Raw genomic sequence first — 111,160 nt, forward strand, 5'->3', positions numbered from 1 at the left:
CTGGGTTTGATGTATTCTGGTGGAGATTGTCAGAGTAATATTGTGCTTTTGCATGCCTTGTTTGCCTTGTGCACATGTTCCGCAGGCATCTGTAGTGATTGAGATCCTTGGTAGTGCAGTTACTTTGTAGCTTTTCCAAAAGGTATCCCTGAACTGGTCAGTTGTAACCCATGGAAGGTGGCCCCCCCGTACCCTTATTTTGGGACTCGCTTTACAACGGTTTCACTATCCAACGCTACTTCCAGAACGGATTCTGTTGGATAACAGAGGACAGCCTGTACTTTACCGCATGTTGATTGTCACAACAAAGTTGTGGGTTGTTTTACTTTCATTTGTCATGATCAAATAAATCAGTTTTTTTTTGTTTGTTTTTTCCCTCCATGTTTAGAATATGCAACCAAAACTTACCACGAGAAACATCCTCCCTTTTTAATGGTGAAACAAAAATGGAAGAAACAAAAATGGAAGAAACAAATTTATTTCTCAGTGCAATGTCCCACAGTGATAAGGGGAGTTTGGGTTTCGGCCTAACAGAAAAGCCTTCCGTTTCTTTTTCACCTGCATCAAGCTTTTCCTCCTGGTCTAACCAAACGAATAACGAAAAAGGGAAAACAGAAAATTTCTTTGAGGCCTTTACAACGCCTTCAACAGTGTTCCCGAAGGGCTTTGAGTTTCCAGCGGATAGCTTCCATGAGAAAGGCGCGCTTTCTGTAATAGATTCATCAACTTCTATCAGAAACGTGGAAGAAACTAAACAAAATGAACACCTCCGTGCAAAACTCAGTACAGCAAAAGCATCCTATGCTAGCAGCTCGACTAAAAGTGAGGGTGGTAAGTGTGCATCAGGTTTTCGGTATCCAATGGCATTTCACACTTTGCATGCATTTTTTACTTTTTTATTTTTATATCTATAGCTTGTTTTTTAAAGTTTCACGGGGGGAGGGGAAAACAATAGTTGGGAGGGATACAGAAAAGTAAAATGGGGAAGTGGTGTGGGTGCAGGAGGTACAGTCCAAATCAATTTCAATTTGCAATTAACATTTTGTAGAGACGGGAAAAAATCAACATCAAATATTTGTAAAATAACAATACTATACTCTGGATTGTTGAATTCTTAAAGCAAGGGTGCGCAAACTGGGGAGGGGGTTGCGTGAGGCCTCTGCAACGTCACTTACCGGGATTCAGAGGCTTGGTGTGATGCGTCGCCATGGCAACGTGGCGTCAAATGACACCACAAGACCCCGGCGTAAGGGCCACAGCTCAAATAGTTGGCACACCCCTGCCTTGGCATAATTGCTTGTGCATTTATGGTTGGGATCCCTGCATATGATCGAAGGCTGCCACACCATTTGGAACTCCACATGTGTCATTCATAAAACTAGATAGTTTTTCCATGTGGCAGACAAAACATATCTTTTATTTTGGGAATAGAGGGGATTACATTCTGTTTCCAAACAGAAGCAATCTCACACCTGGTTGCAGTAGCGATATGGCAAACCAACTTGTTTTCCTGTTTGGTTATGCCTGGTAGGTGTCTATTCAGCAACAGAGACCAAGGGAGAAGAGGGATAACTACATTAAGAATTCTCTGAATTCAAAATTTCACCTTCCTCCGGGGAGGATACCTCCCCAGACGTCCACCATATATGTATAAATGACGCTTGTTCTCCACAGCCTTTTGGGCATTTTGAGGGGTAGCCTGGAATAAATCTGGACAATCGTATGGTTAAACACCAATGCATCATCCCTTTCCATGCATTCTCTTTTATGGTGGTGCAAAATATCGTCCCAGTCTTCTGACTTCAGTTCCTGCTCCCATTGGATCATATTTAATTTTTTGTTGGGATGAGGGCGGGGAACTGACAAAATAGCCATATAGATGTGAGATAAGACCAGAGGTGCATCTGTCATGTGAATACACAAATTTAAATTTGGTTGGATGGCTGCATGGGTGGACTTTTTTTGTAAAACGCTTTAAATTGTAAATATTGGAGGAATTCTGAATTTGGTATTTTTTCTCTTGAATTCAACTGTTTTAGGTTTAGATCAGGGCCCAGATCTGAGTCTTGATATCCCAGCATTTGTCCAGTTAATAAACCTCTCTTTTGTCTGGCCTGGTATAAATCCAGGGTGGTTGAGAAAGAGGGTCATTTAAGGAGTTACATGTTTGTTAAACCGTATTTTATCCATATGGAGTCCCATACATTTTAGGGAACGGGCTATTGTTGGACTAAGTGGATTGGTGTAGATGGTCCACCTTAAAGGGAGACATAACAGTTTGAGCTCTACCAGGGAGGCCAGGGATGATTCTAAAAATACCCATCGTCTGAGTGAAGGGCTACAATGCCATAATACTAATTTGCTGAGTTGGGCTGCTTGTAGTAAGGAAGTATACACGGTAGTCCTAGGCCTCTTGCTTTATTGGGGATGGTAAGAACGTGTTTTTTTTTTAATCTGGATTTCCCTCCCCCCTTCAGGCTGAAGACCCGCTGCACGCATCCTTGCTTGCCGGCGGCACGTGAAAGTCACTGCACCTCTATCTGCGGTCTGCAGTTGACTTTTTTGGCGCGGGGGGAGCGTGGCCAAAACGGGTCGGGGGGGTGCAGCCATTGAACCCGGGGAGGGGTGGAGGAGGGTAAGGGTGATGACGCAGAGGTTGTGGGTCCGGGAGGCTGTGGGTCCAGGAGGAGAGGGATAGATTGCACACTTCCCTCCCGTAAGTCCCCTCCTTCCCTCCTCATTGGCTGACTCGTGCACCACGTGACGCATCAGCGCTTCTTACATAGTTACATAGTAGATGAGGTTGAAAAAAGACGTACGTCCAAGTTCAACCTATGCTAAATTTAGACAACAGACACTTTATCCTATATCTATACTTATTCATTGATCCAGAGGAAGGCAAACAAAAAAACCCAGTCACATATCGTCCAATGATATCTCATAAGGGGAAAAATAAATTCCTTCCTGACTCCAAGAATTGGCAATCGGATTAATCCCTGGATCAACATCCTTCCCATGTATACTTATTTGGTATATCCCTGTATACCTTTCCCATCTAAAAAGATGTCCAACTTTTTTTGAATAAATCCATTGTATCTGCCATCACAGTCTCCATGGGTAATGAATTCCACATTTTAACTGCCCTTACTGTAAAGAACCCTTTCCTTTGTTGCTGGTGAAATCTCCTTTCCTCCAACCTTAAGGGATGGCCCCAAGTACTTTGTACTGCCCGTGGAATGAACAGTTCTTTTGAAAGCTCCTTGTATTGTCCCCGAATATATTTGTATATAGTTATCATATCCCCTCTTAGACGCCTCTTTTCTAATGTAAAAAAATCTAATTTAGCTAGCCTCTCCTCATAAGTTAGATTGTCCATCCCCTTTATTAATTTGGTGGCTCTTCTCTGCACTCTCTCTAGTTCCATAATGTCTTTTCTTAGGATTGGTGCCCAAAATTGTACTCCATATTCAAGGTGTGGTCTTACTATTGCTTTATAAAGGGGCATAATTATGTTTACTTCCCTTCCATCCGTTGCCCGTTTGATGCAAGATAAGATCTTGTTTGCCTTTGCAGCTACTGCATGACTTTGGGCACTATATTACTAGGCCTGCTGTCTACAAGCACTCCTAAATCCTTCTCCATCAAGGATTCCCCCAATATATCTCCATTTAATTTGTAAGTCGCCTTTTTATTCTTGCATCCCAAATGCATAACCTTACATTTATCTGTATTAAACCTCATCTGCCATTTATTTACCTGCCCACATTTCCAGTCTCTCCAAGTCCTTCTGAAGAGAAATTACATACTGCTCTTATTCTACTACCTTACACAATTTAGTATCAACAAAGATGGAGACTTTGCTCTCGATGCCAACCTCGAGGTCATTAATAAACAAGTTAAGCAGTGGTCCCAGTACCGATCCCTGAGGTACTCCACTCACGACTTTAGCCCAACCTGAAAAAGTTCCATTTATGACAACCCTCTGTTGTCTGTCCTTTAACCAGTTTTCAATCCAGGTGCATATATTATTACCGAGTCCAATTTTCTTTATTTTGTACACCAACCTCTTGTGTGAAACCGTATCAAAAGCCGTTGCAAAATCTAAGTAGACCACATCAACTGCATTACCCTGGTCTAAATTCCTACTTGCCTCCTCAAAGAAACAAATGGGGTTAGTTTGGCAAGATCTATCCTTCATAAATCCATGCTGACTATTACTAATAATTTTGTTTTCCATTAGGTATTCCTGAATATTATCCCGTATTAAATCTAACACAACTAAGTGACAAGATAGGTCACTAAAAGTCCCTACAAACTGCACTCATCACATGAATATAATATAGTACACATAAAGTACCAGTATATTAACTAGTACCAATAGTATGCAAGTAAATACAGACCAATTGGGAACCTCCCACACAACCTAAACTATGGCACGACAAACAAATATATATATAAATTTATTACATGATAAAATATGACGACATGCATAAAACGACAACTAAATACCAATAATTAAAAAAGATCCCCTAGTGGGCGAGACGGAGAATGTATGGTGAGTGTGGGTGTTAATATGAACCTATACTAATAGCCCATAGAAATATATATGGAGTTAGGGTTCAAAATATAATAACACGGCTAATAGCCTCACCAAAACATCATGCACAATAGCAGCATCTAATCAGAGGGTAATCCCACACTGCTAGAGATAAAGCATACCCAAAGGAGACATTAATATGTCACAATTTAGTTGGTAAGTATTCATATGATGGTATGAAATGGGTACAGTAGGGTTAAGTATACACTCAAATAAATATATCCCAAATGTTGCTGGTAGATAAGTATGTGGGATACAGGTAACCTGCAGAGGAACAGGAGATATTCGACCTGATAGTTGGTACTGTAAGGACACCAGTGTGGTAGATGTCCTATGTGTATAATATTCCTCCGTGTCTCTCCGCAATAGGAGCTGCATGCACGCTCCGCCGTGTCCCACGTGACCGTCAAGGTGATGTCACTCTAACCCTGTATTAAACCTTCAAGTAGTTTCCCCACTATTGAAGTCAGGTTTAAAGGTCTGTAATTTCCCAGGTTGTGATCTAGCTCCCTTTTTAAATATAGGCGCCACATATGCTTTACGCCAATCTTGTGGTACTGAGCCTGTGGAAATGGAGTCCTTGAATATTAAATATAATGGTATGGCTATTACTGAGCTTAACTCCTTGAGAACTCTTGGATGTATGCCATCGGGGCCAGGTGCCTTATTTAATTTCATTTTTTCAAGTCGCTTATGAACTTCTTCCTCAGTTAACCAATTGTTCATTAATATGGAGGTTGTGGCTTCCTCCTGCGGCACTACTATTGAACTTTATTCTTTCCTGGTAAACACAGAGGCAAAGAATTTGTATACCTCTGCTTTTTCCTTTTCTCCAATCTGCCTACCCATCTCACACTGAAAGGGTCCTATATTTTCTTTTCTCATTTTTTTGTTATTAAGGTACTTAAAGAACTTTTTAGGGTTGACCTTACTTTCTATTGCGATCCTTTTTTCACTATCCATTTTTGCTAATTTGATTGCCCTTTTGCAATTTTTGTTACATTCCTTATTCTGATACGATGTCTCCGTCCCTTCTGACTTAAAGAATCTAAACGCCTTCCTCTTCTTGTCCATTTCCTCCCCTACCTGTTTATTTAGCCACATTGGTTTTGACTTATTTCTTTTATACTGATTACCCAAGGGTATACACTGATAAGTGTGCTTTTCTAACAATGTTTTAAAGACTGCCCATTTATCTTCTACATTTTTCCCTGCAAAAACATCATCCCATTGTATTACTACTAGATTAAACCTCCGTTTATTAAAATCTGCCTTTCTAAAGTTTAAGGTCTTTGTTGAACCCAAGTAATCTGTTTTTTGATAATTTATTTCAAATGAGACCGTTATGATCACTGTTACCCAAATGTTCCAGGCTTGAATATTTTATTACTTCTACATTGTTTGATATGACCAAATCCAGAACTGCCCCTCTCCTGGTTGGTTCCTCAATTTGGGTCATATAATTGTCTTTAAGCACCCCCAAAAACCTGTTTCCTTTTGTTGTAACGCTAATCTCATTGCCCCAGTCTGTCTGGATAATTAAAATCCCCCATTATGCAAACATGACCCAGTTTTGATGCCTTCGCCATTTGCAAAAGTATTTTAGCTTCCTCAATCACACAGATATTTGGTGGTTTATAGCATATTCCCACAAACATTTTCTTTATACTTTTACCTTCACTGCTAATTTCTATCCACAAAGTCTCTACATTTTCATCATTCCCTTCATAGACATCATCCCTTTATAATTTTTTTTAGATCCGGTTTAACATATAAACATACTCCACCTCCCCTTCTATTTGTTCGATCCTTCCGAAAAAGGGAATAACCCTCTAAATTAACTGTCCAGTCATGAGTTTCATCCCACTATGTTTCAGTAATGCCTATGATATCATACTGCTCCCTTGCAGCTATTAATTCAAGCTCCCCCATTTTATCTGTCAGGCTTCTTGCATTAACAAGCATGCATTTAAGTTTTTTTCAGCCTGTACTATTATCTTATCTGCTCCTTCCTTTCTGCTCCCACTTGGTTTAGTCTTTAGAAGTTTTCTAGTATTATCTGTATTTACTATGGGTGTCTCACTGCTTGTCAAACTCGCACTTGCCCCCATTCTACCTCCATACTACCTTGTATCCTCCTCCTATTCCATTTAGTTCATTATCTGTTTCATTCCCCTCCCCCCTCCATCCTAGTTTAAAATCTCCTCCAACCTTTTTAGCATTCTCCCCCCTAGCACAGAAGATCCCTCGTCATTGAGGTGCAATCTGTCCCTAGAATATAGATGGCACCTCCCAGAAAAGGAGTCCCAGTGCTCTAAAAACCCAAACCCCTCCTTCCTGCACCACTTTCTTAGCCATGCATTAAGCTCCCTGATCTCTGACTGTCTATCTGCAGTAGCGCATGGCACTGGTAGTATTTCAGAAATTGGAGGTCCTTGCCTTAAGCTTTTGGCCTAGATCCCTGTAATCATTTTTTAGGACCCTCCATCTTTCTCTAACTTTGTCATTGGTGCCAACGTGTTCCAAGACCGCCGGGTCAATCCCAGCCCTCCCCCCCCCCCCCCCCCAACAATCTGTCTACCTGATCCACAGAAGCTTGCAGCATCGTCCTGCTGACGCATTACAGCACGCAGTCAGCCATGTCGGAAGGAGCCAGCGGGGACCTCCAGGAAAGGAGCTGGTGGCCCGCGGCCGCGCGCGGGTCCTTAGCCATAGTTGTGGAGAGATGTGATCTCTTCCGTCACTATTGGGATAGGTAGGGTCTGGAAAAAGTACAGCAGGCATGGTAAAAAATGCATCTTTTTACAATGAATTCTTCCTATCTATAATATATTATAGTTAGCCCATGTCTTTATCATCCCTGAGTTTTAAAAATGTTGGGGTTATTGTCACGGTATAGAGTTAGTCTTTTTGGAATGGGAATTCCTAAATATTTAATAGCCATTGGTTACCATTCAAAATTAAGGGCGATGAGTTGGACCATCTCTTTTGGTAAATTTTATATTGAGGTCCTCTGATTTTACGGTTTATTTTGAACCCTGACAACTTATTGAATTGTAATAGGATGAAAGAACAGGTTAGGGAGGGTGGTCAAAGGTTTAGCGAGCGCGAGGATAACATCCGCAATAAGTGCAATCTTCTAGGTCTCGTCTTTTTACCCGTATTCCAGAAATGTTGGGCTTGTCTCTTAGCGGCCAGGGGTTCCATGCAGAGAGCGAACAATACAGGGGATAGGGGACAGCCCTGTCTATTCCATTGTTTTTAGGAAATATGTGAGGGGGTGGGAGGGGAAGCCTTGGGAAATTACTCTTGCTGTGGAGGTGATGCATAGGGCCTGTATTGCTTTCAGAAAGGGGCCCTCTAGGCCAAAGGCCTTCTCGGCCTCCAAACTCGGTACCATTGATGGTATATTATTTTTAGAGGCAAATGCAACCAAATCAATAATTTGTCTTCTATTATCCGTTGCCTGTTTTTCAGGCACCAATCCCACTTGGTCTGGGTGAATCAGGGAGGGAAGAATCTCGTTCAGTCGGTTAGCCAACATTTTAGAGTACATTTTCAAATCGGAGTTAATTAGGGAAATTGGTCTGTAAATTGTGCAATTTGTAGGGTCTTTACCTTCCTTAAGGATCCGAGCTATAGATACCTGGAGCATAGTACTCAGGAAATGGGAGTTTGAGAAAATAGAGTTGAACATGGTCAACAGGTGGGGGGCTAGAATATGGTAGAATTTTTTTGTAGTATGTTAGAAAAACCATCAGGGCTCGGGCGCTTTCGAGGGTTTAAGATTTTTAATAACTAAAGTTATTTCAATGTGATTTCCTAAGCAAATTTGGATTTCTCTATGGGGGAAATGGTGGGTAATTTAGCTGCATTTAGAAATTCTGAAAGCTGTGTTGAACTCTGTTTACTTTGCATAGTTTTGTTGTCACACTTTGCTTTATGGTAGCCTCATTAAAAAAAGGTGTATACATCATCTAATATGCTAAAGAAAATAATTTAAAATTGATTTAGACTTTATTTTCTACTCCGTAATCAGAATGTAGGCTGGTTTCATTTGTGTCATTGTTGACTGAGCAATCTGAGGCTGTGGTGTGGTGAGACTCCTTCGCAATCATTTGCATCACATAGAATAACACTAAAGCAGTCTTATTCCGTAGCGTTGTAGTGAAACACTGCATAAGTAAGGCAAGAAGAATAACATGAGTGTCCAAGTTAATTCACAAACTTGGTAACTGCTTAGACGAGAAATGTAATAAAAGTAGATGCTTATTTACTGTAGTAAACAATATAGAATAAAATGGTACAGAACCATGTGCCAGATGAATCAGTTGGTTGTCACATTGGGTACCATACACCCCCAATACCTGAGCTACTACACAAGCAATTCACATCAAGACTATTCAGAAACGTGCATACTCAATGCTTTGGTTTTTAGCAATTTATTTCTCTGTCTCCCTTTAGAAATTCTATTTGTTTTTTTTTTGTTGGAAAATAAGCTACAAAAGACTATTGTTAAATGTTTTCTTTACATGCAGTTCCATATTAACATGTTTCATTCTGTGCTGATAATATCCTGATAGTGTATTCTTGGTGGTTCACAATATAAACATGGGGTGTTTTATTTTTCTCCCAGTTACATATCCCAAGTCTATATTGTTGGATGCACAAAAACTGAAAAGGTTGCAGCAGAGCGGAGATTGTTTTGTACAAGACGGCCCCTGCAATGACATTGCACCTCAGCTTCACAAGTGTAGAGAGTGTCGTCTGGACCGCTTTGGTCGGAGCAACGAGCAACGTGACTCTGCCGTCTTCTGCAGGTTCTTCCACTTCCGAAGGTAAGCTATTCTCAGCCACTATGTTTCTACAGAAACAAAGGGCTTCAGGTATCGCATACAAGCAAAGTGTAACCATCCCCATATAATGTTTGTGTTGGCTTCTAAGTGGTTGGAGAAATATCTCTGGTTGTCTGAGACCTGTAACATCTTTGCAGACTTGAGAACAATAGTACCATAATAGTGCTGAAATAAAATGTGGAAGATGTATAAAACATTGTAAGGGTGTACAGTACCTACATCCACACCTTCCCTACCTATGTTTTATTACCATTATTATAATTTTTGAGGTTTCGGGTTATTTTTGTAGATACGGTCCTGGAACATATATCTAGATTAGATTATCTCTATAAATTTATAGCTGGTACATTGTGTGTGCTATACATTTTCACGCGTACATTTGCATACAAATAAAATGAAACTAATGATTACCTTCTTTCAAGGTTACATTTCAACAAACACGGATTGCTGCGGGAAGGAGGTTTCTTAACACCCAATAAGTATGATGCTGAAGCCATCAACCTGTGGCTGCCCGTGGCCAGCAATGTTGTGGGGCTTGATCTGGACACGGCAAAGTATATCCTGGCAAATATCGGTGACCACTTCTGCAAACTAGTAATGTCTGAAAAGGAAGTCATGGCTTCAGTAGACCCACAAAGTAAGACCTCCTCCATTACATTGCATAGTTCTTTGTTTTGTGTGTACTTTGGCTATGAAGATGTATCAGTCATGTAACTAAAACATTTTTCAGTGGCTTATTTCTCTTAATGTTTTAAGTTCATATAAACGGTGTGTAGTTTTACCATGAAAATTTACCATCTCCGGGAAATGCAGAGATTCTTTAAGATATAAGCAAAAGTGAGCACTGCCAATCAAAAGGTGGTAATACTAAATAGAAAATTGTAATCAAAATGTTTTGTATTAGATGTCGGTCTTGCACCATTAAAATGGTATCGTCAGATGCTATTATAAATAACTTGTTCAGTGAACGCAGAATTACTTAATTTCACGTATTGTACGTCCATAAAGATGGCGGTCTTGTTAAAGTGCTTCTTGATAAAGTGCCCGTATCGCACGAAACGCGTAGAAGGTTTGCAACCCTCTATTTTATGGCCTCACAATAAAAGATTTTTTTGCCAGACCTTCTCTTCATCCTCTTTGGCTGTGCGCTGCACACACACTGCATTGTGTTTTTTGGCCTGCCACCTGTAAAGTGAGATCTCCAGTGCAAGTGAAGCTTACTGGGGAAACACATACAAGTACACTCAGGCCCATATTGATCATTAGTTAGGCATAAAATGCTTGCTTGCAAGCTACAGTAATTAGGCGAGAGTCCTGCTATTGTGGAAGAGGAAGTGTAAAATAACTTGTCCTTGTTCGTATAGGCTGTGAAATTGCAACAAAGGCCTTTCATAGAGAATAACCTTCATAGTGTATGGATTTATTTTGCTATTGGCATGTGCCAACAATGTTTGCCTGCCCCGGTCCACTGCAGGAGGTCACTCGCCCATTACGGGGGCTGGCACAGCAACGACATTTGAATGTCTTCACAAGCAGAACTGTCAGTCGCTACTCTGCTTACTAAAGTTGCGGCCCACACTGCCCTGTAATAGAGCTGTTGAGGGAATTATGGGGCATGACATCGACAAAGTGAGCAGTGATTGAAAACTGCTTCCAAAGATGTTTTTCAGATACTTTATTTTCAGCACCACTCGTCACACACAGTTCTCCACTCGAACAGGCCGAGAAGTGGGGGAGGGGGAGTAGTTTGTAATCCGGTCCTTTAGCTACTTTATTTCATCCAACTAAACTGAGAAATCCATTCTGTTATAGCATTGACAGTTTGTAATGCACATAGTCTTTTGGACTCACCTTTCAGAAGTCTAGAAATGTGGGTGACTAACTTTTGACATGTCATTTTTTTTTATTTCTCCCCCGGTCTTTCAGAACAAGTAGCTTGGAAGCGTGCTGTGCGAGGGGTTCGTGAAATGTGTGATGTTTGCGACACAACCATTTTCAACCTTCACTGGGTATGTCCCAAGTGCGGGTTTGGTGTTTGTATGGACTGCTACAGGATGAAAAAGAAGAGCTTAAGCCATGGTAAGAATCAACCTTCAACCATGAAAATAGTTTGCCACGACTGTATATATTAGCGAGGTCTCGCCACCGAAAGCTTTGTGACCGAAGACAAAAATGTATATGTATTCAAGACCGTCCAACTTGGCACCATGTATGTTGCTGTGAGGTATTTGGTGAAAAGAATCCATTAACCGCCCCGCCCCCCCCATGTAACTTTGGAACTGCTCTTGCAATTAAGTGGGTATAATTTGGGGAAAAAATTGTAGAAATCCAGGGTTTAAACAAACCCTTAGAAAATAGTGATATTTTTTCCAATCTGTAAACGGCTGAAATATTTTGTGATCCGAATTAAAAATCTACTTGAACTGACAGTGATATTTTTAACAGTTTAAAACTAGGAGATTGGTTTTCTTTAAAGAGAAAAAAGTAAAGTCAATATTTGTCACGGTAGCTTATGACAAGATATAATGAACACCAAATATCTGGGTTGAACTGAACGAGGCTTAGATATGATAAAATATAATGTATTCCTTAAATAAGGTGAACACATCAATATAGTACAATTAACAGACAAGAAGATAACACTTACTTAGGGTTGGGGAATGGAGAAGTATCAGCTAGCAATTCTCCATCAATCCGGTGACATTCCAGGTGGAATCAGAAGCACAACTCCAGCAATCCAGTGACATTCAAGATGGTATCAGAAGCACAGCTAAAAACTGTAGGGTTGACACAGTTTATATACCTGTGCAACCCTATTCTTAACATTGAACACAGCCTATTGGTGAACAATTCTGTATTCACTCTCTAATGTGGAGATACAGACTAACCCATGCCCTCAGGTAACAATTAGACTGGCAGAGTTTGTTGATTGACTAATACTTAATCCCTAGACATTGGGTAACAATCAAGGCTTTTACTTTTTGATCGCCGTGCTTAGGCTACTCAGCCGTCTGCCCTTCATGACTTATTAGCCTAGCAAATGGCGTCTGCATTTTCAGAACAGATCCAAAATAAAATACATATACACTTTAATATCTACACATATTAATAAGTTCCATTCTGGTGGGCTCAGTGGGTCGACCTTTGCCAGTTTTTAATGCCTACAGATACTCCACATATTGGCCAAATATGAACTCTCTGCGACCTCCAGAACTGGAGATACAGAAATGCACTTTAAAACATTAAAATACATGCTTATAATGAAACATGGGAACAGGGGAACATACATTTTCAAGGTACAACAAGGTGCAAACCTCATCCCTGGACCGCAGTCTCTCTGGTGAGGTCAGGGGGTGGCCATATGGGGTGCAACCCCTTTAATACCGGGCCACCCCCTTTCTCCCTCTACAATATTGAGTTTCTTTTTTTACCATTCCTCCTCCCCCTTGTAATTATATATATTTTTTTAAATTTCAAACCCTTTTCCTCCCCCCACCCCCCTGTAATATTAATTTGTTTTGCAATGAAAGTTCAGGGATGGAGTTAAATAGATGGAAACACACCTTGTCACCATTTAATGATGAGGTATCCTTTTACTGCTCCACAAATAGACTTTAATAAATGATGTAAATACTTGGCAGTGAAACAGTTAACATGTTAAAACTAGATAAAGAACAAGTATTTTAGACCAAGTTTCTCTTGTGAAGGATCAGAGTAACTGAAATTGCAGAAAATTGGACTGTCTAAATAAAAATGGCAACCTTTAAAAAGCACGCGAAAAATGCTGTTACATTTTTAGCATTAAACTGCTCGAGTTTGAAGTATCTCATCAGGATGGAAAAGGAAGACAAACTAATATTTAAAAAATTGCATTTACTTGAATAGAACTTCACCCCATCCTAATAAAAACAATTTGTATTAACCAAACCGTAAAATGATGTATTAACTTTCAGACGACGATGGAACTGAAGCCTTCTCATGGTTAAAATGTGTTAAAGGACAGTTACATGAACCGGAAAATCTAATGCCTACGCAAATTGTCCCAGGGAAAGGTAATGTACGTGTTTTTGTTTTTAACCCACGCATTGCCCATTTCCCGTTGGGTTTTTTCAACTCCGTTTGCCATTCTAAACTCCCATACTCCTCCATCCCGTGGTTTCTGATGTGCATGTCCCCGTGCATTGATGCAGATTTTGAACATTGCTGTGGTGTGTGACACTCTTGCTTAGTTCTGTCTCTGTTTTGCAGCTCTTTATGATGTTGGTGACTTAGTTCATTCTGTTAGAGGAAAGTGGGGAATAAAATCAAATTGTCCATGCTCCAGTAAGCACCGAAAGCCTTTATCCAAACCGTCTTTGAAGGAAGATTCAAAACAGGTATGTTGTGTAATTTGACTTCTCTACGTTGCATTTTAAAAATGATAATCTATGGCAAGGAGTTCATGCCCTAAAGAGCTTTTGTATTGGCTCCTGTCTAAGGTGAGGTAAGAAGACACTTGTGTTTGAATAAATAAAACTGCTTTTTTACAGAGCACTACTTCTGGGGCTGAGTACACAAATGGAATGAATCTACAACCTTCTACGTTTACTGAACTAGATCCGGTAGCAATTTGCAGTAAAACACCTTCAGCCTTTGGGCCTTTAAGTTGGCTGACGAACCTGCCAAACACGAATGTGAACAAAGAAAACAAGGGTAAGATTTCGGGATTGTGGAAGTCTGATTTAATGGGAGGAAAGGCACTGGAAACATTCCCCACCCCCCACCCTATATCCATCACCCAGTTTTAAGTGTCATTCATGCGAAATGCAGCCTACATTCCAGTTGTGCTCAGAACATTAAAAATGTCAGTAGATCCCATTCACGTTGCTGTAGGATCCAGGTTTTCTCTCAAACCACTAAACAAAAGGAAAAGTTCCCTAAAAAAAAGAAATTTTAAGTTGATGTTTTGGACCCTGTCCTGGAAATTATTGCGACTTTACCTCTAATACTTTCCACTGATTGACTTTTACTGCGTAGATTAATAATTTTATTAAATTAGGGGCAAGGAATAAGGGCAACACACAATACTGAACCTGCTGCCCTCCAAGGTATGTAATCTGCCTTATTCTGTTTTTTTTGTGGGGATAGAGATTTGAGCTGAAATTACATGAAATACTTGGTATTAAAAAATTAACAAAAAAGAACTGTTTAGAGGACAAACCTTAAATGCTTTCTCTAACTTTTGGTGGCCATGTTCCTGTAACATATTTATTTTTTACGCTACATTTCTCTTTCCTATAGATAATCTATTCACTTCTATGTTAAAACCGGATAGTAAACCCCTCCCATCGTTTGCTAGTTTTGGAAGACCTGCACCTACTCTCCAGACATTCAACAATTCTATTTTAACACCTATGAGCAGTAATAACTCAGGCTTCTTAAGGAACCTTCTCAATTCCTCTAGTTCCAAGGTAAGAATAGATGGGTTCTTTGAGATCAACGTTTCTTGCTAGTTGAGGAAAACCTTTAAGACTTAATTATTATGTTACGATTACAATTTGTTTAGTTTTGTGTGTAAAATCAAAAAAATTATTAAAATGAAGATACATATTCGTATAAAAATAGTGCATATGGGCAGCTTTTTTTTTTTTTTTTTTTCTCTTTGTAATGTATAGGGAGGCACACAAGTAGTTATGCAACATTGCTAAGGCTTATTGCATGCTATGCTTATTGCTACCATAGTCATTTTGCATAACTTCTGTGGTTCCATTTTTTTCCCCACTACATTATACTATTATAGGCCTTTATTTGGAAAATAGGGATATTGAGTTGGCTTGCACCATGATTTCCTCATTTTTCCTTGTACTCCATGGCATTGGGAGTGCCTCTGTATCCCTTTTTGTATTACTTTTTATTTTAAAGTTTAACTTTAAATGTTCTAATGTCCTTGTTTCTTGATCTGGAAATGTCATTTATTTTCAGCAGGATAATGGTGAGAAGAGCACCCCTAAAATTCTTGATGACATCTTTGCGTCACTGGTACAAACTAAAACCATCACAGACACCACTAAAAAGCCCCATGGACTCCCCATCCAACCCAGCCTTATGGGATTTAATACTCCACACTACTGGCTTTGCGATAACAGATTGCTTTGTCTACAAGATCCCAGCAATAAAAGCAACTGGAACGTGTTCAGGGAATGTTGGAAGCAAGGACAGGTAAATGTCAACATATGAATGTCTTTATTACCCTTAGATTAGTTGCTGTGATACAACTCAACGTTTTGATGCACCTGTTTCTGGACTTCTTGCCATAGGCATGATTTAGATGGAAAAACAGTTTCAATGATTGCTGCAAAAAAATCTTAATACTTTTTTTTTATAAATATATATATACATATACGGTGTGGGCAGGGTAAAATCATGCCTTGGAATCAAATATAATTGTGATATTTCCACACGTGTTATCCAAAACCCTAACCTTAACCCTAATATACAACAAATGTTCCCGGACAGCCCTGGACACACGTGAACTGGCTGTATCGGCGCTTTATCCCTCAGGACATTACTTGTGCTGGTAGCGTTTATCTACTTGACAGTCCATATTCATGTGACCACATTCCTCCAGAGCTCCTCTTTGCCAGTTATCATTACTTTAGCATATATATTTGCCTATAGCTGTTGCCATGTGCGCTGACCTTATTGTCCATTAATCTGACATCCTCTGCTTCAGGGAATGGAGTAACAGGGTATAGGGAAGTACCAGGGGACTACGATCTCCCTGGGAACGGGCCAGTAGAAGGGGACTTCACCCCAAAACATTTGTTGCCGCCCTGGACTTTACCCCTCCCTTTTCCTCACCCCCATTCCCTCCCTTCCCTGTTTCTCTCCCTGTTTCAGTTCATTTAGACTTCTTTAGCTTGTGTTGTGCATCTTGTTCATTTAGACATCAGCAGTCACCATTTAGCTTTTGTATCTTGTGTATACCATTAAATTCTTTTGGCTGATACAGTATAAGCAAATGGATCACTTTGAGTGCCGTGAACATTTGTTGTATATTTATGTTCACTGGGAGGAATTTGGGTCCTTGTTCCCTTGAGCACCACCCCATTAGATTCTCTCAACACGAGTGCTGTCTATAGTACCCTTTTGTCTCCTAACCTTAACCCTGGTCACTTAATGTAACCAGGTATTTGTCGTCATAACTGTGCCCAGGACATACTTGAAAACGAGAAGTAACTCTTAGTGTATTACTTCTTGATAAAACATTTTATGAATAAATAAAGGGGTGAGACCACAGTTGGGTTTGAGACCATAAAACATTGTAAATGAGTATATATATTTTTTTCTCCCAAGCCTGTAATGGTATCTGGGGTGCATCATACGATAAATGTTGACCTCTGGCGACCAGAATCCTTTAGAAGAGAGTTTGGTGATCAAGAAGTAGACCTGGTGAATTGCAGAACGAATGACATTATCACAGGAGCAACTGTTGGTGATTTCTGGGACGGCTTTGAAGACCTTTCAAGTAGGTGGTTGTGTCTAGCAGAACTTGAATGGTTTCATAATTTTGCAAAGAACTGTCTCACTCCCAGATAATAGATTATATATGTAATTGTTCATGTGGGTGCTCTGGGTTACACCTGCACATTCAGTGGGAGAGGGAAAAAAAGACTCAAATACGGGTTCTTTTCAACTGCAGCAGATTCTTCTCTTATCCATGCTACACCAAATCAGGGATAACTCGGTCTCCTAACCCAGGGGTGCGCAAACTTATTTTCATGCGCCCCCCCCGTCTCCTCTCCGGCTCGCGCCCCCTCCCCCCGCACGGCCCCAGCGTCAAATGACGTCGCGAGGTCGTGTGACGTCACATGACCCCGCTGCATCATTTGACGCCGGTTGCCATGGAGACGCGTCGTTGGAACGAACGAAGGTAAGTAAACTAGTCACAGAGGCCTCATGCGATTCCCGGCATTTATTTTAAATGCCTTCGGGGAAGCGCGGAGGCCTCTGTAACACCCGCGCCCCCCACTTTGTGCACCGCTGTCCTAACCCACGAAGCACAACATTTTACATTTTGGACTTTTTACACAAGTGCTACTGACCCTTGATTCAATGTTTATATGTGCAGTTCATTAATACCGTGGCAGCTGCATGTTCTATGCTGAGTGCATCATTGAGCTATGAGGAGATCTTGATCAGTACGAAGCATGTTAGGGATGGGATGATGCATTTGTTTAGGCTCCAACAGTAAATAAAAATACCACTTATTTGAACGTCTGACAGGTTCACAAACCTGCCTTTCCCCATTATCTCTTGGCATGCATGGCTTCCACTGCAGCCAGGGTTTCTAGGTAATGACATGCACATGAGGACTTTCACTTTGCTTATCTGTTTTAAAGCTGCAGACCAAGCAATATTTTACATGTGTTTTATTAATAAATCCATTCTGTACTAAAAGTACTTGTAGCATTATTTTTTTTAAATAGACTATGAATTACATTTTTAATGTATTTTATAACGTTAAAAGCATTTTTTGTTTCTATAGCAACCATTTATAAAGTCACACCCCCTTCCTCTTCTGAAGCAGGCTCTGACACACCCCTTTTTGAGCCCTGCCGCCTCTAGCAGTGCACCAATTGTATCTAGTGACTGCCTGGTCATGTGATTTTCCCCACAGAACTCTGCATCTTTGGTCCCCTTCTGCTGCCCTGACAGCCATTTAGTGAACCCCTGAGCCGAATCTTGCTGATCGATCACATGAGAACAGATCGATCAGCAACTTGGCTACTTATCATTGTGTGGATTGTATCCATGTACACATTAAAGGGGATGATATATAAAACGACAGCTTGGATTGCTGCTTTAACATGGATTCCTATACGCATTGTCCTGATGTTTTTAGGCTCCATAAGAATAACACTGTACACGTATAAACCTACAAATGTGTGATGGATACATAAAATAAACAAAAATAGAACATTCTTTGAACTCTCATTTAAAAAAAAAATGCCTCTTGGTTTCATTCCAGCTTTTGAGGATTGCTTGCTTCATGAATCATACGTACAAATAATGGCAACCGGTCGCATCCGTGCTCTGAAACTCATCTCTCAATGTGTTAACCCATTCCTGACTGGATTTTGGACCAATCAGTGGTGGGATAAACCGGCTCAATAACATTTTAAATTAGGATTTTAATGCTTTTTTTTTTTTTTAAATGTTCTGTTTTTTCCTGAGCTCATATTGACTCCTAATGCAGAGTCTGAACTTGCATTAAAATTAGATGGCCCTATATCTGGAGCAGGGTTGGCCAACTCCAGTCCTCAAGGGCTACCAACAGGTCAGGCTTTCAATATATCATTGCTTCAGCACAGGTGGCTGTCTTTGACTGAGCGACTGAGCCACCTGTGCAGAAGCAGGACCTGAGGACTGGAGTTGGCTACTCTTGAAATGAAGATACCTATAGCTTGGTTAGGAAAAGTAATTTGATTTTGTTTTTCAGGTCGCCTTAAAACAGATGAGGGGGAGGCAATGGTTCTGAAACTAAAGGATTGGCCCCCAGGGGAAGACTTTAGAGATATGATGCCATCTCGGTACGACTTTTCATACTACTTATAACTGAATTTTTGTATGTGTGATGTTTACTTACACCTTATTTCCTTCAGAAAAACGAGTCTTGCTTGAGGCATTGGAAGCGATTGGAAATTATTTGGCTTTCTTTACAAAGTTAATCTATTCAATAACTCAAAGTTTGCCCCGATATACAAATCCACATGTTTAATCCAAGAGCCACCAAACTTGGCATGCTATCTAAAAAAATCAAAAGGAAGAACGTAGGTGGGGATTTTGGTATGTTTGGCCCATAGCTTTGGGCTGTCCCTGAACGCATTTAGTTTATTTTCACATTTGCTCCCCAGGGTATTTGATTCACTTCAAAGTTTCAATGTAGGTACATATTTGGAGACATAATCTGTCCACAAAGTACCTGTTAATACTTCCAATTTTAAAGCGTTTTTCTTGATTTTAGCTAAATGCCTCACGTTTCCTACTTGCGTTCCACTGCGAACAAAACAAAAAATGTGAATAAAGAGCTTTTTTTGTCATTTTAGCTTTAGTGTAGTCTTTGTGGTTTTCTTGCCATTCCCAATTATATTCTTGACTTGATAGGATGCAATTGGTTACGGTTAGTTTAATTTTAGTTTTTGTTTCAATAGTATTGATTTTTAGATTAGATAAAACATGCTAAGCATTGCCAAACTATTGTTAGAAATGTAAAAAATATATATTAGATTCTCCCTACTTTGGATGGACCACCCCCTCCCCAACTTAGTTTAAACCCGGTTATCTTAACATTTGACTGGCATTTTAATACATTTAGTTTGGTCTATAGTCAATGTAATTGTCTTGTACAGAAAGATTGTCGTGCTCAATGTAAGTGCACTTATTTGTTTTCTCTGAAAACAAAGGATTTATTTTCAGTGGGGCCTTTTTGAAGTCTTAAGTTTTTTTATTTATTTTTTTATTTATTTTTTTATTTATTACTTTTATACAAAACCAGGAAAATGATCCGAGGAAAGACTTTGCCATAAGACAAGTCTTCTTATGAGATTAGATAGATTTTTTTTAAAAAAAAATTTAACATTTAAAATTAAATGTTTTGTTACCTTGAACATTAAATGATTTTAAAATACGGCTTGAAGTTTTGATTTTAGTCTTTTCATGGTGCATATAGTCAACTTAAAATGGCCATAAAGTTAGTGTAAAATGAAGGTAGTAAAAACAATTTTTCAGATACTATTACCTATTGTAGGTGCATATATTTCATATTGGCTTCTATTTGTGTTATCACTGACAGGTTTGAGGACTTGATGAATAATATACCGCTGCCGGAATATACCAGAAGGGAGGGCAAGCTTAACCTTGCCTCCAGGCTCCCAGCCTACTTTGTTCGGCCCGATTTAGGACCCAAAATGTATAACGCATACGGTAAGAAAAACACCATTTATTTGCTTTTATATCTGATGCTGTAACTTCACATTGAGTGGGATTTTTAGCGTGTCCTCCTGTCTGACAGACATGCAGTCGGTTACATTTAATTGTTACTTTTGTAGACCTAAATATATTAACTTTTTTTTTTATTTTACACACAAGGTCAAACTATAGAGTAACGTGGGGAGATCTTTTAAAATAAAAAGAACATATAAACCATTTTCAAATAAAGAGCTTAGAACACAGTTCCATATAGCGGTGCTACAAATAGCTCAGATAACCAAGTGGTCAGAGAGAGAGTCAAATAAAAGTTGCTTGAAGAATCAAACTGAAGTCAAACGACAGGAAATGAATAAATGCTGGTGTACTCAGGGTAAACTCATTGAGGGGAGGTATAAATCAATGTCCTGGTAAGTGGTACAGAGGGGGAATGAATCACCGTTTGTCTGTATATCCTCCAATGTGGACAATCTCTGTAGAGTATGCACTTGTATGTACAGTCCTAGCAAACTTGCTTTCAGCTCATTTGTGATACTCCATTATGCTTTGTTCTATTGTTTTTATACTGTTTTTAATCTTTTTGCATCGTTTTAGCATTTATTGTTATGTTCGGATTTGTACTACTCATTAGATCTGTCTATCTTCCCCATTCTAGGAGCTATATGTCCCTTCCCTCCCTCCGTAGGAGACGCATGACGTAGCTTCTTGTTTACATTGGTTGTTCACAATCACCAATAGAGCTACTCCGATGCGTCACTCCCGGGGAGGGGTGGAAGGAGATTACAAGACTGGAGGTAAGCCGTAGGATGATATACTCTCTGACGAAGCGCTGGGATGCCTTCTTTTTCTGTACCATGTTGTCTGTGGTGTATTAAAGGATTTCTTTACCTACTACCCAGCTGTAGCCCCGATTTTTGCCCTTCGCATTGCACGACTGTGCTGTGTTCCTTCTCCTCCCCCTTGGGATCAACTAAACCATTTTCAAAGTAATTTTATTGAACTTTCATGACAGTACTATTTATAGCGACATCACATACCGTAACCTTTTTTGATCAGGTTTAATAACTCCAGAGGACCGAAAGTATGGAACTACGAACCTCCATCTGGATGTGTCTGATGCAGCTAATGTAATGGTGTATGTGGGAATACCCAAGGAGGAGAGTGATCAGGAGCAAGGTACATTCATATTCTCCCGTATCTTTAGTGAGTTGAGGTACCTCTTGTTAAAACTAGCTAATCTATTTTTGCTTAACCTTGCAACAGAAGTTCTTAAGACTATACAAGATGGCGATGCAGATGAGTTGACCATCAAGCGGTTTGTTGATTTCAAAGAGAGACCTGGAGCTTTATGGCATTTATTCGCAGCCAAGGACACAGAGAAAATCCGCCAGTTTCTGAAAAAGGTAACACGGAAGACTGAATATTTGTGGTGACAGTGTATGAATAGACTAGAAATCTTCACATCCCCCAAGGTGCAAGTGGCCACTTCTAAGGATTATCACGATCTGTTAAAGCCACATAGGGGATACATTTTAGTACTGTGGTCAGCCATGCGTGCGTTGGCCTACCATGTTTTTGTAATTGTTCCATAGTGCAAGTGTAAGCCTGGAAGCATAACCCCATTCAGTACAACAAATACTACTGAATGTATAATATTGCTTCTATTATGAACAAGCTGAGGCCTCATGCAACTGAGGGTGATCACAAGATTATCTTTGGCATAGGCATTTTTTTTTTTTTTTTGGCCCTTATTAAATAGATGAGGAAATATAACTTCAACTTGCTGTTTTTGAAACCTGTTTCATTGTGGGGAAAAATAAGTCGGTGAAGGAGTACACAAACATATTTTGGGACAGGGAAATGTGTGCATCTTTTGCCTAACAAATTGCTCTTGTGTTCGAGAGCAGGTAATATGTCTATGGGCGGTATGTTTTGAATAGCTGAAGTTACACATGGACAGTGAGAACCATTGGACCTTAGTTTATTAACTTAAACCATTACACACATCTTGATGCAGTGCCCATAACTACTCTGGTTGTAATATAGCCAATTGATAAATACAAATATAGTAAAACCAAATTTCAATTAGACTACTTGAACTGTTGAACCGTTTTGCTTTTGTGTTGTGCCATTTGATGTCTGGTTCTCAGTGATGATTGTTGTCATCAACTTAAGGTGGCAGAAGAGCATGGCCAAGAGAATTCACCTGATCACGATCCCATCCATGATCAGAGTTGGTACTTGGACAGCCCTTTGAGGAAGCGCTTGTTAAGAGAGTGTGGAGTTCAGGGATGGGCAATTGTACAGTTCTTAGGAGATGCGGTCTTCATCCCAGCTGGAGCTCCACACCAGGTAAAGATCGCTGTTTTGCATGACTAATATAAAAAAAAGATGCGTCCTAACATTGTCAAACGAGTATGTGTTTGTGAAGCTTCATTCTTGATCTGGATTTGCGAATGCCTTGCTTGGTGTTTGCTTGAGGTTTTTTTTCTTTTTTTATTAGGAGACTGATTTGAATAGAATTAAGGTGCAGAGATGTTCTATTCAGTTTGCAGCTCCAAACTGCCACAGTGTTCCTGAAAAGCAATTGTCCGTTTTTTTTTTTTTAACCCCCTCTATCGGCTTCTTTTTGTAAATACTAATTTCAACCACTAAGTTTTTGGTTTATCTGCAGTCCTGGCAGTATTAAATATGCCTAAGAGTTTGAAAGTAAAGGCATTCGTACTTGACTATGAGCAATTTATCGTTCTATACTTTTTGTAATGTTGCTTTGGTGATTTGTAAAACTGACCTGCTACAGAGAAGCACATTAACACCTGCCCATTTCTTTTAGGTTCACAATTTGTACAGTTGCATAAAAGTGGCAGAAGACTTTGTTTCCCCGGAGCATGTAAAACATTGCTTCTGCCTGACTCAGGAATTCCGCTATCTTTCTCATACACATACAAACCATGAAGACAAACTGCAGGTAATTCTATTTAGCTGGTAGACTCTAGTACAGTGTGTTTTTCTGCATATGAGGCCATATTTACAAAGAGGTGCTACTCCATTACACTTGCCAGCAGTGACCTTACAAGGACCTTACAAGCACCTCTCGAGGAATAGCAATGCTTGGTAAATGGGCCTTAATTGCTTACGTTGGAGAGAAAATACAAGTGGTGAACTGTGCTGGCACAGAAGAGAAGAATCTCTATGAAAGTTGCATGCCTCACAAAATGATTAACGATTAGAGTATAAAAAGTAACTTCTTGGTATTCTAGTAAAATGAAGAGGCTAGCTAGTGTCTCATTAGTTGCTAAAAATGGCATAGACCGTATATAACACAATACTGTCACAATACCCCACCTCTGTCTGATAAATGACCCCTTCCAGGGATTATGGCTAGTAATGAATCATCAGTCGGTTATTCAGAGTGCCTCTTTTTAGTAGGTACAGAAAAGCAGTGGGGGTGTGTGAGGGTATATAGATCTCTCCTGATGTGTCAGTATCCTATACCCCATTAGTAAAGGGGAATTTGGGTAGCCCCATAGTTAAAAGTAATTAGGAACTTGCACAAAATGCTGGTGTGTGTGCGAGGGGGAGAGATATTTGGCCAGATTGGTTCTGCATTGACTTTAATGTGCGAGGACTCTTTCCGTGGGGAAATGAGGGCAAGACAAGCTACAGTTGCAATTTAAGCTATATACCTGATATCCCGACCCCTGTGAATCCATGACCGTGGACTTGAACTGGATCTCTTCCTGCCTCGGGGCAAGGCGCGTGCCATCACTCCATGACCTTTGACCTGACGCATGTTTCGCTGAACAACCAGGCTGTTTCTTTGGGGGCGTGTGTGTCTTTCATAGGGATTCTTCTAGGCAGTACCCTCCCACACTCACTACCAAGTGGCTGAGCAAGGTAAACTTGGAGAGAAAATGACCTTCGCAATTTGTTTGTGCTGTCATTCGCACTACCGCAAAATGTTTGAGAAACTGATTAGCGAAACCAAACTGGTTCTTATGGTATTCTCTTTGACCTATTACAGTATATCCGGTATATAACACTGTCCAATCCCAGAGTTATGCCTAGAACCTCTTATGCCTCTCGTTGAATGGATGAAATACAATCTAATCTTTGATTTCATTATTTGATTGCAAACGAGTGTGGATAATGTTCAGGGCCTATATTATACGTTAAATGTTCTAGTGACCCTTTTATTTTTTTGCAGGTAAAGAATGTTATATACCATGCTGTCAAAGATGCGGTTGCAATACTAAAAGCTAATGAAGCAAGTATTGGCAAAGTTTGAGGCTGGAGCATTAACAGAGTACATTGGATGGACTTCCTTTGGCAGCTGTACAACATTCTTCAATTATTCTACCTGGAAAATCTATAGCCCTTACCTCATTTGTTTTTACAGTTCCCAACTCTAAACAATACGTTTGTCTTGCACCCTGGCTGTTTTTTATAAAACGTTTACAATCATTGGGGAACATTTGAAGATGACAAAGTACTCAAAGGTGATTAAATGGGATCAAAAAGTGCTTTGCTAACAAACTATTTCAAACTCCATTATATAGAACCCAACATTTTTTTAAAAGGTGCCATGTTAGAAAACTTCACACCTGTTGGAAACCAAAACACTTTTTTTAGACTACACACAAAAAAAATACCTCTTGTTTTGGAGAACTCTCTAAAATATGCTGTTATTCTGATCCTTTAAAGATCCTGTCTCTTTATTTAATTTTTTTTTCCTTTTTTTTTTTTTTTTTTTTTGAATGATAGGGGGGAAAACATTTAGACAGAAAATAAGTTTAAAAGTTTTTGAATTAAAAAAATAAATAAATAAAAAATAAAGATATCGTAGCCATTAAAGCATCGTTAGAATGCGCTTTCTAAGTAAAACGTAAATAAGCAGGCTCTTATAATTTTACATGGAGTTAGAACTAGCACTGATGTGCCTGGCATTTTGTGTAATTAAATACATTGATTTAGACACTGTTGAATTGTATGACTTTAATTTAATTAACATTAGTTTTGGAATATTTCTAAATGTATGGCTGGGTGGGGGCGACCTGTAGATCATAGGTCATGGAGTACACTTGTAAGTTTTATTATTATTTCAGTACTTAAATAAAAGCAGTCATTTGTGTTCTTGCCTTGCATCTAAATGAAATTTAATTTTGTATACTGTATACCACTTTTTTGTTATGTTTGTTGAATGGATATAAATAAGACTTTAAATCAAGTACCTTATTCTTTTGTATATTAAATTATACTAGCACAACACATTGATCTAGCAGATCTCTAAGGTTATTAATTAAAAGTGCACTTTTTTTTTTAACACACAATCTTTGATTTAAAAAATGTGATTCAAACGATCTGACTCTTGATGCAGCAACATTATAATTGTCCATGACTAAAAATAGGTTTGTAGCAGAGCACTAATAACATACAGATGTGCGGGGCTGTAGGGTCCTGATGAGACGGGGAGAAGAGTTTAAGGTGACTCGGATCAGTTCTGGAGATGGGACAAACTGTGTCAAAAGTTAAATGAGACTTGTTGAAGAGAACAAATCTTTCTCAGTGTCACCTTAAACTTTTCTCCCTGTCAGGGCACTGCAGTCCCGCCCAGGTGGATGTCAGTAGTGCTGTGCTGACCCCTGCAGATCACTTGGTCTGCACTGTGCGCTTCAGTAACCAATCCCTGAACATACCTGCCAGCAAGGTGTTCTAAATTCCAAGCTACCACCATGGGGCGCTGTTTGTTGCAGGCATCCTTAGCCAGATTGATTGTGGAGCAATTATAAATGGGCAAGATTGCTTTGCTCACAAGGCAAATAAATAAAGATGACCTTCTACTGCTGCGAAACCTCCTTCTAGCACTGTAGAAAAGACTGCTTGGTTTGATTAATTCCTTCAGATGTAGAAAGATTTACTGTCCCCGGCACTGGGTACAGTGTCTATCGCACTCTCTGTGGGGACCATGCTTGTGGGGTTAACCCTTCCACAATCAAAGCCATAAACTGAAAGCATTGCTACATCTGTGCATTCAAGTGTCTGTGGGGTTGTTTAGTGGAGGTCCAGGACTTGGAGCCCTGGAAGGTATTATACTTAAAAGGGACAATGCCTCCTGCAAGTGAATTGATTCAAGTGACCTGTTTAAAGCAGCAATCCAAGCAGTTTCTCTTTATATTTTTTATTTTATTTATATAAATAATTTTGGACCAGGGGTTCTCTGGAGCTGAACACCATTAATTTCATCTCGGGGAGACACAGCTTCTGGAGATAACTAGTGGGTGCTGCTAGCTGCTCTGGCTTGCATCAGCTATTTACTGTTAAATATTTTTTCAAGGTTTAAAATATATATTTCTTTTTTTGCATATGACCATATACCATCTGCCTTGTAAAGTAAAAGTACATGGGGGTGGTACTGGGATTAACAGCTAGAGTAAAAAATACATCCTCAACCTACGACCAGGACACCAGCCACCCAGATAGTGTTTGTTGAAGAGACATGTCCCCCCCATGGAGAAGGTCTGACCCAGGGATATCAAAGGGCAAGAGCCTGTGCCACTGCAGCTAAGCCATGCCTGCTGCACAAGCCCTCCTAACATGGCATTAAGCTGTGTGATGGGATCTAAAGTTGGGTAATATGCGGGTTGGCTGGAAAGGGCAGAGCTCAGCGGGGCCAAAGCCAATTTCCTTAAAGTAAAAAGTAAGTACTTGAGGAATGGTGAGTTTAAGAAAATAATGGGCCTGGATCCCACCAGGATGCTGCTGTTAGGGACCTGCCCCTGCGAGGTGGTGTGGCATGATGGGATAACAGTGATTGAATCAGGGTTCAACAATGGTCTACAGCAGAGGTGCGCAAAGTATTGGAGCTGCGGCCCCCCCCCCCCCCCCCCCACACCTCGTTTTCCAGCGTCATTATCCTTGGTAAAGAGCTTAGGCTTGAAATGTGGCAATCTGCCTGTGTTTGTCTTTATGATCCAATATAGTAGTCAGTTTTCACTATGGGACTGCTCTGTTTGAACTTTGCTTTTCCTGCTTTTCATACTTGCTTATGAGTTTGAGCACTACACAGTGTTTTTCCTTTTATGCTGCAGATCCCCCAGCCACATGGGGGGAAATACCTGCTTCTGGGGCTTCTCGGTTTCAGGTTGGACCAAGTGGTAGAAGGTCCCAGGGCGGGGATGAAGTGATACGGAGTCTCATGAAGGCCAAGTTGTCCTCCAGGTCTCCCAAGGAGAAGACAGTCCTCTCCCTGATGACAAACAACTTGAAAGGGAAGTGGATGGAGATAGATCTGAGAAGACTTGAGCCTTTCACCACTGCGAAAAAGGCCTCTTTGGTTCTATAATAATGAAAACGGATAGTGAGAGCAGTCACTAGCTGAGGGGCCTGGGTTTTAAGGCCCTGTGACATCTATCCAACATGATTGACTCATGTCTGATCTGGCAGTGTCAATGTAAGCCATCTCGATAGAAAGCTTTCGACGGCTGTCACGGGCTCAGGATCTCATGGATCAATAGGTTGTTTTGTCGATCCATATACTACTCTGCCTCCTGGTGCTTCAGTACGTCTGCGTCTTGGGATTTCACCCTTTTCGTGACCCAGATCCGTCTTTGTTTAGTGTTGTGGTGTTATCCAGCTTCCTCTCGAGAGCCTGTCCTTTCGCAGTGAGGAAAGGTCCTGTTTTTAGCTCTAAGGGTCTCTGTAATTCTGCTTGGAGCAGTAGCTTAATATTGCCAAAGAGATCCCGTCTCTTGGTGGAATGCTGGCTTATGGGTTCGGCCACTGAGTTAGATTAAGCACATGGTTGAGACTCATCGGAGATGAATGGTGAGAATACTCGTGTTTCTTAAAGATCTCTGCCAGTTCAGCTTGAGGTTTTATTTTCTGCTTAAGCGCCATCACAAAGATAGAGGCCAGTTGTTCTAGGCATTTGTGTGCGAGAGAGATTTAGATGATGGGGTTTGATTTCATTATCTCCTAAGCGCTGAAGATGTGGTCACCCACCAAAAAAATATATGTATATGTATGTAGCAGGGTACCATCCCTTGCCTCCTCCCTAACAGTGGTCCCGTCGTGTGGGAGGGTTTAGTGAGCTGTCGGTCATGTTGTGGTTTACACAGCCACATACATATCATACATATGGAATGTGTGTAAGGCAGTGGCCATCCTGAGGTTGGCGCTGCAGGAAGAGGAGGTCCTGTAATTCAGGATTTCCTCCGCGGACTGGAGGCGGCGTGTTCACTCCTGACTGAGCCGGCGAAGTTAGAGGTAGTGTCCGGGGAGCTAGTTAAGTCCCCCCATGACTAGGCCAGACCCGTTTCCCGTAGACCCCAGGTAGTTTCCCCTACCGGCCTACACAGTTGTGGATGCATTGTAGGGCCGGCTATTAGTAAGGAACTTGCCCCCTTAGTATACGGACGAGTCAGCGGAGCAGACGGAACCGCAGCAGAGTATTCCCCAGGCCTGGCGGAATCAACCCAGCGGTACTACTGGACGTAAGGCGAAGTGGATTGTGTTGGAGGCCCCGCATCGTGGAGGCACGCTTGCAGCCTGTCTACATATCCCCTGGGGTACTCCAGTAGCCAGGAAGGTACCACCACGTGCACCAACACTTCACTGGAGTTTAGCGCTGCCCTCATATTTGGGTGGGGCTGTTCTGTGGACATCAGGTTCTAGGTGTCCAGGGCACCCTCAGTGTGGCGGGGGAAGGGAGATCAGGCTTATAAAAAAAAGGTCAAGCCCACTTGGTTACCCCTGACCTGTGTTTTGTGGTCCTAGAGTGTCAGCTCTTGGGCCCGGGCATTGTGTATGCATTACTGTGACTGTGTGAAAATATGAGACAATTGCAATTTGTGTTTTACCTTTTCCAGAGGTGCTGGGACGCCCCGCTTCAGTGCAGAGCAGGAAAAGGTAAAAATGGGACACAAGGGGTTAATGTATATCCCCACACTCCAGCCAGGTATAAGACAGAAGTTTGTTTGATTTAAAATAGGGTTCAGGGGGAAAATCATATAATGTATGAAGTATGGTAACAATGTTTTGTGAATAAGGGAAAAGAGAATGGGGGTTAACCTTGACATGTTGAAGGAATTAGGAGAGACTTGTAGACTGTTATGATTTTATTAATAGTACCATGTGTGTAGATGCATAAACGGACATGGCCCTTGTGTAGGTACCTTTTAGTTATGTGAGGTGGGGGGGATTTACATGACAGGCAGGGGACAGGATACATTAAAAGATTCACCCTGCTAGTTTATGACCCACCATTCCAGGGGGCAGGTATGCATACAGGACCCTGGGGAGATGCCCTCCCGGATGTATACAAAAGTTAGAGCTTCAAAGGGGTTAAACAGCTGGCCAGCAACTGGGGGGATTCTTTGACCAGAACCAGATATTCTGTCACTGAGCAAAAGAGGTTTGGCCAGGTGTTATTATAAGCTGGTGCAGGCCATGGGGAAGTTGTTCTCTGCTGTAACATCAAGAAGGAGGGGGTGGGGGTGAAGAGGAGTTTTATCACCATCACAGATTTGAACCCCAATCAAGATTCATCAGTTCTAAGAGTTCCATCAGTTCCCTCTTGTGTGATTCATCTGAGATTCAGTCCCATTTGAGAAGTTCCAGCTCTGAGTAAATCACCTAAATTTCTCAGAGGCAAAGTGACCTGAATTCAACAGCAAGAGGCCACAGGAAGGAAAAGTGGCCAGGAATTATTTTGCTGTGTGTTTGCAACTAGAAAGATTAGTTTTGTTATTCCAGTTTCCAAAGTAAGTGTGTCTTTTTACTGTATTTTTGTGTAACATAGTTGTGTACGTTCATTAGGTGAATAAACGCAATTTATTTTTATCTCTCTGCTTGCGCAATCAATGATCCCAGTAATTAAGTCTTAATAAGGTGGGTCCATCATGACAGGCTTTATTTACTGGTGGCAGCGGTGGGATAGATTGAGCCTATGTTATAAAATCCTGCGGGGTCTTATAACATAGGGGGAAACTTGAAGATTGTGAGCTCCCAAGGCAAGAGATAAGCGTACACGTTACACAAAGCAGAAAAAAGTGCAGGTTCTGCCTGTCACTTAGCTTAGTGCCGCGGGCGAACATGGACAAGCAATGCACCAGGATTGTTAACCAGTGTAAAAGCTGCAGTTTACAGACGGTCAGTCAGAGACACAGCTGGAGGACTTGGAATCTCACAAAGCAGTTACAGCTTCACAAGAGGAGTGGACACTCACAACTGCAGTGGCAACAGTCTATCAGAAAACCAGGGAACAGGAGGTTAAGCCAGTCCTGGAGACAGAAAGACATGGGGAGGGAATGGGCAAAGTAAGTGTGTCTATTTACTGTATTTTTGTGTAGCATAGTTCTGTATGTTCATTAGGTGAATAAACGCAATTTATTTTTATCTCTGCTTGCTCAATCAATTATCCTGGTAATTAAAAGTCATACTAAGCTGGGTCCATCGCGACACTCAGTACATTGGGGAATACTGTTACTGTATTGTCATAATATATATTGTGTATGTATTGTATATTGTGTTATCAGGAGACTATGGAACCAAAGTAAATCGGTTGTACATACTTGTGATTGTGGTTATTGGAGTTATACCAAATAGGTATACCGGTTCCCATGAGGGGCAATCCCACCAATGCAGGGATCCTCATGGATGGAGGCACTGCACCAGCCACCCCAGGCTCCCAAAGCACGGAGGCTTTGGCTCCATGTAAGCCCAACAGGTAGCACCATAACACACATTTCCCTGAAGAGGGAAAGGGTTTTACATATTTTATTTTTAACGAGGACAGTTGAACACCATGGTAATATTTGGAGTGTAACCCTCAGGGTGAGCCCTGACTTGCAAAGATTGCACTCAAGGGTTACACTCCTAGGACCAAAATGAACCAATGGCAGTGACGTTTATAGTAACCAATCTCCATTCTATGTAACACCCCCACCCTCAAACCTTAATGGGATCAGCTGTCGGGATGGACATGTTTAACCTGAGGTATACCTCATTGCAAAATGAGCAGCCACTTTACCTTCTTAATTCATCATTGTCCCTCATTCCCTCTACATTGTAAGCTCTTACAAGCAGGACCCTCATTACCTCTTTGTATCTGTTTGTGCATATTTGTCCTTATTTATATGTAACAAGTTATCTAATTATAAAATCTCAGTACCTCCCCCATTGTATGTGCTGCAGGATATGTTGGCACTTTACAAAATAAACGATAATAAAAGTTGAAGCAGGTTCTTCAACTAGTTCTCCAAAGGGGCCAAATCAGAAAAGATTGAGTAGAAGGACCACAAGCTTATTGTAATGTAATCTTAAAATGCATTTAAAGACCATCTTTATAAATGCTTTGAACATCAGTACCATACAGATTTACATTACCATAACTTAGTTGGGTTTGTGTGAACATTTGCATTTAGCTGCCTAAGCAAATAGTATGTAATTATGAGGCCAAGGACCCTTCTCGGGTCTCATTTTGCAGGCTGCCCATTGAATACGCAACTCTTGAATTTGGGAGAGGGCTGGCCTCTTACCTACTCATTTTCCCGCACAGTGGTGACGAGCATTATCATCTTGCCCCTTCACCATACAAAGTTTCTTCTGTTATCCTTGAAACTCAAAGTGGGACGGTTGGGATGAGGGTAAAGGAAACACTTGAATATGTATTCTGCTTTAAAGGGGCATGGTGGGGGGGGAAAAGGTTGATCTTGGGCACTGGAGTTGAAAACCCCTCTGGGTTAGCCTAGTGTGTGCATTTTTGCCAAAGACGATGTGACCAACTATTACCCGTTCATAACCACTGGAATTTAATTATTTTGAGCTTATCCAACCATGTCAGTATATTTGTATATGAACGCAAATATATTTGGTCTATTTTTGCACTTTGCTGTAATTGGGGGAAAATACAAATGAAAACCAGAAGATAAGCAACATCTAAACATTTCTCTGCTGGGCTAGTTAAAATAGCAGTTAGTACTTGGCCCTTCATGTATTACTGGCTTATGGCAGCAGCAGTAGCAGCAGCTTGTTTCACACAGCTCTGCAAACGCCTACGTTATGGGTTGTATTGTGCAGTAGCGGTGTAAAAGGGCATGGTAAAAACAGTGGACTTCTATTTGATTATTCTGTACAAATGTAATAAAACGCAAGTTTCGTATGTTACTCTTGGTTATATTTGGAGCGTGTGCGTCAACGGTTAACCAAAATACTCAATACCAGAAGTCAGCTGAGTACAGCTTACAATCCTTAATTTGCAGGATCCCATAGAATGAAAAATAAGTAAATACCCCATACCTTTTAGTAAACGTAAGAAACCGGTAAGGATTGGGAAGTTCGGTTCACTATCAAGAACTCAGGTTCACAACCAAGATCAAATGTGTATCTTACACAAAATTGTATTTATTCTACCATCCCATTTGCACCACTTGTAAAGGTTACGCTAAAACCAGTGCCTTGATTTAATAAGTTGTCTCCCCTAAATGTGTATGTACCACCACTACATTAACAGAATCCCAGCAATGCACCTTTCCAAGCATTTTATCCCCTGATCAAGGAGAATGACCACTATACAACAGTGTAAAAACAGCCTTTAATAAAGTTAGAGCCACAAGATTTCCATCTGCATAGAAAAATACCATTCATACCAACTATATACAAACTCCCCCATGGCTTTTCATACAGGGTTGATGCCTCGGATCTTAACGCCATGCATTGCTGTCCTTGGTCAGCAACACATGTATTATTAATTCAATGTCTTGTAACTTATTAGCCATATGTCATCATCCAGCACTTAAACTTTCTCCACACATAATTTAAAGCGCTTTTCTTAACTAGCAAAGTGTAGTGTTCTCCAGGAGATTAACCCCATTAAGTGCCAGATGCATTGTAAAACCTCACTGGCAGTAAAGTTGATTAAAGATGGCATAAGTCTTAAAGCTGCATTTCATGTACGTGCCAACTTGCTGAAATGGAACTGCCATATAGAAAGACATACAAAGTATAGCAAAGCACTTCAAGCCGTTTCTATGCACGTCTGCCACACAGTCTTAACGATCCCATCCTATACTGTACAGTGATGCAGAAAATATTACAGTATAGTGCTTCTCTAGCAACTAATTTGTGCTAATAAACAATGGTAAAGATACTCTTGTAACCTTCTATGAGAAGCACCCAAACAGACCGGGTGTTGGGATTGTTACAGAATGCAGCATAATGGCCAGAAAAAAAAAAGGACTACACACCAGCTGCTTGTGTATTGTGTTGACTGAACAATGTGATGTAGGCTCAACCAACATCACAGAGCTAAACATGCCATGGAGAAGTACATAGTGCAAAACATGTTACAACCAATAGTGACATGAGGAACCAGGCATCTGCATGTCCAGAATAGGCCAGTAACGTTTAAAAGCAAGGTGTGAGCAAAAAGGAACGGGAAGGAAGAGAAGGGTTATGCCACCTTTAATAAGCAAAAGATATATATATAACCCTAAATACTTTCACAAAAGAAAGTTCACATGTAAAAGTACAAGGGAATATCCCAAAAGCAGAACGTGAGTAACTGTACAGTGCAGTCCTAGCTCCTAAGAGCTGCTAGCCGTGATTGCATGGCCTCCATATCTTCCTCCACCTCCTCGTCTGACGCCGCTGTGGCCCCTTCCAGCTCCGGCTCTGGTAAGGCATCTGTGACTTTGCTGGGCGCTTTGCCCAAGGCCCCTGGAAAACAGAAGTTGATTTTTTATTTCATAGACCTGTTACAAAGCTCTGTCCTTGCAGGCTCGACTGTCAGCTACCATGGTACGGATTCATTTTGGTAGTAACGATAAAGAACACTTATGAGCAGAATCACATATAGTGCTCTCACTGTAGCCAGGGATTCTAGGTAATGACATGTGCACCACTTTATATACTCCTACCCACTTGAACGTGGATCCTTTTAAGCTTATCCCCACTGCATAATATATCTTAACGCACAGATCAAAGTAGTGCACTTTGGAATAAGTTGTCCAAATGGCTTAAAAAATAAAAATAATGGTGCTTTGGCATTTTTTTTTTTTTTTTTTTTTTTTAAAACAACATTTTGAAATCCAAGTCTACAATTAATAAATATTGATATCAACTATTAGCATTATAGGCTGAATGTGTTTTTAATATGTTTATTGTTAATATGTATTCCAATGTTGGCAGCTGTTATTGGCTCAGATTTCTGGGCATGCCCAACAAATTAATGCCTGGAATTTGGCTCAAAATCAGAAAGCTCCCATTGAATAACATTTTAGAATAGTATTGCCACAAATAAAATGATAACCCCAGGGCCGCTTTACCTGCTGTGATCTCAAATAGAATCCTATCTATTTCCATCTCCGATTCTTCTTCCATATCCTCTTGGTCGTCCATGCTTTCGAAGGTATCTTCCAACATTTCTTCTATTATACCAGCCTGGAGAAAAGCCCCAGAACAGTCATTTGTGAGTTACTGGTTTTTACTAGTTCCCTACAAAATGCATTTCCCCCCACTGACACTGGACAGGTGATCACACTTAGTCTAGTGAGAGTACTTATCTAGAATGGCATAAACAGGCTGAGGAATGGTTATTAATAAAAGCAAATTGTGGGCTCAACAACCAACCTTTATTTATAAAATGTTTAGGAAGTAATACATTGAGAGTTGCCTCTCATTTTCAAGTATGTCCTGGGCACAGAGTTATGATGACAAATACATAGTTACATAAAGTGAAAAGGGTTATACAGTACATTATATACAAGACATTGCATGCACAGTTAAAGATATATTATAGGTGTATGAAACAGTTACAGACCAGATTAAAATGTGAGACAGCCTTAGTTTTGAAAGAACTTAGACTGGTGGCGGCTGTGAGAGTCTCCGGTAGATTGTTCCAGTTTTGGGGTGCACGGTAAGAGAAGGAGGAGCGGCGGGATACTTTGTTGAACCTTGGGACCATGAACAGTCTTTTGGAGTCAGATCTCAGATAAGTGCTGCATGTGGTAGGGGTGAGGAGCTTGTTCAGGTAGATGGGTAGCTTGCCCAGAAAGTATTTGAAGGCAAGACAGGAAAGATGAACTTTGCACCTAAAAATTACTAATCTAGTTCTTTGATCATTTCGCAGTGATGGGTGTTGTAATTGCATTGGAGGACAAAGCAGCATATTGAGTTGTATAGGGTATCAAGTTTGCCATGGTGAGTTTGGGGTGCTGTGCCATATACTATGTCCCCATAGTCTATAATTGGCATCAGCATCTGCTGTGCAATGCGCTTTCTGACAAGCAGAGTTAGGGAGGATTTGTTCATATACAGTATACCTAGTTTGATACCCTAAAATCCAAAACCTACACCAATGTGCAACCCAAATGTTAAATGGGAGTCAAACCATTTGCCCAAATATTTGAAACTAGAAACAGGGGCTAGGATAGTATTAGAGTTGGTTCTGATCTGTAGCTCCTTCATTGGAAGCTTTAGAAATTTAGCCTTGGTCCCAAATACCATTGTTACAGTCTTGTCAGTGTTTAGAAACAGTTTGTTTTGGGAAATCCAATTTTCAAGTCTCAAAAAGTCAGATTGACGTACGTGTCCAGGGTCAGAGAGGTTAGGGCTGTGTGCGTATAAGAGAGTGTCATCCGCACACGTGTATTGAGGCTTCCTTACAAGCTGTAGGAAGATAATTAATGAACACTGAGAAGAGTAGGGGCCCCAAAACAGAGCCTTGGGGTTGGAGTTGGTGTCTGAGATAGACACATGTTGGGATCTGATAGGTTGGAATGAAACCAGTTTAAAGCATGCTTCTCTATTCCAGAGTACTGGAGATTGTTTAGCAAGATAACATGATCAACAGTATCAAAAGCCTTTGCAAAATCTAGGAATATTGCACCAGTGAGTTGTCCCAGTTCCATTCCACACTGGATCTCATTACATACTTTTAGGAGAGTAGTTACCATGGAGTGTTTGGGGCAAAAGCCAGATTGGAATTGGTTAGGGAAATTTGTCTTGGTATAGTAATCGCTTAATTGGGAGTGAACACATTTTTTCCATGACTTTGGATAGTATTGGGAGAGATTGGCCTGTAGTGTGAGACAGTGTTTTTGTCCCCACTTTTGAAGATTGGAACAACTCTTGCAGTTTTCCTGGTCTTAGGTATATGGCCTGCAGACAGAATAGAGTTGACTATGGAAGCAATTGATTTGGCAATGGCTTGGGCACCAAGTCGTAGGAGCTTAGATTGCAGTAGGTCAGGTCCACATTGGCTGCTTCGTTTTAAATTTGAGGAACATTTGTTTAATCTCTTCAGATACTGGGACAAATTGAAAACTGTGGGCAGTGTTGGGAGAGGGTGGGGCTATAGAGGTACTCCCAAAATAATTTTCATGTATGTAGTTTGGGTTGTGCTTCACTAATAAATTGGTAGCACACCCCACAAAGTAGTCATTGAATGCATTTGCAATGTCAGTGGGATTTGCTAGGGTAATATCCTCCTTAATGATATTATATGGTTGTTGATTGCTAGAAGGCTGGAATATATTGTTGATAACCTTCCAGAAGTTAGCTGGATTTGATTTATTCTAATGAAGATTGTCAGAGTAATATTGTGTTTTTGCGTGCCCTACACATATTGCGCAGGCATCTGTAGTTAAGATCCTTAATAGTGCCATTTACATTGTAGCTTTTCCACAACGTATCCCTCAACTGGTAGAGCGATACAAGGTCTTTTACCCACGGAAGGTGGGCTCCCCCGTACCCTTATTCTGTGTAGTGAAGCACAGGAATCAGAGTTTTCAGAACTCTGGAAATAGTCGAGTGCAGAATCGGGGGTCGGAAATTAAGTCGATTCTGTACCGAGGGCAGCTGGTAAGATCAGCCAGAAACTGTTGTGGATTAAAGTTTGTAAATGTTCTAGTGAGGAGAACTTTGGGGCGGTTTGATTTTCCTTACACAGTACACTATTACATGGTCACCGAAAATGTCAGGTAGGATGCCAGAGGATTGGATTCTGCTGGGACTAGGAGAATACAGTCTAGCAAGGAATGATTGTGAGATTTCAGGTTTGTCCGTGTGGGTTGGGAAAGTAGTTGGGTTAGGTTACGTGACTTGAGTTGTATCTGGATTTTGTTGTTTTTAGGGTTGAGCTAAATTGTAGTTGAAATCCCCAAGAACTAGCAGCTCACTTTTCTCATTCCAAGAGGAAATTGAGCCAAGAAACTCTGTGATAGCAGTCAGGGATTGTAGTGGGGCTTTAGTGGGCCGGTTGATGCCAGCAATAAGAACGGGCTTAGAAAAGGGGAGGCAGAATTTGCCAAGTAGGATTTCAAAATAGGGTGGGCTTTGGGGGCAATTTGTAAGGTGTCTGCAATATAAAATAACACCCCTCCTCCTCTCTCTGACCTGTCTTTCCTAGAAATGGAGTATCCTGAATGGCGATAGCTGCATCAAGAGTTTTAGGAGTAAGCCATGTTTCGGGGATAATGATGGCATCCAGTTTGGGCAGCAGGCTCCGGAAATTTATATGGGCGGCAGATAGGCCTTTTTAGAATTTGAAGGGGTATGGGACAGAATAGAAAAGGGAGGGCCCAGGTTTAATCCATGTAATGACAGGGGCATGCAATACAAACCTACAACGTGGGGATTTCAGTTCATATAAACATTTGTTTTACCGAGTACAACACAGGAAATGTATCTATGCACAATCAGAGACAAATGCCAAGATATAGTGTCTCTTTGGGATGCCCCACTTTAGATACCTAATTATTTTGTCTTTAATTACATCAAGCAGATGCTGGTGTTGATGGGGCCTGGGTAAGATGCAACCTACCAATATTCTGGAAGTGGAAGAGATACATTTGGAAAGTTTTAATTAAAAATGTTGTATCAGTCCATCTAGGTCCCATGCTAGTGGAGCCCAATTCTGGAATTAATCTTACTCCATCCATCTAAAGTGATCAGTGCAAATGTTATTAGCCTCGTTGCTGCCAAAGGCATCTGCAATGCATGGCAGGTAATGCTGGCAGCAAATGGTTTAAACTTGGGCAAAAAAACCCACACACTTCCATTTTAGGCAATTAAATTCCGATTCCCCGTTAGCTTTTTGTAATCTTCTGCTGCTGTCACATTTCTTTCTGCAGATAGACCAACAAAACTTTCCACTAGCTCATTTCATTTCCAGGGACCTCACACAACTGTTGGGAGCCGATTCCCGGGGTTGGCCACGGAGAAGGGGTTTTAGATATTAGTCCCCTGCTTCCTTTGATGTCAGACACAGAAGGTGCTGCGGTGAAGCTTCTCTTACCTTCATCATTTCCTTGCTCAGTTCCCTCATGGTTGCCTGGATCTCTGGGATTTTCACCAGGTTCTGCATGGCTTTCATGACTTCGGTGCTTTTCTGCAAAGAGCCGGAGACTCGAACGACAGCTACAAAAAGACACATCAGAACCGTTTTAGTGTGCTAAAAAAAAAAATCCAGCCCCATCATGAATGTGAACCCAGGACAGTGGCACGTTTAATAGGTTAAATAGAGCAGACCGACAACTTAATAAAAAAAAAATATATATAATAATTTTTACACAAGAATCAGTAAATATTGTTTTACATTTAGGATTGTTACAGTCGTTGTCTAATAATTGGGGTGATAAGCTATCAGTACTGAGAACAGTAGGGAAATTAACCCTTGTGCTGTTCCTTGTTTTCTTGTGATGCCATCATTAGTCAAACAGAAATGTAAGGAGCTCATATATGTCGGAATTCTGTGTTCCCAAAGAAATGGAAAACTAAATTTTTCACAGGATCCGACAGGCACTTTAATGGCCATGTGGTACTGCCCCATTAAAGAGGTAGAGTACGAACAGATGTACAGAGGTAAGTAAGTAATACACGTTCCAAAGAAGCCCGAAACATTGCTGGCCCCTCGGATACTGAATGTAGATAAAATGCAACTGTTATTCAAACCCATTCTCTTGTTTCTCTGTCAATGTCCATCTACACAATCCTGTGTGTGGTGGAACATTTCCAAGCAGCAACGTTTCAAGAACGTGCATTACAAATAGATTTCCCACTAGCGCTCGTTGTTACAACAACTTGCATAGCTGTGACTTCAAAGGCTCTAGCACAAACAATTTACATACATTCCTATATCTGGAATATATTTTCCAGCTCCTTGCCCGTCTTCTGCTGCACAAGGTCACCTGATCTCTGTCCCATGTGTCTCAAGCCACCACGTGGAGAGGAAATAAACGTACATGACATTTCATATCAATGCGTTTAATATGAAATTAAGAGGAATAAGCTTTATTCACTGCTTGAATACATTTTGGATTCGGTGATAGCAAGGTTTTGGAGTCGTTTCTACTAAATCAAAGGGTTTCTTCCTAACCCTCCTCTGTTACGGATTAGCTGTGTTTAGAGAGAGCCCCTCGGATTCCTTACCCAGCTGGTTCTTCATACTCATAAGCATAGAGTTCATATGCGCCTTCGACGCGTACAGCTTGCTCACCGCCTTCTTTGAATGAATCACCTCCTTTGCCAAAATCATGCATGCCTCTCTGTTGCCTTTCTTCGCTGTCTCTTTTATTGACCGCTTGACTTTTTCTTGTTCTCTTTGGATATCTGGAACAGAGTGTCACTTATCAAAACCGCACGGCGCTTGGCATAAATGCAAAGCATAGTTTAATGTCCAGAAACACCATTTTAAAGAGGCAATTCAAGTGGCACGTAAATAAAAATTAATAATCTTTGTTTTAATATATGCAGCCTTTGATTACCTTTATTGAAACCTAATTACTTGAGCTGCTGGTCAATTCGTTCTCCCATAATCTATGTACAATAAATGGCTGCCTGACAGTTACAATCCTTCTGTAACTCAGCAGCTACAATGTATCCTTATATTACTAAGGTAACATTATCTATTGTTACAGATTGCAACTCAAAACTGGGGGAATATTGGCAACAAATGATCAAACAGCAAAGTGTTGCAAATATCTTGCACTGCTGGGGAGGTGTATTAACTCCTGATACAAAGTCAGAATAGAACAATGGTGCTCAAAGTGCTGTGTGTGTGCTTCTGAAGGGAGGGAGACACTGGGTATTAAGGTATTGTGTATTAGTATACTCAGTCCATAATGATGGGAGTGGGGGCACCAGAAAAGCCCTGAAGATTAGGGAAGTTGTCCTAGGACACCCTCCTTCACCTCATTGGGATAGCCCCTTAAGAGTACTCACAGTCTGTTCACCTCCAGAGTCTCCCTTCCAATGCGTGCTGCTATATAAACGAATTCCAGAGATGTAGGTGTGTAGCGCACAGCATCCAGCAGAGAACAGGTCTGGCAAAAACTTTCTTTATTGGCAAGGCATTAAAAAGAGGGGCGCAACCCTTCAACGCGTTTCGTGCAAAGCACTTTGTCAAGAAGTGCCTCTACACGATATACAGCCACTTAAATACACAAAGTCTGTCAAATCTCGCGATATCTCGTGACGTCATCAGACCGCTACTATCCAATCGGAAGGATATTCCCCGCGCATGCGCGCCGCGATCGAGCCCAGCGCCAGCAAGATTACTGCATACCATGCCTCTCACCGTCCCTGCGATGTGCACCCGCTGGTAGACACAACGCTGATCAGGAGACCAGCCATGGGAGCGGCAATCAAGCACACCGGACCCCTCGCCCCGCGCATGCGGACATTCCAAACATGCCTAATCTACTGACTGATCGGTGCAGCTGAGCTGTCAAGTGTAAAAGAAGCAGACTCATCTGCACCGCTCCCCCAGCAGGGCAATAACAGGTTAATACACTACACATAAAAGGGCGGCCCATATCCACACAGATCTACGTTTAGCATGGCCCATAATGTTGCTATGCATCAAAGCAATTTAAACAAATACAATTTATTATCTAAACACTTAGCTAAACTACTCTAAACAAGATACCTTATTAAAATATAAGTATAAGCTATACTCATGTAAAAACAAATTGCTCCCTCATGATGAACATGATCATTATGTATATATGAACAACAATAATAATTTGCATGTTAATAATTTCTACTGTGGAGAGCCTAATAGAAAAAACACAGAAATGTATACTTTTTGACAATGTACACAAAGATATTATTGAAAGCCATTATACTACAGTGGAAGTGAGGGACTACCAATGGTTTTATATTTGTGCCTGGTTTTGAGCAATTTTATCATTATTAAAGATTTTAGATTTATAATTGATACTGTTCTTATCCCAAACCAACCATATAATGAATCATCAACACAAGAATTTGTTATCTATAGACAATTCGTATAAACAAGTTCAATCATATAAACTGTCATATGATGTCCACACAGTGTATTACAAAAATCATTATCAGGTCTGTTCCCAAAGAATGCTGTCAAAATTGAAATACATTTTTATTATTATAATTTTTTTGTAGATATTAGGACAGTTCTATTTAGATTACACGAATCCGTACTTTTCTATCATAAAGTCCATGATTACTTTATGAAGTGGTTTATAGTCCACTCCACATTAATTCCTTCTGGGAACCTTGTTCTGAGCGTAAAGATCCAAAAGGATACTCTACAATTCAGAGTCTTGAGAACATCTCCCCCTCTCTCTTGTTTTTTAATTTTCTCTAAACCTATGAACGTGAAGTTCTTTATGCTGCCCTTACTACATTGCGTAAAATGTTTCGACACTGGGTGATCCAGATCCCCTTTGCGAATTAGTCTACAATGTTCTTGCATTCTAATTTTTAGAGCCCTCGTAGTTCTACCAACATATCTCTTCCCACATCCACAACTGATAAGATAAACTACAAAACTTGTATTACAGTTAATATAGCTACCAATGTTATACTTTTTATGTGGACTGTGGGAAAAGAAATGCTGCGAGGGCTTCATAAATTGACACATGTTACAGCTATTGCATCTATACGAGCCCTTCGTCAGGAACCGGTCAGGCTCACCCATTTTGGTAGAGATTACACTTGGTGAAATAAACGTGGCCAATGTCTTAGCTCGCCTGTATACACACTTTGGGCCGGACTTTGTATACTCACTAAGAATGGGATCCATTCGTAATAGTTCCCAATGTTTGTTTATTATCTCTCGAACCTGACCACTTGATCTATTGTATTGAGATATAAATAGGGGGCACACCTTGTCATTGTGGTGAGTTGTGTTCTTCCCCTTTTGCTCATTCCTCATCCTGGACCCGGGGGGAAGTGTGTTTTCTCTATCCATTTTCATTACTTCTGTGACAGTGGATTGGAGGGTCTCCCGATCATATCCTCTTTCTATGAATTTCTTGGTCAGCACCTCAGACTGGGCCTTGAAATCACTCATTGTGGAGCAATTCCTCCGTAGTCTGATGTACTGACCTTTGGGTATTCCCTTTACCACTGATCTGGGGTGACAGCTGTCCGCTCTAAGAAATGAATTCCTTGAGTTCGTTTTTGTATACACATCTGATTGTATTTTTTGGTCCATATCAATATAGAATAGAATGTCAAGGTAGCAAATGTGTTGTGAGTGATAATTTATCGTAAAGTGAATATCTAAAGTGTTTTTATTAATTTGGTTAAAAAATTCCAAAAGTGTTTCTGTGCTCCCGTGCCATATAAAAATTAAGTCGTCTATAAAACGTTTATAAAAAATGATATTGTGTCTAAACAGATTGGTGCTATTGTAAATGAAAGTGTTCTCCCACCACCCCATAAACAAATTGGCATAGGAGGGGGCAAAACTTGTCCCCATTGCCGTCCCCCGAAGTTGTAAATAAAACTTGTGCTCAAAAAGAAAATAATTGTGTGTAAGAAGAAAAAGTATAGATTCCATGATGAAGGTTGTCATAGGCAGAGAGCTACCTGGGCCGCCCTTTTATGTGTAGTGTATTAACCTGTTATTGCCCTGCTGGGGGAGCGGTGCAGATGAGTCTGCTTCTTTTACACTTGACAGCTCAGCTGCACCGATCAGTCAGTAGATTAGGCATGTTTGGAATGTCCGCATGCGCATGCGCGAGGCGAGGGGTCCGGTGTGCTTGATTGCCGCTCCCATGGCTGGTCTCCTGATCAGCGTTGTGTCTACCAGCGGGTGCACATCGCAGGGACGGTGAGAGGCGTGGTATGCAGTAATCTTGCTGGCGCTGGGCTCGATCGCGGCGCGCATGCGCGGGGAATATCCTTCCGATTGGATAGTAGCGGTCTGATGACGTCACGAGATATCGCAAGATTTGACAGACTTTGTGTATTTAAGTGGCTGTATATCGTGTAGAGGCACTTCTTGACAAAGTGCTTTGCACGAAACGCATTGAAGGGTTGCGCCCCTCTTTTTAATGCCTTGCCAATAAAGAAAGTTTTTGCCAGACCTGTTCTCTGCTGGATGCTGTGCGCTACACACCTACATCTCTGTAACTCCTGATACAGAAATCAAAGGATGCCTATTAAAAAGTTATATTTTTTTAAATGCTATTAAAAGTTGAATTAAGAAAATAAAAAAAATGTAGTAAGTATTATTTAATACTGCAGAATTGATTTATAAAAAATACACAACAAAAAACACATGTAGGATATTGCATGGATTGCTCCTTTAAGTCTCAACTTAATGTTAAAATTATTTTTTTGTGGAACCCTGACTTCTTACCGTAATTTATCATTTACGAGCTTGTTTACCAGATATACCCGCTTGAATTTTTGGCCTTTTTAACGATCGTTAAGTGGCTGGTGTTCACTCAAGAAAGTAATGGGTTTGTGGCCTACTGTAGGTCATTACAACAGGTACTTGCTGTATGATTGCCAAGGTGGATTTCTCAGGTATTAGAAGGATGAGGGAATAGCAGAGCAAAACCAATTTTAGAGCTGGGGGGGGGGGGGGAAGGGGGCTGCTCATAGACCTTTTACAAATGAGGGTAGATTAAAGTCTAATCAGCGCAGGAATATCACCGAGCGCATCTTTAAGTAGCACAGATTGCCAAAAGGCAACAAAAAAGTGCCGAAATACCAAGACCCAGATCATCAGAAAGCTCCAAATAAATAAATAATTGAATGAATTTAAAATAGTCTACCAAGTTTGAAACGTCTAATTGCTTAGCAAGTCAAAGGTTTACTCCAGAACAGACCTGGCTGTTACATACAACCCCCCCCCCCCCCCCCCCAAATAAAAAAGGTGTTTCTAAGAGACACAAAGTGCTAAAATGTTAGGTCAAGTAACTTCTCTTCTAAGACCTCCTTTTTATCCATACAACCCACCCCCAAATCACATGCTAAAGTCGACATGCTGACAATTAGAACAGGAGGTGGCCCACTCCAGTCCTCAAGGGTCACCAACAGGTCAGGTTTTAAGGATATCCCCGCTTCAGCACAGGTGATTGAGCCAGCTGTGCTGAAGCAGGGATATCCTTAAAACCAGACATGTCGGTGCCCCCCTGCATTAGAAGAAGCATGTTCAAACACACTACAGGCTTTAAAGAAGGACGTTTTGAAGTTGGACACAGAACGCCCTGATGGTAATGTCACAATTAAATGGTATCAGTTTTCTAATGGGCTTTGAGCCAGGCATTTGAGCTCATGTCCCGCTCAGCCCCGAGTTCTGAGTGCATGATCACACCTCTTCTTACATGCTGCGGAGGAAGACATTACTATTCAGATGCAGTGAGGTCTGTCTATTTATAACCCAAACGGAGTAAACATTTCTTGAGCACAGTAACACAGTCTGCAAGTCAATCTGGAGTTTCAGGTCTGACAACTTCAAAAACAAAACAGGGGCCTGAATTCAAGAGAGAAGCGCTAAGCTCCTGTGAGAATATATATATATATATATATATATATATATATATATATATATATATATATATATATATATATATATATATATATATATATATATATATATATATATATATATATATAAAAAGTGTAACAAATTACAAGAATTTCACAAAATAGAAACCCTATATTTTCTCCCCCACTTTGTACATGGAGACAAATATCTACCCCTGCCTGGAGGCGCCAGCCTGTAAGAGTTGTGATCTGGGTTCTAGTCTAGATACCCACAAGGTGCCCACCGCCGTTGGACAATACATTAGGTGACAGCTCAGGCGTGCGCAACATTTTCCCCCTGCGCCCCACTGCCTGCTCTCCTCCCTTACCTTATACCCGGCGTCAAATGACGCCGCGGGTCATGTAACATCGCATTGCCATGGCGCCATGCTGCCGCACCATTGGAAACAAGGTAAGAGACCTTACAGGGGCCTTGCGCGGTCCGTCATTTAAATTACATGGGGGGGAGGGGAGAAGAGTGCGGGTCCTCTGTAAGGTGCAGTAAGCGCGTGCCTGCCCCCCCCCCCCCCATTTAAAAAAAAAAATCTCGCACGTCCCCAGTTTGCGCAGTTTTATTTCCTGTTAACAATGAATGTTCTTTTTACCTACATATTAAGAAGTGCTATCAAACTACTTTCCTATTTTGTAAGGTGTCTGGTTTCATTATAAACACAAATTATAAAGTGAGAGAAAAGAACACCCTTTTTAAAGCACTCCTTGTGATAAATGATATGAAAATAAATGAATAAGTAATACTTTATTATCAATAGTTAAAATAAATGGTAATGAAAATGACCCAATAGTAATAATAAACAAAAGTGACCTAACATATAAAACAAACCAAAGTGCACTATACATAAACTGAAACGGAGGGGAAGTCCATAGTAAGTAGTTACGTAATAGTAATGTTTATTAAGCACAGGTTTTTAATTATTTTTCTAGTGCTGGACCCAGGGGTTCTCCTATAGTTATTATGGGCTATTTCAGTACTATTAAGTAACTACTTACTATGGACTTCCCCTCTGTTTCAGTATAATGCACTTTGGTTTGTTTTATATGTTAGGTCACTTTTGTTTATTAATACTATGAGGTCATTTTCATTACCATTTATTTTAACTATTGATAAAGTATTACTTATTAATGTATTTTCATCATATCATTTATCACAATGAGTGCTTTCAAAAGGGTGTTCTTTTCTCTCACTTTATAATTACTGTTCATCCCCTTATTGCACCTTTGTTATTATTCATCATATTGTATATTAGGCTGACGCGAGAGTCACCTTTCCCCTCTCCCCCAATTCCCCATTATTCATTATAAACACAAACCAAGCAGGATGGGGAAAACGCCAAGAAGGGGGGAGGGGGGGAAATATGTATCAAAAAACATCTGTCAAAGTAAGTTTTAGAACATCCAAAGATAAAAATATTAAAAGTACAATAAAACACCATAATATACTGAAGTGAAAGGGCCAACACACCTGAGAAGTGGTTTGATTATAAACCCCCCCACAGAAAAATGTGATACAAAAAAAATAAAAATATATATATCTATATATCCATGTAATGAAAGTCAGGCATCTATAAATATTCTCGTAAAAGTGACTTATTAACCATGGAGACGGGTTACAGCACGGGGTGGCCAACTCCAGTCCTCATTCTGACTGAGTACCTGTGCTGAAGCAACGATATCCCTAAAACCTGACGTGGTTGAGGAATGGAATTGGTCACTAATGGTTTACAGCCGGGGTCTCCAAACCACGGCCCGGGGGGCTACATGAGGCCCCCCACAAGATTATACCCGGCCTGCAGCAACTTGAAAAATATATATTTTTGCTCATTATATATCATTTCCCAGTGTAAGCACGGCATCCTTTCTTTGTAATCGTCACATTTCTCTTTTGTTCTGAATCACATCATGCTGATTACCCCAAAGATATCCAAATAAAAAACTTATTCATTTATAAAGAGATTTTTTTTCCTTTGGCCCGCAAAAATGTGTAGAATATACGATGTGTCCCTCGTACTGAAAAGTTTGGAGACCACTGGTTTACAGGATTGAAACCAAAGCCAGAGCTGAACGGCACTATTTAAAACTTTCCCCCCATTTTCCCCATATACTTACCTGTAAAATTACTGGTATTAATTCTAGTTTTTAAAGGGAAATTAAAGTTGCAGTTCAGTCAATATCCTGCATGTGTGTTTTTTTTAATAAACAAGTTCTGTAGTAAGAAAAAATACTTTTAGCATTTTCTGTTTTAAAAAAAAAACAATTTTGAAAGACCAATTTTCTTGTATTCTATTTTTAAAAGCATGCTTGTTGCTATAGCAACCATTTACATTCCCCATATTTAAAGATGTTGCCAAACTTTGCCGATCAATAGACGGAGAACGAATTCACCGGCAGCCATGCAGTTCCTTAGGTAATTAGAGATTGCCCACATGAAACTATTGAAGTTAAAAAAAAAAAAAAAAAAGGCAGAACTGCAGCTTTAAATAGCTAGATTAGATTGTAAGCTCCTCGGAGCAGGGACTCCTTTTCCTAAAGGTTACTTTTATGGCTGATGCGCTTCTCCCTCTTTATGTGTTATTTATAATTTATATGATTGTCACGAGTAATACTGCTGTGAAGCACCATGTACATTAATGGCGCTATCTAAATAAAGACATACGTACATACATAGCTGAGCTACCGATTATGTTGCAACTTCTTATTGGCCGGAGTTTTGGTAGCCATTTTGCTTCCCCTGGAGGGAGATTTAATGTTGGTAGAGTCTCCTGTAAGTATTTCGGGAACAAGAGGGTCACTGGAGCTAAAAAAAATAGCGTGGTTCAACTACGTGGGACCACCTGGTTCCAATGCTGCGTTAACGAGGTCTGCGATATTACACCTCTAGATGGCTATAATTAGTGGTTGACAAATCACCAAAAAATCTACTCGCCACACAAAAAAATCTACTCGCCACCTAGTACCAAACGTGTGCTGCTTGGGCCAATATTTACTCGCCCGGGGGTTAAATCCACTCGCCCGGGGCGAGCAAATGTATAGGTTTGTCGAACACTGGCTATAATGTTTAACTACAATCTGTTTTGGGTAGTACAATTTTAAACATAAAAAAGTTTGTTGAACTGACCTCTTATTTGTCTGTCAATCACCCTCATTTCTTTCCGGATTTTAAGTGACCATTCGTTGACCTATCAAGGAATGGATAGAAATAGATTGTCAAATAGATATTGCGCCAAGCAAATGACAGTATGTCAGAAACAGAACAGCCCTGGTTTTCTTGGGAGCTCCAGCACTATAAGGGTCTAACCCGGGAGATTCGCCGCTCTGATGAGAGGTATCGCAGCTCGATCTCACATTGACTTGAATGGTAGGTAATGTGAGAGAGTGGTGATACATCGGAGCTTAGTGAACCCAGCCTGTGCACTGTGAATAATTCACTGCAAAGCAATATAATGGGGAGGCTCGTTTTTGTAGAAGTGTTGATAGGGTTGGCCATCAAGGATGGGGTAAGCACATTTTATATAATTCGGCACAGCAATAACAAAGAAAAGGCATTTACAGGTCTTCAAGGAGGTCACCAAAACCCATGCACCCCTGTTACAGCAAATAGTACCAAAGAGGATTCTTTGTAATGACATGCATTTGGATCATAGATGTTCACCTAGCATAGATTCTAAACCTGCTACATTACACAGTTTGCACGGCAAAGTCTGGGTTAAGAAGATACAGAATGAGTCAAACCCACTGAAATACAACTGTTTCTTCCTTCTGGGCTTGTCAGTCAGAGCTTAGTTACCAGTCTAAAACATACAGGTCATAAAAAGGACTTAAAAGTGTCGGTTTGGGGACCTGTGGAAGAGATGTAAACACGGAGCAATGAGCAAGTATCCTATTATAGGATGCAGGGGGGGGGGGCTCGTGTTTCAGGGGAGCGGGAAAGGATCAGATTATAGGATGGAGAGGGTGGTCTCATGTTTAAGATTATAGGATGGAGCAGGTCTAATATTTTAGAGGAAAGAGTAAATATATTATAGGGTGGGAGAGGTGCGTCATTCTAGGGAAGAGGTTCAGTATCAGATTATAGGGAAGAGGTTCAGTAACATGTAAAATGGGAGGCGTGTCATATTCTAGGGAAGAGGTTCAGCATCAGATTATAGGGAAGAGGTTCAGTAACATTATAGGATTGGAGGCGTGTCATATTCTAGGGAAGAGGTTCAGTATCAGATTATAGGGAAGAGGTTCAGTAACATATAGGATGGGAGGTGTGTCATATTCTAGGGAAGAGGTTCAGTAACATATAGGATGGGAGGTGTGTCATATTCTAGGGAAGAGGTTCAGTAACATTGAATGGGAGGCGTGTCATATTCTAGGGAAGAGGTTCAGTATCAGATTATAGGGAAGAGGTTCAGTAACATTATAGGATGGGAGGCGTGTCATATTCTAGGGAAGAGGTTCAGTAACATTATAGGATGGGAGGCGTGTCATATTCTAGGGAAGAGGTTCAGTAACATATAGAATGGGAAGCGTGTCATATTCTAGGGAAGAGGTTCAGCATCAGATTATAGGGAAGAGGTTCAGTAACATTATAGAATGGGAGGCGTGTCATATTCTAGGGAAGAGGTTCAGTATCAGATTATAGGGTCGCGGTAGTTTCATATATTGCAAAGGGAGAGGGGTAAGAGTCCTTATGATGGGGGGGGGGTTCCCATATTGTAGGAGGGCTGGAATACGACATTAGGGGGGTGAATGACACATCGCAGACACAGGCTGGTCCCACACTCACCAGGTCCTTGGGCGGCCTCTCCTGCGTCTTCCCGAACAGCCCCATGTCTCTGTGCTCTCCTTCCTACCCGCTGCAGCCTCACCTCCTTCCCCCTTGCCCCACTTCCTGTGCCAGGAGCTTCCGTCTTCCGCCCTTCCCATGACGTCAGAAAGGCGGGAGTTCCCCCCTCCCTGAAGCAGCATGTACGTGGTTAATGGGATTTATGCCCTTGTCTCAGGCCTTTTGTGGAGGGAGATCCATTAACCCTTTAATTAAAGCAATGCATTGGATAGCCTCTCTCACACAAGGGGTTAACTTTTATGGGAATTACAGTATTTTAGAAAATAAAAATACATTTTTAGTGTTGGTATCATCAGGCGTATCCTAGTACCGGTACTTTTTTTTCATTTACAACAACCACAAAGTCCTGGTACTTTTTATTGAGCACTTACTTTTTTAAAGATACATTGATTTCACGAGCCCTTTTCTAAATGTATAATACTGTATAAATAAATACTTCTGGTAAAAAATAATTTTGGATAAAAAAATGCTGGGTCATGATCTTCATATAAATAATACATAAAAAAAAATATGATACAATGACGTACATGCAAACACAAAGAGGCAACGACCGGTCTCGCTCCTATTATTTTAATGGGGTCCTCTTCCCGCAGCGTCTATTACTCCTATTGGCTTCGTCGCCAGTATTCTGCAGTCTCCCCCGGCAGTGAAGGGGTTAAAAGTGGGGTATTTTTATTTTTTTTAACAAGTACTTTTTTTCCAATGGTAAATTCTACTGTGCACTCTCCGTTAGGGTAAATCCTGGATCTATATTGATATTTACACATTTGTTACACCTATTAGTGGGATTCTTAAATGTCTTAACATCTTTTATACAATACCAATGAAAATAAGAAGGATCGCTCCTTAACAAATGATCATATATTCAAATATTGGATTCAATAAATGTCTACTTCAATGCAAATAATTATTTTTTTCACATGTAAAATCATGGTTATACACAGTTTAAACAGGGTGATGATGCTTATCGCTCACCATTCACATAATAGTACTGACATTATCACAGTGCATAGAAAATAGTTGCATATAGGTACAGAGAAGGTCAGTAGAGAGATACTGGCCAGAAAGAAATCCCTGTTGTTCCACTCAATGATTGCATATGTATATAGGAAAATGTATAATCCGGGTTGTTAAATTCCCTAGATATGCCAAAAGATGAATACTAAAATATTTTATTAACATATATCATATATACAGTTGTGTGAAAAAGAAAGTACACCCTCTTTGAATTCAATGGTTTTACATATCAGGACATAATAACAATCATCTGTTCCTTAGCAGGTCTTAAAATTAGGTAAATAAACCTCAGATGAACAACAACACATGACATATTACACCGTGTCATGATTTATTTAACAAAAATAAAGCCAAAATGGAGAAGCCATGTGTGAAAAACTAAGTATACCTTAAGATTCAATAGCTTGTAGAACCACCTTTAGAAGCAATAACTTGAAGTAATTGTTTTCTATATGACTTTATCAGTATCTCACATCGTTGTGGAGGAATTTTGGCCCACTCTTCTTTACAACGTTGCTTCAGCTCATTGAGGTTTCTGGGCATTTGTTTATGCACAGCTCTGTTAAGGTCCAGCCACAGCATTTCAATCGGGTTGAGGTCTGGACTTTGACTGGGCCATTGCAACACCTTGATTCTTTTCTTTTTTTCAGCCATTCTGTTGTAGATTTGCTGGTGTGCTTGGGATCATTGTCCTGTTGCATGACCCAATTTCGGCCAAGCTTTAGCTGTCGGACAGATGGCCTCACATTTGTCTCTAGAATACTTTGGTATACAGAGGAGTTTATGGTCGACTCAATGACTGCAAGGTTCCCAGGTCCTGTGGCTGCAAAACAAGCCCAAATCATCACACCTCCACCACTGTGCTTGATAGTTGGTATGAGTGTTTGTGCTGATATGCTGTGTTTGGTTTCCGCCAAACGTGACGCTGTGCATTATGGCCAAACATCTCCACTTTGGTCTTGTTTGTTCAAAGGACATTGTTCCAGAAGTCTTGTGGTTTGTACAGATGCAACTTTGCAAACCTAAGCCGTGCTGCCATGTTCTTTTTAGAGAGAAGAGCCTTTCTCCTGGCAACCCTTCCAAACAAACCATACTTGTTCAGTCTTTTTCTTGTTGTACTGTCATGAACTTTAACATTTAACATGCTAACTGAGGCCTGTAGGGTCTGAGATGTAACTCTTGGGGTTTTTGAAATTTCTCTGAGCATTGCACGATCTGATCCTGGGGTGAATTTGCTGGGACGTCCACTCCTGGGAAGATTGGCAACTGTCTTGAATGTTTTCCACTTTTGAATAATCTTTCTCACTGTAGAATTATGGAATTTAAATTGTTTGGAAATAACCCTTCCCAGATTGATGGGCAGCAACAATAGCTTCCCTAAGATCATTGCTGATGTCTTTCCTCTTTGGCATTGTGTTAACACACACCTGAATGCTCCAGACCAGCAAACGGCAAAAACGTCGGCTTTTATAGAGGTGCTCACACTTGCTGATGATCAATAAATCAAGGGCATTTGATTAGCAGCACCTGTCTGCTACTTAGCATCTTAATTCCTATGGAAGCAGTAAGGGTGTACTTAGTTTTTCACACATGGCTTCTCCATTTTGGCTTTATTTTTGTTAAATAAATCGTGACACAGTGTAATATGTCATGTGTTGTTGATCTCTGAGGTTGTAGTTACCTAATTTAAAGACCTGCTAAGGAACAGATGATTGTTATTATGTCCTGATATGTAAAACCATAGAATTCAAAGAGGATGCACTTTCTTTTTCACACCATGTATATATGTATCTGCACCGTGTTAGCTGAGCTCAATAATCAAAAACAAATAGTCGATACCTGTGGCTAACAAAATGCTTTTATTTGCGCGAGCTTTCAAAATACAGTGATCTCTTCTTTGGGTGATGTTAAAATGGATTAATGTATATGTGTGTATATATATATATATATATATATATATATATATATATATATATATATTATATATACTGTGGAGGGTTTTTGTCACTTTTTTTACCCACCATAACCTTAATGACAGTGGTGATTACCTAGTCTAGTCTCAAACCTGCTAGCCATTAAGACCAGCCTCACACTGATGATACCCATCAAGGTTGAAACATGTATGTGAGTAGGTCTAATGGCTTTGCATCTCATCCCAGCCTCTGTTTAAAAGCTGTGTTTAAAACAGCATGCATTGGCTTGAGGATTGGCTTGTGTAATACGAGCTTGAGACAAAAGGTGGCACTGAGTGCTCATTTGCATGTCATTTCCCAGAATCCCTTGCTGCAGTGGAAGTGCTGTATGCTGGGTGACAATGGGGAAAGACAGGGTTGCAGACCTGTCTAAGACATGCAAATGAACATACAGTAATATTTACAGTTGCTATATATATATATATATATATAAAATAAAAAACGAATAGACAATACCGTTTTGTGGCCAACTAAATACTTTTTAATTTGTGTAAACTTTCAAGATACACTGATCTGTTTTTCCGGTGGTGTTACAATGGATAAAGCAAGAAAGGTTTCTTACTTAAAAACAGTGCATACTGGAATGTATCAGACTGAAGCCTATCCCTCCCCCCTGTGCAGTATGCGATTTATGACTTAGGCCTTGGACATAGTAAGCGCTTAGGTGCTGCTGCTCGCTCTCGCTTGCTGCCGCTCGCTCCACCAGGAGCTTTTTGCTGTCCTGACAGAGGAGACAGCAAGCGCGCTTGGGAGGCGGGTATCACTGTGTGTGTGTGTCACTTGGTAGCCGTCAGTGTGTGTGTATGTGTCACTTTGAAGTGGTCTGTGTGTTTGTGTGTCACTGGGGAACGTGTGTGTGTGTGTGTGTGTGTGTGTGTGTGTGTGTGTGTGTGTGTGTGTGTGTGTGTGTGTGTGTGTGTGTGTGTGTGTGTGTGTGTGTGTGTGTGTGTATATTATATAATATTTAAAAAATTAAAAAAAAAGACATGTGATAATAAATTATTTATTAACATTGTGCAACTTTGATAAATATATTCACGCACACGCACGCACACACATCACACACCACAGACACACACACACACACACACACACACACACATGCACACACACATACACACATGCACACATGCACACACACACACACACACACACACATGCACACACACACACACACACACACACACACACACACACACACAGACATGCACACACACACACACATACATACACACACACACGCACACACACATACACACACAGACACACACACATATATATATACATACACACACACACACACACATATATGTACATACACACACACACACACACACACACCACCTTGCTACCACCACTGCTCCGGGACACAACCCCTTCCTCACCCGCCCCCCTCCCCCCCCCCCCCACGGGGGTTGCGCAACCCCCATCCATCTCCTGCGTGGGCTGGGAGGAAGCTACGGTGATCGGCAGAAGGGGACACCTCACCCGCCCTCCCCCCTCCCTCCTCCCCCCCCCCACTGGCGGCACAAGCCCCCTCCATCTCCCGCAGGCTCACAGCACCGCACATCAACACACACACGCACACGCACATCAACACACACGCACATCAACACACACACGCACATCAACACACACACTCACTCCGCTGGCGCCAGACCCCGTTGACATTTCCCTGCTCTCCTTCCATTGGTTGCTGAGGCGTCATGTGAGCGGAGTCAGCGCGTGAATTTAAAATTTCAGTGTCGGCTCTGTTCAAGCGCGCCTCAGCAAGCAAGGGAAAGCATGCGCGAGCCCCTACTAAAGCCGCTTTAATTGCGGCTGTAGGGGCTCAGTGGCAAGCGAGAGCAAGCAAGCAGTAAGCATGCCCTGGGCCTTAAGGTGTTAAATGGTCTCTGAATGTTAGTGATGTAAGAGTGTGTGTGTATGTAAATTTATAAAGTGCCCACTGTGTATACAGCGCTTTACAAAAGGTGTGTGTGGGAGTGTATACCAATGGTGTGAGTAGGTGTAGAAATGTAAGAGTGTGTTGCATTACTATTAATGTGTGTCGATACTATGTGGTCCCTATTGGTATATAGAGATAGAATTACATTGTACATATGTATGTGTAAGAGACAGCTGTGTGTGCATGAATATAGCGCAGTATGATTGTAGAGACATGACATTTAGCACTCATGGGAAGAGAGTTCTCTTGTGTCAGGGTAGTGACTCATGAAGCTGCGGTCTCGGTTTAGGCCACCGCTAAGTGTCCCGAACAGTTGCATAAATTTGTATTCATGCAACCATCTCTCTTTCGGTGTTCTAAGATTACCTTTGAGTATGGCCACCTTCAGATCGTTCATCTTATGGCCAGAATCAGAGAAATGTTCGCCGACAGGACTGTCTCTTGTTCTGCGTGTGATGCTGTGGCGATGCAGATTCATTCTCTTGTTTAGCCCCTGCCAGTCTCACCTAAGTAGTAGCAGCCCCCTGGGCATTTCATGCACATGATGAGGTACACGACATTGCTGGAGGAACAGGTGAACCTTCCTCTGATTTTGAACTACAGATTCCTGTGTGGTATTTGTATTGTGCCTGCTGTGTGGAGCATTGCGCAGGTTTTGCATCTTGCATCCTGGCATGGTCTTGTCCTGCATTCAGTTGTACTGTTGAATACTTTACTCCTCACCATCATTTTCTTGAGATTATTATATTAATATTTCCATAGTAAACAAATTTAAAAAAATGTTTGCAATCTTTAGGGACCTATTTTGCTTATAAGACTATTTGATAATCCTCAAATCTACATCTATGTATTTCTATTGAAAACGAGTTATTTTGAGATTGGCAATAATAAGATAAACATAAGTAGTTGTTAATGACTTCAGTGGTCCCAAAGAAAACAAAAACATACATTTTCACTGGATACAAATAAGTAAAATAGTTAATTTAAATGTGATTGAATCTTTCTGAAGAAGCAAATTATGTTGATCCGTTGTTTAAATTCTATATTTCGGGGTTTTTTTGTCCACTGCGACTGACATTGTCCCTTTAAATCCCTTACTTGGGGCATGAAATGTACTTACCGACATTACTCACACAAGGGTTAGGCACTTTGAACTCTAAGGTGCGCCAGATAAGAACGTCAATATTGCATCTGAATAGGTTACTATAGGACATCTACAAAGTGCCTGATAATACATTATGATGTCATTGTAACACATGATGATGTAATTGTCACAAGTACAGCATTTTACTTCCATACACACACCTATTTATTTGTAAAGGACACTGTAGAGGGAGAGGGGGGTTGGCCCGGTATTAAAGGGGTTGCACCCCATATGGCCACCCCCTGACCTCACCAGGGAGGCAATGGGTTAACTGGACTGTGGTCCAGGAATGTGGTTTACACCTTGTCATGTCATGAAACTGTATGTTCCCCTGTTCCCATGTTTCATTATAATCCTGTATTTTAAAGATGTTTTAAAGTGCATTTCTGTATCTCCAGTTCTGGAGGTCGCAGAGAGTTGATATTTGGCCAATATGTGGAGTCACTGTAGGCATTAAAAACTGGCAAATTTCGACCCACTGAGCCCACCAGAATGGAACTTATTAATATGTGTAGATATTAAAGTGTATATGTATGGTATTTTGGATCTTTTCTGAAAATGCAGACCATCTGCTATGCTGATAGGTCATGAAGGGCAGCCGGCTGATTAAGCCTAAGCACTGTGATCAAAAGTGAACTGCCCTGATTGTTTACACTAAGTACTAATCAACAGACCAAGTACTAATCAACAGACTCTGCCACTCTAATTGTTACCTGAGGGTGGAGAATCATCAAACTGGAGTGGTTTGTAAGTGTTATGTCTACACCTACAAACAATGCAGATACTTCATTTGGTAGACTGGTCGTCGCCCCTGATTTAATTATGGGGCTACCCATAGAGTCCCAGTACACATGGGCTAATTAGCTGGGAGGCATGGGTTAATCTGTGTCTCCACGTTAGGTATTGGATAGAGATAATTGTTCACCAATAGTCTGTATTCAATGTTAAGAATAGGGTTACACAGGTATATAAACTGTGTCAACCCTACAGTTTTTAGTTGTGCTTCTGATTCCACCTGGAATGTCACCGGATTGATGGAGAATTGCTAGCTGATACTTCTCCACCCCCCAACCCTAAGTAAGTGTTACCTTCTTGCCTGTTAATTGTACTATATTGCTGTATTCACCTTTTTTAAGGAATAAATTATATTTTATTATATCTAAGCCTCGTTCAGTTCAACCCAGATATTTGGTGTTCATTATATCTTGTCATAAGCTACCGTGACAGTAGCGACCGCCCATAGTGGGCGCGATGGTGACGTGTGACGTCACAACGACCAAAATTGCTGTAGTCGAAAGATTTTGAGATTTACTGAGACAGCCGCACCATGTGACTGGCAGCGGCCAATCACATAGCATATCTGCCTTCCCCCTAGATCACGTTACCGCCCCTTGCCTCCAGCTACATCGCAAACCAGAGTGCAACTTGCGCTGCAGCGACGTCACTGGGTGCCGTAGCCAGTACTATAAGGGTAGCCTTACAGTTTCCAGAATCCCCATAACCTGTTTTATGTTTTAGGTTCATAGCTTTTAGTAATGCTCCTACTTATTTCTTTTATTGTTACTTACATTTTTAGTAATCGTTTTACAGGGGTTTTTTTTGGGGGGGGAGGAGGTACATAAAAGAAAAAAGAGTGGGGTACATTGATACATATAATTGGGTGAGATCACAAGAGGGGGAGTTAGGGGGAGAGGGAAAGATACAGCATTTGTACATATACAATATATTAAACATCAGTTTTAATATAGTACAGATCAGGGGTGTGCAAAGTGGGGGGAGATTTTCTGGGGGGGGAGGGGTGCGGCTTTTACAGAGGCCCCTAACAGCGGCCTCTGTAACTTTTTACTTACCTTGGTTCCAGCGACGCATCTCCATGGCAACCAACATAAAATGAAGCCGCGGGGTCACGTGACGTCACGTTGCCATGGCACGCCGGAGCCGTGCCGGGGGGAGAGGGAGGTGGAGCACGAGGCGGGGAGAGGAGACAGGGGGCTGCATTTAGGTAAGTTTGCGCACCCTATAGATCATAACGTTCACAATGCGCCTACTTACGTCTGCCTCGTAATGTCCGAGAGGCCCCCCTCCCGGGAAATCTTTAGGAACAGACTCGAGACTTACCTCTTTACCAGGCATTTGTATGAGTGAACCACAAACTATCGGGTATTCTATACTTACAGTATCCTTCCGTTCATCATATAGTTTTACCTTCTGTTTGTCTTTTATAGTCCCTTTGCGAGAAAAGCACTTTATAAATAACTTTTTTTATTATTAAATGGAGTTATTAAAGTTTACAGTTGAGACTAAGTTTCTTTGGCAGTGATGTATCCACAGAGTTAGAAGTGTCTATTTTATTAAATAATTTAGACACATGTAACCCCTCCATTTTTAGCTCTCAAACTTATGACTATTGCTGAGGCGGGGGGCCCTTAAGGTAACCCCCCTACCCTAACCGCTTAAAACCCTAAAGTTTACACCCCTACCCTTACAGCTTAAACCCCTTGAGTTAACACTGTACACTAACCGATAAAACCCCTAAAGTTAACCCCCTACCCTAAAACTTACTGACACACACACACCCACACACACACTCTGACACAGAGACATGGGGGGCAATGGAGCTGGGGGGGCAAACGGAGCAAGGGGGGCAAACGGAGCAAGGTGGGAGGTAAACTGAGCAAGGGGGGAGGCAAACAGCAAGGGTGGGAAACGGAGCAGGGGGGGGGGCAAACGGAGCAGGGGGGCAAACGGAGCAGGGGGGGCCAAACGGAGTAGGGGAGGCCAAACGGAGTAGGGGGGGCCAAACGGAGCAAGGGCGGGCAAACGGAGCAAGGGTGGGCAAACGGAGCAGGGGGGGCATGGGAGGTAAGGGGGAGGCATGGAGCAGTACTTACCTTACTTGCTCCATGCAGGATCTGTGCAGGAAAAGGCAGCCTCGCTGCATAGAGCTTGGTGCAGCCCAAAAAGAAATCCTGCAGCGGGCCAGCATGGGCAGCCAATCAGGAGGGTTTTTTTTTTTTTTTTTTGGAGAGAGCACGCGCTTCTTGGCGGCTCGGCAGCGCACAAACTCCTGTTGCCCCGTGGTGACTGGGCGACGGGATTTGTCGAGGGGCACAGCCTCGCAGGGGGGCCCCGGCTCACAGGGCCCGGGATGCCAGTACCTGCTGCCCCCCCCCACCTATTGGCGGCCCTGACAACGCCATGGCCCGGTTCAGTCAAAGCCTCGGTGACCAACCATGGCCCCCACACTGCACGTTGCCTTTTAGTAAGGCAGTGATCCTTCCCATGGAAAGAACATACCACATCCTGCGCTTGCTTACGTTAATGTTAGGCACGGAATGTATACTCCATAGGGCCGAAATGCAGAACCTAGGTGCCAGGAGATTACGGGTTGTCAATCTGACTGAAATTCGGGCTAAATTAGGTGGAGATCTACATAGCAAGGCAAACCATGGGTCAGGAACGATAGACATTATAAGAAATAACCATTGGTAAAAAACATTCAAAGTGCATACAAATATTGCAAATCAGTGTTCATTAACCATGTGAAAGTCCATGAGCTGCTTAAAAAGTCGGCTGATTTTCTTAGGAAATCAGATCATGTACTATGCTGCAAAAACGACTCTTACGGCGCTTAGGCCAAACTTATTATAACCAAATGTGTAATTGGAACCGAACCGAATCAGCTGGAAATGTGGGAAATCTTGCTCTGCTTTGCTGTGGGATTCTTCGCCATGGATCGTTGGGATGGTTTATATATAGAAGGGAATAAACAAGAACACAACCATAGTGTGTTACCTCGGAGATTGGGACTCAATATATACCACAAATTGGGTGGATCAGACGAGTGAGGTCATACATTAAATATTTTGGAAAGATGATCAACCTCCTAGGAAGAAACATCTCAAAAACCACAATATTGCGAAACTCACTGGTACAACCAGAAATGGGCTTGGGTGTGGGGGTGCAAAAACAATTTTATCTAAAACTAAATAAAAACAAGAAGTATGTGCGATGTACAAGCCCTGTACACAAGCATTCCTAATACTAAGGGTATTGCGGCTGTTGATGATTACCTGAAAAAAGACTTCAAACTTACAGATCTGAATAGATGGTTTATTCTTCAAGCTATTGAGTACGTGCTAACCCATAATTATTTTCTTTTCCTTTCCCAGTTCTTCTTGCAGGTTTGCAGAACTGCAATGTGCACACGTTTTGCCCCCAGCTTCGCAAACCTGTACATGGGGAACTGGGAAGAATTATATATTTGGCATAATAACCCATTTCAACATCATATAGTGGTATGGCGTCGTTACATAGATGACATTCTCTGTGTGTGGGAGGGGGATGAGGAGTCTGTGGATCGTTTTATCCAACATATTAATATCAATGACCATAATTTGGTCTTCACCCATGTCACACACACAGAGAATGTCAGCTATTTAGATCTGAACTTAACAGCGTCAGAAGAAGAGGGTGTTACCATAACCACATTCTTTAAGAAGGTCGATACGAATAACCTCTTATTGGCCTCCAGTAACCATAAAAAATCTTGGACAAGTAATATACCTGGAGGCCAATTTATGAGAATTAAGAGGAATTGCAGTAATGAAGCCGACTTCGAGCAACAAGCACAATTTCTCTTTTTGAGATTTATGGAACGGGGATATGATTATAAACAACTTATGTTGGAACTAGAAAAAGCTAGGAAAATGGACCGTAGTAAAATGCTGATACCAAAGAAGAAGACAAAAACTAATGCAAATGGTGAAAAAATAGTAGTTCCCTTTATTACTAATTATAATTCAATGCACAGACAAATAGAGGGGGTTATCAAAAAACATTGGGGAATTATATCAACCGATCCAATTCTTAGTTGTCATATTAGCTCATCTCCCAGGTTTATATATAGGAAGGCACGTAGCTTAAAAGATGCGTTAGCCCCAAGCGATATTGGGAAATCCGTGGATCCCAAATCTGGACAATCCTGGTTGGGCAATAAGGTAATAGGCAATTTCCCGTGTGGAAGGTGTTGTATCTGTAGATTCCTTCACCCTGATAGAAAAACATTTAAGTCAAGTAAAAACCAAAAACTGTACAACATCACAGATTTTATAATCTGTAACACCAGTTTTGTAGTGTATTTATTAGAATGTCCGTGCGGCTTGCAATATGTAGGCCGCACGAAGCGCAGTCTTAAACTCCGTATCCAAGATCACGTGAGAAATATAAAAAATGCCCCACAGACTCATAGTGTAAGTCGCCATTATTCTACCCATCACAATAAAGATCCCTCATCCCTAACCTTTTAAGGGGTTAAACATATACCTCGGAGTAGACGAGGAGGTGATAGAATAAAAGATGTTTCGGTTCAAGAAACATACTGGATACAAAAACTCGATACTTTAGGTATTAATGGTCTAAATGAAAATATAGACCTATGGTGTCTGTATTAAAGAATGTGTCCTCAAGATCAATTTTCTGTGTTTTGTCTGGCAAAATTAATGTGTAAGATCTGGAACTTGTTCATTATAACCATCTGTTTTATCCTAAATATTTGTTTTATTCTCCTTGACAAGGCACTAACTGATTGTCTGTTTTATTTCAGAGCCATTTATATTTCTTTTGATTATATTGGCAATTTTTATATATATTTATATTGTTATTTCTACTTATGTGTTATGTGTTAAATAAAAGTGTATTTTGTAATAATATCCTGACCACACCTGATGGGGTTAAACGTTATAAGCATGGAGGTTACTTATGACCTGATTATACCTACATATGTGGGATGTTGTTCAGTAGAAATCTGATTGGTTCATTATGCTTTTCGGATTGACCTATCTGATGTGGCCATAGGGTATTTATATGTTTGTAATTCATTAATATAATATCCCTGATGAAGAAGCTTACGCTTCGAAACGCGTTGGATAGATTATATAGCTCTCAAGACCATTTTATTCATAATCTGTGTGCTGTACTTAGCCTGGAGTCTTTCAAAATCTTCTAAACTCGGCATTGTTGAAGTGACGTAAATATCTCACTTTACGGCCATCCTCACTTTGCGGCCGGTCGTGAAGTTCACACGGGACATTTGACAAACTAGCCCGGCGGTGAATCCAACAGCTCTGACCCCTGAGGGCGTCCTATCGGCGGCAAGCCGGACGAAGTGGCGGTTCTCGACGGCCCTGACCTGCAAAGGATACTTACCTGCAATCCAGATACGAGTGGAGGTTTTTCCCCAAGTGTCGTGGTGGTGCTTCCTGGAGGCAGCAAAGGAGAATTCCTGAGGTCTAGCGGTGGCTGTGTGACGTCCGGTAACCCATGTCATTGCACATGAAATGCTGTTAATCATTTGATCTGATGTACGCAGATATTTTACCCTAACAATACATATATATTTATTTTACCTACTTCACTATGTGCGTCTGCGCTTTTGTTTTCTTTGTATTTCAGTTGTTCTAGGGGTGTTCTCATCCCTATCAATATAGCTGCAGACGCCTGTTTTCTACTTTGAGGTTGTAATTTCCACTATTTTATCACAAAGGTGGTGAATGGGTTAATTTAACACTTTACATTAGAGGTATATAGTTGCGCACTTGTCTTCGTTTAATGATGGGCTTAACCTTTATTTAAAAGCAGCCAAATCTACCCCTACAGTGCCTGGTTAAATAGGTCTGGTAATGATGTTGCTAGCACACCCCTAAGCTCTTGTAATATCCTTGGATGGATCCCATCTGGCCACATTGACTTGTACACTTTCCATTGGGAAAGTGATATTAGGACTTTGTGCTCAGTAAACAGACTTGTGCCCACCTACAGATGGGTTGTTACGTGTATGTCCAGAATGTCTTGCAGAAAACTACCACCTCACATCCACTGCAAAACATCAAACATTGTCGCAGATGCAAGGGCTATTAACAACTTTGTGTACACGCTGGTGTACAAACCTTTGATTGTTTGAAATGTACATGTCCTAAACCAGATGCGTTACAGGCAGAGTGAGCTTTAAACACTTGTTTGCATAGGCCACACAGACCAATCAGTTGAAGGATATTTGTAATTAGCTTAACCCTACAATCACACGAGGGGGTTTTGCAATCACACAAGGGGGAGTTAAAACCTGGAGGCAACTTACTGCAGGCTGCCGTCCCAGCTCCGTCTCTTACTTAATATGTTATGAATTCATTTGTACTGTGCTCTTGAAGATGTTAGTCCAATACATTTGAATGGAACTTAACTTTAGTGCAGTGAAGCAAGTTCAAAGCATATTCAATAGGGCCCATAATGTTGAGTTTTGAGGAGATTTTATTGCTGCTTGTACGTAAGAAACAGCTACAGGACCAGCTACAAATAACTGTCAGCATCATCCAGTTCAACCACAGTGGAAAACCCAACAAAGCTGGAGGGGGTCTGAAACTATCACTTGGGAATTATGCCCCGATTAACTCCTAAGGTTGCTGGAGAAGAAGCCTTCTCGTCAATTGAGTTGCTGTCATACCATGGGTGTCCCATTTGGATCTCTTCTGTGTCCCATTGAATCTGTCTCCAAGCCAACGATCCCTGAAGAAAGGAACCGAGTCGTTGCGAAACGCATTGGGTTGCTGTGGCAACAATTATACCGCCGGTGGGCCAATGACACTAATCATGCGACGTCAGCCTGACGCAATTAGTTAATTATTGGAATGGGGAAGTCACCTGCAATTTGGAAAACAGATTGGAACAGAAGTTGAACCAAACTCCAGATATTGCACATCTGCTGCTCTATACAGACTATGTGACTGTGATGTTAAGACAAATGCATTCTAAAGGAATATTAGAACAAGTGTAATTCTGCTTTTCTGAGGAGAAAAATGTAAAATTGCCGACCCTGCTGAAACAAATAAGAACTGCAGCTAAATTGTGTTTATTTTATTACATTTCAAAATGAAACATAGTTATGAGTTTGTATAAGTGTAGACAGCCAGGTTCAGCAAAGAAAATCCAAGAAGTTTGTCAATCTGTTCCCAAATTACACTTTGTGAAAAGATCTATTTTCCAAAGTCCTTTCTTAAAAAAAAAATAACAATAACAATTTCAAGGTGAAAAGCTATTTTGAGTTTATATTGCAACATTTGCACTCCAATGGCCTTAAAAAGTGCAATCCAAGCCATTATTTAAAAAAAATAATGTTTTGACGAGTATTGAAGCAGAGGGCTTCCTTTGCTCAGCCCCGTTAATTTCAGCTCCGGGACCCCCTGCTTCCAGAACTACTTACCTGCGAAGGAGTGTGCCGGTATCGCTCGGCTTTTTAAAGCTCCTGCGTCACGTGAGCTTCTTATTGGCCCGCAGGCAGCGGAACCTTTGAAAAGCGACCATTACATAAACCCTGCTAGTCGAGCGGCCACTGGCACCCCCTACGAAGGCATCTCCGAAAGCAGGGGGCCCCCATAGCTGAAATTAACGGGGTCCAGCTCCGTAGACCCTCTGCTTCAATGCAATTCTAAAAATAAAATACATTTGCAAATTTTTAAAAAAAATTTTGCCACTTTAAACAAAGTTGTGGGTATTTTGTGGCTTTTTAGATGTTTAACGATTTCACCACCAAAGGAGCCGCAGAAGGGTTAATGGGAGCAGCATGAAGCCATTAACAAGTTGTGATGTACAAAGACTCCTGCAGTCTGAGGATATTTTATGCACATGTCTAATTAGAATCAGGGTGGCTTATATACAAATACGTGGCAGGTTAAAGCAATGAAAACCAGGGCAGAGAAGAAAAAACATCGGTGTATACAAACTGGAAACCAGTATTTTAATAGTTTAATATTTTCATATTTTTAACAGACTTGTTATGAATTCATTGCATTAGGTCTTGTTTAAAAAAAAAAAAAAAAAAAAAAGGGAAAGGCAATTGTGATACTTATTCGAACACCAAGAGCATTTAATTAAATCACAGTAGGAGATCAGAAAACACAGGGGCTGAACCAGTTTCTATTGATGCAAAACATGCTGATATTGTGCTGCCCTGTGGTTTTCGAATGGGATTAAAATTGCCGGCAAAATGATAATACGCAACAAAAAAATGACACAGTTCTCTCTCTCTCTCTCTGCACAAGAAAGAAGGATTCTGCAGACATACCCAGCATAGGATTATGCAAAACCAGCACAGAAATAAAACATTACATGATGCTTCCCACTTCTAGCGCTCACCTAACCCAACAGATCTCCAGTGTCGGCGATTGTTCGGAAATTAAACGTAATAAAACAAGGACTGTCTCGTACACATTTTCATTACAAATGCTCATCGTCTACGCAGCATCTCTCTGGCATTACTTGGGAACAACAGAAATGCTGCTGCAAACGTGTTTTTGCAGAAATAATAAGAAACTAGTCCCAATGCCAAATATAAAACGGTTCATTTGTGCGATGTGTGTAGCAGCGACCTTGGCTTTTACCACGGCCCCTAGATGTATATTCCTTGCACTAACACACCATCATTCTGCCTTTACTTCTGATAGGGAATCATTTCTTAAAACATAATTGCTGGTGTCTTCATTTTTCTCTCCCACTTTTTTTGATACTATATTTGACAACAAAAAGTGGAAACAAATACTTAAGTTTTCAGGAAAGTGGCTATTTTTTTTTTTTGCATATAGAAGTCTTAGAAGACTTCATGTACGAGGAGAATTCATTTTGGGTTTCTCCATCACATGATGACTGCAACACGGCCTCGCACAGTTCCCATTACACAACGGAGTCACTTCTAAGTGCTGCAGGAAAGATTAGCTCCGATTAAATGAATGGGACTGCAATATTCTGCAGCACAGGGAAGTGGCTTCACAGCGCACAGAGTAAGAGCCCCTGGCCTCGCCAACTGGAAGCTCGCAGTTCATTCGAGTCATTTGTGACGCTGCCTTTTATGCAGGGGGTAAAACAAAATACGGGTGAGGGGGAAAGTTGAGAATTTAGGCAGGAATCCCTTCAATTATTTATTCAAAACTACAAAAGAACATTATATTGGTTGTAAAAGTAGTAATGGACAGAAATCCTTTAGACCAGTGGTAGGTAAGATGACCTGGTTCAAAAACCCTCAAAAGGGCCATACATACATACATACATACATACATACATACATACATACATACATACATACATACATACATACATACATACACGGCTATTTCCGTTTTAGGCCGAGTCCATACAAGGACAGGCTGTGCTGAGGCGTGCGGACGCTCAACGCTGAGCCCCTGCATCTTCAATGAGGATGCCTTGAGAGGGGGCTCGCGCGAGCGTCCGCAGGCGTGCGGAGGCTTTGGAGTTTTCAGCCGAGCGCCAAGCTGTTTTTCAGCGCGCTGTCGGCTGAAAACCTCCAATGAGAGTGGGGCTGCGTCAACGTCACGGCGCCGTGACGTCGACGTCAGTGCGTCGCGGGCGATTGGCCCAGCGACGTCACTGCCCCGCCTCCCTCAGTCTCCCCCCACCCCCGATCGCGGACGCTGGCTCGCCTGTATGTGCGTGGAATTGCACAGCTTCTGCAGGCGAGCCTCAGCGTCCGCACGATTCAGCCCGGCTCCCCCCCTCTATGGCCCGGGCCTTATACATACATACATACTGCACAGGCAGAAGGGACATTGCAGCCGTGTCCATGAGCTTCTCTCCTCCCGCCAGCTTCTTAATGCCGGCACACTGATGAATACTGTCCCACTCGTCTCCTCACACTGGGAATGAGTAATTAGCAAAGGTCATTAGGCTGCACAGGGAGTGGGAAGAAGCTACATCCACACCTGCAACATCTCCACTCCCTCTGCACTGGGGAGAGAGCAGCGTCGGAGTAACCAGCGGACGAGGGCTGCCAGTTGCCCACCAATGCTTTACATTGATACATTCAAAAAGTTTAGGGTTTATCTTTTGGCAAAACCCCACCGGCAGCTCTGCTTTAATAAACAGAGCGTCGCAGAACACAGCTTGAAAATAGCTTGCTTTTCTCACAAAATGTATTTAATGTCGTTTTGGAAAGAAGAAAATGTGCCCTTTCAGTCACGCAATGTCAGTGCTGCACATAGCATTACTTTAATCACAAATGTGTAAGTATTGAGCAACAGGTAATGTAATCATAGGTTTTAATCATTGTTACATGCCAAACTAAGTCAGTTCTGCAGTCTCCTCTAAAATAAAGGTAGTGTATGGTCGCACTAGTTGGAGTTGCCCAATTAAGAGACTTGATACACTCCTTAATACCCATTGATCTTGCTGGTGATCTTTAATTTTAATATCCACAATGTTGGTAAAGTCCAATGCAAAATGAGGCAAGAACAGTCACTTGCGTCCATTCATAATTTAACCTTATTCTTATATCAGGGTTTCCCACCCTTGCTTTGGACTAGGAGTGGCCAAATACAGTCCTCAAGGGCCACTAACATGTCAGGTTTTCAGGATATCCCTGCTTCAGCACAGCTGGCTCAATCAGTGGCTCAGTCAACAACTGAGCCACTTGTTCTGAACCAGCGATATCCTGAAAATCTGACCTGTTTGTGGCCCTTGGGGACCAGTTTTGGCCACCCCACTATTATCAATGCCTTATGCAAGGACCCAAACATTAATAGAGCAGTTGGTAAAGGGCACATAAGTTACTCGTCCCTACTTATGTAAAAAGTGAAGCCCCTAATAACTTGTAATATGAAACCACGTAGCAAGCCGACCTTAGAACTTGTGTCATTCTTAGGACAGGAGACACATTTTTGTATCCCTTACAAAAAGGACTTTGTTGGCAAGTTCAAACACTGACTCTCTGTTCCCAAAATGGTTCTATTTCTGCAACTCTTAAACAATGAGCTTTCATTGCTGCGTAAAAACTCACTGTGGGAAAAATAGAAGATTACAACGTAAATAACACTTCACCAGCTCTTCATTTTCCAGACTAAATAAATCTCGACCACGTACCTACATAAAAACGTTTTAAACACTGCAAGACGTATGTAGTCTCCTCTGCAAATGAACGATAAAATAATCAACAGCCAATTTACGCAATCTTAAAATGTAGACTTAGATAGGAAAATAATTGGTGGAAATCATAAAAATGTTTTTTTTTTCTTTTTCTTACATATGCAATCATACTTGACACACAAGGCAACAACATGTGTTAATTATCAACATCAACAAAGTATGTATTAGTTGATTGTATTAACATATAAACTGGACGTTAAACCACTGAAGTTGCTAAAACTTAGATACAAGCAGTTACAAGCTAGAAAGCTTACGGGCTGAAACAAACTCAGGGCTATGATGGGGCGTTACTGGAGAAAGATTGTGGGCGCGCATAGTGTTTCTTTTTGTACGATGCCCAGCGGCACACCGGGCAGCAATGTCTCCCTCCGGCCAGCCACATTACAATGCAATTTTGGTGAAACACATGATTACACGGTAAACCCATCAGCAAAGAACCATTTTCAAAATTCTCTAAACACACAACACATTCTGTACAGTGCAACATGTTATCTGGCCAGGCAGACCAGTCTGGTTCCATGGTGTCATTAGTGCTACATGACCCATATGAGGCGATTTTATTTTCACAGTTCCTTTCTTTACTGGAACATGAGCAAGTCTGGCCAGTGCAATTTGATGCAGGTTCCCTTGTGCAGCGAGTGGGACTAACTTCATCTTCGGATATTTCTCTTTCGCCTGGAAGACTGTCTTTGTTCTCAAGTTCTGAGTCGCTATCGCTTTCCTGTGATCCTTCCGATATTTCCTCTTCTGCATGGACACTGGGACACTGGAACTGCCAGGTTGGTAGGTTTCTTATGTAATCCGTTGGTATTAGAGGATGGAGCCATAAGTCCGGAAACGCCAGTCGCTCGAGGAACAGATCTGGGTCTTCATCCCAGTCGAAGTCAATGGGAAAGTGGTGAAAAGAAGCAATTGGGTGGAACAGGTAGCTGGTGTACCAATCCCAAAGGCTGGACAACCACTCCAAGTTGTTTGCGTTCACTTCATCAGCATTGTTGTTGCGACGTCTCTTCTTTTCAAAGTAATCAATGAGCAAGCCATGACCGAGATAAGTGCCGAGAAAGAGTGCAGGGTGTGAAGAATAGAACACCCAATCTGCCCTCACCCATGAAGCCAAGGTGGTTGTATTGGAATAACGAAGAAATTTTAAACTATACTCGTAAAAGCTATCAAGGTAAGGTAGCTGCAGAAACCCCAACACAGGTAGCCAGGAAATAATCAACAGGGAATTGTACGTCCCTAAAGTGCTTATGAGGACCACAAATCGTTTTATGGTCGCTCCTTGAGTGATAAACAGGTCCATCCAGGCCATCAGGTTAACCAAAACCAAGCTTAAAAGAAACAAATCATTGACTTCTGGTTGCAATGAGCGCAAAAATGAATCCATGGCACGGAGGGATATGTACTCTCCTGTATTATTCCCATACTTGTATATTCCCTCGGGCGTCTTAAGAACATAGGACGGTGTCCTTAATATGCCAATTTCTGCCATGTAACTTGTGTTATCCCAGTTTTCGACGTTAACAAAAATGAACTCTACTCTGCCAGTAAACTTGACGCTTAGCGCAGAGAAGAAAGCTGGGGGCTGATCGAGGTTTGCAAACAGGAACAGCTTGACCCTGTACTGGTCACTTCTGTTCCATTCGTCTCTGAGATCTTCTGAATTGTAAATGGTCTTGATCCGTGAAGCAGCGTGGGCAGTTATCCACTTGAAAATGTGCTCGGTTTCAATTTTGCGCCCGCTGTACTCCTTAAGCATCACGTTCCCCTTTGAAGTGCTGGTTTGGGGCACGGACATGATGAGCGTTGATCTGATCCATCCTCTCTTCCTGCAGTATCTGGTAATAAGAAACAAATACATGAGCCGTCTTATAGCATGCAGAATTGGGACAGCCTACACAGACTACACATCATATCCCAAATTACGCAGAATATATCTGTTTTCGGAGGTTTTAATGGCAAAGTTGGTACAGTATATCCCAAAATACCCCAACATATCACACCAGAGGGAACAATGAAGCCTGCTACAAATGGATGGATGTCACTGTATGACTGCACTTTTTGACGCCTGGTGTCGGAGTCTTCCAACATACCACACATGAGATTTGGCAGCCATATTGTTTCCCAAGGAGAGGCTTTAAAAACAGTAAGTATCCTGGGAAACAGGAGCTGAAAGTACTAGCTCACTAGGTATGATCCCCCAGTTCCAATTGCATGTGTAAAAAAACAAAATAATGCCCACCCTATCTAACCTGCCGTTTAGAGCTGAATGGCACTATCTCCAGCTCCAGGGACCTCCCCCGTTCAGAAGATACTTACTGGTGAAGTTACTGATATTACGTCCTGTGTTTTTTTTTTTAAGGGGATTTAGATAGCCATCTAATAGCAAACCACAACAGATGGAGGTTGCAGCTGCCTAGTGGCCCAAGATTTGGCAGCCGGGTGGTCTCCAGAGCTGAAAATAGTAGCGTTCGGCTCAGGGGCCCCAGTTCCCAAACAATAATAAAAAATAAAAAAATAGGGAGCAGGGGGAGATGCTCCTTTAAATTAAAACTATTAATAGTTATATTAAAATCAAAACTTTTTAAATACACCCCCCCTCCCGCTGCTATAATGAAATGCCCCCCCTCACAGCCAGAGGCATAAATGACATCACAAGAAATGAGGGCAGAGAGATGCAGAACACTGAACATGGCAGCACGCAGAGATAAGCAGTGAAAGCCATTGCTTGGGCTAATTTACCCGGATTATTGATTAATATTAGCCCTTTGTTGTTCTATTCAGCGTACACAGTGATTACCTTGTATGAAAACATTCAAATTATCGGCTTTCCTTAATTGGGGTGTAGTCTGCCTTGAACATTACCGGAAAAACTATCCCTCAGCACAATTAAAATGGTAATTACGGGGGGATGTAATTCCTGACATTGTTGAATAGAAAGTAAACAAGTTAAACAATTAGGAATCACTACACAGACAAGTCAGTCAATGCCAGATGGGCCAGCAAATAAACAAAAAGGTCCTGATACTTTAGTGCAGTGGTGGACAACTCCAATCCTCAAGATCCACCAACAGGTCAGGTTAAAGACATCTCTGCTTCAGCACAGGTGGCTCAATTAGTGGTTCAGTCAATGACTGGGCAGGGAAACCTGACCGGTTGATGGCCCTTGAGGACTGGAGTTGGCCACCCCTGTATTAGTGGATCTACATTTTGGTCCTACTCGGGGACCTTCATCAAGACAGTTTGGGAGATACCCACCTGGGATCACTCGAGCAGTTGAACGTGCCCGTGCGTATGCCAAAACTGGACACCTTTTTCACCATCTTCTCCCAGTGCTCTCTGCTCACAAGAGGACTCTTGTCGTTTGCCACGACCTGCAAGGCAAAGAGGGCGCTCAATTAATGAAACGGCTGCTAGTGTGCAACAGAGAAACAATAAAAGAATCTGTGTTACTGTATGTAACTCCTCCGTTTCCCTGAAGAGCCTTTGCAAATTACCTCATCTTTTTCATGGTGATTATGTATACTGGATAACACACATTGTACACTGCCTGATAATCAATATGGTGAGAAGTGGGGAAAGACGTAGTTAATGCTTACACTTGAAGTTTTTTCATTAGTAACTGTACATTACCCCACTACAATGCGAATAGCATAATACTGTATTGACAGATCTTCAATGGTGATAAAGTAAGTAAGTGATTCAGTAGCAATCTTGCCCCAAGTCGGCTTCTGTCCACTGCCAATCGTGGGGCCATCCATACGAGCCCGGCGCCGGTACTCTGAACTTGAGGAGCAATGCACAGAACATGCAGCAGGGAGAGACGCTACTTCAAGCCTATTAATAAAGCATATTTGTATATCTCGTGAGTTTATTACTTATGGAAAGCACCATTGAATATTTGACAATACAGCATTATGCTATTAGCGTTTTTGTGCGTTTGTCTTATCTTATTTACTACAGAGCTAATAATAATAATAATAGCATGTTCTTGTATAGCGCTGCTAGTTGTACGCATTTTGCAGTCCCTGCCCCGTGGAGCTTACAATCTATGGGGGTTTTTTTGTGCTTGAGGCACAGGGAGATAAAGTGACTTGCCCAAGGTCACAGTCAGTGTCGTTACTCACTGAGCCACTCCTTCTCCCTAATCAGAGCTGGAAGAAAAGCATCCCTTATCCAGACGAGCCACTAGCAGAGATTTCCCCTCTACAGAAGGAGAAAACCTTTGGGAAGTTACACAATGGCAACACGTTCTGAGAACGGTTTCACTGGTATTTATTTATCAAGGACTTTAGGTACTGGACTTGATTTTTTAGTGACTTGATCAGAACCAGTGCAGGTATGTATGTATGTATGTATGTATGTATGTATGTATGTATGTATGTATGTACTGTATGTATGTATGTATGTACTGTATGTACTGTATGTACTGTATGTACTGTATGTATGTATGTATGTCTTTTATTTATAAATCCTATACATCTAAGACGATTCTTTAGAGCAGGGGTGTGCAAACTGGAGGGCGAGATTTTTTTGGGGGGGCGCACAGCGGTTACAGAGGCCATGCACTTTTCTCCAAAGCATTTAAATTAAATGTCAGGTAGCGCGCAAGGCCTCTGCGTTTATAGAAGGCGCGCGACGGAGCGCATGGCGTCGCGCGCCTGTCGCAAGAGCGATCTCTGCACGGTGATCCAAGGCGACGTGGCCATGACGTGAGGCTGGTTAGCCCTCATTAACACAACCAATCACGTGACCCGGCCGTCGCGCGACAAAATCAAATTTTTCTGTCGCCTCAAAATTCTGCCGGGCAGTCGCTCTTCATCGCGCGCGCTCACTATGGCCGGCCCTATAGAGCTGCTGCACTTTGTTCGCGCCGCGCGCCATTGCTCGCACTATGGACGCAGCCCAACTTACTTACCTTGGCTTCGATGGCAACGCGGCGTCAAATGAAGCCGCGGGCCACGTGGCGTCACATAACCCTGCGGCGTCACTTGACGCCGGTTCCTAGGTAAGGGGGGACGAGAGCACTAGGGCCGAGAAGGCAGGGGGGCGCAGCGCAGAAAGTTGCACACCCCTGCTTTAGAGTACCTCTGATACAGAGCAATAATGGTGTCAGATAGACTGGTTTGGGATGGCCGGTTTATGGTTGCTATAGACCGGACTCACTTCTGTAGCCACGTAGTGGCCGTGGGACGCCTATATAATGCGGAGTCACAAGTCCGTTAGACAACTGTTGCCTCCAGCTGTTGATAAACAGACTCGTTAGTGGTCATGCAGGATTCCACGTCGGGTCACATAACAGGGCAATGGGGGCACACCCTATAGTAATAAGCAGTGTCTGGTGCTGCGCGTAGTCTGGCCAAGAAAATAATGCCCTTTCTCAAGGTCTTTAGGGACGGGAATGTCCGTGGTGGTGTGTGCGTGTATGATACAGCTACTTCCGCTACCTATTAGTGTGTGGCTGGGAACACCGCACTATTTGTTCATGTTTCCATATTGGGGCCTTCAGACAATTCCAATAAGCGGTAAAGTGCGGCCTTTTGCCTTCCTATAATCCTGAATGCAGAACCTGTTCCCAATGGACATACTGCCAAATAAGCCTGAAAGCGGAGACCTTTTCCGTTGATTCCACCTTTTCTGGGGATGTTCTGAATCAGAGGGTCTCCTAGTGTAGGAATGTGACCGTCCAGCACCCAAATGTCATTAAAGAGGGCATTTTCCCTTTTAGAAGATGGTGGCTGCTTTTTACCTGTGATCCCACAGTTAATAATAATAGCATTTTCTTGTATAGCGCCGCTTGTTTTACATAGCACTTTGCAGAGACATTTTGCAGACACAGGTCCCTGCCCCGTGGAGCTTACAATCTGTTTTTGGTGCCTGAGGCACAGGGAGATAAAGTGACACCAGGCTCCCAGCTTCAAACTCAGTGCCAGTCAGTGTCTTTACTCACTGAGCCGCTCCTTCTCCCACAGTTACTGTGACTTGAACACAGTTTGCTGTCGGTGCCATTTTAAGCTCTGAACAACACTGTTATGCTACATGTGAATATGTTTTGAATCAATGGTACACCAGTGGTAAGGCTGGTGTGATCATACAGCAAACAGTGCAAAAATAAATAATAACATAAGCTCGGCGTCATTGATTGTAAGATATTTGGTGCAGGGATTCTTCATCCTACCATTTGAGGTGCTTGGATAATCCTTAATAAGTGATGAGTAAATTATGGATTCTATATAAATAAGAATACACATGAAAAAATGGGGATTGCAGCTGTTTTGCAGGCCCCTCTGGTCACGAAAGGAAAGGGTTAAAGCGATTTGAAAATATGTTTCAAATAAGAAAGAAATATTCCTACACCAGAGGGACTATACAAAATGACATCTCAAATAAAACGAGATACACCAATATTTCCCTTCCAGGAAACAGGGGCAGTCGTGGACATTCAGACACTGAAAGGGTTACACTGTTGTAGCCCCCTCCTGTTGTATATTGGGCCCCACCCCTCGTTGCTATGGGGATCCAGAAGTCACGCAGGGGTATATAAGGAGGAGAGACTATTCAAAAGGTTAGGTTCCAGGAGTACATGAGGACAGGAGCCTCAGGGACAGTAGATAGGTAATGTTTATAAAGTAATAGTATAGACCAGGCCCCCCTGTTTATTATGTCATAGATAGGGACAGTACGCATTAAGTTAGGATCCCCGAAAGACGAAATGGAGTCCTGAATGAGCAATATAACGGAATACTGCATGCCATAGAGGGACTCAGGGCTCCTGGCGGATCAGCGCTAATATTCCTCAAGCAGTCTGTGTGGAAGTGGCAGTTTCCAATCAGGCACCAGGTCAAGTAAGAAAGACCCGTCAGGATTCCCGTTGGGGCCCAGAGTAATTGGATCAATACCGATGATGGTTCCGAATCAACCAGAGGGGCCGGGTACCACACTTACTGAGAGCAACTAACTCAAAGTACCTTCATTTGAGTGTTTAGAGTGGGCACTGATGGAAGAACTGCATTCCTGTATGTCTAGTATAAGATCCAGTACAACGTTGTTAACCTCTGTATTAACGGTCCCTGTCCACAGGGACACGAATAAATGACTGCTGTACTACAAAAGTTCCTGCCGCCCATTATACAACAACCTTGCTACTGTACCTCATCGCCCAACAGCCTGGATCTAGCAGCCCGAGTTAAGGTAACCCGTGCCGAGTAGCCATTTAATCCACCCCAATGTAATCTCCCTAGAAGCCGGGCAGGTTACACGCACATTTAAGTATGGCCTGCCCTCTAGATCCACAGGAAAGTGACACCCCCTTTTTACAGTCCAATGACCAATAAATTAATACTAATAGTTATAATTGGGTAATGGCTACATGGGATTGTATACTCGGTATAATACACAATGTCACTGTCCCGGTTGAAGATAACCTGGCATAGCTAGGAGAGACAAAGGTGACGGCTTCTACTGCGGAATAAACTTGCTCTGCAATGTGCTGAAGCACACCTGAAGCGGCGGCTTAAAGCAGCCACCCCACAGGAAGCCTGCAGGAGTTTAACGCATGTAATGTTAGTATCTGGCCCTCTGAACATGTCCTGCTCTTAAAAAACAATACATTTCTAGTATTAAAATAATGTGAACCTCCAGCTTCTGCGGTGACCAGAGCACGGGGCCTCTGCAACCGCCCGCGCCCCCCCCCAGAAGAATCTCCCGCCCCCCCCGGGCGGCATGTCCCCCAGTTTGCGCACCGCTGCATTAAGCAGTCAGTTGCACCAGGGGAACGCAATCTTTTTTTTCCCTGCACCCCCCTGCCAGCTGCTGTCCTTTCTCTGCACCCTCTTACCGTAACTCCGGCATCATGTTGCCATGGCAATGTGACGTCACATGATCTTGCGGCGTCATTTGATGCCGCGTTGCCATGGCGACGTGTCTCCAGAACCAAGGTAAGTGCAGTTTACAGAGACCTTCATCGCTTCCCCGGCACTTAAAGCTGCAGTTCAGTCTTTTTTTTTTTTTTTTTAAATTAATTAATTTTTTTACTTCAATAGTTTCATGTGTGCAATCTCTAATTACCTAAAGAACTGTATAGCTGCCGGTCAATTCGTTCTCCATGTATTGATATGTCGAAATTTGGTGACATAATTAGTGAAGGGATCTGTTTATCTTCTGCTTGTCTGTCAAAGGGGTGTGCCAGGGCTTGTGACAGGACATGAAGGGGCGGTGTCTTAGTAAATGGCTGTTAAAATAGAACACAAGAAAATTGGTCTTTCAAAGTTGTTGTTTTAAAAACAGAAAATGCTAAAAGTATTTTTTCTTACTACAGAACTGATTTATTAAAAAACCCACACATGCAGGATATTGACCGAACTGCAGCTTTAATTTAAGTGCCTTATGGAAGCGCGCGGGGCCTCTGTAAACTCCGCGCCCCCCGCAGACAATCTCGCGCCCCCCAGTTTGCACACCGCTGAGTTACACTAATGCTGGTAATGTTTGTTCTGCTGCTTCACAAGAATGTTTTCTTCTGTGTAACCTAGCAAGAGCAACCATGTAAACGCCGACACACCCCTGCTCATCCCCTTCCCCAAGCTACTAATCCTCTGCAGTGTATGAAAGCAAAGCAGAGAAACGGGCCCATGCACTCTCAGGAGTATAACGATCCTGCATGATCATTAATACGATTATGTGTTCCAATGTCACCCAACGTGTTAAAATATAATGAACAGCAACATGGGCAGAGATTGCGTGTATGTATGTTACATACATACATAGATAGATAGATGATACATACATACATGTTTTAGTTATTAGAGGGGCTGTCCAGTCATTTTCAAATGAAGTAATGCACTGCAGCGCGTGTGTGTATGAATATATATATATATATATATATATATATATATATATATAGCAACTGTAAATATTACTGTATGTTCATTTGCATGTCTTAGACAGGTCTGCAACCCTGTCTGTCCCCATTATCGCCCAGCATACAGCGCTTCCACTGCAGCAAGGGATTCTGGGAAATGACATGCAAATGAGCACTCAGTGCCACCTTTTGTCTCAAGCTCATATTACACAAGCAACTATATATATATATATTCCAAATTCCAATCCACAATTCAGTTTTTGCCAATAATGAGGTTTGCTTTGGGACACAGAATAATCATTTTAAAAATACTTATCTATCTTTTTAGTGCGGGAAACATACTTTTTCGATGGCTTTTATTAAAGCAGTATAGTCACCTGTCGTCTTCAACTTATGTTACTCTATGGACATTTGTTTTGTTTTTTTTTCCCAACCTCATCTGATATGCAACTATGTAACCTTGGGGTACAAGAGCCTTTCAGACAGTAAAGATGCCTTTCCAAATGTCATGAGAAGTAAAAGGTTTAACCCGAAACACTTTCACAAATGAATAGCAACGTTTCCTCAGTACCTGCACCAGCCAGATCCCATCTTTTGTGTCTTCCACGAGCTCATAAAAGTGCATTTCACCACTGAAATTGGTGCTGGACACAGATTCTGAGGCCTCCTCTTCCTTCAAGGCGGAGTACAGCTCACCTTCCATGAGGTCTCCTGAAACACAGAACAATACAATTAAGTGATGGGAGGAATGACACCACTAATGATTACTACAAAACACATTCTGATGCATGTTTTATTAGTGGTGATGGTGGTTATTACATACATACATATATATATATATATATATATATATATATATATATATATATATATATATATATATATATATATATATATATATATCCATCACACATATATTCATCACTGACGCTTTCTACTGGCTGACAGGAAATGCAAATCTCTCAAGAACGGGGAAGGGAATACAGAAATCAAAATAGTGCGATTCAGCTCCGGGAAACTCCATGATCCTCAATCGGGAGAACAAAAACTAAATCTGGGAGAAAGTTTGTCACTTCAACCCCTGTGTTTCTGAAGGGGTCTGTAGGGCATTGCTGTAAGAAGATTACATGTGGTTGTAGTCGTTCTGGCAGTGGAGTTAACTAGATACAGAAGATGCCAGACCAGTAATAAGGGGCATTAAAACTTCATTCTGCCAGGAGCACCATGTAGACGCCCTGCCCAAAACAGTACATAATGGATGGAAAGCCTTCTATAGCTAGAGGTGAAACGGAGCCAGGCACTAGAGGACTGCAACGTCATCAGCACACCATTTTGCTGCTGTCATTGTTAGCAACAGACGGGAGACAAGGTTTGTATACCAACTTGTGGACAATTAGTGGCATACGTAGAAGTGAAGGGATGTGCAACAGTGTCACACTTCACTTTGTAAACATTTGCCTGAATTTTAGGAAATTCACACAGGGGAAAAAAAAAAAAGAGTCTGGTGAGCTTTTTCTCATTTTTATCAACAATAAAAAAAAATGTTTTTCCAATGTATGAATTCTACCAGCATTCCCAGAGAAGAGCAGATTCGATGTAGTTATGATACTTTTTAGCAGACCAACATTACAGTTCTTCATAGATGAAATGATAGAGTGCAGAGATATTGAAACCTCATAGGCAGCACAGTTAGAAGGAAACATTTATATCCCAAAGCGATGAGTTGGGGTGGAGATGAACTCTGTAGGGAGCCTTCGAGTGGAGTGCTGAGAAGATTAGCATAAATTAGCAGGAGCTAATAGGTGTCAGAGGACGATGAATAACGGGCGTCTCACCTTCTCTAAACGGTGACGCGGGAAGTTGATTAAATGTTACCGTAGGCAAGAAGATTAGCAAACCCCAAGTCACAGCAAAAATTGCCACATTCACAAAACGAAAAAAAATAGGACTTTCACGTCATGAGACATGAAGAAGGTTAGAGAGGATTTGCCCATCTCTAAGTAGTAGTAGCGATGAGATCCATAGGGTTAAAGAAACCTTCCTGCTATAGACACCTGCACTGGAAAGCGTCAGGCCGCGCTTATGGTGCCGGCGACGCGACAAAACGAATGTATTGCCGCCGTCGCGTGCTCTTATAGTAGAAGCGACGCAATGGCGCGACAGCTTGGTCGTGATCGATGGAAGTCAAGTCAACTTGATTTTTCCAGCGACCGCAGCGTGACGTCACCGTCGCTGGCACTATAAGCGCAGAATAATGAAGCTAGCACCCACTTTACTATTTCAACATATCTTGCCATATTTGGCTTGTTATAATGCATGCATCAGCATCATGGTATAGTTCCATCTACACAGATACCTACCAATCAGCAGCTGAGTATACAGCACCAATGTTTTGGAGACAAGCCATTGCAATGATAATTGTACGTAAGGAATAATTTTGGTTTATCAGGACTATTGTAATATATGCCTCTGCACTTAAACTACACTATTACAGTACTAATGCAGCACCTGAGTGTAACCAAGTACCTTTGAATTATCTGCATTCCTTTAAAACTGCAGTTCAAGCAATATCCTACGTGTTTTTTAAATAAATCAGTTCTGCACGATGAGAAAATACTTGTAGCATTTAAAGAAAACTATTTTTTTTAATGTATTCTAATGTAGCCAGCATTTTTTGTTTCTATAGAAACCATTTACACAGTCACACCCCCTTTCTCTTCTGAGACAGGCACTGACTCTTGAGCCCTGCCCTCTCTCTAGCAGTGCACCAATTGTATCTAGTGGCTGCCTGGTCACATGATCTTCCACACAGAACTTTGCATCCTGGGTACTCGTGAAGCCCTAACAGTGAATTAAATAACCCCCGATTCGGCAATAGATTACAGGAGAACGGATCGATCAGCAACTTAGCTAATCACTTGTCAGTGTGCAAATTGTATTGATGCACATATTGACGGAAAAAAAATGTAATTAAAATGGCAGCTTGATCTGCAACTTGAACCACTTGGTGCTTTTCATGTTTTGGATCAGCTGGATGGATACATTGTTACAATGTGCAGCTTTCAATTTCCTGGGACATATAGGACCCGTTCTGAAACAGATCTTCTTTTGAACAATGAAAGAATAATAGCTTTTCTAACACTGTATTAAAAGCCCCATTCATGTCCAACACAGACGGCACACACAGTATTGTACTTTGAGTATTGCATTTTTCCTTTTTTTGTGTCCCAATACAGTTCACTGTCAAATTCTCTAGCAGTTTTCAATTAGAAATGATGAATCATGCTTCATAACGGAGGCAAAATAATGGCACCTTCCTAAGGCCGCGCTTATAGTGCCGGTGATGTCGCCCGAAAACAAATGCATTGTCGCCGCCGCCGCGTGCGCTTATAGTAAGCGCGACGGCGACAAAGCGACGCGGTTTTTGGTAGCCGTAATTATTTGATTTTTCAGGGGCTGTCACCTCATGTGACAGCCCCTGAACCAATCAGGAGCCTGGTCGCCTGCGACGCCGCCGCAAAGAGAAATACAACTTTCGCTTGCGGCGACGGGTGACATCACGCGTCGCCCGCACTATAGGCGCGGCCTAAACCTTGCTGCTGACACTTCCCATTGAGGACTGATACCGTAGCCCATAAAGAGAGCAGTATTAATTGCTAATGTGGTGGACTGACATACGCTTTTTGGAGTTGGAGTTGGGCTTACACCTGTAAACTATTGATACTTATAGTAGCTGGCACTGTACCCATAAAGCAAGGTGTAGGCGTGATAATAACAAGTAAATATGTCCAAGACAGCAGAGTTTGGGCACCACGAACACATGTAAACACGTGCAGGCACTGAACCTGAAACATGCCCAGGCAGGTACTCATGTCCTGTGGCTGCCGGAGCATGTGTATATTGTGTCACTATGCTTGCCCCAAACATGCTCAGGCAGCCACCTGACGTCGCCCGCGTGAAGCGGTGCGGTTTTTGGACATGCTACACGCGCCACCGGGGGGCGTGTCTAGGGGGGGCGTAACAGTGACGTCACAGAGCTGGTTTGCCCTCATTGGGCGAACCGCTCACGTGACCTGCCCGTCGCGCCAAGAAATCAGTTTCAACCGATTCCGTGCGCAACGCGCGCCCCCTCCGGCTGCCGACCACGTGGTCTCTGGGCGTGATCAATGTCTTAAGGTGTCCGCGGGGTCTGCGGCAGCATGGACTTAGCCTTATATAGATAGGTAGCACCAGAATGAAGGACAAACATGTCTCGACAATGAGGTACACGCCTGGGCATCTCCACTGTGACAAGTGGCACAAGCCGAGCACCTACTGCACATGTACAGGAAGTCAAAGAGAACACGCATGCCTTAAACATGTTCCTACAGAAACGTGCAAGAACCACAACCACAAGCATACATGTCCAGGCAACTTGGAGCATGCAGATGTATAGACACGCCAGAGACATACACATGTCCAGGTGTCATGGTAATATACAGAGCTGTCTATACAAGAAGCGGAATACACGACTAATATTTCGTATGATGGAGTGACAAAGGAAAGAGAAGAATCCCCGTCTCATATAAAGCAGAATTTTACTTCGTCTATTCATATTTATCACATGTTATTGTTATTTCACAATGCACCACAATATATGTTGAAGATATACTGCTTTGGTTTTATGGTTCACGTTATGAAAATTCTTCTTTTTTCTCCCTCCTACATACTTTATTTTCATCTAGCACCTTATAGCAGCAATCACCCCCAGAAGCCTATATACATGCAACTCCCATAATGTTACTATCTTTATCATCATTTGCCTAATCTCTAGACTCTGGGATTACCATGGTAACCTTTCGACTGCATTGGAGTCTGGAGAGAGCTCCATTTAATCCTCCAATACAGTAAATATTGCTAACGTTTATATCTCCTGGACGGAGCATTTATGTCAAAATAAAAACAGCGTTGGAAAGGGCATGAAGTTATCCAAGTAAAATTGGCAATCAGCGCAGACTGCTGCTTTAAGCAAAACAGCCGCTGCAGAAACCATGGAGAATATGCCTTAAGTGTCAAACTGGAGAATTGCTCCAAATGACATCACTTTGTGACTGCCAGGTCTGACTAGCGTTGACTTCTGTTCCTGAGATTTGCACCATATTTATTTATTTATAAAATGTTTTACCAGGAAGTAAAACATTGAGAGCTACCTCTTGTTTTCATGTATCTCCTCGGCACAGAGTTATGACAAATACATGGTTACGTTAAATGAACAGAGTTATACATTATGTATACAAGACATTGCATGCACAGTTAGAGATAATATATGTTATAGGCGTATGCAAAAGTTACAGACCAGATTAAAATGTGAGAGCTTTAGTTTTGAAAGAACTTAGACTGGTGGCGGCTGTGAGAGTCTCGGGTAAAATTGTTCCAATTTTGGGGTGCACGTAAGGAACAAGGTAAACACGCTTCGTACATATGCCACTACAGCAAACTGACGCCGATAAAAATGTTGGCTCCATGTTCTGGAGTAAGTTGCACATCTTGATACCTATCCCCATACTGTATGTATATTGGAAAGGGGTAAGCTGAACTGTAGCGGAAAACATGGTTTGAAACGCAGTGCAAGTGACTTTTACCTAGACTTCGAAATAAGATTGTAAGCTCTTCAGCTCAGTAACCCCTCTGCATCTGTGAACATTCCCGCTACAGAACGGAGGTAACTGCAGCAATATACGAGAAAGACGTGAACTCTTTATAACAGTCGTTGCTAAAGAACTTCTCTGCCTGATTTTGTTCATTGAAAATCTTTGGAAAAAGTTTCTGGTATGGAAAGTATTTCCCATACAAAATATAAACAGCCTACACTTATTTCAATAAATGTATGAAGTAAGTTTAACACAGTTTCACAAAATGTACTAACCAAAATTCTATGGGAAATACCATACCAGAACATATATACTTTAAAAAAGTGTCATTTTTGCCGATGTACTCCCATCATGTATTTGGGTACTATGGGTGCACTGTGGAAGTCTCGCAGTGGCGTTTTTAATAAATAGAAAAAGGATGGACTGGTTCTCCAATATCAAAAGCAGGGATATATTTATTTCACAACAAAACTTTTTCTTGAAAAATGTTCTATTGGGAACCAAGACATCAGACCAATAAAGATATCCCTGATATTGCAGAGCAGGTAGTAAAATAATACAGTATCCGACACTCGTGAATTCAATTGGGGAGACTCATCCAAGTTCAACAATAACACTTTGTTCCCCAACCAGTTTAATCCCCATGGAATTCCACTACCACAGAAAACAAGAAATGCAGGATCTGCCCACGGCTGCAGAAGTTTGTACTTCCAGGAATAATACTGGTGACAGAAAGAGGATGTCCTGCGCAAAAAAACTCCACAGACCCAATGTTTCATGAGGAAATCCTCTAAACAACCTCTTGCAGCTTTTCTTTTTTGGGGTGATCCTTTCTCAACCAGAAATTTGAATGACAAAAAATGGTAACAAAAGCGCACTTAGGTAAGGTATATATATATATATATATAAAAAGCTGTGTGTGCTGTGCACGCGCATAGTAAGTGAAACTTCTTTGACTTTTGTCACAGAAATGGACTTATAACGCGCGTGCTCGGTACACATGTGTCAGTCAGTGTATGTGTCAGTCAGTGAGTATGTATGTGTGTCAGTCAGTGAGTATGTATGTGTGTCAGTCAGAGAGTATGTATGTGTGTCAGTCAGAGAGTATGTATGTGTGTCAGTCAGAGAGTATGTATGTGTGTCAGTCAGAGAGTATGTATGTGTGTCAGTCAGAGAGTATGTATGTGTGTCAGTCAGAGAGTATGTATGTGTGTCAGTCAGAGAGTATGTATGTGTGTCAGCCAGAGAGTATGAATGTGTGTTTGTTTGTGTGTGTGTGTCAGTCAGTGTATGTATCTGTGCCGGTCAGTGTGTGTGTGTGTGTGTGTGTCGGTCAGTGTGTGTATGTGTGTCAGTCAGTGTGTGTATGTGTGTCAGTCAGTGTGTGCATGTGTGTCAGTCAGTGTGTGCATGTGTGTCAGTCAGTGTGTGCATGTGTGTCAGTCAGTGTGTGCATGTGTGTCAGTCAGTGTGTGCATGTGTGTCAGTCAGTGTGTGCATGTGTGTCAGTCAGTGTGTGCATGTGTGTCAGTCAGTGTGTGCATGTGTGTCAGTCAGTGTGTGCATGTGTGTCAGTCAGTGTGTGCATGTGTGTCAGTCAGTGTGTGCATGTGTGTCAGTCAGTGTGTGCATGTGTGTCAGTCAGTGTGTGTGTGTGTGTGTCAGTCAATGTGTGTGTGTGTGTGTGTCAGTCAATGTGTGTGTGTGTGTCAGTGTATGTCTCTCTCTCTGTTGTGTGAATGTCTCTCTGTGTCGGTCAGTGTGTGTATGTGTGTCGGTCAGTGTGTGTATGTGTGTCAGTCAGTGTGTGTATGTGTGTCAGTGTGTGTATGTGTGTCAGTCAGTGTGTGTATGTGTGTCAGTCAGTGTGTGTATGTGTGTCAGTCAGTGTGTGCATGTGTGTCAGTCAGTGTGTGCATGTGTGTCAGTCAGTGTGTGCATGTGTGTCAGTCAGTGTGTGCATGTGTGTCAGTCAGTGTGTGCATGTGTGTCAGTCAGTGTGTGTATGTGTGTCAGTCAGTGTGTGTATGTGTGTCAGTCAGTGTGTGTATGTGTGTCAGTCAGTGTGTGTATGTGTGTCAGTGTGTGTATGTGTGTCAGTCAGTGTGTGCATGTGTGTCAGTCAGTGTGTGCATGTGTGTCAGTCAGTGTGTGCATGTGTGTCAGTCAGTGTGTGCATGTGTGTCAGTCAGTGTGTGTATGTGTGTCAGTCAGTGTGTGTATGTGTGTCAGTGTGTGTATGTGTGTCAGTCAGTGTGTGCATGTGTGTCAGTCAGTGTGTGCATGTGTGTCAGTCAGTGTGTGCATGTGTGTCAGTCAGTGTGTGCATGTGTGTCAGTCAGTGTGTGCATGTGTGTCAGTCAGTGTGTGCATGTGTGTCAGTCAGTGTGTGCATGTGTGTCAGTCAGTGTGTGCGTGTGTGTCAGTCAGTGTTTGTGTGTGTGTGTCAGTCAGTGTGTGTATGTGTGTCAGTCAATGTGTGTGTGTGTGTCAGTGTATGTCTCTCTCTCTGTTGTGTGAATGTCTCTCCGTGTCGGTCAGTGTGTGTATGTGTGTCAGTCAGTGTGCATGCGTATGTGTGTCAGTCAGTGTGCGTGCGTATGTGTGTCAGTCAGTGTGCGTGCGTATGTGTGTCAGTCAGTGTGCGTGCGTATGTGTGTCAGTCAGTGTGCGTATGTGTGTCAGTCAGTGTGCATGCGTATCAGTCAGTGTGCGTGCGTATGTGTGTCAGTCAGTGTGCGTGCGTATGTGTGTGTGTCAGTCAGTGCGCGTGCGTATGTGTGTCAGTCAGTGTGCGTGCGTATCAGTCAGTGTGCGTGCGTTTGTGTGTCAGTCAGTGTGCGTGCGTATGTGTGTCAGTCAGTGTGCGTGCGTATGTGTGTCAGTCAGTGTGCGTGCGTATGTGTGTCAGTCAGTGTGCGTGCGTATCAGTCAGTGTGTGTGTATGTGTGTCAGTCAGTGTGTGTGTGTGTGTGTGTCAGTCGGTGTGTGTGTGTGTGTCAGTCGGTGTGTGTATGTGTGTCAGTCAGTGTGTGTATGTGTGTCAGTCAGTGTGTATGTGTGTCAGTCAGTGTGTATGTGTGTCAGTCAGTGTGTGTGTGTCTCTCTTTCTGTGTGCTGCCCCCTCTCTCCTGACTCCCCCCACCCCAGGCAGAGCTGCGGACCCGCGGCGGCTCTGTCTGAGTCTCTCCTCCCCCCCTCAAAGGCAGGCAGAGCTGCGGACCCGCGGCGGCTCTGTCTGAGTCTCTCCTCCCCCCCACCCACAGGGAGACGCGGCCGCACCGGGCCCGGCGTATGTGAGGGGCAGATACCGTGATTGAGAGCCCCCCCCCTCGGCAGTGCTGCGTGGGAAGCGGCGCACTCAAACCCCCGCTTCCCGCGTTACCGGAGCAGGAGCCGTGAGAGGCGAGAGGGCACGATCACGTGTCTGTGCGCACGTGCGCGGCATATGCTGACAGCGCAGCGGCCGTTAGCGATATCGTCCCGGTTACCTTTCATGATCCCAGGGCTCCTCTCCTCCGCCGGACACAGTGAAGGGGAAGCGGAGGCAGAGAAGAGGGAGGAGAGAGGCTGAGCAGCGGCTCCACCTCTCACAGCCGGACGACTTGCGGAGCTTCCGCCATCTTAGTACACCCACAGCACCGGAAGCTCTGCGCCAGCCATCTTGGTATACCCATGGCAGCGGACATGTGGGGGTAACGGCGGCCGTTAGGAGCGGCGCCGGCGCCTATCGCCGCCGCCACATGTCACAGCAGGTGTGTGGGGGGAGCGGCGCCGGCGCGACACAGCAGGCGTGGGGGGGGGGGGAGCCGTGACGTCACGTCACTACCGTTTCATTTTCGTCTCCATCTCTCCCGTTTTGCCCCATCAGAATAGGTGCCACTAAAGAAGTTTCACTTCAAAAATGTGTGTGTTGAAAGTACAGACAAATCCATTCTCACTTACATATGAGGAAATACAGGCTTGCTTCAGTCATGACCCGCAAGTGAAGGGAGTTCCGTGGCCAAAACGTAAGCAGTGACCCGCGTTGTTGGCAAACAAACATCCAGAAATGGCAGAACTCCAACGGATATGTAGCAGAGAGCCATAAGTGACACCTCTACTGCCCAGGGGATGCCCCTGTATAAGCAGCGTCATTGTGTGAAACGCGTAGGGAATTCTGGGCAGTAGAGACTTCACTTATGTCTCTCCCTTCGTGCTACATATCCGTTGGAGTGCTCCATTCTCTGGGTGTCACCACTTAAGTTTTGGCCACTGAATTCCCCTCACTTGCGGATCATGACTGGAGCCAGTCTGTATTTACTCATATGTAAGGGATCATTTAATTGTCTGTACTTTCAATACGTATGTTTTATACCTTACCTTGATAGGCTTTTGTTTTCATTAATTATATTAATTCAGGAGAATGCAGATATGTTGTAGGTTGTGACACATTTTAGAGGACCAAGGTTCAAGTTCTTCATTAGGTGGAAATAAAGTGTACAGAGATGTTGAAACTTTACAGACCCAGTACACGTGAAGAAGAGAGCTGTCACACAACCCATCACACATACTCAAAGATAAGTGCATGCCTGTGTGCCTAGTAATTAATTACTTCTACAGTGTGGTCAGGCTAAGGTGCCTTGAGGACAGGATTGAGAAACCGTTTCTTCTGACCAAGCTACTACTTCCCACATCAAAAAGGTCTGGGGTAGCTTTTATTAATTTGATTCAAAACTATTCTTCAACAATTCCCTTGCAGAATGCCTAAAAATCTACAGTCGACTAAGAAAAACACGGAGTTAAAAGACAGTGCAGAATTGCATTGGGACTGACCTGTGTATCATGCTTATAATTTCTGTGCCGAGAAAAATTGCAACCTAAGCACATTGGGTCATGTTTACTATGCAGCGCTACTACTTAGGCACCTACCTTAACTAAATTAGTAAATACGGTCATTTAAAAACCCTTTAGGATCATGGGCTGTAAGGTTTCTTTTTTTAACCCACTTAAAGCTGTATGGTGTCTTCCAGTGCCGGAAGGAGTTGCATGGCATAGCACATCTTAGTAAATATGGGCCCAAATGTCCCCATTTTGCACCTAGGAGCGGTCTAGCATTGCAACTACAGTACACATTATATCATAAATGACTCCAAAATTAAACAGCGAGCTCTTTGCCACAAAGATCCATTGTGCTCTATATTATGAAACACTTCCCATCAGCAGCGCCACAAGGTATAAGATGGTGACCCTCACTGTAAGGCGCTTTTTACATGTCCTGACTGATATTACCTGATTTTTCCACCAGCTCCCGGACATCTCTCTTCTCCGGCAGCCCCGAGTACCCCAGACCCCGGCACTCCAGGATAGTCTTCAACTGCTGGAAGCTTAGAGTCACAGGGTCCACCAACTGGCTGACAAAGATGCCCGTCTCGTACCAGACGATGGTCTCAAAAAATCTGGCCAGCACCAAGAGGATCAAGAAATACAGCAGCAGGAAGAACAGCTTCAGCCACATGTTGCCAGTGTTGGGAGGTCTGCAGTGTTCAGTCCTTTGCCTGCCAGGGCACAGGACGAGTGAAAGGGGAAGGGGGAGGCTTATCTACCCTTACCAGGATCCCTCTCTGGGGAGGAGGGGGTGTTATCTAACTCTCCTGGGCACTCACTGGCTAGAGGGGCCTTTCAGATATCACTCATATAGACACAGTCTATCTTATTCTCTACAAAAACAACAGAGGATCCCCATAGCAATGCATCTATGGCTTCACTGAGGAGCTGCACTTGTCACCACTGCCTGAGTGTACGAGTGATCCTGGTGATAGAGTGTATCTGGGCCATTACCAGCTGCAAGGAGGTGATCCCATATAAGTGTGTAGGGCCTGCGCAGTGCTGATGGCAGGAGGCTGTGGTGTTGGAGTGAGAGGAGCAGTTTTGGGGTGAGGAGGGGGCTCTGTGTGAAGTCTCTAGGGGTTGGGGGGGTATGAGAGGCTGAGCTGACAGGTCCGGGTCACAGGACTTCCCCCCCAAAGCTGTCTGATTGGGGTGAATGGGGGAGGGTGGGAGGGGGTCCGGTCAGGAGCTGCGGTGCTGGGGTCTCTTCCTCCCCGGCTGCGGTGAACTGAGGGAAACAGGACTCATCCGCCACTCGTTTCTCCCCTGCTCCGGGAGGCGGGTGTGGTGATGGCTGCTCGTGTCCGGGTGATGGTTGGTTGGGTGTCCGGATGATGTCAGTTCGGGGCCTGGGAGTGTTTACACTTCAGCTGTGCGATAAACACAACGAGTGACGTCCCCACGATCATAGAGAGGCAAGGAGGGAGATAGACAAGACAGGAGAGGGATCATAGAGAGGAGGCGGAGGATAGGCAAGACAGGACAGATGGTCATAGAAAGGCGAAGGAGGGTAGACATGACTGGGATCATGGATGGACAGGGATGGGATCATAGAGAGGAGGATGGACAGGACAGGGATGAGATCATAGAGAGAGAGAGAGGGACAGGACAGGGATCATAGAGAGCAGGATGGACAGGACAGGACAGGGATGGGATCAGTGAGAGGAGGATGGACGGGACAGGGATGAGATCATAGAGAGAGGGACAGGGATGGGATCATAGAGAGGAGTATGGATATGGATGGGATCATAGAGAGGAAGATGGACAGGACAGGGATGGGATCATAGAGAGAGGGACAAGACAGGGATCATAGAGAGCAGGATGGACAGGACAGGGATGGGATCAGTGAGAGGAGGATGGACGGGACAGGGATGAGATCATAGAGAGAGGGACAGGGATGGGATCATAGAGAGGAGTATGGATATGGATGGGATCATAGAGAGGAAGATGGACAGGACAGGGATGGGATCATAGAGAGAGGGACAAGACGGATGGGATCAGTGAGAGGAGGATAGACAGGACAGGGATGGGATCATAGAGGGACAAGACAGGGATGGGATCAGTGAGAGGAGGATGAACAGGACGGGTGGGATCATAGAGAGCAGGAATTACATGTTAACATTCTTTAGAATTATTATCCAACAATTGATGCAGTTTTTGTCATTTGGAAATTGACCGTATTTACTATTTGTTTTTTCTGTGTTCTTCGGTAAAGATGTTTGTTGTGTTATCTCTACATTTGTAACTAACCAAACAGGTTATACTATACCATTGAATGCAGTTTGCGTGATGGGATTGTGGTGTCTTTGCCAATGATAAACCACGAATACTGTAATTGATATATTTATTTTGCTTGATAAATATTGCATTCATAAATGCCAATTGAACAATCTTATCTTTTATTTCAATTGTATTCTCACATCACAATAATTCAACTAAAAAAAAAAAACCTATTACATTCATGTATTCTCCTCCCAAGCAGATTTAAATCCAATAATAGTCCTCTAGAGTGCTGCCTTTTTTTCCTGCTTGGAAGGAGAATATATTGCTTTATGGATTGCGCTGTTGGATGCATGTCGTGCACCAGAGGCCGTTCCAAACATGGGGTCACGTGAGGGCACCTTTTTTCTATACCTATTAGAACCCTCCTTTATGTCGGCTATGCGTTAAAATGATCTCACAATATTCTTTCCAAGAGGGGTTTGCTTACCTGTTTTTGCTCATTAACAGTGGTAACGTGTTGGCACGATTTTATATTTTATATCTATATACATATTGGCCATATTTGCGAAGTAATACTTTACTATAATACACCACCCTGTACTAGGAGACACATTACAACCTATTCCCTTATATAGGCCGAAAGATGTCTCATGGCATAGCACAGCTTAGTAAAGGTGGGCCTTCTTACCTGCTGTTACAATGTATGTTAATGCTTGTTATTTGATTGTTTTTCGTCCCCCCACCCTCTTGTACTGTGCTGCAGAATGTCAGCGCGATGTAAATGATGGTAATAATTGTTACATACGCCCCATAATCATATACAGTGCTATCCCTAACTGTGCATGAAATGTCTGTAAATTGAACGTATAACCTCGGTTCATGTAATGTAACCATGTACAGGATTGTCATAACTCTGTGCCCAGGGCATACTTGAAAACGAGCAGTAACTCTCAATGTATTACTTAAGTAATAATCCCCTCAGAACAGGGCAATTATTGGCCAGTAATGCCCTGTTCTGGGGGGATTATTGCTATTATAGGCTAAATGCAGGCTTATTTTAAATTTTTTTACATTTTTCATGAAAAAAATAGACACTTGTAGTCATTGATTTTGATCAGCATGATCGTCTACATTCTTATGCTTTTACTGCACGTGTTTATTAAAATTAAATTGTGCATACACACAGCCAGGGCCGCCAAACAGAAATCATGGAGCCCAGGACAAATGAAAGAAGCAGCCCCGCCCCCCCGAACCCACAGCGCACTCTCCCCCCGAACCCACAGCGCACTCCCCCCGAACCCACAGCGCACCACGAAAAAATATTTTTTAGCGCGCAACTTTTACTTAACTGTTTTCTTATTGTAATACGGAAAAAAAACATTACAATGCAACCTATTTATTTTTATATTTTCAACAAGACAGGTGACTGCCTGATTGGGTGATAGTGGGTGAGTGACAGTGACTGGGTGAGTGACAGTGACTTGGTGGGTTACAGTGACTGGGTGGGAGACAGTGATTGGATGGGTTAGTGGGTGGGAGACAGTGATTGGGTGGGTTAGTGGGCGGGTGACAGTGACTGATTGGGTGGGTTGAGTGTCTGGGTGGGTGACTTACCTTGACCGGATGGGTGCTGCTTCCTTGCCGCCAGACGCGTATCCCCCCCAGCCCCCGATATCCGCGTGGGAGGTGGGCTCGGGGGGCGCCTGGGAAGTTGGCGGCTGGGGGGGGCGAGACTGGCGGACTGGGGCAGGAGGCGCGGGCGGGGGAAGCTGGGTTGGCGCTTCCCCTCCGTCCCACGTTGGGGGCAGGGTGGGGGAGCGGGCCCACAGGCAGCAGGCCGGACACTCTGCTTGCCCAGCGCATGCGCGCCTGGATCTCGGCTCTGCGCATGCGCAAGGAGAATCGGGGCCATTTTTTTAAAACTTTTTTTTATTTAATTAACTGGCGCAGGGCGGCCAGGCCCCCCTAACTCACGGGGCTCGGGACGCCAGTACCCTTTGTCCCCCCCTGTTGGTGGCCCTGCACACAGCCCCCACCCCTCTATATACAAAACACCCTGCAGTCATTGTCCCCATCTATACACACAAACACTCTGCAACCCCCCCTACACACTCTGCAGGCCACCTCCTATACACCCACAAAACACACTCTTGCAGCCCTCCTCTGTTCACAAAACACACACAGCAGCCCCCCCTTTACAACCAGAAACACACTGCAGCAACCCTGTAAACCCACAAAACTGGAGACACACAAACCTACAAAACACACTGCAGCCCTCCTCCACCCTCTACACCCTCTGAAGACACACACTGCAGCCCCCCTCTACACCCACAAAACACTGCAGACACACACCAACAAAACTGACTGATGCCCCCTCTACATCCACAAAACAAACACCAGCAGCCCCCCCCCCCCCTCTGCACCCACTGCAGACACACGCACACACACACACACCAGCAAAACACTCTGGAGCCCTCCTCCACCCTCTACACCCACAAAACACACACTAAAGACACACTAAAGACACACATCAACAGAACACTTTGTTGCCCCCCTCTAGACCCACAAAATACACAGCAGACTCCTTCCCCTCACTCTCCTGTGTGCGGAGCTCTCTGCAGGCAGGGTGGGGGAGGAGTTAGTGTCTGGCTGCAGGCAGGGTGGGGGAGGAGTCAGTGTCTGGCTGCAGGGAGGGGTGGAGTCAGTGTCTGGCTGCAGGCAGGGAGGGGTGGAGTAAGTGTCTGGCTGCAGGCAGGGAGGGGTGGAGTAAGTGCCTGGCTGCAGGCAGGGAGGGGTGGAGTCAGTGCCTGGCTGCAGGCAGGGTGGGGGAGGAGTCAGTGTCTGGCTGCAGGCAGGGTGGGGGAGGAGTAAGTGCCTGGCTGCAGGCAGGGTGGGGGAGGAGTCAGTGCCTGGCTGCAGGCAGGGTGGGGGAGGAGTCAGTGTCTGGCTGCAGGCAGGGAGGGGGAGGAGTCAGTGCCTGGCTGCAGGCAGGGTGGGGGAGGAGTCAGTGTATGGCTGCAGGCAGGGTGGGGGAGGAGTCAGTGCCTGGCTGCAGGCAGGGTGGGGGAGGAGTCAGTGTATGGCTGCAGGCAGGGTGGGGGAGGAGTCAGTGTATGGCTGCAGGCAGGGTGCGGGAGGAGTCAGTGTATGGTTGCAGGGTGGGGGAGGAGTCAGTGCCTGGTTGCAGGCAGGGTGGGGGAGGAGTCAGTGTATGGCTGCAGGCAGGGTGGGGGAGGAGTCAGTGCCTGGCTGCAGGCAGGGTGGGGGAGGAGTCAGTGTATGGCTGCAGGCAGGGTGGGGGAGGAGTCAGTGTATGGCTGCAGGCAGGGTGGGGGAGGATGATATACCGAGGGGGAGGGGAAGGGAGAGTAGGTGAACCTCTGCTCAGCTAATTAATCAATAGAGTATTGTAGATAAGGTGCTGAACTAAGAATTGTAGTAAGCAATACACCAAAAAGAAAAAAGAACTCAGTAGATAATAGCGCTCAATATCACTAATGTTTTATGGCAATCTTAAAAATATCTTTTAATTAATTGATTTTAAAATAAATGGTGCATGAAACGAGGGTAAGTATTAAAATACATCATGACACTATGTGTCTAGTAGCTGGCACAGAGCCTGAAATAGCAAGTCGCTATCATAGATTAGACCCTTTGTTTAAGGTCTCAAAGTGGCAGTGTAATAGTGTAGAGCATTACTTGAATTCCCCCCTTGGCCAGGGAGAGGAATAAGATGGTGTAGGGCTGTGAATGGTAAGTCTCATCCGATATTGAGGTGAGGTTCTTGCTCTATATAGGAGTAGTCAGGCTTCACTATATATGAGGAATTAACAGATTGCTGCAGCTATGAAATATATCAGTTCTGAACCTCTATAGTGGGGATTCAGATCGCATTATATTGTTTGGCGGACGGAGGTACTACCTGCATGCGAGCTGCTGTTGTAGCAATGCTGCTAACGTGTGAAAGTTCCTCTGAATAGCCTCCGTTAGGTATTAGAAGGAGAGCGCAATGTAAGCTATCAAGCTATATCGATGGCGTTACGAGCCATTCACCTCAAAATCACAGCCATAATGAAAGTAAGTATCTATCAGGATGAAATATTACTGACACTGCCAAAGTTAAAATAGCACCGTCTGGGTGGGGAAGGAGTCAGTGCCTGGCTGCAGGCAGGGTGGGGGAGGAGTCAGTGTCTGGCTGCAGGCAGGGTGGGGGAGGAGTCAGTGTATGGCTGCAGGCAGGGTGGGGGAGGAGTCAGTGTATGGCTGCAGGCAGGGTGGGGGAGGAGTCAGTGCCTGGCTGCAGGCAGGGTGGGGGAGGAGTCAGTGCCTGGCTGCAGGCAGGGTGGGGGAGGAGTCAGTGCCTGGTTGCAGGCAGGGTGGGGGAGGAGTCAGTGCCTGGCTGCAGGGTGGGGGAGGAGTCAGTGCCTGGTTGCAGGCAGGGTGGGGGAGGAGTCAGTGTCTGGCTGCAGGCAGGGTGGGGGAGGAGTCAGTGCCTGGTTGCAGGCAGGGTGGGGGAGGAGTCAGTGCCTGGCTGCAGGCAGGGTGGGGGAGGAGTCAGTGCCTGGCTGCAGGCAGGGTGGGGGAGGAGTCAGTGCCTGGCTGCAGGCAGGGTGGGGGAGGAGTCAGTGCCTGGCTGCAGGCAGGGTGGGGGAGGAGTCAGTGTATGGCTGCAGGGTGGGGGAGGAGTCAGTGCCTGGCTGCAGGCAGGGTGGGGGAGGAGTCAGTGTATGGCTGCAGGGTGGGGGAGGAGTCAGTGCCAGGCTACAAGCAAGGTGGGGGAGGAGTCAGTGCCTTGCTGCTGCCTCCTGTCCAATTACCTCCCCTGTCTAAGAGCTCCTCTCACTTTTGTGGATAAGAACTGAAAGATGATTGGCTGAGAAACATGACAGGGTGCCAAAAATTCCGGGCCATTACTGAATGAATAATGCCCGAAATTTTAACCAATCAGAGAGCAGCGATTTCAATAATGCCCGGAATTTTACATATTTAGCCTATATTTCCTGGTAAAGCATTTTTATAAATAAATACGTAATCTCAGCACAGCTGTGTTGTTTCTTTTAAATGCTTATAGATTTTGATCTATAATCGGGATCAGGCTTTCTGGATATCCCTGCTTCAACAAAGGTGGTGTCATCAGTTCCTGCTTCAGCACAGGTGTCAAAAACTGAGCCTCTGATTGAGCCACCTGTGCTGAAGCTGGTGTAGCACCCTACTAGGAATGTCCCTTTTCCATGCATGTCAGTCCTGGTAGCTGCAGTCAGTGCCGGGGTTAATTCCTCGCAAGGCTCTGACTTGTTAGTTAGTCACATAGTGTTGCATTTTCTAGGCACATGTCTCGCCATGCCTTAGGAAGGAAGTTGCCAGAAGGTCACATGTACTGATGTGACTTCTGCAACATGTATTCTGCCCAGTAACTGAGGGTGGGGTTATAGCGCTACCAAGGTTATAAAAGGGGCAGACATGTGCTTTCGCCCCAGATCTCTTTGACTCCAGGAGGGATCTCACATGTATATAGGTTTAAGTATTGCTCCCCTAGTTATTGTTTTCTTAGGAAAGTGCCCCTTTAAGAATAGGTAAGCCTTTAAGAAAGGAACTGGACAGACAGGATCCCACAAGGAGAGACCTGTATTCAGCTAAGAACTTCCCTACAGTTATATGCTGGACGTATCCTACGCCACAGTAGCAGGTAGTTCCGTCTGCAGGACTAGAAGGAGACCTGGGTGGACTGCAGGTGATTTCCAGTTACGTTTGGATCTGTCTCCTGGCAGGGCTAGAGGCTCTTAAATGAGATGCACCATTACCAGTCCCATGGTGAGAGGGAAGGGAAGGTGTTACCCTGTGTATGCTGAAAACTTGTCCTGTTCACAATGCATTGTCTATGCAGAAGAAGTTACCAACTGTTATAATAAATACTAAAAATTTCCTGTCGCCCTCTTTATTCATCACCACTCCTTATTACACGCCGGCACGGATCTACTGCAACAACCCTGAGATAAACAGGTAAACCGCTGAGCAACAACACCCTTTTGACTGTTCTAACACCTCCTTTTCACTGTACACCCTGATGCTGGGCCGGGGTTGGGGTGTTACACTAGGATATCCTGAAAACCTGACCTTTTTGGGGGAAGGGGGGCTGGAGTTGAGCACCCCTGGGTAAGAGGTCCTATTGAATGACTTTTGCTAATTGGCCTTTTAAGGATTTTGGGTTGTTAAATCTGGACCCGTTTAGCCTCCCTGATTGGGAGTCCGTCTGGCCGATTACTGGGTTCTCACTGACAAAAGTCAGAACTTTTCCAACAAAGATTTCATTTGAGAATGTCTGTAGCACAGAGACATATCACCACGTATCTATGCTGCTAGATCATTTAGTTACACAATGGTCCATATTTTTTTCCAAGACACGTTCCGCTGCTGTAGGTGACTTCTGCTGCCAGAAGGGGTCTCACGGAATAGCGCTGCTTAGTAAAACTGGCCCCACGTCTTCCTGCCAGCTACGGATAATAATAATATATAGAATTACGTTGATGTCTGATACTTGGAACCAAAAATGACATCAGCAAAGTGGCACCATGACACTTCCCAGTACTATTTTTTTTTTTTATACATTTATTTATAAAAATAATAATATATTTTAAAAAATGTGTTAATGTAGTACCCTGCTAAGAATTTCCCTTTACCCTACATATCAGTCCTGGTAGCTGCAGCAAGTGTAGGGGTTAAGTCCTCACTCGGCCCTGACGTGAATTAGTCACAATTATGTTATTATAATGTTGCACTTTCAAGGCACATGTTTTGGCCCTGTGTTAGTCTGGAAGTTGCTATATGGTCACATGAATAATGTGGGACCAGGTTGCAACAATTATTCTGCCCAGATACTGGGGCAGACTGTTAGCCACACCCCCTGAGTATATAAAGTTGGGTTCCTCCACTTTGTATTTAGACCTGATCTCCAGGGAAGACCCCAGACTTCAAATAACATCATCAGGGAGGTCTCCAGGCTCTCCTAGCCTGTAAAGCAGCAGTATCCCTTGTATTACTTTCCGCATAGGGACAGTATCCCAATGTTAGGTGCTCCCTAGAAGATAAGTATCTACACGGCTGTAGTGAGTAGTTCCAGCCTCAGATGCTAAGGGACCGAGGGGGACTGCTAGTGATTTCTGGCCAAGGGTCTGGATCTGTGACTTGGCAGGACAAGAGGCTCTAAGGAAGAGTAACTATGTGACTCGTCCAGTGAGAGAGGCTGATTAACACGATTTCTGAAATGCTTAAATCCAGTCCAGTTTGTAATGCCTAAGCTGCTGTTCAAATAAACACAAGTTAAAAGTTCCTGGCACCCTCTTCTGTTCCTCACTCCTTTATACAAGCTGGCACAGATCCACTACACCTACCCTGGGATGCACAGGTAAACCGATGAGCACATACATCCCTTTGAGCAGGTACCCACCCTGTAAAAGCCACAGAGACTGTTACATCTACTCCTTTTCACTGTGCACCCTATCCCTCATGGGGGGATAGGCATGTTACATTTACATTTTTCTTTAACTTTTTCCTGCCCCGAGGACTTATGACGTCCATCATTACGTTTCCGATCATTTTCTAGGGCTGCTCACGGTTCTCCCCTTCTTGGCCAAGATCACGTAACCACTAAAGAGACCATGTGGTTGTGATGCTGTGGCCGCCGGTTCTTTGGCACTGTGTGTGCTGCCCCAAAGCTTCTCACTCTTTGCCCTCTGCTGCACAGGAATGGCCTGCGCTAGGCGTACACCGGGTCGTCGACAGGGGTGGACAGAAGGGACAGGTGTCCCGGGCCCGGTGTCTGCGGGGGGCCCGGCGGCCGGCACTGCTTGTTGGGCCAGACCTCTGGCCAGGCCCGGCTGCCGGTGCTCTTACGGGCCGGCCCCGGCTCTCCTTCAACTGCAGGTCTCTTCCACTCTGTCCCACGCCGAGTTTGACCAACGCCGGCGTGCGACGGGCCTCTGACGTCAGCATGCCGGAAGTAAGCTTGGCTCTGCTTCCGGTGCGCTGCAGCAGAGGGAAGCCCTGCGCGCGCGCCAGCGCTACAACATGTGGGACAAATGAATTGTACCCATTCTCCTGATGAAGAAAGTAGAGTGCTTTTGAAACGCGTTGGGCGTACCGAGGACAGGCGCAGTGTCAGCGCTTTGCTTTGTGTCTCCTTGGGCCTCCTGAATCCCCTGGAGTCCCTCCTCCTGCATTGAAGAAGAATCGGAGTGTAATCCGTAAGTACCAGAACGCGTGCACGCTACCCGGCGGCGAATGAAGGAGGGGAAATACAGGAGAGGCACGGCAAAGAGAGCTGACACCAAACAACCTAAAAACAAAACGCTGAGTCCTAGTGCTGAATGCAGCACCAAAGAATGTGAGTGGGATTTATTCCCAAGTTTTATATGTTTTTTCCTTATTAATATGATCGGCACCATAGAGGGGTGTCTGTGCTCTTCCCATTTCTACAGTTATTCTCCAAAATAGTTTGGGAGTACTCTCGAGGAAGAAGCACCCACCCTGATTTGGACGATTAGGCTTTTTTTAATCTTGATCAATTATAATTGGTCATTTTTATTATTAGGACGATGCAGTCAGTGAAGTACAGGAGCGGAGCACAGCAGCAGTGAAAAACGGGGTCTAGCATCAGCAAAAACGTTAAAAAGCTTTTATCAAGTAAATGTGGGGGGGTCAGGACAAACTCTTGACGCGTTTCGGGACGAATCCCTTAATCAAAGAGTGATTTTATTTGTTGCATTACCCCCAACATACAGTGAACATCATTATATATACTCAACCTAATCTGCTTAATCTGAGCACTGATTTTTGGGACTTGTACCCATAAAACCATTTTTATTATTAGTAATTTTTTATAATTATGATAATTTTTGTAAATTTTTAGCGCTTTTTGGCATTTTTCTATTTTTTACATGCATTGGGGCTTTTTATATGTAATGGGGCTTTTTTATATGCATTGTTTTTTATATGTATTGGGGTATTTTTTTTAATATGTATTGGGGTATTTTTTTTATATGTATTGGGGTCTATTTTATATGTATTGTTTTTTTAAAAATATGTATTAAGGGTTTTATATGTATTTGGGGGGGGTTTATATGTATTTTTCTATATGTATGTTTTTTTTATATATGTATTGGGGTGTTTCAAATGTATTGGGTAGGTGTTTTTGTTTTTTTTGTATGTATTTGGGAGGTGTATATATATATATATTTATATATATTTGGGGAGGTGGGGATTTATTATATGTATTTGGGGGTGGGAAGTTTTTTGCATTGGGTTGTGCTTTTTGGTATATATTTTGTAGGAGGAATTGTGTGAGAAGGGAGGGAATGAGTTTGAGGAGAGTGATTGATGGTGTGTGTGGGGTAAATGATACACAGAGGAGAGAGGGGTGAGTGAGGAAAAGAGGGAGTAAGAGTAAGACACCGGGGAGAGAAATGTGAGGTGGGGGTAGGGATTGAGTAAGAGTGGGGTAATTGATGGAGGGGGGGGAGAGTGAGAGGTGAGACGGAGCGGAGAAATACATGGTAAGAGGGAAGGAAAGAGAGGGGGCTCACGAGGTGTAAAATAGGGCTCGCAACACTGCCAACGATGGGGGGGCCCCGGTCAGAACTGTAGTCCTGGGCCCCTGGGAAATCTGTCAGCGCCCCATGGCGTATAGATGTAAATGCTATGTACAAGGAAAGAATGTTTCTGTGCGGCAAAATAAAAGGAGAAAGTGTGTCAAAATCGCCCACTAAATTCAACTTGGCGTGAACCCTAAAAGTCTGTTATCATGTTTTTTAGGGTTAGATAGTGTTAGCACAGAATGAATTTGCTATGTGTAACCCGGGTCCCCTCTGGTCCCTCGTTGCCCCCTACCTCCTGGAGCGGGTGCACTAGGCAGCGGAGCCAGGGGGCAGGTTCTGGCGCCAACGGGAAGGTTGCGCAGGCGAGCGCATCGCCGGAGGATCCAGCAGCTCCATTAGCAGGGCACCGCCATGTTGTGATTGGCCGCGCATGCGCAGTATAGGTAGAGAAGCGGCCATAGAATAGGCTCCACCAGGGACTACAACCCCCAGAAGCCTCAGTGACTGCGACCACGTTGGTACGAACAGCTAATAGGGCTGCAGCAATCCCCTGCTCATCAGAAAGATAATTTTTGCGCGTTTTGCTGCCAAGTTAGTCGGAGCTGGGACAAGGAAGGGGTAGGTTGTGTGGGCAGGGGTCTGTGGCTCCTGCACTAGGCCAGATACCCCCTGTTAGGCCCCAGCTAGGCCCAGTCTCCCCTCAGTTTGTGGTTGCTGCAGGGACAGGCCCATAGATAGGGACACTGCCCCGGTAGTACCAGTGAGAGGGACACAGACAGGACACGGCGGTACCCTGTTCTCAAGTGGTCTGGGACCAGACACCTGCTGTCACAGAGACTCTTAAAGGTGGTGCAATCCAAGCAGGACCCACCCACCGTAGAGGCGGAGGCGTCGCGGTTCGTCAACCCCATCTGTATCATTGGCATCATCTGAGCACCCGGGTGTGGACACATCCGGCAGGTATCCATTTCATCACTTTACATGGGCTGGTGGGGCAGCGCTGTCACACACACGTGGGAGGGTGAATGACTCTATGGACACCAGGGTGTTCACCCTAGTACTTGGGAAGGTACACCCGTTGACAGTGAGGATACGGTGCAAAGGGGGTCACAGTGAAAGGGTATGGCCCTGTGAGGCTTGTATGTTTTGGAGAGTTAGTATCATTGGACTGTGTAGTAAAACTGTTATATCTATACAGGTGTGTTTTATTGCATGGGGTTCCTGTAACGGGGTAATTCCACACAGTAGAATCCCATACAGGTGGAGGCGCTACCGAGCACCAATTCAGGTACACCCCAGGTTTCCAGCAGCGGAGGCTCAGGTTTCCTGTGAGCCACAGGTATTGCATCGCACCACACACACCGTAGCCCCACATTTCCCAGGGGGTGGGGGAAAGTGCCCTACATATGTATCAATGAAAAATTATATATTTGACTTCATATAGGTTATAAATAATATGACCCTAATAATTTACATTTCCTGATACTGTACAATACTTGCAGACGCACTTACCATAATATGTGTCTATAAGTTCTCCCCACTTACCACTTAGATTGTAAGCCCCTTCGGGGCAGGGACTCCTTTTCCTAATGTTACTTTTATGTCTCGAGCTTATTCCCATTGTGTTATGTAGCCCTGGTTCCCCCACAACTAAAGGGGCTACTAGTACTGCCGTTACCTATTGGCTCACAGAAAGCCTGAGCCTCCACCACTGGGAGCCTGGGGTGACTGTGTTTCCGTCTCGGTGCAGCGCCTCCACCTGAAAGGGATCCTTGCGCAGCAGGATAAGCCCCTCCCAGGAACAATACCAGTAATACACACACACTCTGGTATAAATATATATATATATATATATCAACCTTTACTGTACACCCTAATAACAGTACCCTGTACCACACAGTATAATAGCCCCCAACCTGATACCACCAGTGAGTGTCCCTAAAGTACACTTTGGTGCTAGGTACCAATACCCTGATGTCCTTTTCCCAATGTCAAGGCCCACCCAAAGTGTAGGAGATAGCGCTATCCCTTGGAATTTTGGTGCACTTAGTTGAGGTACCTGCCAGGTACTCCAGGTACTCCAGTACCTGGTACGGCCGACTTAGCAGCAGGGATCCACTTGATCCAGTGACGTCGTACACGAAGGTGTCCGCTTCTGCGTGGGATGTGCTCCAGGTAGAAGGGTCCCACCTTTGAGAGTCTCTGTATGCAAAGGTGGTCTCGTCCCAGACCACAGGCCGCAATCACCGCACGGCATCTTCCTCTGTGTCCCTGACACTACTCAGTAATGGGGAAGCGTCACTATCTAAGGCCTTCCCTGAAGCAACCACAAGCTCACTTGAGTAGGGCCTATCTAGGACCTAAGGGGGGTACTCTGGCTTAGTCTGAGTGCCACTGACGCTCAGACCCAACCTTCCCCTTCTCTGTCCTGGCTCTGACTGGCGTGGTCCTGCTGAGCGCGCCAAATGTATCTAATTCCAGCTCCCTGCATCTGTCCCTAATTCTCATGGGACTCGCTACCTGTGTGTGGTGCGGATACCTGTTAGGATCACGAGATCTGCGTTGGTATGGAGATCAGGACAGTCTTAGGTTCTTTTTCTATAGTTCTTCTCATGGTGTTAGGGCCTCCAGCCATTGTTGGCTCCAGGGTGTCCAGAGATCAGCCTCCCCCTATTGCACACGTCTCCCTCCTGCCCAAGAACTGATACTTAGACATGAGTATAATGAAAAGGGTCTTTATTGCATGGCATGCACTCACTGCAGATCTTCCTCACAGTGATGCAGAATCTCAGAGATCCCAGGCCTCTGGGTGGTGATGGTCCTGGTCTTACAGGGCATCTGTGGATTGAGGATTCCTGACGAAGCAATTTTTAGATTGTGAAACGCGTAGAATCTGAGAGGAGACGGAGCCACCTCAGGATAGCGCCTCATGGAGAGGTCTTGCTGCTTCTAGCGGCCGCATCAAGGAGCAGCACCCGCTCGACGTTTGTGTCCACCAGAGTGGACCTGACACACTGAGAAAGGAGTGGTGAGATCGTCCTTGCTCCGGTTTAACAGTTATATGCTTGTTTTTATTGCACAACATGTGAGTAAGCATTTGTGAGGTTATTGTTTATTACATTTTCTACATATACAGTCTGCGCTATGGTGTGCTCTTGTCTTCTACCCTAGTACACCCTACAGCTCCCCTCATCCCAGAGGTTATTTGGTTTACCCTGGACCCGTGTTCCTGGACATCAAACGATTGTGTGTGACATGCTTAGTCAACTCACACATATGTGAGTATAACCATTGGAGGTTTGTGAAGCTGATCTAGCATTATTGTTACATACAGTGTTGCACTATATACTTTTTTATTTATCATTTCACATATGGTGTGTCCCGCTCCCATACGCTGTCTGTTCCATATCTGTGGATTGAATCAGATGTTCCCCCACCCCAAGGGCTGAGGATGGGCACGCTCATCCCACGATGGGAGAGACCCTACTGCTCTCTCTTCCTCCTCCAGAGCAGGACTGATTAAATTTGCCACTCCCTCCTAGGAGGAACCAGAAGGGTCGGGCTCATGGTCTATACCTATACCAGATAGGCTAACACAGGCCATGAGTCACCACCACACTTCTGTCACTCATAAGAGGGGCATGAGGGGGGTCAAAAAGCCCATCGATTAACCTGTCATGTCCTAGACTGCTAGGAGTTACATGACAGTGAAAAGAGATAGGCCAGAAGATACAGACCATGTTACATATGTATGTGATTAAGTCACATAGCAACCTTCGTTCATGCGATGCACATTTTCTGAAGGTTTATACTACTTTTTAGCACAAAAATGTTGTCGCACAATAGAAATTCAAATAGGACCCCAGTATGTTAGCAGGTCGGGGAATGGCAGATGCCCAAGAAGAACAGAGAGCTCAATAATATAAAGTCACGTAAAATAAATATACGGAAAGAAGGTTTCCTTATAACGCTGCAGCAGTATACAACATTTTGCTGGCATAAGTCTCTGCCCCAAAGAGTTTACCCTCTTATTTTTGGGCTTGAGGCACAGGGAGGTGACGTGCCCTGTAGTCAAAGTGTCTTAAGAAAGTAGCTGTCCTGTGCCCGATTTGCTTTTAAATATTGGAGTTATACCCATGTGGACTGTATTTTAGAAAGGGTTATGCAATATTTATGCTGTAACAGTGGGCAGGGGATAGGCCTTCTAAAAGAAATACCATAAAAAAAAAAAATGAAAATAGAACTGTAAGTTTGTAAGTAAAATGTAGTAATGTAATGTGACCAGACATCCCGGTTTAGCCGGGACAGGCTTGGTTTTTAGCCGTTTGTCCCGGGTCTTGACTTTTCTGGCCACTGTCCCGGTTTTTCTCTGTGCTGGCCGCTCGTGCGCACGCACGATTAACGATTGCCCTCTGCGAATGCGAGATCGGAAGTTGCCGGCCTCGCATTTGCGACCGGCAAGCTACGATGGTGCATGCGCGCAAGAGGTTGGCAAGTGGCAATTGCGCATGTGCATAAGCAGCCGACAAACGCTGATCGCGCATGCGCAGTCGGCACTCATGACTGCGCATGCACGACATTTGTCACGGTTTATGCCGGGATAAACATGGTCACCCTATACAGACTATACCCCCAAATAACACTTGACCACTAGACTTGCCCAAGGACCTGATCCCTGGGTATGAACTGGGCTCACCCACTTCAAAGGCAGTGACTTTATGCTAACGTATTTTACCCTGGAGTTGTACGTATGCTTAGCTGAGGACGTGTTGGTTTGCTGGAGGGAGGCGCTGTGTGGGGCGATGGAATGTGTTAGAGGAGAATATAATGAGTATGTCCTTGTCTCCCTCCTGGTTTTTAATGTGTGGGGGAAGCAGCCGGTTAGAAAGCAGCTTGTAGGGTCAGCAGTCTTGTTATTAGCTGTTTCAAAGCCTTTTTTTAAAATCATTAATTGTGACGTTTAGTCCCAGCTAAAGATTAGTTTTAACAGAATTTGTAATAGAAACCTTAATTTCTGTGCAAAAAGCTATACTTTGTGGCTATAAGTAGGCACACAAACGCTAATAATTCTTAACTTGGATTACAGAGTTAAAGATAATAATAAAAATATCACTTTTGAGCGGATTCACGTCTCAGACAGGTCGGCAACCCTGCTTTTCCCCATTATCTCTTAGCATACAGTGCTTCCACTGCAGCCAGGGATTCTGGGAAATTACATGCAAATGAGCACAAAGTGTCACCTTTAACTTCATGTTTATTTTAACATGGGACCCCTATAAGAGTGTGCTTGCCGTATAGAGGCAGGGTTGCCACCACTCCGAGTTTGACCCAGAGTCTACGGGTTTCGGCCAGATATCTCCGGGCTACGGGTTTACCCGACAAATCTCCGGGGCGGTGGCGGTATCTCCCCCTGCAAATCCCGTCAACATGTCTGCGTGATGTCAAATAGCGCCACGTTGCCGTGACAATGGGACGCTACGTGACATCACGGCGATGCCATGACAACGGGGTGTCACGTGGCACCTCGGCCCCATGAGGCATCCTGTTGTCATGGCCTCTTGTCACCGTGACATCACGTTATCATGGCAACGCGTGACATTTAATGTCGCGGAGCCATGCTGACCGGACCTTGCATGGGGAGATGATGATGCCGCCGCCGCCGCCGCCGCCGCCGCCGGTAAGAGAAATAAATATATAAATAAAATAAATGTAAAAAAATGTTATTGCAAAAAGCCTAGGGGTTAGCCTTCAATAGAAGCTGGCAACCCTGTATAGAGCTAAAGATGCTATTTGTGATGTTCAGTTTGTGTCCAAACTCCACGCTGTGTAACACCCCCTAACATCCACACCCCAAAGTTTAATGGGATCAGCTGTGTGGCTGGACCAGACTAAGGTGGCGTCCATGCTGCCGAAGATCGCGCGGTGGCGTGCTTGACGTCACCCACGTTTAGCGGGAGCGCTTTTCTGGACAAGGTAGATGTAACGTGTTGGGCGTGTCTATGGGTGTGCCTGTGACGTCACGGAGCTGGTTCGCCCTCATTGGGCGAACCGCTCACGTGACCTGGCTGTCGCACCGACGAATCAGATTGAACTGGCCCCTCCTGCTGTCGCGCACGCGCGGTCTATGGGCGCGATCATTGCCTTAAGGCAATGTGATTGCGCCGTGTGCGCACGCCTCTCCGCGGTCTTCTGCAGCATGGACGCTGCCTTAGGGTGACCATACATCCCGGTTTAGCTGGGACAGTCCCAGATTTTCCTTAAAATTGTCCCGGTGTGCCGACAATTTTTTCAAACTCGGTCAGATGTCGTTGTCGACCCCCTGCTCCTCAGGTATTGACTTGTAACTGAGAGGTGGAGAAAAAATTGAGATGGAGGGGGGGCATTTTAAGTGAACCTTCTTTGTCTTTGGTCACTGTTTTGTGACAGATATTGAATTTGTGATGGTGATATTTTTAATTAAAAATCAAAACACGTCAGTGACAAAACGCAAAGAAGTTTGATTTAGAACGTGTGTGCTCGGCACACACCTCTGTTTGAGCTATTTGCACTGATATAGTTACTGTCTGTGTGTGCATCTCTGTGTGTGCGTCTCTGTGTGTGCATCTCTGTGTGTGCGTCTCGGTGTGTGTGTGCGTCTCTGTGTGTGCATCTCTGTGTGTGCGTCTCTGTGTGCGCGTGTGCGTCTCTGTGTGTGCGTCTCTGTGTGTGCGTCTCTTTGTGTGTGCGTGTGCGTCTCTGTGTGTCTGTCTGTCTCTGGTGTCTCTGTATGTATGTATATTTATATAACGCCATTAATGTACATAGCGCTTCACAGCAGTAATACACGTAACAATCATATAAATAACAAGTAATGTAAATAACACATAACGGGAATAAGTGCTTCAGACAAAAGTAATATTGTAGAAGGAGTCCCTGCTCCGAAGAGCTTACAATCTGTGTGTGTGTGCCTGTGGGTGCTTCTGTGAGTGTGCCTCTGGTGCCTCTGTGTTTGTGTGTGTGCCTCTGGTGCCTCTGTGTGTGTGTGTGTGTGTGTGTGTGCCTCTGCTGCCACAGTGTGTGTGCCTCTGGTGCCTCCGTGTGTGTGTGCCTCTGGTGCCACTGTGTGTGTGCCTCTGGTGCCTCTGTGTTTGTGTGTGTGCCTCTGTGTGTGTGTCTGTGTGGGTGCCTCTGTGTGTGTGTACCTGTGTGCGCCTCTGGTGCCTCTGTGTGTGTGTGCCTCTGGTGCCTCTGTGTGTGTGTGCCTCTGGTGCCACTGTGTGTGTGCCTCTGGTGCCTCTGTGTGTGTGTGCCTCTGGTGCCACTGTGTGTGTGCCTCTGGTGCCACTGTGTGTGTGCCTCTGGTGCCTCTGTGTGTGTGCCTCTGGTGCCTCTGTGTGTGTGCCTCTGGTGCCCCTGGGTGTGTGCCTCTGTGTGTGTGTGCCTCTGGTGCCTCTGTGTGTGTGTGCCTCTGTGTGTGTGCCTCTGGTGCCTCTATGTGTGTGCCCCTGTGTGTGTGCCTCTGGTGCCTCTGTGTGGGTGCCTCTGTGTGTGTGTGTGTGTGTGTGTGTGTGTGTGTGTGTGTGTGCCTCTGGTGTCACTGTGTGTGTGCCTCTGGTGTCTCTGGGTGTGTGCTTCTGGTGCCTCTGTGTGTGTGTGCCTCTGGTGCCCCTGGGTGTGTGCCTCTGTGTGTGTGCCTCTGGTGCCTCTGTGTGTGTGCCTCTGGTGCCTCTGTGTTCTGTGTGTGTGCCTCTGGTGCCTCTGTGTGTGTGCCTCTGGTGCCTCTGGGTGTGTGTGCCTCTGGTGCCTCTGGGTGTGTGTGCCTCTGGAGTCTCTGGGTGTGTGTGCCTCTGGGTGTGTGTGCCTCTGGTGCCTCTGGGTGTGTGTGCCTCTGGGTGTGTGTGCCTCTGGGTGTGTGTGCCTCTGTGTGTGTGCCTCTGGTGCCTCTGGGTGTGTGTGCCTCTGGTGCCTCTGGGTGTGTGTGCCTCTGTGTGTGTGTGCATCTGGTGCCTCTGGGTGTGTGTGCCTCTGTGTGTGTGCCTCTGGAGTCTCTGGGTGTGTGTGCCTCTGGTGCCTCTGGGTGTGTGTGCCTCTGTGTGTGTGCCTCTGGAGTCTCTGGGTGTGTGTGCCTCTGGTGCCTCTGGGTGTGTGTGCCTCTGTGTGTGTGCCTCTGGTGCCTCTGGGTGTGTGTGCCTCTGGTGCCTCTGGGTGTGTGTGCCTCTGTGTGTGTGCCTCTGGTGCCTCTGGGTGTGTGTGCCTCTGTGTGTGTGCCTCTGGTGCCTCTGGGTGTGTGCCTGTGGTGCCTGTGGCTCCCAAGCTGGGTTGTTGTTGGTCCTGTGTATGAGCGGTGGCAGGTGCGCATGTATGCCAAGCCCGGGCGCCACTGCGCATGTGCGCCAAGCCCGGCCGCCACTGCGCATGTGTACCAAGCCCGGCCGCCACTGCGCATGTGCGCCAAGCCCGGCCGCCACTGCGCATGTGCGCCAAGCCCGGCCACCACAGCGCATGTGCGCCAAGCCCGGCCACCACAGCGCATGTGCGGCGAGACCCGGCATAGTGGGTTTTAGAGCATGCGCAACAGCCATGCGCAATGACACGCACCTATTAGTACCGTGACATCACTCGCGTTACATTTTTTTCGTTACAACGCGAGGATTTTTCCCCATGAAAAAAAAAATGGAGGTGCAATGCATGGTGATATTGATGTTTTTAATTTAACAAATCCCACAATCCTGTCATTATGACAGGCATTAGTAATTTTGATTATTGCAACCCGTGCGACGTTGCGCACTTTAGCAAGTACAGAATATATCTCTGTTACTAGAACAACCTATAGTCCCATGTGGAGCTGTGCCAGGAAATATAAACCTGTTATTATTTTCAAAGAAGAAAAAAAATAACAATAATTAAAAACATGATTTTTTATTTATACAGTACACTTCTGGTTCCTCTAAAAAAAAAAAAAAAAAAGGAAATGTATTTTGTTGAAAGTAAAAAAAAAATAAGTATCTATCAGGCTCACTCAAGGCTGCGTTTTTTGTAATTGCAATTTATTACATGCCAACATTTTAATCCAAATGGAACTTCCTCCGTTTATCTAAGAAGAACGCTCATGTTGAAGGTATCACACCTTACAATGAATGTACGCTTCTCCAGGACAAATAGAGCTGCTATTCACTAGCAATGTACTAATGATCACAGCCGAGTGAATAGTTCTCTTGCTATTACACGGGACTAAGCCATTGCATGTGTTTTCTATCAAATGATTTCCTCATTCACTATTTTGGTTTGAAATGCCAAGCGGGTTACTGCTAAACATTCCTGTATGACAGGGGTGGTCAACTCCAGTGCTCAAGGGTGAGCAAGAGGTCAGGTTCTCAGTCTTCAACTAAGCTGCGTCACTGATTGAGCCGCCTCTGCTGAAGCAGGTATGTCCTGAAAACCTGACCTGTTGGTGGCCCTTGAGGACTGGGAGTGAGCCACCCCTGCTCCAAGACACGTACACCCCCGTGAATGGATGTGCTGAATTGTCGGCTCTAAACTGGTGTGACTGGTTTATAAATAATAATTAGTCTGTACAGCTGCACTTCCGAAGTCATAAAGCCCCCCGGCATGTCTTCTACACACACATTTACAGCTGCAGTTCAAGCAATATCCTACAGGTGTTTTTTTTTTAATAAATCAGTTCTGTACTATGAGGAAATACTTGTAGCATTTTTTTTAAAAACAACTATGAATGGCATTTTTAATGTATTATAATGTAACAAGCATTTTTTGTTCCTGTAGCAACCATTTACAAAGTCACATCCCCTTCCTCTTCTGAAACAGGCACTGGCACACCCCTTTTTGAGCCCTGTCCTCTCTTCAGCAGTGCACCAATTGTATGTAGTGACTGTATGTATATGTATGTATATATAATTAAGGTTATGGTGGGTAAAAAAGTGACAAAAACCCTCCACAGCAAAGCATATTGCAAATGGAAATATTACTGTATGTTCATTTGCATGTTTTAGACAGGTCTGCAACCCTGTCTTTCACTATTATCACCCAGCACACAGCACTTCCACTGCAGCAAGGGATTCTGGGAAATGACATGCAAATGAGCACACAGTGCCACCTTTTGTCTCAAGCTCATATTACACGAGCAACCCTTAAGCCACTGCATGCTGCTTTAAACACAGCTTTTAAGCTTAGGCTGGGGTGAGATGCAAAGCCAATAAACCCATTCACAGACATGTTTCAACCTTGATGGGCATCATCAGTGTGAGGTTGGTTGTGCTGGCTATGCTGGTTTGAGACTAAGGGCCTCATGCAGTAAGCGACGATTATGTGAAATCGGCAAGCTTATCGATTAGTCATGTTCTTGGCGTTTTTCCCTCTCCGTATGCAGTAAGTGCCGAATACATTCAAAATCAACCCGAAAACAAATCCGCCCACTCTCACGATGATGAGCCGATCACACACAGGTGTATCGGCGTGCGTGGCGGGGTGCTGTTAGGTTGCACAATCACAAATCTTGCTGAATCAGGCGAAACAAGCATGTTTTTGATTGCGCGCCATATTTAAAGGCAACGTGTACTGCTAATCATTCTCTGTGTTGTTGGGAGTGAGAGAGAGAGAGAGACGCACAGAGCTGGACGATTGAACATTTGCATATTGACTGAGAGACTTGTTGTGTATTGGGTGAGCTTTGTCCTTTGTTGTTTTGTTTACATCTTTGTCTTGTTTTATATGTGGAAGTGGGTCGTGTGATTGCCTGTACATTTATTGTCTGTTTTTTGTGAGTGCTGGAAGTATGCCCGCAAAGCGTGGGAAGAGTGATGCTGGTGGGAGTGGGAGTGCTACTCGTGGGAGTACGCGTCGGAGTGAACGTACTGTTCAGGGGAGTGATGTTGCTGGTGCACCGAGTGGTGTTGCTGGGAGTGGGAGTGCTGTTGCTGGGAGTGGGAGTGCTGTTGCTGGGAGTGGGAGTGCTGTTGCTGGGAGTGGGAGTGCTGTTGCTGGGAATGGGAGTGCTGTTGCTGGGAGTGGGAGTGCTGTTGCTGGGAGTGGGAGTGCTGGTGCTAGGAGTGTGAGTGCTGGTGCTAGGAGTGTGAGTGCTGGTGCTAGGAGTGGGAGTGCTGGTGCTAGGAGTGGGAGTGCTGGTGCTGGGAGTGCTGCTGGTGGCGCAGTTGCTGATGGGGTGGATGGTGGTGGCGTGCTTGCTGGTGGCCAGCTTTTGGAGGCTCTTCCATTGGAAGAAGGAGAGTCCAGTCAGCACCAGCCAAGCTCTGACCCTAAACCTGCTCGGAAAAAACGTGTGGAGAAGCCACGTAATCCTCGCTTCAATGACCAGGAAAATAGGGCTCTTGTCACTGGCATTCTGGAGCACTATGACAGTATATATGGACATTTAGTAGGTAAGTGTAACTTTACATTTATTATTCAAATACATGTGATCCTAGGTCATCTGAGTTTTGTTCATATGCAAATATGGGTACACAATATCTTTCTATGTTCATTAGTGTGGAAACACAGCTTTTTATCATGCCTTACAAGGACAAATAAACACAGGCGGTCAATTTGCCAGAACTGCATACAATATGAATGCAACCTTGCTTACATGTATAGGTTTAGTAGTGAATGCTCATGTGCTGCACATATTACACATAAAACAGCATGTTTGCTATCACTTGGAACAGCTAGCAGTGTAGGAAACTGGTGCTTATATTATTATTCATTTACCTCATATCTTTTATATGTTTTTCAAGGGCGGACAAGTGCAGCAAGCAAAAAAGAAATGTGGGACACAATAGTCATTGGTGTCAATGCCTGTGGGAATCGTGTCAGGGACAAGTATCATTGTCGGAAAAGATTTGATGATATTAGGTCCAAATT

General features: G+C 43.5%; 2 protein-coding genes across 9 annotated transcripts in view; one reads left to right on the plus strand and one right to left on the minus strand.

Annotated features, from left to right (window-relative positions):
• KDM3A (lysine demethylase 3A) overlaps positions 1-25,648 on the plus strand; it is a 47,691-nt gene extending 22,043 nt beyond the window's left edge. For 4 of the 5 annotated variants that reach the window (XM_075571753.1, XM_075571744.1, XM_075571734.1 and 1 more), the window contains exons 11-27: positions 389-831; positions 9,234-9,435; positions 9,876-10,090; positions 11,380-11,532; positions 13,407-13,505; positions 13,702-13,829; positions 13,983-14,145; positions 14,734-14,903; positions 15,415-15,651; positions 16,789-16,960; positions 18,935-19,025; positions 20,288-20,418; positions 21,478-21,597; positions 21,685-21,824; positions 22,597-22,773; positions 23,255-23,389; positions 24,629-25,648. In XM_075571753.1, the coding sequence (XP_075427868.1) occupies positions 389-831; positions 9,234-9,435; positions 9,876-10,090; positions 11,380-11,532; positions 13,407-13,505; positions 13,702-13,829; positions 13,983-14,145; positions 14,734-14,903; positions 15,415-15,651; positions 16,789-16,960; positions 18,935-19,025; positions 20,288-20,418; positions 21,478-21,597; positions 21,685-21,824; positions 22,597-22,773; positions 23,255-23,389; positions 24,629-24,709 (2,857 nt within the window). In that variant the 3' untranslated portion in view covers positions 24,710-25,648. The remainder of the gene's footprint in view (positions 1-388; positions 832-9,233; positions 9,436-9,875; positions 10,091-11,379; positions 11,533-13,406; positions 13,506-13,701; positions 13,830-13,982; positions 14,146-14,733; positions 14,904-15,414; positions 15,652-16,788; positions 16,961-18,934; positions 19,026-20,287; positions 20,419-21,477; positions 21,598-21,684; positions 21,825-22,596; positions 22,774-23,254; positions 23,390-24,628) is intronic. The other variant, XM_075571761.1, reaches the window with a different exon arrangement.
• A 7,346-nt stretch (positions 25,649-32,994) lies between these two features.
• Positions 32,995-89,142, minus strand: LOC142466601 (charged multivesicular body protein 3). Of its 4 annotated transcripts, XM_075571837.1 has the most exons (7): positions 87,897-89,029; positions 77,567-77,706; positions 48,359-48,419; positions 39,850-40,029; positions 38,717-38,838; positions 34,746-34,860; positions 32,995-34,137 (listed from the first exon to the last, which is right to left on the minus strand). In XM_075571837.1, the coding sequence occupies exons 1-7, from the start codon at positions 88,120-88,122 to the stop codon at positions 33,998-34,000; spliced, it is 984 nt and encodes a 327-aa protein (XP_075427952.1). In that variant the 5' UTR covers positions 88,123-89,029; the 3' UTR covers positions 32,995-33,997. The 4 variants fall into 4 exon arrangements, with proteins under 4 accessions (XP_075427952.1, XP_075427934.1, XP_075427943.1 ...); XM_075571819.1 differs by lacking the exons at positions 77,567-77,706; positions 87,897-89,029 and adding an exon at positions 50,015-50,134; XM_075571828.1 differs by lacking the exons at positions 48,359-48,419; positions 77,567-77,706; positions 87,897-89,029 and adding an exon at positions 50,015-50,116.
• Between the last annotated feature and the right edge of the window lie 22,018 nt (positions 89,143-111,160).

Source organism: Ascaphus truei, chromosome 1 (genome assembly GCF_040206685.1).
Source record: "Ascaphus truei isolate aAscTru1 chromosome 1, aAscTru1.hap1, whole genome shotgun sequence".
Taxonomy (NCBI): Eukaryota; Metazoa; Chordata; class Amphibia; order Anura; family Ascaphidae; genus Ascaphus; species Ascaphus truei.

Excerpts from the sequence above, each read along its gene's own strand:
- LOC142466601 (XM_075571810.1), bottom strand. The coding sequence starts at position 88,122 with ATGTGGCTGAAGCTGTTCTTCCTGCTGCTGTATTTCTTGATCCTCTTG. Across the intron at positions 71,513-77,566 it reads ATGGGATCTGGCTGGTGCAG|GTCGTGGCAAACGACAAGAG; the intron begins GTACTGAGGAAA and ends TTTGCCTTGCAG. Across the intron at positions 69,977-71,396 it reads AACTGCTCGAGTGATCCCAG|ATACTGCAGGAAGAGAGGAT; the intron begins GTGGGTATCTCC and ends TCTTATTACCAG.